This window comes from Ixodes scapularis, unplaced genomic scaffold (assembly GCF_016920785.2).
Source record: "Ixodes scapularis isolate PalLabHiFi unplaced genomic scaffold, ASM1692078v2 PGA_scaffold11__112_contigs__length_91849675, whole genome shotgun sequence".
Classification (NCBI taxonomy): domain Eukaryota; kingdom Metazoa; phylum Arthropoda; class Arachnida; order Ixodida; family Ixodidae; genus Ixodes; species Ixodes scapularis.
In genome coordinates, this window is record NW_024609837.1 from 85,186,880 (window position 1) to 85,329,330 (window position 142,451).

The 142,451-nt window shown below is 47.2% G+C and overlaps 8 protein-coding genes across 8 annotated transcripts in view; 4 read left to right on the forward strand and 4 right to left on the reverse strand.

Moving 5' to 3' along the window:
- Nucleotides 1-654: 654 nt before the first annotated feature.
- LOC8041723 (sorting nexin-14) lies at nucleotides 655-5,073 on the reverse strand. Its single transcript, XM_029985007.3, has one exon. It carries the CDS (start codon nucleotides 4,761-4,763, stop codon nucleotides 2,151-2,153), a length of 2,613 nt encoding a protein of 870 aa, XP_029840867.2. The 5' UTR covers nucleotides 4,764-5,073; the 3' UTR covers nucleotides 655-2,150.
- A 223-nt stretch (nucleotides 5,074-5,296) lies between these two features.
- LOC115324405 (nucleotide triphosphate diphosphatase NUDT15) lies at nucleotides 5,297-31,723 on the forward strand. Its single transcript, XM_029985006.3, has 6 exons — nucleotides 5,297-5,493; nucleotides 10,950-11,001; nucleotides 15,433-15,641; nucleotides 25,921-26,104; nucleotides 27,618-27,814; nucleotides 31,597-31,723. The coding sequence occupies exons 1-6, from the start codon at nucleotides 5,478-5,480 to the stop codon at nucleotides 31,689-31,691; spliced, it is 753 nt and encodes a 250-aa protein (XP_029840866.1). The 5' UTR covers nucleotides 5,297-5,477; the 3' UTR covers nucleotides 31,692-31,723.
- Nucleotides 31,724-32,752: 1,029 nt separating this feature from the next.
- LOC8041724 lies at nucleotides 32,753-62,511 on the forward strand. Its single transcript, XM_029985002.4, has 6 exons — nucleotides 32,753-33,073; nucleotides 41,987-42,192; nucleotides 44,207-44,467; nucleotides 54,641-54,833; nucleotides 56,726-56,919; nucleotides 62,403-62,511. The coding sequence occupies exons 1-6, from the start codon at nucleotides 32,772-32,774 to the stop codon at nucleotides 62,507-62,509; spliced, it is 1,263 nt and encodes a 420-aa protein (XP_029840862.3). The 5' UTR covers nucleotides 32,753-32,771; the 3' UTR covers nucleotides 62,510-62,511.
- Nucleotides 62,501-63,024, reverse strand: LOC8041725 (splicing factor 3B subunit 5). Its single transcript, XM_029985005.3, has one exon. The coding sequence runs from the start codon at nucleotides 62,894-62,896 to the stop codon at nucleotides 62,639-62,641; it is 258 nt and encodes an 85-aa protein (XP_029840865.1). The 5' UTR covers nucleotides 62,897-63,024; the 3' UTR covers nucleotides 62,501-62,638.
- A 187-nt stretch (nucleotides 63,025-63,211) lies between these two features.
- Nucleotides 63,212-63,996, forward strand: LOC8041726 (EKC/KEOPS complex subunit TPRKB). The gene has a single exon (XM_029985004.4). It carries the CDS (start codon nucleotides 63,343-63,345, stop codon nucleotides 63,862-63,864), a length of 522 nt encoding a protein of 173 aa, XP_029840864.2. The 5' UTR covers nucleotides 63,212-63,342; the 3' UTR covers nucleotides 63,865-63,996.
- On the reverse strand, nucleotides 63,873-89,250 carry LOC8041727 (BTB/POZ domain-containing protein 1). Its single transcript, XM_029985001.4, has 8 exons — nucleotides 88,895-89,250; nucleotides 86,927-87,060; nucleotides 83,327-83,506; nucleotides 79,796-80,090; nucleotides 78,089-78,383; nucleotides 73,930-74,247; nucleotides 72,104-72,338; nucleotides 63,873-65,723 (listed from the first exon to the last, which is right to left on the reverse strand). Exons 2-8 carry the CDS (start codon nucleotides 87,038-87,040, stop codon nucleotides 65,565-65,567), a joined length of 1,596 nt encoding a protein of 531 aa, XP_029840861.2. The 5' UTR covers nucleotides 87,041-87,060; nucleotides 88,895-89,250; the 3' UTR covers nucleotides 63,873-65,564.
- A 1,302-nt stretch (nucleotides 89,251-90,552) lies between these two features.
- On the reverse strand, nucleotides 90,553-112,273 carry LOC8041731 (Golgi phosphoprotein 3 homolog sauron). The gene is made up of 3 exons (XM_029984999.3): nucleotides 111,881-112,273; nucleotides 100,194-100,440; nucleotides 90,553-91,706 (listed from the first exon to the last, which is right to left on the reverse strand). The coding sequence occupies exons 1-3, from the start codon at nucleotides 112,055-112,057 to the stop codon at nucleotides 91,282-91,284; spliced, it is 849 nt and encodes a 282-aa protein (XP_029840859.1). The 5' UTR covers nucleotides 112,058-112,273; the 3' UTR covers nucleotides 90,553-91,281.
- A 167-nt stretch (nucleotides 112,274-112,440) lies between these two features.
- Nucleotides 112,441-142,451, forward strand: part of LOC8041733 — a 40,343-nt gene continuing 10,332 nt past the window's right edge. The window contains exons 1-3 of the mRNA XM_029984998.3: nucleotides 112,441-112,877; nucleotides 112,955-113,081; nucleotides 127,302-127,410. Of these exons, the coding sequence (XP_029840858.2) occupies nucleotides 112,766-112,877; nucleotides 112,955-113,081; nucleotides 127,302-127,410 (348 nt within the window). The 5' untranslated portion in view covers nucleotides 112,441-112,765. The remainder of the gene's footprint in view (nucleotides 112,878-112,954; nucleotides 113,082-127,301; nucleotides 127,411-142,451) is intronic.

Consider the following 142,451-nt stretch of genomic DNA (forward strand, 5'->3'; position numbering starts at 1 on the left):
AAAATGAATGCTATGGACGCGAGGCCGAAGCCATGGGAGGCGCCAATGCAGCGCCCATGCACTGGAATGGACTGCTAAGAGCTTGTGCACTGTACCCTTCCCCGTGCTCTGTGCGGGCAGTGTGGATGCTGTCTACACCTGCATTGTGGACAGAGAAAATCGCCTCGGAGAGGACCGTGTGTAAGCAAGAGCATGCTTCCCCTAAATTCAATTAGGATCTCCAGGCGAATATGGTCGGAGCAACACTGGCACTCCCGATGCATACAAGTGTTGTGGCAACATTTGAAACCATCTGGTTTTTCCTTTAGTCGGTCAAGTTGCTGCGCATCGATACGAATGCAATGTTCTGTAGTTTGTTTCACCTCAAGTCCAGACGCTGTGGGCTGGTGGGACCAGTCGGACGGTGTCAAAAGTACACCATCATGGTGTTCCGCATGTTTCTGTATGTGTTATATCATCGCTGGCCCAATCGAACAAAGGCCTAGTGGCTTGCACTCTCGATGCTGCTTGAGTGGTCCCATTAAATCATAGCGCCGGCTGTGTCTGGACTTGAGCCGAAATGAAGTATAGCAGAGAGAGTTGCACCTGGCTCTTTGGGGCAAGCTCCTTGTCGAAAGGCAACAAAACTGAGGAAAACAACCGTGAACGACAAACTTCAATTCTAGATGGTTTTATTTTGGTGCCCATCATAGTTTGGGAGAAGCGACACCGAGAGAAAACATTTCCGTTCCTCCACGCAATCGTGACAAGCCCCTGTCGTTGGTCGTTGCCCAGTCCCAAAGCAGCTCTTGGCCCTCGGTGACGAGACTGGTTAGGATGAGGCCCAACATGCTTTTGACCAGATGCACTATGCACGTATGTATGCACCGAAGAGCTGCAATTGCCTAGTATCACTAACAAGTATCACTTTGTGGGCTAGTTACAGAACTCCAAGTTGCTCATCCCAAGCCAACTAGCATAATAATAAAGAGAATGTTGTCGGGTATCTGGGATAAAAAGTTCTTGATCTTTTTATCCTTGAGAGAGTTCAGGCTAATCAGAAAGAAAACATTTTTTCTACTACAATGTACACTATGCGGCTGCAATTTGGTAAATATAAGCCCATTCTCTTGTTTTGTGTGCAATTATGTCGTACATAGGTGAGAGTGAAATATAGGCAAAGCTTCAAGTGGGGTGTGTGTTGCCTCTAGTTACAAAGGAACCTCAAAATTTGGTCTTCTAGTACACAATCATTTCATTTGACAGAAATTCCACTAATCTGAGAGGGCTCTCATGACAGTTCTACAGGCAATTGAGTGAACCTTTCCAAAGTTATAGATATCCAGAGTTCCACTCAACGGAATTTTATGCCACCTCGCACATTTACGTGGTAGCATGCTCTTGTCGAGATATGTTGAGCTCTGCCAGATCGGCGCAGAAAGTCTATGCGGAGCGCAAGTTTGTCTGCTTCTCGCGAAGGGGTTTCGATGACGTCAGAATGCCGAGCTCTTATTGACCGATTAAAAAAAAACAGTGGGTGACCTTAAGGCATCTAGCATTGAAGTCTGCTCTCTGCTCACTATCCTTTCAATTGGAGCTCGGCGCCATTCAGACGTCACCGCAACTCTTGCGCAAGAAGCTGACAACTTGCTCTTCAAATTTTTTTTTTTTTTTTTTGTTTTGCACCACAACAGTGAATTAAACATTTTCTTTTCAAAGTAACACACTAGGTATAGGGTATGGATAACTCAGAGCACAACATTGAGGAACGTCCAGCCTACTTTTCCGGTAGGGGTGGAATGAGATAATCTGAGTCATTTGCAGGTTATGGTACCTCTCAACCATCTATCACAGAAATGTTGTCACGACATGCGAAGTACAAAACAGGAACCCTCAAGTTCAGTGCACTGCCTAGCAAATTGGGCATGTTTTTGTCAGCAGCCTAGAAACAAAAATTCTGCCTGGAATGTTGAGTCTACGTAAGCACTGAGTGCCATCAAGCGCTAATGTTCTTCGAGTGCTTTGCTAAGGGACAAGCCTTGTATCGAGGCAACTGTGAGTGACATGATAGAGAGCTACTGATATCCTGCGTGGCAAAAGAAATTTAAAAAAAAGCAATGAGCCTGACTAGAGAGATGCCGAAGACTGCCTCCCGGCAACAAAATGGCGCCTCAAGCCACCCCGTTCCCCATCTCGGGAAACACCTCTTCGACCGCAAGGTCCAGGAGCACGTACGATAGCTGCTTGTTGAGTAGCCGCTGTTGCAGGCCCCGAAACAGAGCGTCCACCGCGACAGCGTGCCGCCTGGTGCCGATGAGCCGCACCAGGGGATCTGGAAGGAAGCGGCCCATCTCCTCGTGAAGTCTGACCGCTCTGGCACTCTTCTGCTCCGGCGTCCGCTCCAGCGTGTCCTCCCCAAGCACCGCCTCCCCCAAGAGCTCGATGAGTAACACCACACGCCCCGGCGCAAGGGCCTGCTCCAGCTTCCCGCCAAGGTACCGTTCCGTCGCCCCCTGCACCGAGCGGCGTAAGAGCGGTGCCAATGCACGTAAGAGTCTCAGGAGCCACGGCGCCACACAGAACAGGGCCTCAGCGAGGTACACGACGAGGTCGTACAGGGACCCCACGGTCTTCCGCGATCGCGGAACCGGAGACGCGTGCGGCCCCTGACGGACTCGGTGCTGCGGCGGCGGCGTCTTGGACGGCCGCGTTTGGCGCTTGGGGACCTCCGAAAAGTCCGGCCGAGGCCGGGCCGGCGCCGGCTGCGTCGACGCGAGGAACGTCTGCAAAAAGGGGTCGAGGTGCTGCCCCTTCTCTTTCAGTAGTCGCATCGGGACCGTGCGGATCATCTTCCCCAACTTGATGTCTGGCAGGAAGCTGGACGTGAACTCTTCGGCGTCATGACGGAGGAAACTGTAGAGCAGCTCCGAGCTGCGCAGCCGAGGAACCGTCAGCAGATCTCTCAGGTACTTCTCCAAAGCATTGCGATAGGGCGGCTGTTGCTGCCGCGACGGCGAACGCCGCGGTGGGAGCGGGGACACTGGAAGTTCACCGTGAAACTCCAAAAGCTTGGATTCTAGTGCGTAAAACTCGTGGTATCGTCGAGCCACCGTCCAGTGCAAGTCGTCGGGGCTGTCTCCGTCGCCGACGTCGATGCGCTGCACTTCCACGATGAAGGCCAGGTAGTGACGATGCTGCATGTCCACTCGCATCTCCACGTCAGGGATTGAGACCCTCCAGGCGCTCAGGTCCCGAAGTCGAGCATCGGGCAGCACCGGACGCTGAACGGGCTCTTCGGCGGGCTCTCCGACTTCTGTGGGTCCCAGCTCGTCCTGCCCGTCATCCGTGGGGGCCCACAGCACATCTCGGAATTTCTTCAGCTTCGCCCTGGTCGAAGACTTGGTCCCCGCAGATCGGTCTTGGGCCTTCCGCGCTCTGGCCAGCGTCCGTGCCTTGCACACCACCTCGAAGTACTTGTCACTCTCGAAAAAGAGCGGGAAGAAGACCTCATCCAGGATGGAATAGACGTTGTCATGTGCTCTGTAGAGCTGCCTCGAAGTCTGCAGTTCCACGATCTCCTCAGGGCCCTTCGCCAGGACCGCACCCACCTCAGCCGACGTACCAGGGATGAGGGGCACCCTGTGAGGCGCATCCTCGCACATGAACTCGTCGAAGATGGCCCTCGCCTGATCGTGGAGCACTTGCCGGTCATTGCGACCAAGATCCGGATTGAGGATTAGCATATGGAAGTCCTCCAACGCATAATAGAAATCGAGCAGATGACCTGCCCCTTCCTCCCTGAGGAACTGGACAAAAGGACCACGAAGGCGGTCGTCATCGTCGTCTAGCAGCGCCTGGAGGTCACGAGGTCGGAGGTCTCGAGGCGGCGGCCTCGGCGGCGCCGTGGCTGCCTCGAAGTGCTCCAAGAACTCGACCGGAGGACTCGAGTCCAGCGGGAGGTACGCCATGGGTGTCTTGTCAAGGAAGAGCAGCAGTAGATGGTTCACGATGTCCGGCTCGGCGATTAGGTCCATGGCCTTGAGCAAGAGCGTGCCTCCGATCAGCTCACGCAGCAGCGTGCAAGCGCTCTTGCATTTGAGGTATCGGTCTGGCAGAAGACGCTCCAGGAGTGCTTCGGTGAGGAGGCGCAGGTATTGGAGTTCCGCTTCGCGGCTCCCTACGGCCACATGCATCTGGCTACCTAGGCAGCCCAGGAGGAATCGGCCCTGGTCGCCCACGTCCGAAACCACGGACCGGGACCGGAGATACCAGTCGAGGTGAGACATCGAAGCCCGCGTCACAGGTCCGGTGATAAATCCGACCAGGTCTACGGCTGCGACGCGGCGGTAAAGCGCCGCCAGGAGATGACGCAGCACAACCCGAAGTTCGTGCACGAACAGCTCGTCTTTGCTGAGCTGCCCGTACCAGACGTGGACGTACTCTCGAAGCACGCCGTCCAGCAGCGTCTCGAGCGCCCGGTCCACCTCTTCCGGGATCTTGAGGTTACGCCACGGGAAGAGAGCGTACTCGTCGTCGTGCGTCGTCGGCCGGCGGCGCGCCGACCCCTTCCGTCGCGACGACCGGCGTCCCCACAGGTCCGGGACTTCGACGCGACCGTGCTTGAGAAGTCGCATCCATATACCACCGCACGCGAAGGACGCCAGTACTGTGATCCCCGACAGGCAACCCAGCCACAAGACGCATGCCGCTGCGATGCCCACGACGGCCGCGACCGTCGACGAGAGTAGTTTGTCGTGGCAGACGATCACACTGTACGAATGCATCGTTCGAAAGGCGGCCTAGTCGGCCGATCGAAGCGGTGACGGCGACTGCGGTGATTCACTATCGGGCTCGGGCATGATTGGGAAGACGCCCGCGACTACTGTTGTTCCTGCCGACGGAAGATCGGTCGGTCTTGGCTCGATGATGTCCTGAAGGGAGCGTCAACGGCGTCCCGGCCATGGCAGGTAAGTAAACAAGAAGTGCAAAGCAAGATCATTACGTGTTTGATCCTAGTTTAAGGTTTGCGAGTCCGCGAACGGTGAAGACGAAGTCGATGGCGTGATGGAAAGCCTGCAGCGGTGACGCATTTGTTTTTTTGGTTTCGTTTCTGCACTTTTTTCTGATTCAGCTAGATTCAGAGAAAAACTGGTCGCGCTCTATGCGGTCATAAAAATAACCCGTTTATTGACTTATTTTAACATTTATTTTAGATTAAAAGCTTCTAATTTACTATTTACTGATTTGTTTATTTTAAAAATTGACAAAAATAAAATACTTTTGTTTTTACATTGTGTGACGTCATGTTTGTTTTGAATCGCCACACCGGTCGATCAATCGAACAGATCAGTATTATGGCGGCATCTTTTCTTTGAAGATGATTTGTTCGCGTCTTATTTGAAAGTTACTTGAATGTCGGTTTCTGTCTGTTGGCACGAACTTTGATCAGCATCTTCAGCACTAGACGGATCGGCGAGCGTGATCGTAAGGCGGCCAGAATGCAGACTGACAACGGTAACGGCAATCCCATATTTCCGAAAAACGAAAAGGTTCAGACTGCTCATACCAACTATTCGCCGAAAGCTTTGTTTTTGCAAAAGCCCTCAGAAAATGAGCCTTCGCTTCGTCAGTCACAGGGCACGAGCACTCATTAATTTAAAACACTTGCTGAAAAAAAAATTATATATAGGGTGCCTGAAGTACCCATGCTCGATCTGAAATGGGCCGTAAAAATCGGCGCCGGTACGTAGCAAACTTTTCATTAAAGGTGCACTTCACTGGTCTGTTTTATCATGCATAGTAAACCATAGATTACGAAAGAATTACTAGCGAAAATACGTACAAAAAACTAGCTTTATCAAAAATTCATAAAAACGAAAGATATCGATAAACTTAGTGCCTTTAAACGTTATCGAAACCAATTGAACAAGGAACTCCGTAACGCTAGATCAAAATATTTTTGTGACTTCTTTCTAGCATGTGGAAGTAGAATCGATATGATATGGAAAAAGCTTAATTCCGTGTTGAAATGTATGGACGGTCCAAAGCACTTGGAAAATATAACCTACAATGGTCAGCAGCTAGCCGGAAAGGAACTGGCGAACAAGTTCAATGAATATTTTGTCAGCTTAAGTAATGAAATCCCCGAGGATGATGCCTGCAAGTATGTACAGTTTAGAAATTGTTCATCGTTCTTTCTTACCCCGGTTACTGACACAGAGGTAATAACTACATTTCAATCATTAAATAACAGTAAAAGCTGTGACCCTGACGGTATGCAAACACGTCATTGATCTTATCTCCGCTTGTCTGACGCATATCTTCAATCTTTGCTTTCAAAACGGCATATTCCCAGAACGAATGCAGTTCACAAGAGTATCGGTTATATATAAAAAGGGAGATAAAAACAATCTTGGTAATTATAGACGGATTTCAATTTTGCCAGTGTTCTTTAAAGGTCTAGAAAAAATGCCGCTCCTTCGAATATCAAAATTTGCAGATAGTCATAACATAATCACCCCATCTCAGTTCGGTTTGTGCAAGCAATGATCTACTGAACTCGCTCTTCTCACTCAAAAAGAATACATTCTTAAAGGTTTTGAAAATAAGAAACTAATTCTTGGCTTATTCATTGACTTCACGATCCCTTTTGATTTTCTCGATCACGACCTTCTAATTAAAAAACTCGAAATACATGGTTATCGGGGTCAGGTTTCGCTTCTTATTCAATCATACTTGTCTTTTCGTCAGCAGTATGTCGACATCACTGGTCAAGTGTCCGATGTAAAGCCAATTAAATCAGGCGTTCCTCAAGGAAGCATTTTGGGTCCTTTTTTATTTAATCTTTATATAAATGATATTGTAAATATAAGCAATTCAACGAAATTTATTATCTACGCAGACAACACAAGCATGCTCTTTAATGGAGATAGCCCCGCAGAACTCATTGTGCACGCAAATGTCACGCTAGAAAAGTTAAATACATGAAGTAGGTATAATGGGTTAAAAGTAAATGTGAATTAGACAAAGGCTGTTTTGTTTCGTCCGAAGGGTAAAATAGTTAGTATAGACGAGGATATAGTGTTCAATTCTTCTAAAATAGAAGTGGTACCAGCATTTAAAACTTTAGGTGTCTTTTTTCCAGAGAACATGTCACGGGATGCTCCTGTAAATTATGTCATCAAAACCGTCTAGCATTGTTGGCCTGGCGTATCATCACAAACATATTTTGCCTTTTAGAATAGAGTTTCTAATATATAACTCGCTATTTTACTCACAAATTAATTATGGCCGTTTAATTTGGGGAACAACCACTCATACAAATCTGCAAAAGATATTTTTATTACAAAAAAAATACTACCAAGCATTTGCAATGTTTCACCGGAATGTCTAATGGATAAATGATTTAGCCAGCTAGATGTAGTAAAAAAGTTTTAACTTGTATCGATATCGCCTATGTGTTAAATATAAAGCTGAAATTAGTATCAATGTACCACATCTTGTGAGCTTAGCTGACTTAAAAGGAAACCAACGAGAGTCACGAAACCTTGAGAAGTCCCATTTTTTAGAACTAATCACGGCCTTCAAACCGCGGCATTTACTCTCCCAACCACCCTCAACTATTTTTGTGCGCAACAAATCGAGCTTGAAAATAGATCAGCAGGTAACCTTAGGAACCTAATAATTATTAGCCAAACTGATCAAATGTGAGTGGCATGTTTATATGTTCATTTTTTGTTGTGTCTATACTATTGCTATTGTGACTTTTCTGTTTTGAACACCTTGGTTGATGTATCATTTTTCTGTTAACTTTTTTTTACGCTGCTGACTTCGGGGGCTCGTGACCAGTCAGGCTGTTTTAACAGCTTTTTTCCCGAGCCCCAACCAGCGCTGTACTATCGCGGACAATTCGAGCTGGAACAGCTCTCCGGCATGCCCATGGTACTAACTGCGCCGCCCGTCGCATCGCTTTGCGAACACGGCACACCCTGAGGCCGAGATAAATTCTCACTTGAGCTCCCTGCGCCGCTGCGCTCTTCCAGTCGTCTGCTAGCGAAAATATTGGCCGACAGAACCACCATCACGATGCATGTGCCGTGCAGCCCAATGTTCACGTTTTCAGCTAACGTGCATTTCAGTGCATTTCAACAAAGTGCCGAAGTGGAAAATGCGTTGTCACGCTCGTATGTCCTCAAGAAGCGCTGTTTGACAAAGCTGCCTTGGCCCCAAGACGAGCCGATCGGAATATCGTCAAACAGATCGGAATATCATCGAACATGTTTGGAGGCGCATTAACGTAGCCATGTCACGGCGTACCCTCCACCGCGCCACTCCCGACAAATTGTGGGAGGCAATGAGAGGTGAATGGGAGAGGCTTTGGGGCCAAACCAGACTTCGTGGCCGCGCTCTATGATTCCTTACCAGACGGGATGAGGGCCGTGGTTGCGGGTCAGGGGAGAATGACGCGGTATTATATACTTTTGTAAGTTTTACTGCCCCTCAGGAACCCCTGAACCGGACTTCTGCCGATTGGAACAAAACTTCCTGCTATTGTTGCGACACACTGTTTGACACCGTTAACCAGCGCATACATTTGTGTGCTGCATCCTTGATTCCGATCTTGTATCCTGCCGTTGACTTCCACGCCGACTATTAATCTGTTGTGTTTGACATTGTCCTCTGTGGATATTCTTTCGATGAAGTTTCAAGCTTTTTTTCCTGGCAAATACGACTGTTTGTCCAACTTTATTAAGACAAGGAATTTGTAAATAAAACACTGGTGTCTTGTCAGCAACTTGCTTTGTTTGAAACAAACACGTGGGCCCAGTAATAAAAAAATAATATTTTTCATACCAATCAAGGTCACAAAACCTTCGCAGTAACATGTATGGTTACCGTTTTTATTTTTAAACATTTCTGCTCAATGGAAAAAAAAAGTAAATTCCTTGGAGCCGGACTACATCCGGTATACAGATTTTGGCCTAAATTTTACTATGTTCCACTTTGTGCATGCACTTAATCAAAAAGAAAAAAAACTACAACATATTTCAATGTGACTTTGAGAAACGATAATCGCAGCTGCAATCTAAGATACTCCAACATGATTTCTTCATCAGTTAGCGTTTTTCTACATCATTCTACGCAATAGATTGAAGCAAAGAAATTGCAAAAAAGGGACAAGTGTTATCTTATTCCCCCCGACCCTACCACACCCACGCCTGCTGTCGCACCCGCCATCTCGCTAGCAGACAGCCGGAAGAGCGCAGAGAGCGCAAGTGACAATTTATCTTGGCCTCAGTGTGCGCCGTGTGTGCGGAGCAAGGCAACAGGCGGCGCAGGTAGTACCGTGCGCCAGCCAGAGTGCTGTTTCAGCTCATATTGTCCTCGATAGTACCTCATTGTTGGTAATAAAGCTATTATTATAATTACAAAGAGGAGCTCTCTTTTTGTGAAAAATAGGGCCAAAAATCTTGCGAGGGTCAACGGCGGAAGGTGACCCTGGAAGACCGAGTCGATTGGAGGGGCGCGTTTGGCGCACGTATTGATAGATGGCGTTGGGAGTAGCGTCGGAAGGCGTAGTTATGGTGCCTTGAACGCGTCTCTGACTGGTGTGTTTACCGCATTCAAAAAAGTGGTCTCTCAATTTCTACCTGATGATATCGTAGAAGTGTCGTGCTGTACGACAGCGACACTAGGGTTCGGTTGTGCTACTCGCAGCTTTCTCGTCAGCATCTCTACGACCAACCGCCAGGATCGTAACATGCAACAGCATGACACTTCGGCTTCTGTGACGTCATTTGTTACCACTTCTGAACCACTTTTGATGTATGGTCAGCGTAGGACGCTAAACACACCAGTGGAAGACGCGCTCTAGGCATAGTGTAGCTGACCAGCAAAAGAAAGCAGACGACACGCCTAGGTGACTGGTGCACAATCGCAAAAATGTGCCTTGGGCTGGTATCGAACCAGGGACCTCCTTTTCCAGTGGAGCGCTCTACCACCTGAGCTAACCAGGAATTATACGTCACTAGAGCAAACGGGTTTTATCAGCTGCCTCCAATCTAATGCCAACAAGGGTGAACGGCTTGCATTTTAAAGTTTATCCCCCTTGTTGTTCTTCTCCAGGGATTGTTTTCGTCATTCTTGTCCAGCTCGCTTGTACATTTGCATTTAATTGCATTTAAACAAAAAGATTATGTTCATTTTAATTGATCACGGTTGTCGCGAGCAGTCTCGATAAGGAGGTAGCGCCATCTATCAATACGTGCTAAAATGCACCCCGCCACTCGACTCAGTTGTCGGTGTTGCCAACTGCCGTTGATCCTGGGAAGTGTTTAGAGTGGTGTCGCCGTCGGCGTAATTGCGCGGTGCATTATAAGTAAATTTCACCGCTTAAATTTACCAGAAAATTTTACTCGCTAAATTTAGCGGGAAAATTTCCCCGCTAAATCTAGCTGAAAAAAAATTTCACGCTAAATTTAGTGTAAACATTTCCCTGCTAAATTTAGCGCAAAAATTTCCCCGCAAAATATAGCGAGAAAAGCGCCAAATTTAGCGGAAAATATCCCCCTAAATGGGAGGCGAGCAGGAGAGGAAGAAGGGCGTAGCCTCCTCTCCGTACCCTCCCCTCCTCCTCCTCAAGAGCTGCGCTCTAATTCGGCGTTACAGGTGATTGTAAACGTCTTTCATTTTTTTGGCCCTCTTTTTTACAGAAAGCGTGCTGTGCTTTCTAATTTTACAAGATAAAACCGACTTGTGAAATACACCTTTGATGAAAAGATTAGATTACTACATGCAGGCGCCGATTTTTACGACCCATCTTAGATTGAGCCTCGGCATTTAAGACACCTTATATGTAATATACACTCACTCGAACCCACAGCATCCTACGATGTGCTGATCCATTGAGGTCGAGCACAAACTTTGTAACTGTTTTTTTTCTTTTTCTGTTTGTTTATTGAACTGTGCAGGTCACGATGCTACTGAAGAAGTTGCCGGAGCCGCTGGGGATGCTTTACAAAAGTAAGCCGGTCGTCTTTTAACAAAAATCAATCACGCCTGCCCGTTTCAGTGTGGATGAGCATTGTACCGGCGTGCAGTCGAGTATCACTACTGCGTGGTGCATGTTAAAGACCCCAGGCTAGCAGTTGTACTGCACTGGCTCTCATCTGCAGGGGGACACCAATGCCCAGTGCCACACTCCCCACTTTACTTTTACTTTACTAAGTAGAAAATAGGAAATATATCAAATACAGCACACAAACGCTTCAAATCCACTTTAAACAGTCTGCGAAATTCCGTTTCTCCACACCGCGTACTGCAATTTACTACAGAGTAGAGTAACTGTACAGATGTGCAGCTAGGTATTGGAGGCTTGAAGTGAAGATATCAACAGATCAACTTGCCATATTCAAAAATGAAGTACTCGAGCAAACTACGACGGCATTCGAAGACTGTGCCATAATGGTGCTCGCCGACTTGTAAATGCTGTCAACGGATGGCGCACCGTGAAGTATGAGAGGATGTGGCACCTCTTTCCATCACTTTCGTACAAGAAATGCGGGACTCTGGGAAGTTATATGCCTCTTTTCGTATTTAGTTTCTCAAAAAAACTTATCACATATTGAAAGCCATACATTACAGAGACGTGCGTCGCACTTAGGAAGTGTAAAACACTTTTGGAAGATTGTCTGCTAAGCACGGTGCCTGGGCGTCCTCGACGCTTCTGACATCTGTCAACTACATTGCGCAGACGGCATGCACCGTCTACAGATGCCACAATAGATTGCCTGAAATGGGTTCTCCTCTTTTCGCTTTTGAATGAGGTAAGCTCATTTGTTGGTACTTTCCTTTCAAGCTTCCACTACTTAGCTGCATTTCTGTAGTAAATCACAGCAGAATATGCTGAGGAACCGATTTTTGCAGACCGTCCAAGGTGGGTTCAAAGCTTTAGTGTGCATGGTGCAGTACTCCCGTCAGTAAGGAAGCTGCCTACTCCCAGACTTGGAGGTAATTTGTTACAACTAACTACTTGTAATTAATTACTTTTCTTGTAATTTAGTAATTAATCTGTTACTTTTCTGAAAATGTAATTTGTATGTAATCTCACTACTTTTTTCAGTAACAAATTATTGAAATTACCCATTACAAGTCTTCTGTCTTGTCGAAGGGAGAAATAGAGTGGAAGAAGGGCAATGCAACGTCCTTCGTACTTTTAGCATGGTTATACAAGACGGGGCTTCGCTCGCAAAGAGATTGCTAGTGAGGGAAAGGAAAGGAATTCACGGAAGGCACGAGAGCCCAGCCAGAGCCCGTTTCTGGATTCGTTTGTACGGTCAGCCAGGCTGGGAGGATTCCACTGTCTACATGAAGGCAACAGGCTTCGACTTCTTGGAAAACGAACAGACTGCTTCGAGCGTACAAAAGACCAGAAATCTAGTGGACCATAAAACCGTCACATGGGGTTTGTGTCGAGTAGGGCCGAGGACACGGTGACCATGGTGCATGTGTTGGCTCCCTTCCTCCCGTCCCCTCCTCTACCCTCCTTTCTCCCTCCCCAACCCTCCGCACCTTGTCCCTCCCCCCCCCGAAAAACTTTTTTTTACACAAAACCCTTTTTTGCTTGTTGGTATTTCTACCTACACACGCTCACCCCGCAAACAGAGGAAGCTCTAATGAGACCTTGACCCTGCTGATCCTTGACAGCGCTGTGGAAGCTAAATACTGGCTGGACCAACCAGCTATGTGGCTTCTGTCACTTGACTTCGCACTAGCAGATGCTTAAGGGAGCCAGTGAGAAATGCACCCTATTTTCTTCTTACAGTACCTATACAGACACACACATGAAGGCAAAAACATGGGTGCAGTGGCAGTTCATTGGAACAGAAAAAAATCTAGCATCAACCCTGCTGTCAGTTTAAACTGTAACTTTCGACAGCAGGCAATAAGCTGGCCGGGGACCACGCAGAACAAAATGGCTTTGGACATCCAAGCTGAACTCGTATTCTTATAAACAAGAATGCTAGGGTTCTCGTCAGTGGATTGCACCTGTGGGAACTTAGACTGAAAGTTTAAGTAAAGGAAACACAGCCAGAGTTTTCTGAGAATAAACAGCGACTCACTTAAACACTGTAGTTGAGAAGCCGCTTGTAAACACGCAAAAGACATGGAAGCTGCTGTTCACTGAAAATTGTGCTTTCTTTAAAAATTTCCAAATGTAAAAATCAGTTCAGCTGAGAAATTGTGCATTAATATTTCGTGTGATGTCATGGTTCTGATAAGTTTGGTGATCAAGAAAGAAGAGCAAGTGTTTCATTCGGTCGGATAACAACCTTCATCAAGCAGAAGTATTTCAAATGTACCCAGACGCAAGCCCGCATCTTGGTCTCTTAGCTAGTCCGTTTTAGTAGGCAAACCAGCCCCTATTTAGGCAACATGCAAACATAGAACAACGACATCTTCAGGGGAATCGTGTTTTGAAGCTCACCGATGCCAAACTTAGATTAATTTGAATGGTGTGCGTGCCTCCCCCACCCAAGTGCATTCGTCGCATGTTCATGGGATTTAATTCTGTGCCGATTAGAAAGCGCAAGACTACCGTAAAATCCCGAGAGATAGCCCACCTAACATCAAGAGCAAATTGGGTGAATATATGGAGTGGGCTAACTTTCGGTGTATTGTCAAGAAAAGTTGATAAAGAATTGCTATTTTTAGGTCGCGTGCCTTCCGGCAATGAAGCAAAGATGACTGTACTTCCCAGTCAGCAGTGTTTGCTTATATCCCGCCGTAGCTAACTAGCCGCATTTACGCCAAGGCCTTCATTGATCTTCACACTACTATTGCTAGGAGTGGACTATCTTTTGGTGTTTAAAAAAAAATATAGCAAACCAAGCCAAAAATAGAGGTGGGCTATCTTTTGGGGGGGGGGGGGGGGGGGGCATCTCTCGGGATTTTACGGTAGTTTATCTCTAACACGTGTTTAAGTCCTTTAAAACTTAATAGATTTATTCTCCTAAAATTATTAATCTGAAATGATGCATAGATAGTACTGAATGTGTTGCATTTTTGTTTTAATTTTGACGGGACCCAAAATTTTCCCCTCAAACGCAGTATGTAGTGTGTCTTTTTCGTGTTTCTTTGGAGTAATGTGAAAGTAATCAAGTAAATTCACAAATTAATTAATCAGTTACTCTTTACAGGGAGTAATTTGTATTGGTAATCCATTACTTTTTAGGCGAAGTAATTGTAATTAATTACTTTTTTGAAGTAACGGGCGCAAGTCTGCATACTCCTTAGTTCCCAAGATAACTCTTGACAACAATCACTTGGCCAAGGCAAGAGGTCCTCTTACGAAATAAAGACGCATTTTCATGCACTCACTGCTGCGATTTTTATGCCACGCATCAATCGAGTGATCTGTCAAAATTTGAGAAGTGATGTCCTTCCACCATTAGCGTCACAAGAGCAACGCTCGCCCGCAATACAACACAACCTGTATATTACTTCTGCTTTATTCATGTTTTATAATACAGTGCAATCCACTTGTAACGATAATGAAAAAACCCAAAAGTTAAGTCGTTAAAAGCGATTATCGTTGTATTTGGAGTAGAAACCGATCGTTATAAGCAGTACATCATTATATGTGGTATCATTGTAAATGGATTGCACTGTATTGTTTAAGGAATGTGATTATTTTATGCGCGAGAGTTGGGAGAACTCTGCACTAGACAGTTCATACACCAGCCACTCTTGTTGAAATGACCAGGCATGTTGTCCCTTTGGTTTTTCATAGAGCCCAGTGTCTGCCCAACACGACCTGTGGGCTGAATTCTCCACGTCACCTTTTTCAGTAGAGCGCACGGAGCGGGCTGGACGCAAGAGCTGTGCCGGCGTTCGGTCACGTCAGCCAAGTGCTGCATTGGCAACGGAAACAAATTATTTACGTTGTCGTTGTCCCCACGAGAGTAGTTCTCAACTCGGCCACTAGGGATGCAACAGTTGGATCTCCACCCCATTGGGCCGGTGCCGTTTTCGAAATTCATACGTACGGCACTCGCTTTGCTTGCTTTCCGAAGCGACGCGACACCACTTGTGCGCCAGGCTGTAACAATGCCATTTAGAAGATGAGGCTTGTGCCATTCCCCTCTCAGAAATCATCACTAGTGGGTCCATGCAAGCGCCGCTTAGCTTGCATCAGCATCGCCGCCAGCCAGTCTTGCAGCTTCTCACAACAAGTACGACACTAGCCTGCACCGTCGCCAAGACAGACGCATCTGCCGCCTTGCCTTCTTGTCAAGCTTTACCTCGTTTGCCGCTTGGGGCAGGACAGAGATCGTGCAGGCCTTGTCCTTTAGGTTCTCTTGACCGTGGAGATTGGTCGAGGAACTGCAGATTGGTAAACTCGTGAACGATGTATACGTTATTGGGAACTGACACGCGCCGTCTGTTTCCAAGGTACCTCCAGATGTGCTCGGAGCTCAAGAACCAGCTCAAGACCAGCCGCTGCCAGCTGGACATGCTGGAAGAACTGCGGCGGGCGACCGTGGAGAGCCTGACCCGCCAGGCTCAGGCGCTGCCCCTGGACTCGCTGCTGCAGTACACGCAGACGCTGCTCAACCTGCTCCACACCAAGTACAACCTCTCCTTCGAAGGGAACAGCGAAGGTGACCACCCTCTCGCAGAAAGCCGCTTGGGGATGGGGACAATCAGGGAAACTTGGAATCTAGGGGAACCCCTCCTGAGGGTACTCTGAGGAACCCCTGAGGGCTCTCTAGGGAACCCCTGAGAGTGCTCTAGGGAACCCATAAGGGCACTCTGGGGAACGCCTGAGGCTGCTCTGGCGAACCCCTTAGAGTGCTCTAGGGAACCCCTGAGGGTGCTCTGGGGAGCATCCTGAAAGTGCTCTAGGGAACCCCAGAGGGTGCTCTGGAGAGCATCCTGAAAGTGCTCTAGGGAACCCCAGAGGGTGCTCTGGAGAACCCCTGAGAGTGCTCTAGGGAACCCCTGAGGGTGCTCTGGGGAACGCCTTGAGGGTGCTCTAGGGAGCCCCTGAGAGTTCTCTAGGGAACCCCAGAGGGTGCTCTGGGGAACGTCCTGAGAGTGCTCTAGGGAACCCCAGAGGGCGCTCTGGAGAACCCCTGAGGGTGCTCTAGGGAATGCCCTGAGGGTGCTCTAGGGAACCTCGGAGGGTACTCTGGAGAACCCCTGAGAGTGCTCTAGGGAACCCCTGAGGGTGCTCTGGAGAACGTCCTGAGAGTGCTTTAGGGAACCCCAAAGGGCACTCTGGGGAACCCCTGAGAGTGCTCTAGGGAACCCTTGAGGGTGCTCTGGGGAACCCCTGAGAGTGCTCTGGGGAACGCCCTGAGAGTGCTCTAGGGAACCTCGGAGGGCGCTCTAGGGAACCTCAGAGGGCGCTCTGGGGAACCCCCGAGAGTGCTCTAGGGAACCCCTGAAAGTGCTCTGGGGAACCCTTGGGGCGGTTGTGGCCAAGAGGAATTTTTGTGTCACGTGACAAGCTCCATGGGGACAAGGAAGTACCTAGCGTCCCTGCCTAATGGCTGAGAAATCCGTGTCGCTTTGAGTACAAAAGTTTAATTTCGTTCGCAGAAACTGATCACAGAGGCTTTCAACTGGAGTCCAATTAACCGTTCCTTTATACTTTAGGAGCGGCAGGTGAAGTTACGGCCAGGGAATGAAAATAGGAGCCTAAATAAAGGAAAAATCATGCAATAAAAGTGGCTGCAGTTTATTTATATACCTGCGCCATATCGGAGACTAACCTTCTGCTGTAGTCGAGAGGTAAGACCGCCGAGACCTGTCGTCGCGGCGTGAAACTTGCGGGTTCAAATCGTGCTAGGAAATCCTTTTTACTTTTTGCATGTGTCTTACTTTTTAACTGTTGTCCTTTTTACAAATCATCCACTTGCATGAATGCACCTTGCACTGTTTTTACTGTTAGTCCTACCTGTTCAATCGAAACACAAGTTAAAGCGCGATTACAATCGTTTCATAATGATCATTAAAAGGAAACCAAGATTACAACATCGGTATGACTTTCACACAAACAGGGCCAAAGCAATCATCCTTTCCCCAGCAACTACAATTTTATGTGTTTTTAAATGCACAACGCTCTCGCTACGATTTTTTTCAATAACAGGAGCCGCCTATTTAGTACTAATACACACTGCAGTTCTGGCAATTAAAAAAAAAAAAGCTTCCACAAAACAAGCAAAAAAGAAAAACAACAAAAGTTAGCAGTTGTGAGTGGATTAATTGAGCAAAATCCTACGGGCAAGGTAGCAAGTCGAACGTCTGAGGAAGTCATAAAACCGATATATGAGAGGTCATGCTTTTACTTGCGTGGAATGTGATAAAAGTTATATTTTTACTCTTTACATTTTGCTGTGGCACTCGTTTTGTAATATTAACACATTACTTGTTCAATGTTAGCTGGAATAGCAGACGACCACAACCGAGTGCAAAAAAATTAATCAGGTGTCGACATCGCAAACCATCTTTCAAATGCAAACACCTAAAATGACTTTGGATCAACAAATGTAATTAATTAGAGCATTTGGAGAATGGAGGCAAAATATTCTAGAGAAATTCAGCAGCAAAGTTACCTGGCCAACGAGGTGGCAGGCATGGGAAGATATTGTCGACGACATACCGTAAAACCCCGAGATAACCCACCTATTATCAAGAGCAAATCAGGTGAAAATATGGAATGGCCTAACTTTCGGTGTATAATGAAGAAAATTTTAAAGCATTACTATTTTTAGGTCAAGCTCGTTATGGCGGCGAGGGGCAACGAAGCAAAGATGACTGTACTTCCCAGATAGCAACGTTCGCTTATATTTCGCCATAGCTAACTAGCCGCATTTACACCGAGGTCATCATTGATCCCAATACTACTATTATTATTAGGAGTCTGGGGTTGTCTTTCGGTGTTTAAAAAAAAATAGCAAATCAAGCCAAAAATAGGGGTGGGCTATCTTTTGGGGGTGGGGCATTTCTCGGAATTTTACGGTAAGCTTTTCACGGTGTGCACATCAGCTGCAGGAGGCGTGGCGGAAGTTGGTAAAGAAAGCCAGAGACGTGTATGTGTTCTTCCGAGGTCAGGAACAACGAACTGGTAAGTCAGGACTACCCACCCAATAATTTTATGGAGCTCATAGGGCCTTGTCTACACTCTTAGTGGGAGTGCAGTCAGGCAAAGATGAACCTGCAATAAAACAAATTTCACTACAAAAAAAAACAAAAAAAAAAAAAAACATTTTTGGCACGATTTGAACTTGCCTCGGCGCTCTAACCTCTCGACTACAGCAGAAGGGTTGAAACTCTTGCGCTGGCGCAGGTATGTAAATATACTGCCACCGCTTTTATCTCGCATGATTTTTTCTTTATTTCAGCTCATATTTACCGTCCCTGGCTGTAACTTCACCTGCCGCTCCTAAAGTATAAAGAGGCGGTTAATTGGACTCCACTTGAAAGCCCCTGCAGTCAGTTTCTGGGAGTGAAATGAGACTTTTGTACTCGAAGCGACATGGATTTCTCCTCCATTAGGCAGAGACGCTAGGTACTTCATTGTCGCCACAAAGCTGGTCAAGTGACATAAAAATCCCTCTTTGCCGCAACCGCGGCCGCGAGATGAGCAAACCGCCCCTGGGGGTGCTCCGGGAAACCCGTCATTGTGCTCTGGGGAACCCCTGAGGTTGCTCTTGGAGGCCCCCGGGTTCCTAGGAACCCGGGGTTTCTCGAGAGTACACGCACGGGTTCTTCGGGCTTCGAAATTCCCTCGGCCGTCCCTGCCATCAATTGAGCATACTCCTGGTTTAAGCACTATTTCAGCAGATCTGAGCCACTGATTGACGGGTAACAATGAACCAAACACTCCTACGCATGGCTTGAATGTGACGTTAGTTCGCCCTTCTTTCTGGTGGCAACAAGTGCCTCGTTAACGCGGCGGAAGTTACGCTCTCGTGCATCCTTCTCCCAGGTTCGCTTCTGTTTTTGGTGGCAACAAGCGTCTCGTTAACGCAGCGGAAGCTAACCTCGCGTACGTCTTTTCCCCCATTATTTTTGACCAAGTAACGCCAGTGCAAGCCATGCATAGAATGAGTACCATTGTTTACAAGGTCAGTCAGCTTCTCAACTGCTTTACTGCACTGTTGCTGAGACTCTGAGTGGTTCCTGTGCTATCAATAAAAAAAAGGTGTTCTTTGAGATAAAAGAATTTTAAAACCCTTTGCTTAGAGTATACACCAACTCAACTTAGTGATGCCACAGCACGGTGGTGGCGCTTCGAGCGCACTTCCGGTCTGGGGCTGTGGGCGGACGTCACCTTGCAAGACGTGCATTCCTGCGTTGTTTTGAATGAAATCAGGCAAAAACCTGCCTTCTCATCAAACTGCCACGACTGGGGCTGTACCAAAAGAGTCGAGAAAGATTTAAAGGTCAGTTTTCATGCGCTCAGTTCGTCTGAGAACATGGATATGTGCCGTGAAGAGGGAAAACCAGGTGCCTTTAGACCATGATTGCTTGGGCAGGAAGCACTTTGGGTTGAATTCACGGATACTTGTAGTGATCAGATTTATTTGTTTCGTTCCAACATGAACGCGGGAAAACGATCAAGTTGTACGTACCACCTGCGGACTACGTTCAGTGCGTCTTAAAGTTCAAACGGCCACCTGCATGATCCTTCGAAGTATTGTCTGCCCTTTCAAACGTTTCTGCTTGTTGCCTGCTCTTTCAGACGACACCGGCCTATAGGCCAAACGTTGGCCCAGTAATTGCGATAAAAAGTAAGTGCAGGCCTCGAAAGACTTTTAAGTTTGAAGGTTGACTGGGGTAAACCGGCTCGGTCTAAACAGTAGATCCAAGGAGATGTTGATCATTGTTACCTGTGGCCATCATTGACTTGTTATTCCTGATTCACCTGGTCCGACTATGCGTGCTATTTTCAGTATCGACGTCGACCATCTCAGCTATGGTTCACGCTTTTGCACTCCGAGCGACGTCGCGACTGAAAATTGCAAGCGGATTCTCATCATGCGAATCAGGCTTTAGCATCCATCCTGCGGCGTCCACGTAGAATGAATGCCCGCATGTCACATTATTCACCTGGAGTTTGGCGGTGTAACGAGCCTCGGTAATTTCGCTGAGGCCGCTCAAGTAGTCAGACATTGCCAGGAACACGTAGAATCAACAATTCCTACGCGAAAAAGAGCACGGGGACTCATACCGACACCGACAACATCACATTTCAATGGTTTGTTTACGGGCGACAGCGAGCTTCTTGCCCACACTCATCGCACGTGCGCGGCACCGGTGGCGTCCGCTAGGGGCGCTCCGGTTTGTTTGTAAACATGAGTTGGTCTATTGACACTTCGTTCTCCGGCTGTCTTATGTGTGGCACCATTTTGTTGCCTATTGCATAATGAGCACAATACACCCTTTTTGAAATTCAGTCTGGCCAATTTGATGTTTTTTTTAAGTTTAACTGCTAAGATTGCTGAAGTGGCGTCACACTGAAGCGTAGCCACGGTCCTCAGGGTAACTATTCATTGGTGTGCAAACTTTGGCGCCCTAGTAAATATTGTCGCCGCCAGCAGCACTGATCTGTTTCGACAGCGGAGCTGTTAAGGGCTAGGCTCCCCAGGATCGTGTCCGTGTATGTCGACACAAACCTACCTGGACAGCTACCGCCATCTATAAGCGACGGCGGCTAGCACACAACCAGTATGGTTCCCGCCGTCGTTCGTAGATGGCGGTAACCTTTCCAGCTATCATGGAAGAATGGATAGTTGGGCGCATTGGTGGGAATTCATCGTAGGAAGCAGCGCGAAAAACAGACAACGACGAAGAAGAAGCTGGTCTTCCTTCTTCACGAGAGTGGAAAGGCTGAACGATTTTATTTATTTATTTATATACAATACTGCAAACATTCTGGTTGATGCAGGAGAGGTAAAAATTAATTGAACAAAACAAAAACAATACCACATTCACACACTCATACGAGTCCTCAGACTTTTACAGCAGGGTAGTCTCTCTGCATAAAATGCGCATGCATGGCGCATTTTATGCAGAGGATTTTATGCGTCTTTTTGTCCCGTCTCTTTTGCGCTATTTTTAATATGAATGTCCACTACCGACTTGTCCAGCAGACCAAGCTTTTATAAGATGTAACATATTCTACAAGCATGCAAATATTAAGGTGGCAAAAAATCACATAGTCTTGACTCAAATGACTTCTTATTGGTGCATCCGACGACTTTATTAGGCAGAGCGTTCCATACGACTATTGTTCTACAAAAAAAAAAAAGAGTGTTTAAAGGAATTATTGAATCATTTTTGTAACAATAAGGCGGCAATTGCCCTAACGTTGCATGTCCTCTGGGAATGTGAAGTTGAAGGGCACAAGCATGATTGCTGTTCTTTGTCAAACTGTTGGTAATAGACAACATTTCTTTGAATCAGGTTATTGGTCTTCGTTGTTGGCGAGTCCAGCTCTGCCTCACACCTCATCGCAGAAACAGATTCTGTGCGCTTGTATTTAGAAAAGATAAATCGAAGGGCCAAATTTTCTAATCTTTCATTTGAGAAACTTTTCAGAAACCTAACACTGGACACATATAACATATGTAAGCAGTTAAACGCATGTCACTATTAGCACGCTGTAGACGTCTTCTTAGAAACAATAACTTTTTTTAAACTTTTGCACTAATGTAGTCCACATGATTATTCCAACGTAACATATTACTGAACAAAACACCCAAGTACAGTTGCATGCTACCTATTCTATTCTGAAAATCTAAGAGAGCACTATCTTATCTTAATTGATGATCATGTAAGAGTAAAAAAAAGTTTAAAACTAAATAATAATTTTTTTTTTTTTTTTTTAATTTTGATAAGTGCTTTTTTTTTTTCTTTTAAAGCAGACATAGCAGCTTTTACGCGGCATTTCAAGTGTTTAGAAATAATACAACCTCTGTGTTTTAGGTATTAAACAATATTTCCAGTCGTCCATCTTTTTGGTGGGTCCACGGTAGTTTATGAAAAAGTAAACACACCCGGCAACCTTCTCCGAATCCATGGCCAGTCGTTGGGTCCTCCAAACAATCCGTCTAATTCACTTTTAATGTTGCTTTCTAGGGACAAACCGTCTCTAGGAGGCAGCATTGGTAGTCAGCCTAAGGATAATTTGTCCCTAGGTGACACTTCCACAATGAGAGCCACTAAACTCCGTGTCACTAGTTGTGTGCAGTACAGGCGAAGGCAACGCCAGGTGAGGGGAGAAAGGGCTAGCACTAGGAAGACTGGGGAGGAGGACAGAAACCTCTCCTCTCTAACGTTTCTAGTGCTCTCTCTATCCCCCCTCACCCTCTATTGTCCTCCTCTCCCATCCCACCTTCCTAGTGCTCACCCTTTCTCTCTTCACCTGGCGTTGCCTTCGCCTGCACTGCACGCAACTAGTGACGCGGAGTATATACTCCGTCTCACCGTACAATGGACTAGGGCCCGAAGGCTGGCAGGCGGAGCTCTACCTCAGAAAAGCTTGCATCCGGATTGCGAAAGAGTGCACGATCGAAATTCCGATATGCAGAGTACGAAGAGCATTACGCATATGGTTCTCTGTTTTGATAGCGCACGTTTTTATATTGGTGTAGTAAAGGGACGTGGTATGTATTTAGTTTCATAGATATTCATAAACGTGTCAACTGTTTGGAGAAGTTGGAGGGCACTCAGGCAACACTGCAGTGATGGGATTGCTGCGCCAACTGCGCCAAAGGGCTAATCCTGCTACATTTTGCCAAAATATGGGTAATCTGTGCTAAGCCTGCCCCAAAAGACTATATTCGGTCGCCTTTCAAAATCGAAACTAAACTGAGTACCTTAATTGATCATGCGTGAGCTAGGTGGAGCAAGCGGCTGCCCGACACAAAGTACCTTGCATCAATCGTCCATCCGGTCTTGCAGGGTTTTTCCCCCGTCTCTCGTTTCGCGCTCTCGTCGTCTCGCGTCTTTAAAGAAAAAAAAAATTCAACGATAGACCCAAGCGTGTGTGTATGCTCTGGCGCTAGCATGTCAAGCTAGCCATGTCGTCACGGCGCTAGCATGTCAGGCCAGCCATGTCGTCATGCTGTGAAATGAAACCACGTTTTTGCGCGGCGGAAGTTAGTCTGTGAGATGAAGCACTCGTTCCTGAAAGCAACGGCTGTGGGAAAACTAATTGGTCCCGTGTGTTTCCTCTTCGTCCACGTCTGTTGTTCGCACTGTGTCCCAAGATGGTCCCTGCCTGCCAATCACCGTGGTCGCGCGACGTCGGTTGTTGCCGTCCCCCCGTCGCTGCAGATATGCCGCTGTCTAAGCTGAAACATAAGGACTGCCGCAAGTTCATCGACATTCCTGCTCTTGTTTAAACCATACGCCACTACAAAAATCCCTCTTTAACTCAAAAACTGCTGTGTCAAAGTATTGATTACCTAGGTTTTTCTCGGTGGGCTTTCTTTCGAGAGAGACCCCAAAATGGGAAGAATCTGCCGCAAAAGAACGTTGGTGAAGAGAAGTGAGCTAAAGCAAAGAAGGCAATGTCTGCACGCTGAACCCACACGGCACGCTTGTTTGTCTCGAGTTCAGTCATTGCGCAAAGTGCTCCAGAACTTTTTGACCCTGGCTCACGATCTCTTTCATCGATGCGCTCAGGTTCTTATTGTTGCTCGCTCGACGCTCAACCAGCGCACGCAAGCTACTACTAGCGGCGAGCTTACTCGCGCCGCACACGTCGAGCGAGCAACGATAGTGGTTATATCTTTTAGCACACCAAGGAGCGCAATGCCGAAGCTTGGGAAGCGCCAAGCGAGGGGCGTATGCACATCAGAGTGGGCCACACACCCTCGCCCCTAGGCTCACTTCCAGGCGGCACAGCCTGTACCGAGATCCACGCGCTGCTGGACTGTTTTTTGTCTTATGCTGGGCAGTTCCATTGTGCCTACAGTTTTGGGAACCAATTGGCGATGGAGCGTAGTGACATGGTTTCGGTTTTGATCGAACAGCCGTCTCTGCTCGCGTGACGAAGCACGTGCATCTCCAAGTCTGCCGAAGTTGCCCTCACATGTATGCTTGTACTTTGTTTGTCGGCCTGGCAAACACGCGCCGCTGGACTGCTCTTTGTCATATGCTCAACAGTTACATTTTCCACACAATTTTGGGAATCAGTTGGCGATGTACTGGAGTGGAATGGTTTTGATCGAACAGCCGTTTTCTCCACTCGCGCGACAAAGCCTGCGTAACTGCTAGCCTGACGAAGTTACCCTCACGTGCATGCGAACATGATTGCACGACAGAGGCCCCCGCTGGGATGCTTGCAATCCATTGTTTTACGTTTGCTTACTTTTGACGAAAATTTGGCACGTCAGGAACCAGTCAAACGGTGACAAGCGGTTTTTCGGAATTGCTTGGCAACGCCTACAGGACAGCACACTTGTGGGATGTCTCAGCAGTAAAAACACAAGCAGCGAGTTCCGTCACAACACGTCACATCAGAACACAACATAAGACAAAGTGTCCTTCGTTTGTACAGCACTTAAAACAAATTGTTTTGTTTTCTAAGAATATCTGCTCCAAAAGCCACTTTTGCTACTCCGAAACACTTCTTGGCTGCTCCAAAAAACACTTTTTCTGCTCCAAAACATTGTTTTGGTTGCTCCAAAGGCCACATTTGCTGCTCCAAAACCCTGTTTTGGCTGCTCTGAAAGGTGCTCCAAAATGGCTTAGGCCAATCACATCACTGAGGTGAACCAAACCAAAGAGGAGAGATGCAGGGTCGCTTCCTCTCATTCTCGACTGCTCCAAAAAGATTGTGACGTTGCTGTCCTCACTTGATTGCACCCTTTTAAAAAAATATGGCCATCCGCTTGAGATATTGACGTACGAGTGATGTTTTGGAGTTTGTAATATCCCGTTCAACGCTTCTGCTTCCTTATTTTGCGAAATCCAAATTTTGGTTTTTATGTCGGCCTGTTGACGCAAGGAGAAAAAATAGAATGTATGGACAGTGGGTACGCACAGTAGCTCTGAACAGCCAGCGAATTACTACTTCTCAAAAGGCATGGTACTGAATCCCAGGGCTTTGTACATCAAGTAGCCCATAACCCGGTACTCAAAGAGATAATGCCAGCGCTGCCAGGTTTGCCAGCACAAATTCGATTTGGTCGCACGTGGCTGGTGTTCCGAAGCCGTCGATCGATCCGCCGCGGTGCAGTTCTCGGGCAAATCTTGGGAGTTCTGTTACTCCGGGAACATTCGCCGACTCTACTAGGTACCGCAAACCCGAAAGAATTGTTGTGTGGGAGGAAACACGCTCTTTGGCACAGAGCAGAGAGGACAAGGGCGGGAGCAGAGTGCGGAAATATTGCGAGCACCGACGTCGGTGACTTTGGCAGAAAGAACGAGAAAGGGAGTGGCGGATGAGCAGGGTTCGGCGTGTCAGTTTTTCCACGACGTGCTGAAGTTTTATCATTGCTTGCCAAGTTTAGTTTTTCTTTGTACAATGCTCAATGTCGATGCTTTCTCGCAAAATAATGCTACACAAAACCAGGCAGCAAACTTGCACGTGATATTGTGCTGCTTCCGTGTTTGCCCAAGCCTCGCCAGCAATGCGTTTGTATCTGTCTCGCAAGTAGCATCAAATGCTCCAAAGGCCGAAAAGCCCCCGGAAGGAAATGGTGGCGCAGCACTCACTTGAGGCACGTGTTTCGCGCGTCCGCGCAACAATGGTCGTTGGTATACTTGTAAGAAATGTAAAACATGAATTTTAACTGGTGCTCTACCTGAGATCACCGGCGTTTGCCCCCGTGCCTTGCCATACTGAACTGGCCGAAACGTGCGCCAACGTGGGGGAGCCTTCCCCCCCGGATTTATTGCGCAAATCCTCTGACGCAGAGGTGGTCCAGGAGCTGTGGAAGCGGATAGAGGCGGCGAGGGTGGAGCCCACCAAGAGGCCCGGCGTGGGGGTGGCCATGTTTGTGCTCAGCGAGAAGCATCCGGAGAGCGTGCTGCTGGGACGCAGGAAGGACGTCTTGGGCCACGGACTGTACCAGGTGCCTGGAGGACACCTCGAATTTGGGTGAGTGGCACGAACTCTGCACACCAGTCGGTCGGAAGTTTCGCCGGCAGCTTAACTTGGCTCCAACCACGGTCCTTAGGTTACTAGGGCTGGTTTGCCAATCAACGTGTTTATCTCTTCCGGAGGCTAACTTGTCCGCACGAGGGATTTCAAGGTCACAGGACCAACTCCGCAGGAGAAAGTGAAGGGTGCGGCGGTAAGGACCGGCACATTTGGCGTGCTTCGCAAAATTCAAATTCCAAGTTTTGTCTAATTTTCTAGAGCTCAACTCAAAGGTGGTGAAATATTAAAAAGACTGCAAAACGGTTGGGGATTTTTTATGTCCTATTGGCCTCAAGATCAATCTAGAGGTGGCACTTCTGTCGCACTATTATCATCATCAAAGTGGGGATGGAAGCGTGGTCGCCCCATGGGCTCTCCACGTTTGTGTGTGAGATGGTGTAGATTCTTGCGTTTATTTTGTCGCATAGCATCGCATAGCATCAGTGAGAAAAATATTTTAGCGGAAAATGATGCGGTACTGTTCGGTGCTTCAGTGAAGACTGAATCGTGTTATCAGCGTACGGCCTAAATTTAAAGGGAAACTGAAGCAGATTTGTATTTGAGTAAAAGCGCTTAAATCGTCTTCATTTGGCCTCCGGAATCACGAATATTGCGATTCTTTTTCAATTTGGTGCACAGAGGCTGCACAAAATCAATTTCAAAGTACCGCCAAAGCCCCTCCTTCCCAGAGCGTTATGTCATAGAGGGAATGCTGGGACTCTCTGCTCTCACGCATCTGCAGCGCCTATCACGCACACTCACTATTTTCAAAATATAAAAAAAAAAAAAAGGCGTCGCGACCGGTGTCAGTGCAGGGAAATGTGCCTGGCAAGCTCACTTTTGCACGCGGTACCCACACGAGCAACACGGTCTTGGCTGCCAAAAGATCCTTTTATGAAGTAGCCCTTGGTTGGAGGTTTTTCGTGTTTTGTCACGTTTGGTTACATCTTTGGGGGAAACGAACGTGATATTCAAATTCACGGGATAAAAATAGTTTAGAATTCACCTTTAATTGTTTTGTTTTTTTCAAGAACCTCTTCGGCTTTTCTTTAAATAATTGCTCGTATGGATGCGTCGTCTGCTGTAGGCAGATGCTGGGAAGCACGGATAACCACGACGGATGCCTGTTTCCGGTGAACCGCGCTATTTATGTTAAATATTCGTTTCTTTTAAAAGAAATGCATCGATTCACCAGCGTAGAAATTCAACAAAACAAGCAATTCCGACCCGGATACTGCTTACATAATACTGGCACTGTGGGTTGTAAAATCACAGGTTCTATGCATTTTTTTTTTTTTTGCGCAACTTTAGGTTTTGCAATAACATAAATATTTTTGCAATGAGTCTCAATGTAAAATAGTTATATTATTGCAAAACCTAAAGTTGTGCAAAAAAAGAATGCATAGAACCTGCGATATGACGCTCCAGATTGAGCGAGCCGCGTTTGAGCAGCACCCGTTCCCCCCCGCAGGGAGAGCTGGGAGCAGGCGGCCTACAGGGAGGTGCTGGAGGAGACGGGCCTGCACGTGCACAACGTGTCCCTCTGCTCCATTGTAGACACCATAGAGGCCGAGCAGGACTACCACTACATCACCGTCTTCATGCGCGGATACGTCGACGAGACCAGGGGCTCCGAGCCACGCAACATGGAGCCCCAGAAGTGCGAAGGTACGGAGCTACACTCCCCGCAAGAGACGGATCTCTTCTTGCCATGTTGTGGTAGAACCCGTTTGTTGTATGCACACGACACCGTGACATCATGTGTGGTGCTGCAATGTCATGCAATGTCACGTGGCACCTTGGTCTCACAGCAGTGTCGTACTATAAAAACAAGCCGTTATTTTTTTTTTTTTTTTTTTTGTGCGTAAAATTAACACATTTATTTTCTTTCCTCTTTTCTTTTTGCATTTTACTTTGAGATTTTAGTCATTTTACTTGAAAATTTATATTTAAGAAATTTTACTATGGTAAATGTACCATCTAAAAACACTAATGATTAATGGTTTGTTTTTGTAATTAAATAGTATTGTCAGATCGTAATTCCCGTAATTAAGGACAACGAGGCCATTTACGCGTTAAAGAATCTAGTTCTGTTCGTACGAGGAAAAACCCGAATGTTTGACAGATTGCGCCCGCAATATTGGCGCACTGTTTCAGTTTTGCTCATCAGAAGAAATAACCTAAAAGTTTGCCGCGACAACTCGTCGCTTTCTCGTCTCGTTGCGCCGGATCTTGAGAGGTGCCGGGCGAAGGAGCGGTGACGAAGCAAATGCCAACGGCCGAGGGTCGAGCGACGAGTCGCCGACGGGCCGTGGGGCCAGAGGCGGCGTCGGCGCTCGAGGTGGCGTGTTGGAGCGAACGGGGCCGCCGCGGTCTTAATAGGCGCCCCGCAGCACACGCACCAGCTTCCGGCTTGGGTGACCGCTCGGCCGGAGCCGGAGGTCTGGCCATGCGGAAGCCTTGGAAAGCTTGGGCCCGTAGGCCGACGGCCTTTCGCTTCTGTGCCCCGCTGCCTCCGTCGTTTCTTGTCTCTCGGTGTCTCCGCATGCGCACAATTAAATGCGCACATCACAGACGCCTTTGTCAAAAGTTTAATTTCACTCTGTTTGTCGGCTTATTTATACGGCTCGTTTTACTGGTCCCAACCTTTCTGCCTTGGTGTGCACACTGCCGAGTGGATACTAGAAAATCTGTAAATAAAAATTGTTATTTTTAATATTATTAGTATTATTACAATTATTATTATTATTTACAAATGAGCAGCACTCAAAAACACCTAGTGTACGTGGTTTCCTAACGATACAAACTGCACCGACTTAATGTAGCACAAATAACAATTTAAGTCAGATGTTTCGTCTCCCATGCGGGAAACATCATCAGTGAAGCGAAGAGGCAGCAGTGAAAGAGATGCCAACCAGAAATCCTATTTAAGGAGGTCCGCTTACATTTCGGGGATGGACCACAGTTGGAGTGACAAGCCAACGATTCGCTCCGTGTGCACAGTGATTTCAAGTACCTTCGTCGACCCGATCTTCATTCGCCCGCCAAGTTCCTCGCATTCTCGAAGTCAAAACTGTGACCCGTTGTCTAACGATGGTCAACCAGCTTTGTCTTTGCCCTAGTGGCATGTGTGGCTTTCACCGCATCGCGCTTGTGTTCTTTCATACGGTGCAACGTTTGTGGCCAATCTCCCCAGCATATGATGCGTCAGAATCTAAACAGTTTAATTTACATGCAGCACCACACTGGGACCCTGGGGGTGTTTTGTCATTTGGTTTGGAAACGAGGTCAGGTGCAGTAACCCCTCGTTACAACGAAGTCGCTTTTTTCGACTTATCAGTTATCGCTTTTATTGAAGTTCAATGTGGTCCTGACCGAAATGCATGCATTTTGAACCGAATCATTCTAAGCGTATCAACGGCTGATCACGCTTATTGCGAAGGCCAAGGTGCCGAATGCACGCAAGCGTACACAGAGGCGCACGGAGACCCTTGCGTTCCCTCCCCCTTCTCCACCGAGGCAAACTGGGAAAACGTTAAACAAGTGAACGGAACAAACGGGTGACAGAGGGCAGAGCGCCGCTTCCGATGCAGATGCGCCGACGCTGCCCCACTCCTGTTGGAATCGGGTCAAGGGAGTGGTGGAGCCCAGAAAAGATCATACCTTCGGGAGCCCCCAACAGGCGCGTTTGTTTGTGCATGCTTGCGGTGCACGTACCACATGCTACACGCACACATGCATGGTATGGGAGTGGGAGTGTTCACCAAAACTCGCTTAGACCTGCGAGGTTGAGAAAAGCGGCCGGCCCAAGTCAGAAATCGCCAAAGAATTCGACATTCCAGCATCGGCTGTTCGACACTGTCCACCATTTTACGGAACCGACAACTGGTCAAGTTTGAGAAGTTTCATGCCAGAGCAAGCGCGCCTGCAACCCGAAGATGAAAGATCACAAATGAAAGAAGCATGCTTGCCGAGCTGGCGCATGATTCCCAGAGCTGCGACGGTCGCTGCGGGAGTGTATGAAGACATGTGAGCGAAGCCACCGAAGATAAATGATTTGTTTATGCTTTTCGGTGCGGACATTCTCGTTGTTGCTCCTGCCACGGATGCTGCGATCGTAGACCTTGCGTGCGGCCGAGGTAAACACGAAGCAATGCTTCGTGCTTACCCTGGCCGTTTGCAGTTTGGGAATAGATGACGACTGCGGAGACGCTGAACATCCTACGGCTGCTTCAAAACAAAGTGGAGCACAGTGGTGGTGACAGTGTTCTTGCGATGCCTGGAGCAGTTTGAGGAGAACTGCTCCAGGATGAAATTATTGGCAAACTCTGCTTGATTATCTTTTTACTTGGTAATGCTGTTGCTTGTTGTTCATAACCAAGGTTTGTTGGATTAAATATGTGGTCAAAGTGCTCCTCAGTGTTCCCGTCGCCCTCGAAGGCTGCTGGCACTATTTTTTTGGCTGTATCGCTTTTATCGAATTACCACTTATATCGATATTTTTTGCCGTCCCAATTGACTTCGGTATAACAAGGGGTTACGGTTCTTTAAGATGAGGTTTGAAAGCTGTTTGGATGTTTAAAGGCACCCCTCGCCCCTTTAAACATCCGAACAGCTTTCAAACCTCGTCTTAAACTATTTGACCTCGTTTCCAGACCAAAAGACAAATCCTTATAGAGTCCCAGTGTGGTGTTGTATATAAACTGACCTGTCTAGATTGTGACGCTTCGCATATTGGAGAGACCGGCAGCAAGCATTGCACCCTTAGGAAAGAACACAAGCGTGACGTGGCAAAAGCCACATATGCCGCTAGGGCGAAGACGCAGCTTTTTGACCATTGTTGGACAAGAGGTCACAGTTTTGACTTTGAGTATGCGTCGGCATGCAAACAGAGGCAAACAGAAGTGATGATTAATGACGATTAACCAAAGTATAGACATGCACCTGCCTAAACGTCATTCTCCAAGCGAGCAACGCCGGACGTAATTTTAGCATGCACTTGAAGCTACCACAAGTGCTACTTGTACTATCTATGTCCGACACACACCTGTGTGCATATGGAGAGCCATGTATTATTATAATGTGAAAGGATTAATTGGGGGGGGGGGTCCCATGGGGCGAACCGGCGTTCTCAGTTCTTAAAGCCGCATGCCAAACGGCACCTAAATTCTCCTGTGCCAATAGAGCAAAGCCTGTAGTCTGTGACTGCGATGTCCGCATAGTTTCAAGGAATGCCACGCCATGGCGCTGCGAGGGGGGGGGGGGGTGCAAGGATGGGGAGGAGGAGCGGGTGCTCCTCTCAGCGCCAGCGAACATGGCGGCACCTCAATACTCGCACCACAAATCTCGAAGGAGCACTCTGCTGCAATCGATTCTACATTCGTGCTTTCGCATTCACAACTCGTAAGAAGTGCTTAGATGTCCTCAAAATATTTTTGTTTTTATTGCAGGTTGGCACTGGTGGCGGTGGTCTGCTGTACCCACACCCGACCTCCTGTTCTGGAGCCTGAGGGACTTCAAACTGAAGAATCTTAACCCTTTCTAACTGACGTACCAAATAAACAGTTTGCCATTTGATTACTCTAGTTTTTGCCTCATATTCTGAATCACTACGAGTCTGAAAAAAAATTGAGGTGTGTGTATGTTTATACAGCCGAAAACTTAGCCCCTAACGGGCGACTTGTTTCCCAGCTGTAGATGAGAAATTTAGTCAGTGCAGTACAACCGCTAGCATGGTGTCTTTAACGTGCATCATGCAGTAGTGATACACGACTGCACGCCGGTACAGTGCTTATCCAGATCGAAACGGGCAAGGGTGGGGATTGATTATGAGTCATGTGTGCGTGAAGCAGTCATCATAACCTCTGTGAGGTCTCATTTACTCGTACAACGCTACCAAGCTGTTAGACCTATTTTAATGGCTCTGCCTGCACAGTCTCCCTCAATACAAAAGGCTCATGTGCTTGGGCAGTTTATGTGGCGGTGCTAAGTGCGCTTCGGCCAGAAGCACTTTATTTTGAGAAAGAAAAAGAGCAAAAGGGTTCACTTATTTCCTCCCTTCACATTTGGGCCTGGTTTTCACACATTATGGGCCTTGACTTCACACATTGTGGGCCTGGGTAAGGTGAATCCTGCGCAACTTTCAGGTTCGAGACTCTACTTAATTCAAGCACGGCATAAGCTAGCAAATTTTAACTGTTACCTTTATAAAGAACGAAATATCCCACTATAAAAGTCCAATGCTCTTCGCTTTTTTTTTTTTTTATGCCTAGTGCGAGTTGATTAAAATGTGAAAAAGGAGCCACGAAAAGCCCCAGTGATTCACGTCATTCACTAAAAAGTCGTCTGCTCAAATGACCTCTGTTCGCTAAAACGTCATTCGCTCATGTGATTTTTTGTTATTTTTTGTTTTATCCGTGTCATCTCAACGTTGGTTATCTGACGCCAGTGCACCACGTACCAACGTTGCAACGTACCGCCCGTACACGTAGGCACGTATGTGTACGGGCGGAAACGCCTTCTGTGCGACCTGTACTTAAATGTACAAATAAATATCTATCAATCTATCTATCTCGGAAAACCTCGTTGTCATCACCATCACCAAACAACAGCTGGTTGAACGTGCATGGCCAACACAATCCAATCCAATCCTTGCGAAGTAGATTTTGTTGCGATTTATTATGAACGTAAAGGGGCGCTGGTAAGTCGGCGAACCTTTGGGACTTTCGGTAAAGAAAGACAAAACATGTCTGAAACGCCCATGGACACCGAAAAGCCCAGCGGTGGCCTTACTTTCTTGGCCACGTACCAGGCCAAACCCGCCAAACCCCAGGGCCATCGGTGCATCGCCTTGGGCTGCAACAGCATCCGCTATGGCTACGACGACGCCAAACTGCGTTACTTTCGTTTGCCACCAGACGAGAACAGGCGAGTTGTCTCCACCGCCGCCTCCCGTAAAAGCGCCGGGAACTCCGAAAGTTCGGGGGCTGAGAGCAGTCGGACTTAAAACGGGCCGAAGAAAATCGGCACCTGCACATCGGACGCTTAAACTTTCACCGAATGTGCATTGAGGTGGTGGATTTTATCTTGTGACATTTCAAGGCGTCGTTCCGTTCTTGGAAAATATAGACCAACCGACTTGCCAAATTCAAGGGCGGGTGGGTTCGCCGACGACACAGGTAGTGATGCAATTTCGAAATCAAACGAACTAAAGGGGATGGTAGGTGAATCGTTCGCAAAATAAGTACTCATTCGGGAGGGCGCAATGGAAATCCCTCGCAGTCCCAGCAGTGACGTACGCAAATGACGTACTGCATCCAGCGACGCAGCAAGAAAATGTTAGGATCGGCACCAATATGAAATGGGGAGGTGGCTGCTGGGGGGATGAAATTGGGAGGTAATTGCGGGGGGAAGCAGCTTCACCGCAAGCCCCCTTTCTCCGGTGGTCACCGGAGAAAGGGGATAGTCCACGCACGTGATCAGAGAAGTGCAAGCTTTTGCACAGTCGGGGACAAAAGTCTCCAGGACACGCGAGCTGCGACTGAAACGCGTTGCTCTGCCATCTGCCGGTGGGTCGCCTGGTTTCGAGATCGCAGAAAAGCGCATGCGCATCCTACTGTGCCTGCCAACGTGTGCGCTTTCCCGCTCTTCTGCTGCGCGGCGCCTAACTCAGAATCGGAGGTAGCGCTTACCGACATGGCGCCTATAAAGCAAGAAGTCACGGCAGCTTAACTGAGCGATAAGCTGAACTGGTTATAAAGCAAGGTGCGCTGACACGGCGAAATGCGGCGCAATGCTCCAGGCGGTATCTTGAGTTTCGGAATGTGTAGCAGACGCTCGTCAGCCGCCAGCGCTATCTCAGAGGCGGTACCACGCGCCCGATTCCGAGTTAGGCGCTGTGCCGCAGAAGAGCGGGAAAACAGACATGTTTGCAGGCAGAGTAGGACGCGCATGCGCTTTTGTGTGATCTCGAAACCAGGCGACCCCCCGGCAGATGGCAGAGCAATGCGTTTCAGTCGCAGCTCGCACGTCCGGGGGACTTTTGTCCCCGACTGTACATGGGCAGGCTGAAGTTCCTCCCTCAGGGAGACTGGGGGGGTGTATTGCCCCATCTGGTATCGGGGGACCAAGACGGGTTGGATGAGGGCCACAGACTAAACACAGTGAGGGCACGGCGAGACAGCAGGCGACGTGAAAGCGAGAGTGAGCCAAAACAGTGTGGGCAGAGGTTACACAGACCGGAATAGGGGAATGGAGAAGAGCAGTACCCAAGAAACAGCCTCCAACTAAACAGGGAACACAAGAGTGAGCCAGCAGCCTGTCACCAGTACCGGAAAGACAGGGTCGGCGCATTGCTCCTCCAGGCTAGAACGGGCTTCCTCTTAACCCAGAGACGAAATCCGAAATCTTCAAAAACGACCCGACTTATAAACTTTGCGGCAAGCATGAAGCGGCAATCGAACACATGTTGTGACAGTGCTGCTGCATCAAGCACTGTGAACAAAGCACCTTGCAGTGCAGTGTCAGCGCCTTGCAGTGCAGTATCAGCACCTTGCAGCGCAGCTACAGCGACCAGGGCAATTGGGGACAGACAAACACTGTGCGAGAAGACATGCACGGGAAGTGGGAACGGACAGAGGCAACAAAGCGCCACCCGGTGATGTGAAACAGTCTTTGTCACACCACAAAACCTCTCCAACGAAATATTCTCGGTGCAAAGCAAAATTAACTGTTTTACTTACGGTATCGGAAGCATTTTCACGAGTGCCCACCCAGTCGGAGGGGTTTGGGTCCCTCCGACTGACTTAATTACTGATGGATGCACTCTGTTGTCTGCTGGCTGCACCTATTCGGGAGATGGTGCCACAAGTTACGTTCATCTCTAACTCTGCCGTCTGCTGTTGACTTTGGCAAGTTTGTTTATCAATTTTTTTTGACAGGAAGAGAACTATGTTTTGAATTTTAACAAGGTGAAATCCACCTTTTCAGTGCTCATTCAGTCAAAGTTCCAGCTTTCTGAGTGCCGGCATTGATTTTTCCGGCTCGTTTTACACCATAAGATATAGCTACCCTATTGGCGGCATGCGTGAACTACAGGGGGCACTTCTCTAACTATCATCAGCATCATTTGTGAGGTCACGGGTAGGACGGACTGGGACGGACCGCACAGATCTTGAATCCCTCGGCTCGTCAGCTTGCTTCATGCGCTGTTCGGGTAATATGCGGCAAAGCATGCTTCACGCATTGTGTTTATTTGATGAAGTGATATTTGTACTAGGAGCTTGAAACCGTGACACACATGGTCATGCTGACACTTTTGGCGCTGAGGTGTCGAACCGCTCGGATGGTGATGTGCTGTCCTCTACCCCAGTACAAAAAGCTGGATGATGAAAATAAAATATCCAGCGCTCTGCCCCACTATAACATCTACTACAGCGAATAGGGTGTATTTTCATTATTATTTGGACAAAATAAAACCGAGAAAGGAATGTCTCATTGCATTGAAATTAGGAAAGCGAAATTTGAGAGCCTCTTGCATGTGTAGTAAACACTTCAGTGGAAGCGACTCCATGTATCCTGTTGGTTCCAATGTGTTCTGTAAGGGCTGGTTTCTTACTAGTCCCAAGTTGATTTCTTTTTGATTTTTGTAAACCAGTAAACAAACATTTCCTCAAAATACTTAGCAGGAAGAAGCGAACATGATTGTAAACCTGAGACTGGGGCAGAAAAGAGAACACAACAGAAGGTAGAAAAAGAGGAGGCAACGTCTCAGAAGCGGTAGCTTGCTTTCGGAGTCGTTTCAATTAAATCTCCGCTTATTCACCTGGTCGACGCGAAACGCGCGAGACCCCCTTGCGATCGAAGTCAGCATCCCGAAAAATGAGGTATACACCTGTATGAATTACTAGTGTTTGTATGTTTAATTTTTCGGACCCAAATGTACATAATGCATTATGTACATTTGCTTCTCGGCGAGCGTTTTTAAATTTGTAAACAAGTCTTTGTTAAAATGGGATAGAACATATTAATGAATCGCCTAAATTTGCCGGGCCATGTCCGACAATTTAAGAAAATTTCTGCTTTTCTTTTGAACAGAAGTTGCAATGTGACAAACTTCTTTGCCACATATTCGATGCAGGAGGAGCTAAGCGCCGCTCGTCGGCAACTGTCAAGTCACACTTGGATAGAAGCGTCGGTATCAGCAAGCTTAACGCAGTTAAAACAAGTGTGCACTGCTTTGCAACACAATTGTGCGCACATGCACAGCTAAGAAGACAGCCTGTCATTTACTCTGGTGAATGCAAAGCCTTCTCCTACAGCAGCCTCCACAAATCCGAAAGAGCAAGAATCAGATAGGCTGTGAATAGCCCTGACGCACACTGCACAAGCTGTAATGTGAAGCTCCAGGCTTGTTCCTGAATTTTCTAAAGCTTTTTAAAATAAAAAGCAACTTCCAACACTGTTCTTCATTAGAAAGACCACTCACAAAAACGTCAAGCATGTTTCTTTAATAAATAAGCCGTTTTAATTGGCATAGATGCAAACTAACATAGCCGCTCCGTGCTTTGACAGCGCGTCGTTTGCTCGCATCCTACCAGCCCCGTCACAGGAAGACGCCAGCGAGGTGGCGCCACCAAAACAGTTTGTAGCCAGTAGGGAGTGTTCACTGGCGGCCATAGCTGTGTGCATGACTCCTGAGCACGTGCTGACAGGAAGGTGTTGCCACCTTTCCTCGAAAAAAAAAAGCCGTACATTGTGGGGTGGAGGGGGATCATGTGCGATTGAACTGTTTAAAAGAAAGATGCAGTGATCACAGTTTCAATTTATTTTGATACGAGCTTCCCGAAGTGATATCAAGTAACATTTATTTTTTATACATCGTACCACTTGTAAGTACATGAATACACAACACTGAACTCAACACATACATATCGATGCATATTCACGACTCCAGCAAAACGGACGCCGCCAAGCGGGAAAACCGGGAACCAGTCGGTCCAGGTCGCTCCGCGCCCCGCCGCGTCTCTGGTGGCTTTCGCGGACACGTGCTGTCGGCGCAGGGGCGAGCAATGTAATTTGACGAAGGTCCGAAAATTTCTTAAGTTTGCCTGAGTGTTCATTAGTGCGGTGAAGCCTCATTAGATTGTTTCTTTCCACCACGTGTTTGAAAGCCCGTTTACTCCACAACACACGGTCGCGTGCTTTCAATTTTTTGGATGGGGAGGAATCGCGGAGAAATTTTTGGATTTCTTGTCTGTATCGAATCACATTCAAAGTGACTTCTACTTGGTAACTGATAAGTGGTTTCTTTATAAGGATGTAGAACAGTGGACTGAGGTCGACAGATGAGGTGTTTCGCTGGAGGGAACACCAATGTTGCAGTCAAGAGAATGGGAATGTTCAATAGCTGCTTTTCTTGAGTTTGGTTGTGCTCGATTAGCTTCAAGTTTGAGCCACTAACGCCGGCCGGTGCGTTGGCTATTCATCTTGGCTGTTTTTTCGCCGAACAAGACCACACTGAAGGAGTGGGGTGATTTCGCAATTACTTGATTCAGAAAACCTGCTTGCTGCATATGATTAATGAGGGAAATTATCTGCTTTCAAAAGATGGGGGACGCGTCTCGCAAAGTTAGAAGCTGTCACGGCATTAAGATCTATCGTGCCTCCAATATTTATATTATATTTATACCCCACTTAAAAGAGTTGAAACATAAATGCCTACGTTCTTCAAACATTCTCAAAGTGTTGTCGCATACAACCTGGGGGTCTGACAGACGCTGCCTCTTGCGACTTTACAACTCCTTGGTACGGTCCCGCTTGGACTATGGCGCGATTGTTTATGGGTCAGCGCGTCCGTCTGCCCTAAGGATGTTGGACCCCGTCCATCATCTGGGGCTCCGACTTGCCACGGGGGCATTTCGAACATCACCTGTGCCTAGCTTGTATGCTGATACACATCAAATGTCTCTGGAAAGACGAAGGCAATATTTGACTCTTTGTTATGCTTACAAGATATACAGTTTTCCTCAACATCCCTCTTTTGATGCCGGCCCTCCAATCTGCTAGATCCCTCCGACTGTTTGAAAACAAGCCAAGTATTGTTCGGCCTCTGAGTTTCAGAGTTCGAAGCATGGCAACATCACTCCAGCTTCCCATTAGTGAAGCTGCTTTGCTGAAGAGCAATGAAAGAATTGCACCTTGGGAGCTTCTGCCAATCTATTGTGACTGGTCACTGTCCAAGTACAGAAAGAGAGCTATTTCTTCACTCGTTCTTCAGCAGGAGTTTGCCGAACTGGAACAGAAATACAAGGACTACTCACACTTTTACACTGATGGATCAAAAACATCAACTTTCGTGGGGTGTGCGGTTTACTCCATTGCCTTCAAAAAAGTTAGACAACTCCATACTCTTGCAAATATTTTTACTGCTGAATTGTATGCCATTTCAATGGCTCTTGAGTACTTACTGGAGAACAATATCATGAAAGCAATTCTGTTTGTCGACTCCCAGAGCGTTCTCCTAGCCATTTTGTCCTTAGCAGACAGTAAGAACCTTCTCGTGCAATACCTTCGGGTACGGTTAAACCGAGCACTTCAGCTAGGACACTTGATCAAATTCTGTTGGGTTCCTAGCCACGTAGGTATTTCCGGCAATGAGAAAGCAGACTTGCTTGCTGGTTCTGCATAAGAGTCCCCAAAACTGCCTCTTGGCTTGCCACACCAAGACCTGAAACCAATCATCCAGAAATCAATTATGAAGTCATGGCAGTTGGATTGGGATATGGAAAAAGAGAACAAGCTTCATGTTATCAAGCCCCAACTGGGAGTGTGGGAGAGTTCCTCCCATAAAGACCGTCAGGTTGAAGTTCTCCTTTGCCGCTTACGAATCGGCCATACCCGTTTGACTCATTTGCACCTGCTCTGTGGTGAGGACGTTAAACTCTGCGACAACTGTGGGAAAGCTATGACTGTTTTGCACATCCTGTGGCATTGCAAATCTTTAAACCAAGAGCGGCGATCATGTTTTCCAGAACTTTTTCGAGGTCACCTTCCCTTTCACCCATATTTTCTGCTCGGCGATCAACCATTGGTACCATTCAATCGAGTTTTAAATTTCCTTCATAAAACTGGCTTTTTACACCAGCTGTAGCTTCCAGTTCTTATAGATTATACTTTTAAGCCTCTTGGAAAAACCTTTGTTTGGCGCAATATGGCCTATGTTGCTCTTGCGCCAAAAAACCCCAATCATCATCATCAATATTTATATTATAACCCCTGTCGAAGCCAGCAGCAATATACGTCTACATTGCTCAGGTTGACCGGCCACAAAAAATACTAATTTTCTCCGTTCAGGATTTGAAGTCAAGTTCATTGCAGAGAGGTCTGAGTGAATCTCTGATGAAGACTCTCCTCAGTTTGTCCGCATTCGTCTCCGTTCTACCGGCTAGAACCATTTGGCTAAGTTTAAATAGTATCTCTCTTTCTGTCAAATATACTTTTATTCAGCAGTTCACCTAATAGTTAGTCAACTAAGTTCATATTTCAACCCGAAGAATATACTAATATCGTTTTAGTGGGACCCCATAGTACGTAATATAATACATAATCCTCATATTCGTCAAAATAACTTCTCGTTTCTAATAAAACCTGAATTTAAAAACGAGTATCAGCTGCTTAGTGAAGTGCCAGCGGGTTAACATGCTCCTTGGCTCAAGAAGTGCTTGCTTAATTTTCGTAATTTTCCTGCAGCGTGTGTTCTTAACCGAGCACGCGACTGGAGCTGTTTCTTGAAACGCGGACACGCACAAAAGCTCAATTTCGCGGACAAATAAGTTGCATGGTCGAGGCATGCGAGTTAGCTAAAAATTACTCTCGGTGGAACAATTTTGTAGCCATCGCCGCTTTCCTTAGGTGATCAAAACTAATTAGAGTCTATTACTGCTTCTCTGGAGCCCATAGTTTCGGTTTTGAACGAAGTCTCCGAAACGAAAGTTTGACATGAAAAGAACAAAAAACACCGGCAAAACAAAACTATGCCCGGCAAGTTTATGCACACCGGCTACACTTAACCGTCTCAGTTCAAATACCCATAAAATTGGGCATTAAACAAAAGAAAATCTGTTAAATTGAATGCAACACCCATTCAGGCGGCCCGGCCGAGCCGACGCGACCTGGACCCAGCCGCCATGTTTGTTTGGTGGTGGCGCCCCCTATAGGTCGCTGAAGTCGCGAATACCATTTAGTCAAAATTCAAGTGCCAAAAACATCTCGCACCTCTACTCATCCTGTGCATCCTGTGGTGGAGAACTGATTATTGCAATTCACATAAAAATGGCTGCAAGTTCAATAACACTTGATTAAGAATGGTTCGAAGACACTGAGCATGATGTTCAACATGCTCATTTTGAGCGTAAATTTATTATTTTCAAAAATCGCTGGTTCCGGAGGTTTTGGTGGTGAATGCAGGTATAGAACACTAGCACCGGCACGAGCTTGAAAGCTCATGGCCACTCATGAATATCTGTAATGCGAGCATGTTTTCATACCTCTCGAATCATGAGTTACAAAAGGACTGTGTCCTCAGATTCAAAGTGATGTCTTGCTCGCCATTCTTTGATTTCCTTCGGTAAATCACAAACACTCCGTGCTACACTGAAAAGTAAACGTGCCAGACTTTTCTGAAAATGACGTCTTCTTTGCGGCTAAATAAACATTTCCACGTACCGGGACATTATTTACAAAATTGGCTTAAAAATGGGCAATGGATATGCTTATATACCCAATAACATTTATAGTCTAAAATAAATTAATACCCCTCCCCCTCTAAAAAAAATTGTGCTTAGATATTTAAAAATAAAACTGGCAAGTAGTGCCTGGTTTTGAATACAAACCAGCAACCAGACTTTTTTTTTAAAAAAAAAAAAAGGCCATGCAGGTGGCAACTCCATCTTGACACCAAGATTCCACAGGTTTTTGTAACGTGCAGCACCGGCAAGATAGCCAGTCTCAGCAGCCAATTAATGTGAGCTCGGTCTGAGCACGAGCTCTAAACAGCGCCCTCAAAAACGGCATCTAGCAAATACCCCCTATAAACGGCGGAAAGTTTGTCGGCCCCAACGAGCACCTGGTGTCCTTGCCATAGAGGAGAAATTTTGCCAGTGCAGAATCGCCGCTAGCCCTGGGTCTTTGACGTGCATTGCACTGTAGTGATAAACAACCACTCACCAGTGCAATGCTCGTCTAGATTGATGTGGGCAGGAGGGGGGGGGGGGGGGGGGGGACTGATTCCAAGATCCCTGGGTCCTGCGACATTCACTTTTCCTCTGCATGCTCCAAGCCGCGGCACATTTGCACACTCCACCACCGATGCCTCCGGTGCGTACGGAAGTCATTATTGGAATGATCTATAGGGTGTTTATTCTTTTAAAGTTACGTCCACCGTTTTGTTGTTACGAGATGTCTGGCACGTGCCCGTGGCAAGCATTCCAAAGATTCATCTAATGCCATCAAATATGTCATGCACACAGGCTTACACACTCCGTTCGCCTCCAAGTGGATAGTGCAGTGAAAGCTACGCGGTTTCGCCAGGCCAATGAACTGCTTCCCTTTCATCGTCTGACCCCGCTTTCTGTGCATGACCACGAGAGGGAGCGTCATCACACGGCAAAAGACGTATGATTGGCCAAACAAGCATGTGGCATCCACCACACTGTCGGCTTACGGCTGGCCAGAATATAAGTCTCACAACAAAATGGCGGATCAACGTCGCGTGAAGACTGCCCATTGTACGATCTCTTCTAGAAATTAGGCGCAAACCCGACAGAGCCGTTGTATCCGCAGGCGCAACCAGTGGCTGACCAACTGCGGGCGGGAGGACCTCAAGAGCCATCCGGTGAAGAGCCTGGTGACCAAGGTGCTGTGCCAGCTGCACTTCCACGACTCCCAGTTCATGAACGCCCACAACTACCAGCGCCTGGTGTGGAACGCCCTGCCCACCCTCTTCGGCAGCGACACGCGCAAGCCAGAAGAGTTCAAGCCCCTCGTCGGTAAGGGGTCTCGCGTCACGAATCTCTCGCGGAGTAAACTCGTCGGGCAAATCCGAGGTTTCCGGATTGGATTGGCTTCGCCTCGGCGACTCTGAGGCAGAGCGCCGGCTTACGGGTCCTCGGGTGGCGGCTCGAATCCCGGCCACCTGAGGGCTTATTGCGGAGAAAGCTGAGCAGGGTGAAGGGAGGAGCCCTACATTTTGTTTTCAGTTTGTGGGGTAAGTGGCGTAAGCTACCGCCCGACGTAACATGTACTGCCGTTAGCATCCAGCCATCCACCGAAGGCGCCCCCGTGTGACTGAGACGTCGGTTGCGCGTCGTAAGATTTTCAGGAGGTCTAAATTAATACTCTGTCCTCCGCCGGGGCGTAGCAGGTGCCCTTCGTCGGTTTTAGAGCGCAGCTCTTAGGGGCCCGTTTCCGGCTTGAGCGGCGTCGCCGTCGCCGTCGGCGTAACCGCGCGGTGCATCATGGGAAATGTCCCATAATGCACCGCGCGAGCCCCCCACCGGGGTCACGTGACCTCGTGGGGGGTCACGTGACCCCCCGAAGTCACGTGACTCCCCTGAGGTCACGTGGCCCCCTCCTCGAGGTCACGTGACCCCCGCCGATGTCGCGTGACCCCCCGATGACGTCATCGTCACTGATGACGTCACCGGCATCCACATCGTCATCGTCATCATCACTGATGACGTCACCGGCATCCACATCGTCATCGTCATCATCACTGATGACGTCACCAGCATCCACATCGTCATCGTCATCACTGATGACGTCACCGGCATCCGCATCGTCATCATCACTGATGACGTCACCGGCATCCACATCGTCATCGTCATCATCACTGATGACGTCACCGGCATCCACATTGTCATCGTCATCATCACTGATGACGTCACCGGCATCCGCATCGTCATCGTCATCATCACTGATGACGTCACCGGCATCCACATCGTCATCATCACTGATGACGTCACCGGCATCCACATCGTCATCGTCATCATCACTGATGACGTCACCGGCATCCACATCGTCATCGTCATCATCACTGATGACGTCACCGGCATCCACATCGTCATCGTCATCATCACTGATGACGTCACCGACATCCGCATTGTCATCGTCATCATCACTGATGACGTCATCAGTGACGTCACTGATGTCGTCACCGGCATCCGCATCGTCATCGTCATCATCACTGATGACATCATCAGCGACGTCACTGATGTCGTCACCGACATTCGCATCGTCATCGTCATCATCACTGGTGAAGTCATCAGTGACGTCACTAATGACGTCATCGGTACCCGCATCGTCATCGTCACTGATGTCGTCATCAGTGACGTCAGTGATGACATCATCGGCATTGGGGGTCACGTGACCCCCAAGGTCACGTGACCCCCCCCCCCTGGTTAGTTTAACCCCCCCCCAGTTCCCTTCCCTCCTCCTCCTCAAGAGCTGCGCTCTAATTCGGCGTTACAGGGAGTTGTAAGCGGCTTTCATTTTTATTTCTCAAGTAAAACGCCCAAATTTGATATGCTCCCAATTCGCCTTTTTCACAAGCGCGTCAAAAATGGGGCTTCCCCCGGTAACCTGACGCACGTGGCGACGGCTTCTTTTCTTACTGCGCACGTTCCCCTGGTTTATGTGGTAGAGAGGAGAGAGGGTGAAAGGGAGGGGGAGACCTGAGGCTTAGGCCATCATCCTAGAGTGTTTCGTGTGTACACGGATGGCGGCTTGAATATTTGCCTATGGCTCTGTCGGAGCCGACTAACTTTGTGCACACTTCCGCGCACAGTTGCTGTCACGTACCGCCACTTTTAGCACATACGCTGCATTGTTTTTGGCAACATGACATTCGTTAACGGTCATACCCTCTCAGGACGAATTATATTATGTACGCAATATTTTATGACACTTTTCATTGAACCCTAGTTATAAACACATTCTGCGTAAAAAAGGTGCAGTGAGCATGCACTTTCTCGTACCGCAGTCGTCGCCACCGTGTTCTTGCAGACGCCAAGGCGGCGACGCAGGCGCAGGACCACGCGTACACGGCGGCCGGCGGGGGCGGGGCAGACCAGCGGCGCTACATGCTGCTGTGCGCCGACCTGAAGCGCCAGCTGGCAGACAAGGAGCGCCAGCTGGAACTGCTCCAGAAGTACCGGGACACCATGTTCGACACCGTGCTGCGCCAGGCCAGGGCACTGCCCCCCGACAAGCAACGCTCCCTCGTCGGCTCCCTCCTGGCGTCGCTCAAGCCCCGTCCGGATGCCGGTGCGTAACCGATGTGCCCCCAACAAATGCACCGCCGGCCGGTGCGCTTGTCGGAGTTCTCATTTCGTTCGTTGGCAACATCGTGGTTGTGAGTTGCGCCAGGTTAGCCCTACCGAGGTGTCTGGAACACTTCTCTAACCCTGACAGTGTATGACAATGTACAGCATGTTCCTTCCAAAAAAACTTTTTTTTCTTTTTTTAACAAATAGACTATGCACTGTTAAACTCTCGGTTTACATCCAAATGAACCACTAGAGGTCCGGACCAGATACCAGAGGTTCAAAGCTGACTTGTGCGTTGTTTAATGAAGTCATTTTCTAAAGCTTTTATTGAGAAAATGGACCTTTTTCTGGTAGATGACACCATGCGTCCGAAAATTTCCGGGCTACGTTGGCCGCCATTTTTTCATTAAAAATTTCCGAGAATCGTTGATACCTTTTTAATTAGATGACTGCAAGCTCTGAAACCTTGGCGGGTGGTCTGTACCGCTAACGCCACACTTGTGCATTCGGCGACGCATTGTTTATTTTTGTGGTAAAAACGGATGCTGTAAGTTCTTCGCGGGGGCACCCTGTACTAGCATGGGCGGCACCCAGTGGTTTGTTTCACTTTACGTGGAAGCAAAGCCAAAGCTACAAGCACGGGCACGTTGCCCTAAAAGGTGCTTGCACTGCATAGGTGCGCCCGCTTGGCAGGGGCACTAGAATCTTGGAGCTCGCTCTCGTAGTGTCTGCTATGCTCGCACCTAAAATAAAACAGAGCAAACTGTTTTGTTTGACATTGACAAGGAAAATGCGAAACGGCTGCGACGTCGTGTTAGCACTGACCGAATTGCGCAGCCTACTGCTAGAGTAACGAAATGGTGGAACCGTAGCATAACTGGGGCGTCTAGCGACCGGGAAAACCGGGAATTGTCAAGGAAATTTTAATTTTTGGGAAAAATCGGGGAATTAATAATAATAATAATAATAATGTTTATTTTCCACCATAAGATGGTGGCGATCAGGGAAAAAAGCTGTCAGGTACAGCTTGACGGGTCCCTGACCGCCTACAAGAAGCAGCAACAGAGCCGGAAAAAACGATATTCAAGAGGAGAAAAGAAAAAAAATTGTACAATGATTGTCGCTATCACACATTTTAGAACAAATTTTAGATTTCTTTTCCCCTTTTTTACATTGAGGCGGGACAGACAGCAGAGATAAAATTATGCAAAAACTAGTTACAAAGATCACAAAGAAAGAAAGGCAACTACCTTCAGCTGCTAGAGAAAAAAGATGATTTTACTTCTCTTATGGATAACTTATCCCAATTTATACTTTTAGTCTTATACGAACTGAGTAAATTGGGGAGAGTGTATTTAAGCATTTGTTTGCCATAGTTTATTCTTGGTGTAGCCACCTCCCAACATTCAGCACCTCGGGTAGGGTAATTATGAACATTTTTTGATAAATTTCCAAGATCTGTTAAAAAAGTTGAGTCTTTAAGTTGCTCTACTTTAAGGCTAGTGCTAAGCCTGTAATCATATAATGCATGCGCGTTTAATACGCGAAATTTTTGAAATAAGCCAGCTGTGTGAAAATCATACGAGACGGCAGCTATAGCCCTCAGTGCTTTTTTTTGCAATACATGTAACTTTTCTAGGTTTGTTAAAGTTGTTGTTCCCCAAACTAAATGGCAATAATTTAAGTGAGAATAAAATAGAGAATTATATATTAATAATTTAACGCTTGTTGGTAAAATATAACGATGTCGATTTAACATGCCCACAGTTTGGGATAGCTTTGGAATAAGAGAGTTTATATGACTTTCCCACGACATATTTTCAGAAAACATGACACCTAAGAGTTTAAAACAATTCACAATCTCGATTTTGGTTGAATTCAAAACTATCTCCTTGGTAATGGTAACGAGTTTATTTTTAGGAGGAAAAAGCACGGCTTTGGTTTTATTTACATTTATTTGTAATGCGTTGTAATGACTCCACGTTTGTAACCTAGAGAGGGCCAAATTCGCCATATCGATTAATAGGTCAGGATCATCTGCAGAAAACAGTATGCTCGTGTCATCAGCATAGTTTACAAATTTTGCGCTTACATTAATATTGACTATATCATTCACGTACATGTTAAAGAGGAAGGGGCCCAATATACTACCCTGTGGTACACCAGAAGGAATAGGTTTTATAGTGGAAGAATTCCCATTGATATAAACATATTGTGCTCGATGCTTCAGATAAGATCTTATCAGCTGTAAAGCGTGCCCTCGAATTCCATAATTATCTAATTTAGATAGTAAAATTTTATGATTGAGGCAATCAAACGCCTTGGAGAAATCTATAAAGACTCCAAGAACCATATTTTTGTTTTCAAAGCTTTGTAAAATAAATTCTTTTAAAACAAGTAAGGCAGATTCTGTCGACTTGTGTTTTATAAATCCATACTGTGATGGAGTTATCAAGTTATACTTATTTAAAATTTAGTCAAACGTGTATGAATAACCTTTTCGAGCGCCTTGGAAAACACTGGTAATATTGAAATTGGCCTGTAGTTTCCCATTTCATTTACATTTCCTTTTTTATGCAATACTGAAACTTTGGCAATCTGCATTCGCTTAGGAAAAATTCCAGTAGATAAAGAGATGTTAAATCTATGAGTTATTACAGGTGCTAACAGATGAATAACATGTTTTTCCGGTCTTATCTGGAAGCCATCGACGTCACAACTAGAACTATTTTTAAGCTGAAGAAACACGCTTATAATTTCTGGTTCGACGACGGGATCTAAAAATATTGAATCACTGTTTCGTTTATCATTTAAAACCAAAGGAGTTTCGGTTTCAGTAGTACTCTGAATATTTATGAAATGGTCGTTAAAAAGCATTTGCCAGTGAACATCCAGTAAGTTCAGTACCATTGCACAGAATTTTTTCAATTGAACTGAAGGGGCGATTACGATAAAGAAGATAATTTAGTTGCTTCCACATGATGTCAGTGCGTCCTTCTGTGGCCTTAAACAAATCAAAATGATAACGCGTTCTGGCGCGCTTTAGTTCTTTTGTTAGGTTGTTGCGATAGTTTTTAAATACTTTAAGGTCCTTCTGGTCCTTGGATTTTATGAATTTACCATATAAAGCGTTTTTTATCTTAATTTTACAGAGTAAATCTCTCGTTATCCAAGGCTTCTTTATGCGCTTGTTTGTTTTAATAGAAGTGAAAGGAAAATATGTCTTATACAGTCCAAGAAATAACTCTATAAAAGTGTTATAAGCCCCGTCAGCACTATCCTCACACAGTACCCGGCTTCAATTTGTATTTGAAACAGCGGTCTGAAAAGCGTTGAGTCGATCTAAAGTTATTTTTTGTACTAATGTCCGCTCTGTCCTACAATTTTTTTTTCGGGAAACTTTTGAGAGAGATGAATATTGGGAGGTGGTCACTCAGATCGCAAACAATGACGCCAGCTTTTATATAATCGACTGAGCTGTTTGAAATAAACAAATCAATTAATGTTTCAGATTGGAGAGTAACACGTGTAGGTCTATTAATAACATTTGCACAACCATATGTCCTGATTAGCGAATCTAAACTTTTTTTAGCTACGGTTTCCGCGCTCATATCAATATTAAAGTCCCCACCACAAATTACATTACATTTTTCTTCATTAACAAAAACCAAAAAAGACTCGAAAAATTTTAAAAACGATTCAATGTTGCCGTTTGGTGGTCGGTACACCACAGCAAAAATATTCTGGTTATTGCGTATACACATCATTTCGTAATCTTGAGTGATGCAACTATAATCACCTATTACTTCACCAGAAACACTTTTTGTCAAAATGGCTAAGCCACCACCACGTTTTTCTTTACGATTTATGTAAAAAGAGTGGTATGTAGGGAGTTGTAGTACGTCAGTCTCTTCAGTGTACCAGGTTTCTGTAAGCATGATGACATCGAAAGAAAAACCAAATTGATCGAAAAGTAGCTCAAGATCTACAGCTTTGCTTTTCGCAGACTGAACATTTAAATGGAAACAGGTCATGTGTGAAATATAATCCGCACCAAGATAGGTTATCAAGTCTTGCGGAAGAACGAACGCGTCAATTGCCATAAAAAAACAAAAGGAACAGAGGATATTAAGATAGAAATTCGCGTATAAGATCCTGCAAAAATGCCCGTCTTTATCATCGTTAAAGTGACTTTTGAAGGTAACGCCGTCGCAATAGCCGTACCCAGATTGTTTTTCTGCCACGCGGTAAGTAAACTTTCGGGTTTCATTTTGCAAGAACTAATAAAACAAAGATGTTTAGCGCTGGTAGTTCCTATTTAATTTTGTCAAGATCGCCTTCATGCTCAATCCGAATTGTCGGTGCGCCTTCTTGTTTTCTCACGTATGAACAACCTTCCTTGTGCCAAATAAACTTGTAGCTGAGGTGCTTCGCCTTTGTTCTAACATCGTAGAACAACTTCCGGTTCGACGCCGTCATGTTCTCTTGCAGGTACACGTTGGCATCATCGGCTTCCGACCTTAACTTTTGCTTGTTTTGAAGCCATGCATTTCGCTCATTTCTGTTCACAAAGCGCACAATCACCATAGGCGTCTTCTTTGTCCTAGTTGGAACGCGGTCATCTTGGTGCTTGAAATCATTGTTGCCAACTGCCCGAAGCTTAAACTGAAATTACTAGAGATGGGTTTTCATCCTCCAAAAATGTTGAGGGGAAATACTACCCAAAAAGTTTGAAGTCACTTTTTTAGGTTGCCAGAATGTTTTGCTCCACTAGAGGATTTTTTTCCCCAGATAAATTATTTCTGACGGGCCGGCACAATGCAAAGTGCGGCTATCTGAACCCCCAAATGCATACTTGTCTTAGTTTCAATTTTGGTCACCAAAACTCAGTTCAAGAGAACTATCACTTGATAATGAATTGATGTGCGGATACTGACGGATCTTTTTTGGTGTGAGTCGATGCTTCAATCTAATAAAAACGAACGAATTTAATTGTCCGACATCGGGTACAGAATTCTCAACGTGGTTCGGGAGCCATTTATCTTCCTTCTTCTCTTCGTAGTCTACATCTCGTGATCAAGCAGCCAAGGTTGTGGCAGCTCCAATGCTTCGGTCGCTTGCGTGCTCCCTTTTTCCGGTGTCTTTGTGCGCTCTGAATAGTTCCTACATCCACGCCCCGGAAAACGCACTTAGTTCGTTTTTTTCACACTCCGAGGATTCCAGGCAGTACAGCAGCTGTACAGGCCGCTTCACTGTAGTTCCGTCAGGCACTCTCTCAACCAACGTTGCCAAAAGCTCTCTTCATGACTTCTTGTCTGTGTTTCCAGAGCTTCCGTAGCATCTCAGCTTCGACGTCCTTTAGGTTCGGAACTGTCGGGTTTGGTAACGACGTCAGTCACTTGCCAACAAGAAAGCATGATGGGAACAGAGGCTGAGGCTCTTGACTTTCGTTGTAGGTGAAAGTCGGTGGTCTCGAATTAATGACATCCTCTATCTCGCTAAGCAGGGTTCCAAGTTCTTCCTCGATCAAGAGTCTTTGGCCGATGACCTTTTTCAGTGGTGTCTTGATTGACCGCACGAAACGCTCGTGGAACCCGCCCCACCATTGCACACGCTCCGCAATAAAATTCCAGTGGATTCTGTTGTTGCTGATGTGATCCTTAAACTCTTCGTTGCGAAGCATGTCTTTCATTTGAATCAGTTTGAGTGATAGCTCTCGTTTCTCCTGGTTCGTTTTCTCTAGCTCTTTGCGAGCGCTTACTTTTTCGGCTTGTAGTCTGCTGAGCTCGTCAATCATTTCTTTCTCTTTTTGCTGGCCTGTGTGTTGTGCTTCGCACAACTTGCACTCAAGTTTCTTGACGGTCTCTGACAGCGTGTCGCTCCTTGCTTCCGGCACCTCCTTCTCTTGCTTGACATCCTCTGTGCACTGAAACGAGTTGGTCAGCCGCTCCGACAGTTTGGCCTTTTCGGCTTCTGCCACACCAAATTGCACTTTCATGAAAGTGCATGCATCTTGCAGTTTGCCCATTGCAGCTTGAGAGCTCTTGAGGTCTGCGGTGACGGTACTCAGCGAGAGTTCTAGCTGTTTGTGCTCCATCTTGGGCCTTTTGCAGTCCATCCTCAACTTCCTTGAGTGTCTTGTTGACAGAGTCTTTCTCGGCCTTCATTGTTTCCAAGCAGCTTCTAAGGTCCATCAACTCTGTCTGCAACCTCGAAGATGTCTGTGTACTTGCCCCCAAGCTCTCTTGAAGAGAAGTAATCTCTAAATCCGTTTTTTGAACAGCCGTGCTCAACTGCTCCCGCGACGTCTAGAGATCCTGCTCTTCGTCCTGTAGCTGCTGTATCAGCCCAGCAATATGAGCCTCAGCGGCTGCTTTCCTTTTTGCACATTTTCGCGTGGTTTCTTTCCTTTGAGTGCACTTTGAATCGAGAGCATGTTGAACACTCTCCAGCAGCTGGCACTTCTCTTCCAGCTGCGACTGCAATACAGACACCTCTTTTTCGAGATCACTGTTTTGCTCGAGCAACATCTTGAACTTCACTTCCGTCTTCTTCTTTGAAGTCGAGAGAGCTTTCTTAAGCCGACCCACGGCGTCGTGAGCTTCTGTGAGGGCCGCCTTTTCTTGTGCCGTTGCTGACTTGGCTTCTCAGCTCCAAACCGTAGCTGTTTGCAGCAGCACCGTCGTCTTTGCCTCATCAGTGACAGCGGCTTGAAGTGTCACGGGACTGGTGGAGACTTTACCCTTCCGTGGTGTCTCCGGTTTGTCACTTGATCTCGAGAGGAATCCAAGATCACACATAACGGTGGCGTGTCGACCTTGGCACTCAGAACATGCGATCTTGCTTCTGCACTTCTTGGCGAGATGGTTTTGTTTTCTACATTTAAAGCATCGTCGAGCCTTCTGAAAAATCTGTCGTTTTTCAGTGAGAGACATGTTTTCACTGCACACCTCGGTGTCATAGTTTGGCGACTTGCAAAATGCACACTCCTGGTAGGAGTGCTGCTGCCGTCCCTCTGTTTGTCCACGGCCTCGCAGGTTCTTTTGATGTAGCAAACATAAACTGTTTTTTTTTTCTGAACTGTCTTTAAGGCGATAATCTGTTTTCTTTGCGCAGGAAGTCCTCTATCTGCTTTCTACTTCTGCGCGCAGAAACCTCAGAAGAATCAGCTGTTGTCTCTGTTGACCTCGGTCTTGGTCACTGTTTTTACTCAACAGGGCAGCAGATTGGGTGCTCAGTCGTCGGTGCTCCTTGTCGCGTACAGCAGTTCTATGGTAGGCAAGAACAAGGTCTTTCGGAAGCAGCCAAAGTATTGATGGGTGCAGAAGTGTAGAAAAGGTTTCTTCGCTCACCCCAAGAGACCTGAGCCCATGGTTGTTTCCTTGTAGGTTGTCGTGCAGTTGCCTGAGCCCTTGGACATCGAGCGATGATCGGATCCACTGTCTATCCTACAGCCTGATCATGTGATTGTCGATCAACCGTTTTTCATCACCAAACCGGGTTCTGAGGATGTCCCGGGCGTCCTCGTAGCAGCTCGGTGTCGCTGATAGCCCTGCAATCGCCGCAGAGGTTTCTGCATAAAGGGCAGCTCTCAAGTAGTTGAACTTGTCGGTTGGCGATAACTCTCGGTTAGTGTGGACCACCTGTTCAAACTGCTCCCAGAAGAGCTGCCACTGTAGGCTATCTCCGTTGAACCTCAAAAGCTTCAGCTTGGGGAGCTTCACTTTCGCAGATGACCCAGAGGACTTGTTACTGCTCCGGCTCATTTGATCAAAGGTCGTGGCACTGTCTGCACTTGCGATGGTAATCTTGAAGCTCAGGCGAGCAGAGTAAGCGACGACACGGTCGTCGTACTTAATAGTCCGCGCATACTCCTGTTTCGCTTCTTCATCTGTCAGCAGTGGCTCAATGCCAGCGTTCGTTTCGTTCAGTTGGCCATGTAGGGTATTGAGACGAGCGAGAAGAATCCGGAGCTCCTCTTCAACAAGAACTTTGCGTTCCACAGCCACATCGATCTCCGAAAGTACTTTGGTGACTTGCGAGCGTTGGATCTTCCGCTTCTGTTTGATTCTCTCCATCACGGCATTGTTAGGCCCCGCTGTCTTGCTTCCCCGATGTCGAGACTTGAAGCTCTGTTAAATCAATCATCAGAATCACCGTCCAGTCTGGTGAAGGAAATTCCCGGGTTTCGGCACCAAAGGTTGACTAATCTTTTTTGGTCTGAGGTCGATGCTTCGATCTAATAAATCAAACTAATTTAATTGTTTGACATTGGGTACAGAATTCTCAACGTGATTCGGGAACCTCTCATCTTCCTTCTTCTTTTCGCAGTCCACATCTCGTGATCAAGCGGCCGAGGTCGTGCAGCTCTGGTCGCGTGCTTGCTCCCTTTTTCCAGTGTCTTCGCGCGCTCTGACCAGTTCCAACAGAGACTGTTTTGGAAGTTTCTATACTATAGTTTTGTTAGAAACGCAAGTGTGAACTTGCTTTCTGCATTTTCATGCTCTTTTGTTATGAACAGCTACAGAATCTTCAACCTATCATAAAATATGTATTGTCTGAGCTATTAGCCTTTCCCAAGCTTGGCAATTCTGTAAATTGGACATTGAATGCCCGATTTAACCGGAAAAGTGCCCATGCCTAGATTAACCCAGTTTTCAATGAAGGTGAGGTGGGCACTTTCCCGGTATTTATTGCATGCAAAAGTTTTCGTTTTATAAAAACATTTGTTGTTACTGTAATTTTTCTCTACAGCAGCATGACATAGGTGTTATACGGTACATCTCACCATGAGAACCGGCCAGTATCATTACCTTTTCGAAACTTGTTTTCCTCGGGGGATGCTGTGTTTATATAGCATCATTTAATGTAACTTTTTGGAGGATTAATCTATAAGCTTTCAACTTTCCATGGTAGCCTTTGTTGCGGTGTTGAATATGCTCTGCAAATTTCATGCAAATCAGTCTTACGGTAAAAAAGTTTGCCTTTTGGAGTAGTGTCCTGTCCTTGACGGAGCAGAACACCATACGGAGCGCAATTAAGCTCTTCTGCTTCTTGCGCTAGGGTTGCGGTGACGTCACAATGCCGAGCTTTGGTTGGCTCTGATTGGAAGGAGAGTGGGTAGACCCCATTGCTAGCTGCATGACTGGCTGCCTTGAGGTCTACCCACTATCCTTCCCATTAGAGCCAATCAGAGCTGGGCTTTCTGACATCACCGCGACCCCTGTGCAAGAAGCAGACGAACTTGCTCTCTGTATTGTTTGAGCTTAAAGCTCAGGAGGCCACGCTTCTAATTGTAATGACCACCAGTTGCACCCACCCTGCACTTGACAACAAGATGGTGGCACCCACAAAACAATTGGAGAATGGAGTGTTTCTTAAGCATATATCTAGTGGGTCTAGAGGAGATCATTGCAACCGACTGCCTCGTGCTCGCTTCTGACGAGAAAGTACATCGGTGCCATCCAATGTTGCCAGTATAGAGGTTTTCCCCTCTAAATTTAGTGGTTTCTTCCGAGTTGTCTAGCGGGGCAAATTGCAACTTGCTGTTGGCGGGGTTTTTCGCAGTTTTCGAGTCGTGCTAGTGCGTTTCCTGGCGGTCCAAAGATGTCCTCTAATTTTCATTTATCGGTCGTACATTGCTTAATTTCTGTGGCAAGTTAGAGTCCTGGTGTCATTATTTTTACTTACTCTCAACAAAACTCTCGGAGAGAAGAACGCTCTCGACGCCATCAAGATATCAACGGGACAAACGTCGAAATGGGGTGTCAGAAGGGTCATTCTTGGCCAGCGCCTTAAAATTTAGCATCATTTTGAGATTCCTTTAGCGAATCTTTGATTTTCGAGTTGGCAACGCCGGTACCACCTGTCGGGTAGGCGTAGAACACCTGGGTCTGGCTCGAGAAAACTTCCGACGACATTACAAACGACCGTTTCTCATAAATGGTGCTTACATTCGACCTCGCAGACACCGCAAAACCTTCGCTCTACTAGTGAAAGGTAACCTCATGGACGGCACCGGCGTGCCAGTGTTCTTTCTCGTTGTAAAAGGTTGCGAGGACTCGGTCGTAATAAATCGCGAGAACTCAGCCGTAAGCAAGTGCAGGTGTGCAAACCGACCTGTATCGGCTCTTGACTAAATTCCGGAGTACCTCTCCCTGAACTCTTGCAGAAGTGCTACAGCTGCTGCGTCAGAATGCCCTGGTGGGGCCTGAGCTCCCTCCGGAGGCCACCGAGCCCAGGGTCCGTGTGGAGGTGCTGCTCCTGAGCAGGGAACACCCGGGCTGTGCGCTGCTGGGAATGGGGACCCACTGCGCCCTCGGCAGGGGCCTCTACCAGCCACCCGCTGACTTCATTCACTTTGGGTGGGTGGAGCGAGAGTCTGCGACGTACGCGGGACACTGGAATATCTCGCGAGATGCTGGAAGATCTCACGAGACGCTGGAAGATCTCACGAGACGCTGGAAGATCTCGCGAGACTCTAGGTCTCGCGAGATGCTGCAAGATCCCGCGAGATGCTGCAAGATCTCGCGAGATGCTGCAAGATCTTGCGAGATGCTGGAAGATCTCGCGAAATGCTGGAAGTTCTCGCGGGATGCTTGAAGATCTCACGAGACGCTGGAAGATCTCACGAGACGCTGGAAGATCTCGCGAGACTCTAGGTCTCGCGAGATGCTGCAAGATCCCGCGAGATGCTGCAAGATCTCGCGAGATGCTGCAAGATCTTGCGAGATGCTGGAAGATCTCGCGAAATGCTGGAAGTTCTCGCGGGATGCTGGAAGATCTCACGAGACGCTGGAAGATCTCACGAGACGCTGGAAGATCTCGCGAGACTCTAGGTCTCGCGAGATGCTGCAAGATCCCGCGAGATGCTGCAAGATCTCGCGAGATGCTGCAAGATCTTGCGAGATGCTGGAAGATCTCGCGAAATGCTGGAAGTTCTCGCGGGATGCTTGAAGATCTCACGAGACGCTAGAAGGTCTCACGAGATGCTGCAAGATCTCGCGAGATGCTGCAAGATCTTGCGAGATGCTGAAAGACCTCACGAGATGCTGCAAGGCCTCACAAAATGCTGTAAATTATCACGAGATGCTGGAAAATTTAGCAACATAACTGGAAAATCAATAGAGACGCTGGGCAATATATCAGTACCGGAAATTCTCACGAGGTACTGTAAATTTTAATAATATATTAGAAAGACTGACGAGAAATGGGGAAATCAGACAAAGTACTTCAAAATACTGGGATGGAGGAGAAAAACTTTTATGAAAGACCAGAAATGTGACAAGATAGGTGGATCTTGCGAGGTACCTCATAATCTTGCAAAATGCTGAAGATCTCGCGAGATAAGAAAATGTCGCAAGATTGTGTCATGAAAATCTTGCGGGATAGAGAAGATTTTACGGGTTGCCAAACGATCCTGCAAGATACTCGATATCTGGCGAGGTAAAGCGTCAAGAGGTAATGAAAAGCTGACGAGATACAGACAATCTTGAGAGATGCAAAAAATCTCACGAGATGTTGCGAACATCACACAAGGCTTAAAATCTCATGAGATGTAAAAAATCTTATGAGGTAGTGGAAATCGTATAAGATACAGAAAACCTTACGAGATACTGAAAATTTGATAAGACAGAAAATGTCATCGGTTGGAGGGGGAAAACCTCACACTGATCCCAGAATCTCTCAAGATAGAGCAGGCCTTACGAGATGTGGAATCTCTTGTGAGGTACTGAAATATGAGGAAAAATAAATTGTGAAAATTCCTTGAGATACTTTAAATTTTATGAGATAAGAAAGTATCAAGGAGTAAATTAATAAAAAGTTGACAAGAAAAAAATCCTGAAATCGCTGCTCTGATTCTCGACAAAATACACTAGCATTTAGCACAGGGTTTTTGACTGTGAAGGATGGGAATTCCAACCTCGCAACGGTCTGCATACTGTCGTCTTCAAAGAGTCAATCTTTCCTCGTGGGCGTCATTGCTGCGCCTCGCTCTTACGTTGTCACCTGACCATCCATCTTCTTCCGTGGTATATCATAGGAAGCGTGCCATAAGACTCTTTCCCTCTTGTAAGAAGGAAAGCGAACATAACGAATGAGTGGAGCGAAAGGGCTGTCCAGTGCAGTCCAAACCACGACCGTATAAGCGAAAGACAGCCGCATGCAATGTGGCAATGGATGCCAACATGTTTAATATGAAGGAGAGCACTATCTCAGTTACAGAGGCGTCATTGGGTCGTCGGCCGCCACGCAGGGAATCGTGGGAGGCAGCGGCGGCGCGTGCCACGCAGCAGGAGACTGGGCTGCCGATCCAGGAGCCCCAGGTGTGCTCGGTGGTGGAAACGCTGCGGCCACAGGACCAGTTTCACTGTATCAGCATCTTCATGGCCGCCCACGTGGCCTGCCCCGACCCCCAGCCCAGCCCTCCCGAACAGGCCACGTGCGCAAGTATGCAATCGGTTTGCTCTTTAACGGCGACTGCTGTTCTTAAGGGCTATCCGAACAGGACGTGTTTTTTCAGCAGTTGCCATACTGGAAGTTTTCCTTCAGTTCCAGTTGGCTTTGGGCCAGGGTGGAGAATAAAAATCAGTATGATTTGAATTGCACTGCTATAATAATTTAAATCAAACTCATTTCCCCAAAATAATACGGATTTTCTTTTTTTTATATTTACCGTTTTTCTATTAGTGTTTGGTTCCCATAAACATTTATTTTGTATTTAAAGCAAAAAAAAAAAATAATAATTATTAGGCAGGAAAAACTTAGTTTGGGCAGCCATTAAAAAAAAATTTTATCTAGTGGTAAAAAAAATATTCTTTTCTAGCTGAAGTGATTTGATATCGTGCAAGTTTGATTTAAATCAAATAAATGCGATTTATAATTCTAGTTAGTTCATTTCTTTTTAAATCATTCTTTTTTCTTCACCCTGGCTTTTGGGTTTTTTTGTTTTTTTTGTTGTTTTTTTTTTGCCGGGGGGAAAGCTTCCTTTCGCTTGCGTCCTTGAACGGCGACTTGGAGTGTGCTCGTCACGTGTGTCCGGACAGCCAATCGCACGCTCTGCTGGCAGTTGTCGTCGGTCCCCGACCTCCCAAAGGCAAGAAAGGGGCGGAGACAACAGCGAGGAGGCAAGCCACGCTGTTTGCGTAGCCAACATTGTCACCGAAAACTTACGCTCGTGCTGCAGATTTCACGTTTTTCGAGAAAGTCGCTCGATTTGATCGCTGCACACGGCGTCTGCTGTGTTTTATTTTGACAGCCCCCTGTGGGAACTTCTTATCCACATTCGCGGTGTCGACGTTGTGCCAAGCAAAAAGCTCCATTTCACGTGCGCCGCCCCGTGACGTTGGGCAAAGTGCGTGCTCTTGGCTCTTGCTAGGCAGCAGAGTCTAGTTCTGTGGTTGGCAGGGGATGCCGCTACACATTCATCACCCTAGAGCTTGATTTGCCCGTACTAGCGGTGTAGAGCAACCCGCCACTTGTAACTGTATCTGTCTCGACTTAGTTTTGGGCAGAACCGCTCGCTCATCTGTGCGGTGTTCCTTTTCCTACATAATTCAGTGACCACGAGGCTGTGTTGTGTGTAAACGAGTAAACGAGGAGCAGATCTGTGTAAAAATGCGTTTTTACTATGCACTGGCAGGAAAAAGGGAAATGTTTGTGTCATCTTGTTCGTTCTTTTATTTATCCCCATCTCTGGGATTAGATAATGATGTCTCCTTGTCTCGGCGGTTTGGAGTCTGGTTGACGCTTCTGCTCAGAAATCGCACCACGTGGAGCGAAAACTTGAAAGCTTCTTCGAGATGAACGTCCTGAAGCAGATCCGACAAATCTGAGCAGGGGTGGTGCCACCTGGGAGTAGCAGTATCAACCAGATGGTTTGTTTGTCTTTCTCCCTGTGCATAGAAATAAAATGCTTTTTTTTTTCTTTGTTGAATTTTTTCAGAGAAATTTACACTCAGGAAATTTGAGTGCACATATAAAGGCACTACCTAGTGACACCCTTGTGAAAACTTTTATAGAACGCTGTTCATTGGCTTATGTGTATAATATTTTTTTTTTAACTGTATAAGGCAGGTTCAATCTAAGGCACATTCCTGCTGGAGAAATCAGGGTTTGCCTTCAATCAAGCACGTCAGACCAACGTCCTGCAAGTTCAGTTTCACGACGCTTTGTATGTCCTATAGTCGATGACGGGTTAAAGGGATACTGCGACGAAATTGTAGCGCCTATTGTCTAAATGTCAACCACGTCCTGACCACACCACGGAGATACCAATTTTTTGCTAGAAAAGACACCAAAACATTTTTTAAGAGGAATAAACTGTATGTCGTTACGTCACTATGCACTTAAAAGCAGCGCCGCTTCGCAGAAGTAGGGGGGCAAGCTGCGTGCGTGCGAGACCCGTCGAACCGGATTTCCCTTCTCTCCCTGCCTATTCAACTCTTGTGAGGATTGGGAAGGGGCAACTAGGTTGTAATGCGTTGACGACGCCGAGTGGCGGGGCTCGTAACCACGCCAGCCCCTAAGCAGTTTTGCCCGTGCCGGACCAATGGATGTCACATCTGCGACGTCGATTGATCCAGCTCCCGTGATGTATTGCACTCTTCGACGGCGGATGTTGGAGCACTCGCTGGAATCGGTCTTTGGAACAAAAAAATATAGCCATCCATTCAAAATACAGGCGTGCGATTGTCCTTAGCAGATTGAGTTGATCACATTTAACTAATTTCTGAATGCAAAAGGTACATTTTAAGTTTAGATTCAGTATCCCTTTAAGGGTTTGGGGGAAAGCTCCTCTCACCTCTTTCCACTTTAGCTGAGCTAACGCTGGAGAGCAGGTTACCTCCTCTCTAGCATTCGCTCTGCTAAAGTGGAAAGGGGCAGGAGGAGTTCGCCCTGTCACCGACCATAGACACTTTAGATGTGTGTTCCTTTCATGGCAGTGATCGGCTTCGGGAAAAAGCAGGAACTCAGCATCTGGAAAGTAAGGAAGAAGTTCAAGCCGAACAACCCTCTTCTTGGTCAAAAATGACCACAATTAATGCTAAATGGGAAGGGGCGTTGTCATAAAGTAGATGCCAGAAACCGTACAAAATGATGTCGTGCACTTCGCTACATAAACCAGAAAACATGTCCGAACAGAATCGGCCTTTGCTAGAAGACAACAGCCCAATCGGCGAACGAACCGCATTCCGTCACATTGCCATCTGTGCTGAGGCCTATGTTACGAGTCTGAAAGTTTTAGCATTGATCAGAGGTCTTCGGGTAGCCGTACCGTATTTGAGGTAAGCAGAAGCCAATGCTTATGCTATATTCACATCTCCAGCTCGTTGCTCGCCCTCCCGCGGCGGAAACGGGAGGCGCTCTTGTGAGGGTGCCCCGGTTTTTCTGCTCAGCAAGCACCGGCAGAACTGCTCATGATCATGGCTCGCAAAAGGTCATTTCCCAACGCAAACAACATTCTTCACTATCCTGATGTAATGCTGCAGTTGGTATGGGATTGTACCTTATTAGACAGTTTTAGTATTGCGTATAGAAGCAAACGCAAGCGCTGTGCATTTGTGTTAAGGCCCGTTTTCACTCTTGCGACCGAGTACGACTGAGAGAGACGAGATCTCTTAAAACTTCTTAAATGTTTTTAGAATGACGGAACACTCTGGCATTGTGGCGCCATCTATGCGGTGACCCTGGAACTGCATTTCACAAGAGCGAAGGTTTTGCGGGATTTCCGAGGTCAAATGTGCGTAATACGCATAGAAAGGCTCGTTTATAACATTGACAAAAGTTTTTCGAGCCAAGAAAGAAAGGATAATGCGCAAGAAATAAAAAAATATGCCGGACCGCCGAGTTTACACTGCTTCCCAATAGATGGCGCCAGTGTGTTCTCCGGTTTAAGAAGTTTTAAGCAACCCAGGTTTAAGAGGTCGCAAGAGTGTGAACGGGCCTTTAGAGTTGCGTGTTCCACGCTGCACATTCGCATCGTCGCCATGCTCCAATCCAAGACTGCAATTTTGGGCACGCGCAGTGTGGAACTGTCTTTAAAGGGACACTGAACTCTCCAAAATATTTTAAAAGTGCCTGGATCGTACACGTATGTCACAAAATAGTTTCTGCGAACAACTTCTTTAGTACTAAAGTTATGGAGAGCGCATTGGGTAATGATTAATACATCAGAAGGAATAAACAAAAGGAGAGACAAGACGGATAAAGACTTTTTTTAGCTCAATAATTACATTGTCAGGCACATCTTGAGTTATGAAAGGATCTGAAATAGAGGTTATTTTCGTTCCAGAATTAAGATATGCATCCTGGCATAAATATTACCCTAAACACCATTTTTGTTCTCAGGATAAAGAGATGAACTGTGCGCATAACAGCCGATCTTCCTTGTACAAGCAGGAAATGATTTGTGTCGCTCGGTGAAGCCATCATGCTAGACAGGCTAAACAACTGGTATACTGGCACACATCTCCGACCCTCACTCTAACCGCCATTTCGGAAAGCGAGTGGCACCACCTATAGTGAATTGGAGACGTGAATAGCACTCGGTTTTCTGACATTACGAACTTCATTTTCCTGTACTTTCTATCGTCTATAACGAGGAGAAGGAAGTTACAAAACACAGTTCTGTATTCCTGTCTGCTTGTCATCGACAGCCACATTCTGGCTTAGCACAAGCTTCCGGCAACTTGTGGTCAATATTGTAGTCCGAAAAGTGTGTTTTTTTACTTGACACACTACACACACCTACAGCATGTAAACTAACACTTTTAAGGCACTTTTGATGGCCTGCAAAAGTCGGTTTCTTAACGTATAGTGCTGCGACTTACTACAGGCATGCAAGCAGGTCTTGGAAGTTACAGTGCAAAAAAATCAAAGAACGAGCTCACCTCGTTCAAAAGAAAGAAAAAAAAAAAAAACATGTCCTGGGCAATCTACGCCTCCATTTCGCAGACGATGCACACCTAGCAAGAAGTGCTATCGACAGATGGCATGCGCAGCGTCCAGGGAGCGTCAGCTGATTCGGGTTCTTTTGCTGGATTGTTTGCTATCGTAACTTGAACAGGACAGCGCTCCCTTAGAGAGCCTGTATTACAGAGAGTGTCCAACTGCTCGATCAGGGTCATGTGGTTTATGGGCCGCATTTGCAAAACGAGCTACGGGGAGGTTGCCGAGCGCATTGATCGTCTGCAAACGTCTCTACCTTTTCACCTGCCTTTTTCGTTGCCACGCGAAAATGCAGTGCACGCACACTTGTGACCAACCCTCCACCATTAAATTGCAGACGTTCCCCATGGTTCGAGATCATGCAGGTAGGAAGCTTCTGGAGGCGACAAGACACCACCAGAGGTGAAGCCACGGGAGACTTTCGGTTTGGTGGGACACGTTCCCAACGATGACCGAAAACTGACAAAACCAAAAGACGCCATTGGACGGAAAGGATGACTAATTTGGCACCAACAGCTGTTTTGGTCACCCTTGGGGATGCTCCCACCGACTCCAATCTCTACTTCTGGCTTCACTTGGGATTATCTCGTTTGACTGGCTTGAGCTGGTTTGTCACCTTCTCTACTACCAACCTCCATGTTCGAGATGGACCCCCTATACAATATAGACTACGCTCCCTGGACGCAGCATCCGCCATCTGTCGGCAGCACTTCTCGCTACGCGTGCATCGTCTGCAAAGTGGCAGCATAAATTGACCAAAACAAGTTTCCGTTTTGTTTGTTTTTTTCTTTTGAATGAGGCTAGTATATTTCTTTATTTTTTCCCCGTTAATTTTCACCACCTGCTTGCACCTCAGTGACCGATTTTTGCGGGCTGTCTGAAGTGCCCCGTTCATGTGCTGTACTGTACCCAGCCAGAGCCACGTATTAACCAGCTAAGGATCGAGCATTACGTAATAGGCATTTCGTGTTTTGTTTTTACAGACTGGCAATGGTTTCTGTGGGAGGCGCTTCCAAGCGAAGACCTTTTGTTCTGGACGCTACGCGACCTCCGACGAAACAACATAATAAACTTGGATACCTTTCTGTGAAAGAACTCGTTTATTCTGCGCAAGGGTCTACTGCAGACTATCGTGTTGCCGCTAACACTGTGGATGGTGTGGCATGGCTTATGATGAAGTGGTGATTTCTCCGATGTCTCACAGTTCGTGTAGCACGCCTCAGTCCTCGGCTTTTTCGGGCGGTGGTCCGCAAGGCTGGAGCATCTTCTCCATGAGGTTGAAGCGGACGCGGGCTTTGGCTTCGTTTTCGCACACGGCGAAGAAGTTGAGGATGTCAAAGTGTCCCATGTACGATGCGTAGCTGTCGCGGTGCTGGTTCACCAGCCACTCGTAGCGCCCGGTGTCCGCGTGGCCCGTGCCGATGTACTTGGACTGCAGATGCTCCAACTGACTGTGGATGTTGTAGCGGTCACCCATTGCGATGACCAAGTCACCAAGTGTTGAAATCACAAGCGTCGGTGAACGGCCAAAACGCTCTATCAACGACGAGCGATGGCGGCGCTGTGATATCTGATAGACTTTCACAACACCGAACCCGTTGAATATGGATGGTGAGGCTCGCAACCTAGTGACGTAGTTGTCATTACGTGCTATTTTAAATTATACCTTGACTCTTTTTAAATCTAAATAATCACTGTAAATTTATTAGAGTAACATTAAAATGCTTAAAAACTGTTGCTGCATGAATTGAAATTTGGAAGTCAAACAAGATTATGTGCCAACACTAGCCACAGCAGCAGCATCCGTATCCATAGCCGTTCCTCCGCGACATGGACTGAGAGCACGGCATGTTCTCAACATTTATAAGTTTACAGGTATCCTAGCTCCGGAACCTGCTTCCCTTCATACTTTTCGCGTGAACGATGGAGCACGACGTCCTCGACCGTTCCGGCAGCAAGCTGGCGTCCATCCTGCTCTTCGCCGACGTCCAAAACAGCGCCCAACTCACGCAAATGGCCGTCGACGGAGCCATCTCGGCCTGCGTCGTTCGCGCTTCCCTGATCGTCGACCTTTTCCAGCTGCAATGCGCCGTGCAGAAGGCTCTAGCGAACCGACGCAACGGCACCATGAAGACCAGGTCCATCCTCTCCGAAATCCTTTACCAGTTGGCGCCCACCAAGAACATCAGCGACTCCCTGAAGCAACTCGGCGCCCACGAGAACGACACCTCAGTCGTCGTTGTGTTGGTCGACGACCCCGATGACAAACATTGCGCCAAACTTCTAGAGTCCGCGCGTGGCGAACGGGCGCCCCTGGAAAAACTCTCCGCGCTGAGTGACCCGCAGGCTTTGAGGAAACTCTTCAAGATCACCGATAAAGAACTGGCCGTCGGGTCGCTATTGGACGCCGTGGTCACGCGAATGGCTGTCAAAGACACTATATGACCACTACGTGTTCGTCGATCGTGTTTATTTTTCGACATCGCGTGCGAACAAAAACGAGAAAAAGTGGCACGCTTGACGATTTTGTTCCACTTTGAAACTCGCGCTCTTGCATAATAGATCAGATCTACGTCATTCTTGAGAACGTGCTGAGCCAAGGTGTTGGCCGAGCACTACTTTTTACTGCATTCCCAACCTACACAAACACACACACACATTGAGATTGTCAACAAACAAAAAGAGTTTGCGCTCGTTCAAGCAATTGCAACTACACACTTGAGATCAGTTAAACGACGTCCTTGCTTCGCTACAGAACGTGGTGAAATCCCTGAAATGCTGAGCCACGGCTATCCAACATTAAAATGTCGATAGGCAGAACTACCCGGAAATGCAGCGATGGCTCTAGGAAACAAGAAAACACCCACCAGCAGTTTTCCGAACCCGGAAGCCTATCGGTACAATAGCCGTCTCCTACGTGGATCGAGCTGAACTTGTAGCCAACTTAAAGGTAGAGGGGAGTGCAGATAGGTTCACAATAAATAGCACACATCCTGTGGTCATCTGCTGGGCAACACTTGCAACCACCATTCTACAGAAGCCCTAGTTTGTGTTTTCAGCGTCGTAATCAAACAGCCGTACCCTGAAAGGTATGGGTGTATGGTAAGTTGACCTTTAGGAACCTATTGTGTGATATTGGCCACTTCGCAACATCAATCATCAACTCTTGCAAACGGAGGTTGAGTTTCTCTTCATAAAAACGCTAGAACTGTAGCCATCTGCTCGGCAATAAAAGAATTGCCAAAAGATGACTCACGAACACAGTAAGGTCGCAGCAACAACACTGAACCAGTTGAAATGTGCACAGACCAAATTAGACCTAAAACCGCAAGTTTGCCGTCCGGTCTTTTGCTGTGTGAAGGCTCATCTGCTAAGCAGAACTTGTCGAGCAGTGATTCCGACAGTCCGGTTCCAGACGCAACCGTCTTCTATACTCTGTTCACTCTTAAGCTGAGATTGCAGCCAAAGCTACAAGCGCGAGCTAGCCTGCACTCCTGGCTTTGAGACATGCATTTCTAGCGTGAGTGCTTTTTCTGCAGAAGAACACTTCAAAGCAGACGTCGAGCTCTCGTGCTTGTGACATTTGTTGCAGTCTCGGCTTAATGGTGAACAGAGTATAGCACCGCCCTTCTACCTTTAAATAACACTGGAGTTGTCTGACTTGCAGATGGCAGAGCCCACTATACGGTTTGTCTGCAACGGGAAGGTTCTTCTGCTACACAAAACTTGCTGAGGAGTGATCAACAGACAGTCCAGTTCCAGAAGCAAGAGTGGATTACCCTCCAACTGGCACTGCCCTTAAGTAATGCAGGAGTCGTCTGCAGTTGCCATGGGCAGGCTCGCCATGCCTTGAACGGCAGACGACGAAGCCTGCAGCATTAGTTTGTCTGCTACGTGAAGGCTCCTCTGCTACACAACACTTGCTGAGCAGCGATCAACAGACAGTTTGGTTTGAGAACCAAGAGTGAATTCCCCTCCCGTTGGAACTGTCCTTAAATAACACCGCAGTTGTCGTCTGCTGCTGCCGTGGGCAAGCTCGCAGGGTCGTGACCAGCAGACGACCGGGGTCCGCCGCCAAGGCAGGGTGTCTGGGCGAGTGACTTCGGGTTCAAGGTTGCTCGCGAATCGGGGCTTGTTAAGAAGGGTCAGGTGAAGAAGATGATCTCTGGTATTTGTCCGTCTTCGACGGAAGTTCCATTGTTGTTCCCCGCGGCATACGTGAACTGGAAGGTCACGCGGCTCCCCCGAGGACAATCCAGGGTGATCTTCCGCAGGCCTTTTGTACCGTAGTGAGAGTCGGGGCCCTGAAAGAACGGCAGAGTGTGATGCAATGTCCGGCGTACCGGTACCACAAAAGTGTCAGTTTGGCCAAACAACGCTCAGAACTAACACTTTCGAGTTCGTAAAGCACAAAAAAAGGCATCAGTTTTTTCATACAGGAGCTGGTATTAGATTTATAAAAAAAAAAACATTTACGAAGCTTACATATCTTCTTTAAACACTTCCGACGCATGTATAACTAGACCGAAGGTTTTGCACTATTCGTGAGATCAAATCCCTGCGCCATCTACGAGAAATGGTCTCTAAGACCATGATCAGAATTATATAAAGCTGACGGTGGAAGGATGCTGCACAAAAAATAACAAACAAAACATTACTCAGTTTTTAAGTGTTCCAAGACTATCCGACAGATAGCGTCAGCGTGTTCTATCGTCGTAAGAAGTTACGAGGGAACGCAACGTGCTTGGGTACATCTAAATGCAAATGTTTGGACCAGCCTATAAACCGTTCCACTAGGAAGAGCGGAGAGCGGAAAAATGCCCTTCCCCTCTCACCCAGTGCATCATCTCCTCTGCCCAGTAGGCTGTACCTAACATCCGGCTGACGTTCAAACTCGGTTTAAAATAACGTCATCTTGGAAATTTCAAGCGCAGATGCGCAGATTTTTTTATGCAAGTTATCATGTAATGATGTGCTCGATAAAAAGACTAATCGGGTCCAATTGCACTGTTACCTGCGTGCAAATTTAAAAAAAAAAAAAAATGCGAAAGGCGTGTCAGGGTGGTCGGTCTCTCCAACGAAAAGTAAATTCGGTTGCTGTAGCTTTTCTATCATAAGAAGTTAGTATTGATGTAGGCCTTAGGCGACAATGAGTGGAGGCCTGAAATAATAAATAAAATTGTGCTCTCCTGACGCAATAGACGCAGTGGTTGAGGGTTGTACTGCCGGTTGACACTACTGCTATTGAAGTAACGAACAAAGGTAAGCTAGTTGATCATTTACTGAAATAAAACAACAGAGTGCTATAGGCTGATTTTGGAGTAGCCATAAATATTCTAAGAACGCAAACCACTTCATAACGGCAGCCACGAGCGAGAGTTTGATGTTCGGTACAGCCCCTCGGTACAGCCCAAAGATGGAGAACGGCAACCTCCCGGTTTGTCGTCTGCTAGCGGAATCGGGCGTGTGCCCTTTCTCTCATTTTACCCAGCCGAATCTGATGAAGTTCCCGGATGTGTGGAGAGGGCGCTGCGGTCTAATGAAATGGCGCCACCCTGAGAGCACTAAATGGAATCGTCTATGAGAGACCAAAACCAACAACCAAGGGCGACTCTCACTGGGGGAGGCTCTGCTCGACGGAGCCCTGCTTTCTTGTCATGACCTTTCCCCTTCCATAATTTTGTCCATTGAGGCAGCACGGACTCCGAGTGGTGATACTGTCAATAGAAGCAGTGCCGTTATCTCGGACTTTGTTGTCCTTCAAGCAAACGTGTTGGCGTATGCGTCAATCAACACATCATTATACGGACCCAAGGAACCTACTGCATTTCTACGTGGTAACTCCAAAGTGGAAACCCACATCATTTAATCAAATTTCCTGGGGCCCAGGTTCGTCCCGGATGCCACTGTACTCGCAACGAGACGTTTAATGAACGAAGTGGGATCAGCTTCGGCGAGAGCAGTTCGACGGCACTTATGACCGGGTTTCCGAGTGGGCAGCGGAAAGCTCCCTGGACTACAGGATTATCCCTTCCCGACTGCCGCCAAGTATGCTCGTTACTAATTCCCTTTTTTTTCACGCTGATATTACCGGGCGTTCGTGAAAATCTGCTGACTTCAAGGAAGCTGTATTTTCGACCATCGAGTGCAAGGACCTTCCTGGCTTGGGCCCACACCAGGTGAACCACGACGGGATGGCCACCTTCGCCAACGGAGCAGCCAAGTGCAAGATCATGGCATGCGGGGAGCTTTAGGTGAAACAAAAATGATGCGTCATCATGTATTCATGCAAAAAAGAAATCAGGCTGAAGCTTTTATGGCTGCCACTACTTTTGCCAGGCAAAGACATCAAGAGGGTTCTTGAGCCGTTTGGCGCTGTCAAGGACATCTAGAGAGAAAGATGGTGATTCTCGTATCTTGGTGGAACGAAGGCAATGACAGGAGTGGTAACGCTAGGTCTAAAGGGACATCCTACTATAGACGAGGTACCACATATGCTGACCATCTATGGAGTGAACACGCTGGTGGTTATACCTGGACGACAGTGCATTAACAAGCATTTTTTACAGAAAAATGCCTTAAAGCATGGGTTCTCAAACTGTGTCCCTAGGTTCCCAGCTGTTCCCCAGAGTGCCCTCATTGGTTTGCCAAGTGTTCCCCAGATTGCCCTCATGCATTCCCCAGGTGTTTCCCAGCAATTATTTTAGCTACCCTAACTGGCTATATTTTCCAAATTTCCAGCCTTTACCCTTTCCAGTATGCTATTCAGTATCGTGAAATTCAGAATATAGTTATTCTGAAATCAGCAAATGAAAGTGGTGATGATAACACCATCATTCAAATTTACCCATGCCTTCCAGTGCCCCAACGCTGCTGGCAGGCAGGCTTGCGGGTCAAGCGGGAAGTTTACAAAACGAAGTACACCGAGCATTCGTTTCGTGCTGCTGTACTGGTGGCTGGAGCAGGCTTTCAAAGCATTCTTCCGACACCATGAAACTGCTTGTAATCATTTGGGAGCCAATTCCACAGTCCAAAAAGTGAACCCCTGCCTGCCGACGGCATCACTTTCTCATTGTTGCCGGTAGAGACTTTCAGTTTCAAAACAAAAACGGTATGGACCAAAACTAAATTCAATAACATTGAAGAAAAAAAATATTGTCTTAATATTTGAGTTATTAGTTCAGCGATGTTTGTTGGTGCGTTTAGTCAATTTTGAGGCAAATCGGAAACTATGAGGAAAACGACGGAGTGCCTTTTTAAAGGGGAACTCCGTCGATTTTTCGAGCTACCTAATTTAAAGGCATAATCTGAATGCGGATGGCTTCCTGATTCCGAAATGCTATCTCATTTTCCCAGATCCACTCTAGTTAATTAAAAAAATTGATATTTTGTTGGCTGCAGAAACCGAAACATCGTTCTCCCTAGGTGTTCCCCAGTTTTCCCTGCCACCCAAGCGTGACGTCACGGGTGGGCAGCAAGGCGAGCGGCCAGCAATCGGGTACGCTGGCACCCGCCCTTCTCGCGTCTAACAGCGACAAAAACATTGGCATTCGTGCTATTCGAAGTTGATAATTATCTATATTTGCACCAAGTATGACCTTGGCCTACGTGCCTAACTATAAGTAAAAAAAAACAAAAAAAACGGGAGCAACTAGACTTTTGATAAAACCGTTTTTGTAACTCCGTACGCCCAAGCCACGGCTCGCTAGTTTCGTGATATCGCTAGTAAATCCGTTCTCTTTTTATTAGAAGATGGCTGGCAAAGAAAGGTCGAAGAGTCACGCAATACATTTTTTGACAAATTGCCAAAGCACCACTGAAAATGCTCGGAATGTGGGTATAGTATGACCTGAAGGAATGTGCCATTTGTTTTAGATTTTCTTTAGAAAAGTTACTGTTACAGGCACCAGCACGTGTAACTACTCTTGTGGCATGAATATGCTCCTTGGTGCTTAAGTAATTTAGCAACAGATTTATAGACCATTTCTGAAAAGCGCTTCTGGTCGATGCCATTTTCAGCGTATGTGCATGTGGCGCGTACATTGCTCCCCTTCCAAAGCGACGAACATGAGCGTGCTGGACTGGGACCTAACACATGTAGACTGTGATTCTCGTGAACAATGAAATGTATAGAATGGAATGAACTGCATTCGTGTAGACCAGATGGCAGGTTACTGGTCATGAAGATTGTGTTAAAATGACAATTAAAAGAGCTCTGCAACCACCAAGCGAAACATTAAGGTGAAATGGAATGCATATAAAACACACAAATACATTGTTCATCTTCAACTAAAGGATATTTGCTCGAAGATACAATAGTGCGTAAGGTACAGAAAGACATCATAAAACTTTTAATTCAAAGTAAGTTAACAAAAGTTAATAACAAAAATGTGTACTTGTTTTTTTGTTTTTTTCGGAATAGGATGCAACACGTTTAAACACCCATCCACGAGAGCACATGGGAAGGGTGTAATTCTATACAAGGTTTGTTTTTTTTAATTAAGTTTTGGTTTAGCACAGTTTCCATCAGCTGTATATTTGCATGCCTCCCCTCAAAGACATTAAAGGAGCTATGCAACAATTTCAGGGCTTTGCTTAAATAATTGTGGAAGCTGATGCCTGGCACTTCTGAAGCGAACTACAGAAAACAGATTTTGCCTGGACACCCTAGTTTTTATTTAAAAAAGATGAAAAAAATCCATGTTTTTGCCACCTCTCAACTCGTACATCGTCTTCCGGGTCACGTGCGCAGTGACGTTGATGGGGTAGGCGCGGGGTTCCGGTAAAGTTCTCTCTCTAGAGCCATCAGTGAGCAGCGAGAACTCATCCGCTCGCGACAAACTAGTAACGTTACTCGCGACCGCGTGACCACGTGCTGGCGGGCGCAGCGCGAACAATATGGTGAAAGGAGGAAAGTCTCATCACTCTACCCGTCCAGCCCTGTCCCCCTCCCCCTCCAGCTTCTGGCGGCTGTTCGCGGTAGCAGATGGAGCTGACAGTTTTGTGGACCTATAATAGATGGCGCCACTAAAACTCCGCATAATAAAAGTTTGGTCAGGTTTTTGACGCATTTACATATATTTATGTTTATGACAAGATTTATAGAAAAGTTACCTTTTATCGAGCAGGTATTCGCACAACTTGCTATCCTTCTACAAGATTCCCCAGTGACGTCACGCCGCGTGTTTCTCATGGCCGCCGCTCGCGGCTGCGGGTCGGGGAATATTCTAAGTTTTGCCTCGCTATTACGCGGCGGAATCGCAACATTTCGATGAAAGGGGGTGTGTTTTCTGTCATTTGTGACAAAGTGAACAATGTCAAAAGTAGAAGAGGCCAATTCTTTCAACGTTAAAATCGTTGCACAGCTCCTTTAATATCTTCATGGTTTGAAAAAAAGTTTCAGCCCTATATAAAATTTTTTGGCAATAGAATAAATTAAAGACATTTCCATCGCTTCTTCTGCAGAGAATATTGCACGCCAACCATTTGATAAACCAGGCAAAGGCTGTATCGTATATTAATGAAGCTCAGCACCTGCTCCGTTAACCTCTGTAATAGCAGAAGACAGGAATAGCAATATGTCGAAAGTCGTGACTAAATTCAAACTAGAACTTTGTTTAGACGTTTCACTTCTCGTCTTCAACATATCGGCCGCGTGAGTGGAACTCTGAGAGTTCCACTCACACGAGCTATATTCGACGTCCGAAACAAAAATAGTGTTTAAAAAAAATCACTGAACCAATTGTGAATAACAAATGTGACTATGCAAAATGTAGACTATAGTGCTATAGCGTGTACTATTTTGTCGATTTTATTGGCGCTCCTCTTTGGACGGACGTCATAGTGGTCACAGCCGGCTTGAGTGTGCGCTTGCCGCTCTTGAAGCTGTCCCAGCTGCTGAAGGATACTCAACTCGCAGCTCGCGGCTATAAAGTATTCCGAGCAAAAGTGAAAATGTTTCACGAGACACTAGTTCTCTCGGCACACAACTCGTGCAAAAGTATCTTGACGTGGTTGGCCTCCATTGCATCCGGGGAACGCTTTTTTTTTTCTGCCACAAAAACAAGGGGAAAAAAAGAAGCTTTGTCCCGTCACTGTTCCTACAATCTATCGATCGCTGACGCCCAGAAAGTCACTTCGCGGCTGCCCGAGTCGCGCGTCCACCTGCCCACCTGTGACGTGCACGGGTAAGGAAAAGTAGGGATTTTTCATTGTTGCCAACAGAGAGTCGCCTCCTGGAACTTTCGCCGCCGGTGTTACTTAAAAATTCAATAACTTCACGGAAAAATTTTATTTTTATAAAATATTTTGGTTATCAGTCGAGAAAGGGTTATTGATGCGGTCTGCAAATTTCCAGCCAAATCGAAGTCTACCGAAAAATTGGCGGAGTTCCCCTTTAAGCGTTATTTTAAGAGGCCTGACCTACCTACTCACTGGTGGATAACTATGAGCCAAAAGTTCCTTCCTAAGCGCATTATTATTTACGAGGTAATGAAGCTTCTGTCATTCTTCACTGCATCAGTGCCAAGACCAGGAGAGCTTCGTCAACTGCCACTCGAGTCAAGGCGATCCTCAAGATTTGAAAGTTTAAGAGCCTCTGCCTGTAAGAAAGGCCGATTCTCTAACCTTTTCTGGCTAATGACCACTTCCCATGGTCTGGTTCCTCGCACGAGTGCCCGCTCACCTTTAGCGTGGCGCAGGCAGTGTAGTTGATGTTGGGGGCCACTTCGACGGGGCTCTTGAAGAGCACGCGGAACATGGCAGACGAGCCGTCGCTGTTGAAGCTCGTGTCGTGCAAGCCCAGCACCTTGCCCGTGCCCGTCTGGATGATCTGGATGTTCACGTCGTAGTCCGACGGGCCGTGGATCGACCCGTACAGGCCAAAGCCCAGCACAAATATCTTGCGGTCCACCGTGAACCTGCACACAGGGTTGTATTGATTCATTTGCTTATTTCGACCGTAGCAGAATTCATAGTCAGTCCCGCAAGCTTCTCCAACTTGTTTGCTTGCACTTCGCACCGTTTCCTTTTTTGTCATAATGTACAGAGCACGACCCTGTTAGCACAAACACGGCAACGGCAGTTTTTTTTGCTCTCTGAAATATGCTCATTCCAAGTACTTATATATAGGCAGAAGAATTCAGTTTTCATCATAATAATTTATGAGCAGAACTCAAACAAAGTGCCAATGTTGAGCAGAACAAAGCAGCCAGTCCGGGAAAGCTGCCGTGCAAAGCGTGTGTGTCTCGTTTCTGGCGAAACAGGGAATACAGTTATAAATATTTGCTGAATCCTTTCGTGAAACGCATCCCGGCAAGTTAAAATCGGAAGATTTACATCGGGGCGATTGTCATCTTGCAGAAATACAGAAACGGTCGCAAAGGAAGGGAGCGCACACAAGGATCACTGTCGTCGCGGCATACCATCTCGTGTGTTTTAGTTTCTATCAACACACCAGTGGGAGATGGATTCCCTCATTCACCATTCTTCTACGAAGGCAAGTTTTGCTACGACTAAACTGGGTGGCTCGTGCAAGCTGCTGCCCACTTTGAAATTGCATCACTCAGCTCAAGGGCTGGGCGAAGATACTCCAAAAAATATTCGGGGATACAAATGCTGAGATACATGTACCCGAAATATAGATACTAAGATACATTTGTCTTTTATGTAACGGGATACCCGTGAGATACTTCTGAAAGAATGTTGAAAAAGTATTCCGGAATACAGACACAGATACTTATAGAATTACATTTGTTCCCGAACGGTGCTAGGTGGAAAAGGTGCAGTTTTTGGTGAATGCAAATAGTAATGTATGATTGTGCTCCTCTTTTTGTGTCATTTTATGCACTTCCCCTTACCTCAAACTAATGCCGCTATGAAAAACATTTCACACCCGGTGAACCACATAGTTGCTGAATGGTAAAGAGTGCGTGCCATGCTGGACGAAAGGCGTTTGCACAAAATGAACGCTGTTTTGCCGTGAGGGCACCACCTCAAACTGTCCTCTTATATGCTCCTGAGTCACCCATAGTGCAAGGAGATTCGACAACAGAGCACTATACGTCTCCTCCACTCAACTCCTTTACGGTGTGTGCTATGACAAATTGGAAAGAGTGGAGGGCTTTTTTAGAGGAGCTTATTTCGTTATTCTTGCAAGTAACCTTGTTTCTTTATGTTGGTGATTGTGATAGATTATAATATAGGGTGGGTTTATGTTATAAATTCTGAAGAAGCTTGCACCAAACACATGGCTTTATTTTTGTAATTTATCGTAAATCGTAGACACGCCAGCAAATGTGACGAGATACTAAGTCTGGCAAAGTACTGCGACACAAACGATACATTGTAAATGTATTTCACTGCTGAGACACAAATACATTTTACAAATGTATCTCGATACAGAGATACAGATACTCGAAAGTATCTCCAAGATACTATTGCGATACATTTGTATCACAACACTGCCCAGCCCTGCCTGCAAGCCATGACCAAGAGAGCGTGTTCACCCACCGGATGCGGTCCGAGGTGCCCGAGTACCCCCAGCGGCTCTCCGTCTGCTGGAAGCGTGCCACGGCCTGCTCCTTGCCCACGATGCAGCAGCGGGGCACGTCGGGGAAGCCCACCGCCGGCTTGGGGTTCACCGTGAAGTGGAGGAAGAGGGAGACCAGCTCCCGGTCCGTCAGCACGCCGCTCTGGGCAGGGCCCAGGGCAAACTCCTCTATGCTCATCAGCGGGAAGCGGACCAGGAACAGGGCCCGCCCCAGGGCCGCCCTCTGGCCCTCGGGCCCCACGGGGCGCCCCGTACGGACGCACTCCGCCTCTGCCCACCTGCAGGTCGGAGGGTTTGGTGAGCCGCACAAACTCGCACACCTTCATGACTCACACCCTTCTGTGACTCGCACGCTTGCGATACTCGCAAGCTTCCGAGACTCGCACGCTTGCGAGACTCGCACGCTTGCGAGACTCGCACGCTTGCGAGACTCGCACGCTTGCGAGACTCGCACGCTTGCGAGACTCGCACGCTTCCGAGACTCGCACGCTTCCGAGACTCGCACGCTTCCGAGACTCGCACGCTTCCGAGACCCGCACGTTTCCGAAACTCGCACGCTTCCGAAACTCGCACGCTTCCGAAACTCGCACACTTCCGAAACTCGCACACTTCCGAAACTCGCACACTTCCGAAACTCGCACACTTCCGAAACTCGCACACTTCCGAAACTCGCACACTTCCGAAACTTGCACACTTCCGAAACTTTCACACTTCCGAAACTCGCACACTTCCGAAACTCGCACACTTCCGAAACTCGCACACTTCCGAAACTCGCACACTTCCGAAACTCGCACACTTCCGAAACTCGCACACTTCCGAAACTCGCACACTTCCAAAACTCGCACACTTCCGAAACTCCCACACTTCCGAAACTCCCACACTTCCGAAACTGCCACACTTCCGAAACTGCCACACTTCCAAAACTCACACACTTCCAAAACTCACACACTTCCCAAACTCACACACTTCCGAAACTCACACACTTCCAAAACTCACACACTTCCAAAACTCGGTGTGATGATCTTGATATTGCTAGAGAAGAGGGAAGGAAAGAAGATGATGTGAGGAAGGGCACGGGAGAGTCACTGCGGAAAATCCAGCGACCAGCAGTCAGGACTGTGCACTTGGGACACGCCCCAAGAACCAACACCGGCTAAAAGACATTCGAGCAAGACCGATTCTTTATAGAAAAGTTACCGGCATGCCAAAGCATAGATTGGTTCAAGACCAAAAGGCAAGCAAGAACTCCCACACCCCGACGCTCCACTACGATCCCGCTCCCATCCTCACAACGAAACCTCAAGGTTCAAGTGACGCCAACACTGCGACAGGCCTGAATCTTCTAACTGATCCTGAATCTTCTAACTGATGAGACTCGGGGAGGTGCTAGGGCTGGACAGGGGGTCATTTCGGGATTGGCTTGAAAAGCAACTCGAGTACATCAGGGTTGATTGTGAAAGCACGAAGGAGAGCGAGCGGGAGGACCACAAATGGGGATTGGAATCAAAAGAATGGGAGGGGAGAGCATTGGAGGTGGATGGAGGTGTCTTGTTGGGTGTGCGGGCAACGTGCAAAAGCAATGGGAGATGGGGCTTGAGGTTGAAGCAAGGTTATTGATAAAGCAGAAAGAAAATGGTGAAAAGGTTGCAGTAATGGCACATTTCGAGGCTGAATGCCATCGTCTGGAATCGTGGATAAGCCTCTTGTAAACCACAAACAAAGCACCACTGACTGGTGAAAGTTTAGCCAAAGAATATGGGACAGAAAATCTCTCGTTCAATGACGCAACAGAAGCGAGCACATTTAAACAAACCGCTGACAACACCGATGAGCCAATTTTCTGAGAGGCATTGAAACCTGACGAAGGTGCCATGCTTCAGAATGCACTCAAAACAGGGTAATTTTGTGCGCAGAGGAAGTCACAGGACGCTGTGTAGGAGCATTGGCAGAGCTTGCTAAAGCATGGAAGGTAGTAAAGAGGAAAAAAAGGAAGGCTAAGGCCTCGGACGATCCTATGGTGGATTAAGGAAAGCGACATGGACTCAAATACGTCGCCAGGACGCGGGTGAGACGCTGCGCGAGGCGGAGCAGATGGTGACAGAAAAGAGTGCACCTCAGAGTCGTATATGTAGAGAGTTTGGTCATTAATTGGTAAGAATAGGGTGAAAATAAGAGCACCTCATTGGCTCAAATTGTTTCAATGACCTTGGGCACAATGATTGACAGCTCTTATGGCCCACCACTAGCCTCAAATATTCCCCTAGCAGAGGCAATGAGCTTAACAAATACCCTCCAATCAGAATTTCCAGGTAAGGATGTATTCAGGCATTTAATTGCAGCATGCTAGAGTTAAAATTTTTTACTCTTCGTAACTGAAAGGGCAACGCACGTGACGTTGGTGTCAAAACGACATTCAGGACGCATTCAATCTTTCGTTTGATCGCACTCGCGGCGGCGACCGCTGCCGCAGCCACGACGGGATAGACGAAGAAAAAAAAGCGGATTCGGCTCCGCGGAAGTTCTGTCCAAAACCCCGAAGGCCCACCCCATATTCGCAGTGTCGCCTCATGTTTAAGGAAATTTTTCTCGTTGGTGTCACCTTTCCTGGCTCATTAGACACACTCAGCACCCTTCAAACTCCCCTTTTCCACCAACCTCTTACAATTATATGTTCATGTACTTTCAGCATCGTCCAGAAACAAAAAAATATCTGTGCCGTGCTACCAAATCCTTCAAGGTCATCCCAGCACATTCTTACTTCGCAAGTTCATTACAGGGGGGAATGCGCGGTGGTGGCAGCATCGACGCGCTCTCGCCGTTCCACCTTCGCTCCTCCCATTGACCAGACTCTCTCTATATATGACTCTGTCGCGCCTGAGAGAACGTGCAGAATGTCGACAAGTGGTAGCTTGCAACGTGTGCTCCAATGGGGGGGGGGACCCTGGGAGTCGGAAGGAGTGAAGGCCGAGTATGACTCTGTCATGGTGCTGGGACCCACGCCTAGTTGGTCTGCTGGATGGTAACAGCCAGATAGAACATACTGATATGAGTACTTTGCCAGCGTCGACCGCATTTTAGTACAAAAGTGAAAGTTTTTTTCTTTTTTTTGTGTGTGTGTGTGTGTGCGTGTGTGTGTGTGTGTGTGTGTGTGTGTCTCTGTGTGTGTGTGTGTGTGCACGTGCGTGCATGTGTTCTATGATGAAACTTCTTGGATGATTAGTATTGTGCTTATTCTTGAGTATCTTTCTTTTTGGTGAGTGACTGACCAACGATTTGCTGAAATATTTGAACAATGGAAACTGTGGATCTCTCTTTTCCAATCACCTTTGAGCAATGTCTCCAATTTTGATTTACCGACGAGAGTGACCTAGATTAACTGTTTAACATAGTCTTATTTATAGGGAGCTTCTGCACTGGTAGCTGTGCACGTTTGAATGTGCAGAGTAGCTCGATGCTTTTTTTATTTTACACAACCGTAAATCTTGTTCAGGAATAGTCCTGAGCTTTGAATGCTCCCTCATTTTGACCTTGCCGTGGCGCGAACATGTTTGGTGCAGAAGACATTCACACGGTGTCGATTCTTGATCGGTATCCAAGCGTGCGAAGGCACAGAAACACAACACTTATGCGTGCCAAGGAAGCTTCGATCACACCGCGAGACCGGCGAAACTTGCTTTCGATGACTTGCACCTTTTTCCCGTGGCACTGCACTTTTGTAAAAATTTCCACATGTTCTCAACGGCAAGTTTCAACGCTTACATGGGGTCTTAAAAAACTTCTTTGGCGAATGACGATGAACGAGTAGAAAGCGTGTCTTCAGCATGCTGCCGCCAGCCTCTGCAACGCTAGGAAAACCGCAATTTGCCTACAAGCAAGATGGCCGTCCGGTGGTTTCACTCCAGAAGCGGGAAGCGTGATGTAGCAATTGTCATAGAGATCAGTGGTTGCGTCCGACTGCGTTTGGCTGTACTACCATGGCCACCTCAAGAACTAAAACTACGGACACCTTAGAACTCGAACACCCCCGGAACTCAGATACCGCTGGAACTTAGAAAAAATTTGCAGCTACAAAGCACACAGCAAAGCATGCAGCTTCAGAGGACATCCATTGCCACCCACCGGAGCACGGCCGCAAAGAGCTTGACCTCACGGATGCGGAGGGTGTCTCGCTCGAGCACCGCGCACAGGGTGTCGTGGTCGACGTCCACAAAGCCCTCCGCAGCCAGCGCCTCCGCCGTGCTCTTGTCGATAGTGTCGAGGCAGAGCGCCGCCAGCTGGGGTTCGTCAAAGAGCCGGGCTTGCGTGAGCAGCAGGAAGGCGTTGTCGCTGCTCAGGTGGCGCTTGAGGAACTCCACGCACGCCTTCTCCAAGGCGGGCACCGCATACTTCTTGGCAGTGTACAGCGTCGTCATCACTGCGGGGAAACGCGGGCAACAAACGAGAGTGTCTTGTTGGGTGTGCGGGCAACGTGTAAGGGCAATGGGAGCACTGGTGTGTTGTTTCCCCTCGTCCTCTAATGCTCCTCTTCTTGACACATAATGTGGTATAGGGCTGGGTATCATGGGAAAGGGGACACGTCAACCGTTGTGCTGGACTGACATACGGCTCGAGGTCATATAATTTAGCACCAGGTAGCTTCCATGGTCTCGATGTCACATGACACCCTGTCACGTGACACAGTGACGTCATGATACAGTTGGCCCGATTACATCGAGCTCGGGCATTTCAAAATATTGCCTATTTCAAACAGTCAAACCATCTGCTTGAAAATCGCATGTAAAAGTATAGGCACGTTGTGCATCTGCATCGAACTTCACCACCAGGAACATCAGACACATCAAACCGCATGCCGCTTCCCTGGTAGGAAGGCTTTCTACGAAAATATGCCGTTGCTGTGCGGTTTTAACGTGCCGAGAATAAACGACCCCGACAGCGGCCGGCAGAAGCCGCAAAGAGGCAGAGGGTGAAAACAACGCTCCACCTCCACTCCTTAGTCCCCAAATTAAAAAAAAACAAAAAAAATGTGTTTGGCTAGTTGAGTGTATCAACGTTTGTGAAATTGCGCTTTGAGCGCTTATTTATTTTTGTTCACCTCTTCTCATTCGCTGGTTTTGCTTTGTCATTTTTGTTTTGCCATGCTTTTTTGCTGCCTGATTTCTTCTTTTTTTGTTTGTGGCTTGCTTGACTTTTTTTGATGAATGAAGAGTTGCTTTTTTACACATTTCCTCTTTTTTTTCTTATTATTTTTGTATTCCGTCGCCCATGCTGTTAAGGTTGTGGCCAAATGCGCACGAGCAGTAACGTCAGTGGTTTCCACAAACTACGCTTTAACTAAGTTCTACCATATTTAGCGGTTTTTGAATACGCTCTATTTGGTAAGCCCCCATTTGTCACGATTTTTGCTGTTTGCAAAGGTGCTCAGAAATTTCGGCCCGAGCTGAAGTTAACATACTGTCGTATGTTGAATTATCGACATATCACACTATCTTACGATTCTGTTTCAATTCGACAAATTCGGGTTTGACTCTATCGCTTAGCATTGTGGCAGTGGCGCGACACGACACCATAGTGTCACGCATCATGGTACAACACCACGAGGGCACGTGACACCTCCTTGAATGTGCCTCCGAGTTTGTCGTATACGATCGAGACACGCTTCATTCAAAGATTTAATAGCGAAGAAAAGGCATCTCAGAGACAATGTTAAACTTCCACCAACTAGACGAGCTGTCTAGTTTGTGACAATAATCATACAACATTTGCATTCGCTTGGATAATCGATCAACGTAACCAATAGACCGGCCAATCGCGGCTGACGGCACGCACCAGTCTCGGGCCCAATGTGCACCTCGTCTGAGTAGAGGAAGCGGAGCAGCGCCAGGAAGGCCGCCGGCTCCACGTCGGGGAGGTCCACCTCGTCCGCCGTGGTGGCCATGGCTCCGTTGAACATGGCGTCGAACACGGCGCTGCCCACCGACAACACAAACTTGTGGGCCGGCAGACGCTGCTGCTGGGGGCCCCGGCCGACGAGGAAGCGCACGTCGCTCAGGATCTCCTTGTTGAAGAGGAAGCCAAGCCGCTCCTTTACCGTCATCTTGGACGCCTGCCAGTTGAACAGCACCTGCGGGACGCCAGACGTGACGGGGAAAGGGACCTCTCCGTCGGGTTATCGCTGCCACCGCAGGTGATGTCGCCAGCTTCCAAGTTTGGCATGCCTTTAAAGGGTACTGCAACGAAGTTCTAGCACCTATTTGATTGTCTAAATGTCAACCACGTTCTGGCCACACCACAAATCGAATATTGTTACGTCATACAGCCTAAGCCCGTCATAACAGACATTGATTTTGACCAAAATTTTGGCCTGTTGTAAAAGGAGTATGTTGTATGCAGATATGAATCTGAGTCAATGGCGCATAGAGGAAAACCAACCGAACTTCACAAATCGGTAGGTTATATCCAAATGTCTGTTGTAACCAGGTCTATTATAATGAACTTAGACTGTACTACCCTTAGAAGCAGCGCCACTTCGCGGAAGTGCGGCAGCAAGTTGTGTGCGCGTCAGCCCTGTCCTAACTTGGCCCAACCAGATTTCCCTCCTTTCCGACGCCTATTCAACTCCTACGGGGAACGGGGAGCAGGCATCCCGAACAGCCAGGTTCTAACAACGCCACCGAGTGGCAAAGCTTGCAACCACACCAGCTTCCTTGTAGCCTTGCCTGTGAAGGTAAATGTGACGTCACAAACGCGCTAGAAGCGCCGGATCTCACGAGATGCGTTGCACAGTCCATTGGATGCTCTTCGAGCGCTCGCTTAAATCGGCCGTTTGAAATGAAGAATATAGCCATGCATTGCGACTGTGATTAACAAATTTCATTGATCGCGTTTAACTCATTTCTGAACGTAAGAGGTATACCGTATAATCGCGTGTAAGGGCCGCACTCATGTATGGGCTGCCCCTTCCAGTTTAAAACAAAATATCCCGAAACCATTTTTTAAAAAAAAGCATTTGTGTATGAGTTGCACCCCTTCCTTTTGACGCGCAGCACCAGTGTAGCCTGCCGTGCCAGCGGAGCTGCCATGTTTACACAACTCTCCGTGGCATGGTGCCCCTGGCGCATGCGGCGCAGGTGCAACAGCACGGCTGTTTCCACCTTTTGCTTTTTCCACATTCCAATCCTGTCCTCCTCACGGCTGGTTGGCTGCTTCCCAACAACCAAAACTGTGAGATAGCACCGCCAGCACCGCTGTTCGCGGAAGTTTTTCATGGCAAGGTTTTGTCTCCGCATGTCCATAATTCGAGCGCGATGGGCAAGCACTTGAACAGCTACACGGCTGGGTTCAAACTGAAAGCTGTGGCTTCCGCCCTGGAACACGGCAAGCGCGCAGCAGGACGGCGGTACGACGTTGACGAGAAGTGTGTGTGGCACTGGTGCGACCAGAAAGATGGTTTGGCCAGCACAAACAAAACAAGGCACGCATTCCACGCCAAGCCCCGCAAGTTCCCCGACCTGGAGAACAAGCTCTTCAGCTATGTGGAAGAAGTGCGCAATGATGGGTATGCCTCCTCGACTGACATGTTGAAAATGAAAGCACTGAAACTGGCACATGCAAAGGACATGCCTCCTTGAGATTTCAAAGCGAGCACCGGATGGATCCAAAGATTTATGAAGCGAAAAGATCTTTCCATTCAAAGAAGGACGACAAGGTGCCAGCGACTTCCCGAAGAATACGAGAACAAGCTTCTCAGCTTCTAAAAATATGTTATTGAGCTACAAAAGGAACAGCAATACATCCTGTCCCAAATTGGGAGTGCCGATCAGACCCCAGTTTGGTTTGACTCGCCGGAGAACTGTACGGTAAATGCCAAAGGCGAAAAGAGTGTGCTTGTCCGTACCACGGGAGCGGAACCCCAGCGTTGCACCATCATGCTCAGTATTGCCGCGGATAAGCGGAAACTGCCCCAGACGTGATTTTTAAAAGGAAAAGGGTTCCTGTCGAAGAGTTCCCCCGTGGAATCAGTCCGGGCGCAGGAAAAGCGCCGGATGGATGACGAACTGGTAGTCGGCTGGCTGAAAACCGTTTGAGGAAACCGCCCCGAGGCTATGCTAATGAACAAGTCCCTGCTGGTGCTGGATAGCTTTCGCGGTCATCTGACTGAAAAAGTGAAGGCAGAGCTGCACGAAAAGCACACGGACCTGGCCGTCATACCGGGTGGGCTTACAGGCATTCTGCAGCCCCTCTGTGTGAGTGTCAATCGGCCCTTCAAGGTGGAGTTCCGTTGATGCTACACCAAATGGATCATCAGCGAGAACCATCAGACGCCCAATGGACAGCTCAAGATAGCATCTTTGTTGACTGGGGCCGGATGGATTGTGACCACGTGGAACTCAGTCCCACTCAACATCGCTGCAAAGAGCTCGATCAGAGTGACCAGAATCTCGAAAAACCTCGACGGCACCGAGGATGACCTTGTGTGGGAGTGCGTCTCCGAAGAGCCAGACTCAGGCGCTGCGGACAGCTCAAGTGACGAGGAGTGAGGCCCAATAAAAGATGCTGGGGACTAGTGCGTTCGACCGGAAGTATGTCCATTTTTGCGAGCGCATATATATCAATATTTTTTTATTCGTGTACAGGCCGCACCTTAAAAGTTGGCCTTCAAATTTAAAAAAAAAACTGTGCGGCCCTTACATGAGTTCTTACACTTGAAGTTTCATTTCAGTATCCCTTTAAGCTCAAACTCACGGTCCTTTAAGCCGGCTGCGAATGTGGGTGAGTTCAGTATCAAGTTCGAATATGAGGGTTTGAGCTGGTTGCGAGTTCGAATGAGTTCAACCTATCTTTGACATTAAGATAGCTACGAGTCTGACTGAAATCGGCCTAGGCATTGATATTAACTTGGTTGAGAGTTTGAAGATGTAGAACTTAGTCATGACCTTTAAGGTTTACACTAGTTCTGTGTTCGAGTGAGTTCTGCCTAATCTTGACATTAGGCTGGTGGCAAGTTCGGGCGACTTGAACCTAGTGACGAGATGGAGGGTTTGAGTTGGCCACGAGTTCGAGAGGGTTCAACCTATTCTTGGCATTAGGCTGGTACAACCTTGTTGCGACTTTTAAAGTTTAGGCTGGTTGGGAGTTTCGGTGAGCTAAGCCTAAGTCCCAATTTGGAAGGTTTAGCCTAGTTTCGAGTCCGATCGCGAGTTTGACCGAGTTTAATATAGTCAAGAGGTTAAAGGTTTGAGCTGGCTGAGTTTGAGCGAGTTTAACCTATATCTTTGACATTAGCCCGGCTGAGAGTTTGGGCAAGTTCAACATAAAATGCCGACCTCTGCTCAAGCGTTATGCGAGAGACTCCCTCACCTGTCCCGTCCCGTAACTGAGGCTCGTCGAGGCCAGGGAGTCGTCCGAGCGCTGGCGAAGCCCGTTGCCGGTGTAATTCTGCACCTCGCCACTGCGGTGGGGCTGGTTCATGGGCGGAGGGATGTTGGCGGGATTCTCCTGGCGAGGCTGCTCGCAGCAGACGGTGGCACTCTGCTTGCCCTGCATGCCGCCAGGGGCACGACATGCTTGGACAATGGGTAGATCCCGCTCGCGTGTTGGCCACGATTAGCCAAGCTGACCTTTTCCCGTTAAAAGAAGGATGAGGATGCACTAGGGGTACCTAAATTTGAGTGCACTATGCTTAGAGAGTGTTCTAGTGCTAAAAGACAAGCTGAAGAAACACTAATGCCGGCTGCCACTCTAATGTCTCCACGAGGTTCCTTTTTCGTGTGGTTGGGAAGGCAACGGAGCTCACAAGAAGTAACTCAGTTACGTTCTGCGAAAAAAACTATAACCAAGTGCATTTGTAGCCCCATTTGTACCTTCATTAAATTTCAGCTCAATTCACTGTAGTTCTAACTTAAAGGTGCACTAAAGACATTTCTAAGATTCAAAAATACTTCAAAAACCGGGAGACGTCATAATTAAAATAAGAGCACCGACTTGACACAACAGAAAAACAATTTCATTAGACGTTTTGCCTCCCATGCGGGAGGCATCTTCAGTAGTTACAAAGCAAATGCAAGGTTCAAATGCTATTTATCAGGAATGTCCGTATAACCTTTGTGGAGAGGGCCGCGGTTTTTGTTACACACGGATGTGTCCCTGCGAACAAACCACGATTCTAGGAGCTTGCGGGGCCCCCATCTGTCCTCCCTCGCCAAGGTCAAAAGAATGACGATATGTGGATGACACTTTCGTCATTTTAGATAAAAGCCATGCTAACGATTTTCACCGGGAGTTAAACAGTGTTCACCCCGCGATACAGATTTCTTGCGAGGCAGAACAGCAGGGCAAGTTGCCCTTCCTAGATGTATCTGTAATGACGACAGGCGAATTAAACCACAGGATTGAAACGGGTGTGTACCGCAAACCATGTGAAACAAATACTTTTTTGGGATATTTTGTCCCATCACCCAGTGCAACACAAGAAATCAGTAGTGCGTTTGTTTGTACACAGATGAAATACCGTGTCATCTAACGAGCTCCATGGCGCAAATGAGATGATTCATTTACAGGAAGTTTTAATGAAACGTCACTACCCAAAGCATTTTGTTGACGAGGTCAAAAACCAAATGGAACAAAATGTGTAACCGTCCGAAAGGGAAAGAGATAAGAATGTAGTGTGCATCCCCTATGTCAAAGGAGTCTCCAAACCTCTCATTTGTGCTTTGAGGCCCCTTGGCATCCAATCTGTTTTCAAGCCGTACAGAACTATTGGAAATTCCATTTCCAAACCTAAGGACCCAACCGCGGCGAACGTCCAGAGAGGCGTTATCTACAAGATCCCCTGCAGTGACTGGTGAAATCATTGGTGAAACCGGACGAAGTAGAGAGACCAGACTCAAAGAACACAAGCGTGACGTCACGTACGCATCCCACGCGACGCGACTGAAGACTGAACTAGTGGACCATGCGTGGACAATGGGGCATTCTTTTGACTTTGCGGCCGCGACGACTTTGGCGGGAGAAGACAGATGGGGGCCTCGGAAACTCCTAGAATCATGGTTTGTCCGCAGGGACACATCCGTGTGTAACAAAAACTGTGGCCCTCTCCACGGAGCTTATACGGACATTCGTGATAAATAGCGTTGACTTGAGGTTGAACCTTGCATTTGCTTTGTAACTACTGATGATGCCTCCCGCATGGGAGGCGAAACGTCTAACGAAATTGTTTTTCCTGTTGTGTCAAGTCGGTGCTTTTATTTTAATTATGTTTTTAAGATGGTCTGTTCTTGGTGGTAACTTATCTTACGGGCTCTAAGCATGCTGGAAATCGAAAAATTATGCACATGCAACGTCGATTTCCCTACTAAAAATGTGATTGAAGTTTGTGCCACGCCCCTTTCTGAGCGGAAAAATCTAGAGTACAGAATTCGAAGGAAATGCCACCAGTGTGACAACGGGCGCGCGTCAGCCAGTGGCAAGTCGGCTTTTAGAGGGAGGCGGCTTGCGGTTGACCGACGCGCACCCGTCGTCGCGCCGCCGGAGTTTCCATTGAATTCTGTGCTCCAGATTTTTCCGCTAAGAAAGGGGCGTGGCACGAACTTTGGTCACATTTTTAGTAATAAAATAGACGTCGCACGAGCTTAATTTTTCGATTTCCGGGATGCTAAGATCCCGTAGAATGAGTTAGCACCAAGAACAGACAATCTCAGAAACGTCTTCAGCGCACCTTTAACTTTAACTGTAACTCTTAAACTGCACCTACTTAGCTTAGATTTTAAATTGCAACTGTAAAGGCCCGTTCACACGATGCATTTTTCTCGGGCATCTAGTGTCGCGAAACGTAGTTTCGCGAAATGGTTGCGCCGTCTGAACGAGTCTGAAAAGGACGCGCGCATCTAAAAAAAGTTGCGCGCACACCTCGCTTCTGGAGCGAGCTTTTGCTGAAACTTTGCCGAGTCCTGTCAATCACTCTGAGGGCGCGGCCAATGGCCGCTCAGAAACGCTCTCACGTGACCTTTGAGGGGGGAGCGAGCTGTTTGAGAAGACCACTTCACTGCCGGTGTTGTAGCCGAGCCAAATTTGAAAAAAAAAAAACCGAAACTACGAACGATGGATACTGCCGGCGCTTCCGCATGCACGTCAAGCACTACTGAAGGAAAAGTGAGTAGCATATTGGAAAAAATCCAGCGATGGACGAAGACGTAATTGGTGATGATGATAATTCGCGTCTATTTTTAGTCATAATTAAGAAATAAAACCTCTAGACAAGGAAACAAAATGGGACGTACACAGTACCGTCTCAAAACCAGCACAGCGCACAGCTTTCATTTACTTCCACAACAGTCTTCTTCTTTGTCAACCTCCATCCAAATTATACATATTCAACAGTAAATAAAGTAAATGGCAGTAAATGACAATTCAACAACTAGTAAATGACAATTTAAGAGTAAATTAAGTAAATGGAAGTAAATGACAGCTGTATGCTGTGCTGGTTCTAAAACGGTAATGTGTATGTCCCTTTTTGTTTTCTTGTCTTAAGGTTTTATTTCTTAACTATGATTGTTCACCAGCTCGCCTGCGTTTTGGCTTTTAGAATGTGGCGGGAGATTGAGAACACGACGCTGAATGGCTAATGGTGATGATCATGATGCTGGCTTTCAACTGAAGCGCCACTTTATGGTCAACACCCAAACTATTTTCGCGAGTCTAAACGTCATCGTTGTTGCACGTGAAGCGGTACGTGTGAACGAGCACATTTCGCGAAACTTGAGTGTCGCGAAACTGTTGCGCGCCTAAAAGATGCATCGTGTGAACAGACCTTAACTCAATCACTTTTCAGATGCAACTCAATTACTTTATAACCGTGACACTAGCCCAAATACTTCCAAGGTGTAACTTGATTTTATTTTTTAAGAATAACCTTTACAGTTTTGCCCTCTAACAGCCTGAGCAGCAAGCACCATATCTCACCTGGGAAACAGGAATGGCCAACAGGGGGGCAGCCTTTGTCTTGTCGGGGTCGGCCGCGGGGGCATTGCTCGGCGTGTCGTCGCCAGGAGGACTTCCTGTTCCGTTGCTGGACATGCCGACTCGAGAGGACAACGCTGCACAAAGGGAAGGCAGCGAAGTCAAAATGCTGCCTTCATTAAGCGTCTCCTCAGCGTCGTGCGCCCTGGAACGACACAACTTTTTGACATCATGTGATATTACATGCACATACACAGCATATGTCAAACCCATTCACAACAAAAAACAACAGACTGAAAGGCGGAGACTAGAGTTAGCATCTGCTGTGTTCCTCGTAAAACGCAATTCTGCATAGGTTTGATTGATAGATTGAAATATAAGGGATATTATGAAAGGGTGACACCAATGTGACCCTCCGTACAGGCACTGGCGATGGCGTCTCTGCGTAAGGCGCCAACCGCGGCAGAAGAAGCAGAGCACGAAGGTAGACTTGTCGCAGCAGCGAGGAAACGTTGAGCTTAAACGTGAGCATAAGAATACACCAGAGTCCGATAAGGTGTCGCAGCTCTCGCTGCGACTGCACTGAGGATTCTAAGCGGATTCTTGCACACTATGCTAGTGGTTATTCCTCAACTCCATTCACTCCTGAGCTGACAGTGTGGTGGAAGCCGTGTGCTCGTTAGACCAGTGTTACGTCTACCTTTCGTCATGTGATCACGCTCCCTGCTGTAATTCCACGCAGAGTGCAGTCAGGTGACGAAAAGGAAGCGGTCGATTGTTCAGGCCAACACGTAGCTCCCACCACATTCTTGGGGGTGAGCGGAGTATACGGCGAGCCCACGAATCCGGATGAAGCCTTTAAAGTGACCGCATAAATCAACTTGGTGACGTATCTCACTACGATTCACCACGGAGGTGCCCGAAGGTGGTGAAAACACCGCAAGAAAATTTCAAAGAACCAACTTACCCGAGTAAAAAGCACAAAAAACAATACTGCTACCCACACACCCCCTGACAGGCGCAACAAACGACAGATGGTGGCAGCGGCCTCGGCTCAAGCTTACCGCCGCCATGCCAAAAGCAAACAATGTTTCTCAATCAAAAACAGCATGCGCTCAATAAAACACATTAACTAGAAAAAAAAAAAAAATTATGGTTTGTCGAGTAATTTCAGTTACATGTTTTCAGTGCATTACCCTGGCGTCGTCTACAGGGTGGTGTAGGAAATTCCTACACCACCCTGCTGTAGAGTGCAAGATGGGGAAGTGTGCAGAGCGCAAGTTTGTGTGCTTCTTGCACAGGGGGGCTGTGATGATGCCAGAACGCCGAGCTCTTATTGGATGACTGAAAAAAATGGTGGGTAGGCCGCAAGGCATCCAGCATAGAGGTCTCCCAACTATCCTTTCAATCGAAGCCAATCACAACTCGGCGTCGTTCTGACGACACCGCAACTCCTGTGCATAAAACAGACGACTTGCTCTCCGGATTGAATTGAGTGAAATTGGTTGCAGAATGAAGAGCAAACTAGGAACAGAACAGAATGAGGCAGGACGGAGTGATGAAGGACACATATGACAAACCTTAACTTAATTTCGTTGCTTTTTTTTTATTACTTTTTTCTTTACGGTGGAATAGGTCACCTAATATTCACAAAAAACTGCAATTAAAAAAAAAAGAAAAAAAAACTTTCCTTTTTTCTTTTTTGTGTGTGTGTGTTTTTGTTTATTTAACAAAATGTGCACGAGTTCACCTAAACGTTCGGGGCATTTCAGAATCGTCCTTTTGCGAACCAAGATTTCCGCAACAAAATTTAATTTGGATTACAAGTCTTCGAAGCGCACCAATGAGTCGTCCACATAACAATGACCAGTCGCAAAGAACAAATGAAACGTCAAACTGCAGTCAACAAAACGATCAGGCACACATCAACGAACACAGCACTTACGATGCAAGCCGACTCGGATGTCTTACCTTCCTTGGTTTCTCTGTTTCCCGATCCAGGCGCCGGAAAGATTACCGAATTCGGAGATTACGCGTTTGTCGCATGATGAGCCTGTTTATGTTGTCTCGTCAGCTGACGAAGAAATGCTTGGACTTCAGCCGCTGCGGCCTGCCAAATCTACCTACGCCAGCCTAGAGATAAGAAAGCTCGTCTTAAGGAGGCGCACTAAAGTTAAATATTATCCTAGAAAACTCGTAATAATATCTTAATCAAGGTGCTAGCGATCCGAGCGATGTTTCGGCGAAAGACACTAGCAGAAAGCTCATCTTCTGGCTGCTCGACTCGGAAGTCTTTACAGACCTCATCATGCGCAAGACGAGTGCAAAAAACAACTGGCATTCAGAGGGCGCAACCAACACAACCTAAATAATTTGATTATATTAAATTAAGCCTATTATACTACTAAAATAATATTAAACATATTTTTAGTTAAAATAGATGCTTTGATGTTAATTTTTATTACACTTTTTATCCTTTTTATAGCTTTGCGTTGTATTGTCACCCGTCAGGGTGTCTTTCGTTGGTTTTCGTCCAAGAAGAGTTGACCTGGTTGACCCTTGAAGCCAGGAGAAGAATGAACGAACGCAGCGGTGCTGGCGGTGCGCGGTGCAGCCAGTGCAGCGTACCGGCGTACCTTCCAGTACCGTCGACCTGTCTACCTACCGGCCACAGCGCATTACCAGCGTACCGGACGTATCGACGTAACTTTTTCGTTAGTACAGTGTAACTGGGGTACTAAAATGAACACTGGGAGAACATTTACGAATCTAGCGCACATCGGCTCGTCTTTCAGAGCGCACGCGCGAGCACTACCAACGACAAGTCTACTTCGTCTCTGTCTGCCAGTTCATCCTACTTCGTGCAGACGATCACATCAGCACGAAGCAGACAACAGTCGATCGTCTGCTGAAGAACCGAAACCGCATCGGGCCAAGGTGACCGGAGTCAGCATCGAACAGCACGCGGAGGCGGACCAGCAGGACAGTGCGCCTGAAGACCCTTTCGCCAGGTTCCCGGACAACACTAATCCAAACACCGGCGAAGTTGGCGGCCCCACGGGCCCCGAACCGACGCGATTTGGCGACTGGGAGCGCAAGGGAAGGGTCACGGACTTCTGACTGCCTTCCCCCTATCCCCTTCTCTACTTCTGGTAACGCCACAATAAATGAACTCTTGAACACTTTGTTGTGCGTTCCCCCTCCTTAAAATTGCGGAGGCAAGTGTCTGCTTTCACACAGACCTACTGCCATGAAAGATAGCAGCAGAGAAAAAGTGGACACTATTAAGCCCTTAACATGAGCACACAAATGAAATGCAACTCCTTCGGCTACAAGTATTTTTCCTTTTCTGCAACGCACTTTTAGGTGTTAAAACAAGAGTAAAGCTGCAATACTTCAAGCTGGGACATTACCATTCTTGTTTTAGACTGACCATTACTACTCAAATGATATAACTGGGATACCTATTATGCATCAGTGAATTCACGTTCATATGGGACTAAAGTTGAGGCCCATTGCACAGGTATTGAGCTGTGCACTCGATGACATTCACTTCATTATGCTTGCCGCAGGTGCCACGACTGAAACGAGTGGCAATGTGTTCTTGACAAACTGCAACAGAACACGACTTCACCAAGAGGACTATTTATTTACAACTGAGGAACAATACCGCTGCCACCGCCGCCAAATTACGCAAAGTAAAGAAATATGGATCAGCCTGGGCTAACACGAAGCTAGGAAACTCGAAACTGCTCGAAGTTATGCAATTCATTCAAAGTGATAAAGAGAAGTGCTTTGTTTCCCGACAAAACAATAGAGAACTGCAAATATGCCCCCTAGCTATATGTACAGCAGAGCCTTGCGTCGAGGAATGCATGACTGTTAACATACAAAAACAGGACTAACTTGTTGAAGCATAGTTCATGGACATAAAGTAAAGGAAGCAACAGCTCACCCAATGAGAGCAGACTCAGCTTCACACTCTGAATAGAGCACAAGAAAAAGAAGCAGGTGCTGCTCCTTTGCCTTTCGACAAGCGTCGCTAGCCATCCCCAAACCAACTAGGGACAGCACAGTAGCAGATGACGCTCCATCAAAGCTCTCCCCATCTCCCCCAAACTTTATTTGTATCCTTCTGCAGTTCCAAAAACAGCAAATCGACTTGACCCATTCAAGCATGCAGACGGCTCACTTCGCCCCAACGGGTGGAGCAGACGACTTGAATCCGCTCCAATGGGCAAAGCAAACAACTTGGCTCGTTCCAGCAGACAAAGTGGCAGACGACTTTGACCCACCCCGGCAGACGGGAAGCAGTTGATGCTCCCTCGGTGTGTCAGCCGGCGGAGTTAGCGCTGCTCTCACTTGACAAAGGCGGCAAAGACTCCCCAGAGGACTTCGCATGCATTAGGCTTAGCCGCTTCGGCTTCCATGTCGAGGTCTAGAAGGTCGCGCACTCGACGCATGGACAGCTCATAGTCTTCGTCCGAAAGGGGAGCGAACGCATTCTCTAGCACGTCCGAGGCGTGTGCGAGGACCAGGAGGGCTAGCAGACGACGGTCCATGCGCTGCGGGTCGTTGACCCAGCGGCCCAAGACGGCCTCCTGTACCCGGCGCACCAGCTTTCCCTTTGAGGCTTGGTCCACCAGTGGGTGTGTGGTCATGTCGAAGAGCAAGAAGTTCTGCTTCTCCGTCGTCAGCACCCCCTTCTCGACGAGGTTCTTCGCCAAACGCTCACGCACGTTGCGCAGCTGGTAGCGAAGCTTCAGCGGGTTCCAGGTCTCCCCTGCAAATGCAGCATGACTCAGCAAAATGGCGCTCTCCCTTACAGCAGTGGTACTCATTTCCACAGTCAGTATTGGCAAGAAATAAAACTGAATGGCAGGTCTACTGCCTTACCTTAAAGGGCCCATGAAACGGATTTTGGGTTGGGATAAATCATTTTCGATTGGGATTTTACTAATAGTACATTGTTCAGTGGGCCAAAAGAAAAAAGGTAGAAAGACAAAAGCCTTACTTTCGGTGCGAAAATTTGAAAACACAGCGGACTATTTCGTACCTCCTCCCCTTCGTAGCTCTCTGCCTTTTCAACGTGATACATCCGCGGTCCCAAAAGCGCGTCACCGGGTCCAAACGCACGTCACACAAAACCGGACCTCACTTAATTCTTCACCCCTAAGCTGACATTGTGGTGGAAGCTATGCGCTTGCCGAAGCAATCAGCCGCCTCCCTTTTATCACCTGACCTCATGCTCTGCACGTGGGTATGCGCGGAGGAGCGTGATCCTGTGGCAAGTGTGGCTGGCCCAACGAGCACGTAGCTTCCACAGCATTGTCAGCTTTGGGGTGAACGGGTTGGGGAAAGCAACTTTTGTCTGAATTTTGAGCGACGGGCTAATCTTCTAGGGGGACAATGGCTCTGTCCGGGTAGATAAACCAGATTCCGAGCAATAGGAGCCTCCCCTCTTTTCGTCTTCTTGAACTGTTTTGTGGAATGCGCGATTTATGAGTTGAGAAGGAAAGCTAAACAGGAAAAAGTTGGAAAAGCGTTTCATGACCCCTTTAAGTCTCTACAATTGACAGCTTGCCTTTGGTATTTTTTTTAGGAAGAACCATAAACATACCATAAAGTCACGAAGAATGCCCACCCAAAATGATGAGATAAATGGTGAAAAAATTGGGGTGGGCTATCTTTGGAAATGCCTCAGCAAAACTTTATAAAAGATAAATAATAAACACCTTGGCATTGGCTACAAACCATGTGACATGGGAAACAATACCGTAAATTCGCGTTTCATGATGCGATAAACATGCGGGAATTCGCTACGACTTCCTGTGTCACGAGAAAGGATACTCCAGGTTGCAAACGCAGCAGATTCATGTTTCATGGTGTGAAGGCCAGAAAAACGGGTTGGGCAAATCTCTTGGGGGCGGGGATTATCTCGGAACATTACGGTAGTCAGTTCCATGTCAAGCCTGCACATGGCGTGTGCACAATGCAGAGAGATGCTCTGCGATGGTCCTAGCATAAAATGAAAAGGAAAATGTGACACAATAAGATGTAACTTGAGGCAACATAACATGACGCAAATAGCCCACTCCCAAAAAGACAAGGGCCAACGGGGAATAATTTTTTTTTGCTATTTTGGTAAAAAAAAAAAAAAAAAAAGACGTATTTAAATTTTTGTAACGTGAAATTAGAGTACAGCTCTTAAGGGGGGACACTGGCTAGAGGTCAAACTTTTGACCTACTCAAGTAATTGGAATGAAATTTGCAGGGCAGGTTTAGCTTCAGATGTAGGTGTACTGTGCAAACTTTCAGCTCTCCAGGACAAATTTACATACCTGCATAAGATGATGTGTCACTTTTCATTAAGAAATCTATGATATGCAAATCAAGCTATTAAGCATCATTTTGACTGCTTGAATATAAAGTAGAGGATATGGGACCTCGGGCTATCTAGTTTTAATAACTTAAATGTAAATACTTCAGGAAGAGTTATTACCTCAAACTATGAGATGCATATCTGTCCTCCGTCAATTTTTGAAAACTTAGTTTTTTATCACTGAGGACTTCAACCTATAACAAAATAAAGTAGATAGCCCGATTCCTAAGTAAATTTAAGTTCAGAAACATCTTGATTGTTGTATCAGAATACTTTCACCTTCGAACAAAAGATTCCTTTGTATGAAATTTGCAGCAAAAAGTAGAACTGAGAAAAATGCATTCAAACATTGAATTCCTTTACTTTGTTACTGCCTCACAATGTGTTGAAAATATTTGATATCAATGTAACTATTTGGCATATGGTTATCAAATTTGGTGTAAGGGTGTATAATTAGTTTCTGAAACTGAAAACTTCAAAACTAAAAAATAAATTAAAAAAAAAAAAAAATTAAAATTTAGGCCCATGTTCCCCCTTAAGAAGGAGGAGGGGAGGGTAGGCTCTTCCTCCTCCTGCCCTTCTCAATTTCGTCCTCTGCCCTCCTCCTCCAATTCAGTTTCCCCGCTAAATTTAGCGGGGAAAATGACGTCGCATGACTTGGTGTCACGTCACCTTTGAACGAATTCCTCAACACCAATTCAATTCCTTGCTAAATTTAGCGGGGAATCGAATTAGTGTTGAGGTCACGCAACGCCAATTTTCCTGCTAAAATTAGCGTGGTTACGCCGACGCCGCGAAAATAAGGAAAGTGGCGCCTAAGAGCTGCACTCTCTAAAAATTAACAAACAGCAGTGGTGTTTCACACTGCACTGCACCCGACTGTCACAGTGACACCCGAGAGATTTTCTAGACAGGGTGTGCTTTCTGCAATATACAGCACATACTCTGGTCATGCTCACATACATGCCATACATGGGTAAATTACTTCCAAAATGTAATTTAATTACAATTACTTTGCTTCAAAAGTAGTTTAACTACAATTACAAATACTACTATGTGAAAAGTAATTATTACAATTACAAATCACTCATAAAAGCAATGAAATTACTTAGCAATTACTTATTTCTGAAAGCGACCCGACTTGGGCCATATAACTTTAAACGAGTCGTATAGAATGCAGCGTATTGTTGTTCATTCCTTACTCCAATGTTCACGTATTGTACTTTCCTTTTATACATTTTGTTAAAATCATGATAGAACTTGACAGCATGGGGCAATGAAGTACTACGTTCTTACATTTTTAATAAATAATAATAAATTAGTTTATATTCTGCAAGACACCAGATTGCTAAAGAGAAACTTTCAGCCCTTCCACTCTGGTAAAGAAGGAAGACCAGCCGCAAGCCGGAGTGGAAAGGCTTTAGCCATCTATGAGCGACATTGGCAACCAGATAGGTGGCTTGCCGCCGTCGCTCATAGATGGCGGTAGGTGTCCACAGTTCAGTGTCTTCATTTCTTTGTGGGGGACACGATCCAGAAGAAACTAGCCCTTAACAGCTCCGCTATAAAAATTGGGTTGCCAGACTTTAGTTAGCCAGGCAAATAAAAATGTGACAATTAGTTATATAGGGGGTATTCACTGGACGCCATATTTGAGGGTGATGCTTAGAGCGCATGCTCAGAACGAGCTCACATTAATAGACTGCTAGGACTGGCGATCTTGATGGTGCGGAATGCACGTTGCAAAAGAACTGCGGAAGCTCGCAGTCAGCACGCGCTCAGCAGCCGCGCAACACAGATATGGCCGCCAGTGAATACTCCTTATAGGAATATTTAACGAGTGTTCATATAAAAGTAAAATCCACACGCGCTAATACGACCACATTCACATACAAACATCCTGGTATTTTAAATAAATTACGCTTGTTGAAATTACAATGGCTGAAAAACATTTAAGGCCCGAATCGGGGCTCCCAAATCACTGGTGACAATGCTGACAGGTGTGAGGTCAGTCTCCAAAGTGCTTATGCAAATAATATCCGAAGTAAAACCAACAGGAAATAAGTTTTAAAAAAGTACAAAGATACACATACGCAACAATACTGAAAGAAGAACGTAAAAAAAAGAAGAAAACTGTGAAAAAAGAAAAAAAAATAACTTCATAGACAATTAAAATTCCCAACTTAGGCCGAAAGCTGAAGCTCAATTTTTTGTTTCAATATTTTGGCTTGTTTACGCTATTGCCTTCTTCTCGCATCGCAGACTGCGCTACACAGCTCCGTTGAGGTAGGCTCTAAAGAGGACTGTCTCTCAGCCCGCAGTGTAATCAACAATACAACAATGTGACACTATTTATGTTGTGCGAGTGTGAGTTTGTGTCTGCGTGCGAGTGTTTCACAGAGAGCTAGGCCGCTTGTGCGAGCGCTGAGGCTTTCAGAGAGGTTCCGTCGGCGCCACAAATTTTGCAAAAGTAATTGTAATTGTGTCTGAAATTTTGCAATTACTGAAGCTAGAAAGTAATTAAATTACAATTCCTTTTAGCCAAAAGTAATTATTACAGTTACAAATTACCAAGAAAAGTAAATAAATCACAGTAATTCAATTACAGTAATTGAATTATTACCCAATTATGATATTACATGAACACTCCCCACATCCCCCACATCATGGAGCGACTGGCTGGGTAGCCCCAGAGCCAAAGACCAACCCACCCTGGCCGACCACGCCAAGGCTGCCCTAGCAGCCTTTTCAAGCAACCTAGACTAAGGTTGCTGCTTTATCGAAAATAAAGTTTCCCTCCTCCCTTCCTTCACCGTTTTGCCATTCTTAGCTTTCATTGACATAGACGACTACTTTGGGCCCTTACCTGAAGTTGTAAGAAGATTTAAAACACCACCACACCAACATACTGGTAGTTTTCAATAGAACCAGAACAAGCCAACTGTCCTTGCCCTGTCACACAATTCACTAGATTCAATAGGCATAAAAAGAACTGACTTCATACGGCAGTTTTGGCTTTCCGGACGATTTTTACAGCAGCATTAAAAGAAAGTATTTTCATTTTAAAAGTATTGTCTGACAACTAGAAGTTTGAGGTCATAGCTTAATCTTCTGCAGTTGCTCCTGCTCAGCGAGTTTGTGCAGCCAAGGTGCCTGTTTGAGCAAAGACCTCGTACTTGTATACCCTAGTGGTGGTACTGCCATTCCGGTTGATTTACACGAGAAAGGGCTGAGAAGCAAATAGTTTGACGAAACACTACCTCGGCCGAAAGAAAACAGAATAGCGCAAAATAAGTGAACAGATTATATGAGCAGAGCTCGCTTTCAAGCGGGAATGTATTGACAGTATGAAACTACTGTTTACTGCACATGTGGCGTTCATTGGACGGGAACAGTGGCTCGCAGATGCGGGGTGCTTGCAAGCCGCGTCCCAGAGAGTCGCGGGTCGCGTGTTTGAGACCTCTGGTCTAGCCGTACCAAGGAATGTCAAGAGCTACACCCCAGTCGTTAAATACTCCTGGTCAGTAAGCCCTTGCCTTTATGCTGCGAAAGAGCGTCCCTTAAAAAACCCCTGAAAAAAATTTGTTTTTTTTTTATAGTCTGGTTGGGACAGATGTGTCAAACAATTAACTTTACGTGGAGAAAACATTTTTTTAGAACAATATTGACGGTGCGAGATTTATTTTAAATTCTGCGAGCAAAGTTCATGACGTCACGGAACATTCATACACTCTCTCCACCTCAACGTGGTGGCCAAGCCGATCCACCTCTCCTCCACACGCCCGAAACGCCCAGAGAGAAAACAAGTGAAAAGGAGGTGACTACCAACTAAACCGCATCTCGCACCATCAATATTGCTCAGAAAAAATTTTTTTTTCCTGTACAATTATTTTTTTGACACGCGTGTCTTTAAAACCTAGACTTTAGAAAAATAACATTTTTTTTTTTGCTTTTCAGGGGCCTTTCAAAGGGGGTAATCCGGCGTTTCCTTCGTAGTCCCAAATTTGCCTGAAAATTTTCTAAACAAAGCAACATTGTTGCAATAATAACTCAAATATTGGACCAAAATGAAATGTCTTCGCAAAGTTATTGAACTTACAATTTCGGTCCTCACCGCCTCTACTGGTAACAATAAAAAGGTGACGTCGGCGGAAGGCAGGGGTTCACTCTTTAGACTGAAGACTTTTTGCAACTTATAACAAACAGCTTCATGGTGTCAAATTAATGCTGAGGAAGCTCCCTCCAGCACCCGCAGAGCAGCACGAAAGAAATGCTCGGCGTAGTCCATACTTAGACTGCCCACTCGACGTGAAAGTCTCCGACCAATGATTTCAGCGTCTACGCTTGTCACCCACGCATCACTGTGTCCCCCCCAAGTTGCAACACAACATTTTCACAAGTGCCCCCATGTAAAGGCTCATTCCCACAGTAGGCCGGACAACGTTGCGAGGATGTCCCGATTGTGAATCGCCAGAATAATCAGGATTCGTACGCCACGTGGCAACCAATTCATTGAGTAGCTTTGCACGTGTAGTGTGAACAGTGAATGTTCCAATGATTCGAGGGTCAAAGTCAAGTGCAACCGTGCAAATCAGCCTTAAAGATATGGGATGTTGTAATCCTGCCAGCTGGTCAGAGAAGCCCCGACGACAACGACGAGTAGGCAAAGACGCCGCTATCAGTCGCAACGTCCAGTCTCGTGACTGCAGTGGCTTTTGACGGCTAGCCGAATGCACAAAGAGTTATAGAAAACCGACGTGTGCCGAACGCACTTCTGCTGTCGGGATCACAGCAGCGGCGCCTCCAATAGAAAAGTTTAAGGGTTGAAATGAAAACGCCGCAAAGATGCCGGTCAAAGACGCAACACCTTCCAGGAACAGTGTTTGGGGTGTTGACACCCCATTCCCTAAATGCGTTGCTGGCCTTCTTGGCCCAGTGCAAGAGCGGGCGCAACTGGTCATAGTTACTGTATTTACTTGAGTAATAGTTGCACTGTTTATGAAGAAAACCTGAGGGTTCGCTTTTCCGCGGAGCACGCAGATTGCCAATCGCCGAGATCGACAGCATGATTCCAGCAATTTACAGGACAGAGATAACGTCTTTGTGCAAAGATACCATCTGTGGAGATTGCATTTGTATGGACAATCGTGTCCTCGATCTGGTTATTTGCTACGTTATTTATGCGCAACGCAATGACTGGCGCAACGCAATGGCTGGCTGTTTATGTGTTCTGTGGGAAAGTAGACGCAAGGGACACATTCATAAATAGTGCGGCTATTACTCGAGTAAATACAGTATGATTCGAGAATGCAACATACTGAGCTTTAGATACGGTAGGCATGGGCAATATTGTTCTGCTTTGCTGCATCTGTTTTAACATTTCTGGAGGGCAGAAAATCGTTTCCTGGGATTTCAGGTAGAGCTTCGAATAACTGGCAACAAAAATTTTACTTAAAATCGAAAGAATAAAAACACTGAGGACAAGCACAGGACAACCATGTTCAAGTTGATTTTCTAGCTGGCTCCAGCTTTCTTACGCCAACTCAACCATGTTATGTCACGCCGCGGTGGTGGCGCTTCGCGCGCACTTCCCGTCTAGGGGTGCGGGTCGAAGTCGTCGTGCGGGACAGGCATTCTCGTGTTGTTTTGGAAGAAACCAGGCTAAAACCTGCCTCCTCGTTAAAACGCTGCAACTGGGGCCGTACCAAGGGACCCGGGAGAAGTGTGAAGATCGGTTTTCATGCGTTTTCTGCCTTTCGCACCTATCCACGTGTTTCCGGCCCATTGGATAGGTGCCGTGAAAAGGGAAAGCGAGCCACCTTTGGAACACAACTGCTTGAAGCGGGAGGCACTTTGACTTGAACTCGCAGGTACTTGTGGTGGTCAGATTTATTTGTTTTGTTACAACATGCGTCTGCACATTGCGTCTGCACATTTAATTGTTACAACAGTGCGTCTGCACATTTAATTGGCCGTCTGATAGTTCAAACTGTCGTCTGCTCATTCAAACGACAATGGCCAGCAGACCAGACATTGCGATGAAAAGTAAGTGCAGGCCTCAAAAGACGCATGTTTGAAGGTTGCTTGGAGTAAGTTGGCTTGGTGTAAACAGTAGGTACAAGATGTAGATCATTGTTACAAGTGGCCATCACCGACTTGCAATGCCCTATTCACTTGGTCCTATTCTGCTCATGATTTTCAGCATCCGACGTCGAGCATCGCAGTTACCGTCGACTCTTTTGCAACGCGAGCGACGTTACGACTGAAAATGGTGATTAGAATTTCATCACGTAAGCCAGGCTTTAGCATCCATTCTGCAGTGTTCACGCGGAACGAATCGCCACATGTCACATTATTTATGCAAAGTTTTGCGGTGTAACAAGCCTCGTTCATTCCGCTCAGGCCTCTAAAGTAGCGACACATTGCTAGGAAGACGTAGAATCAACAATTCTAACACTAAAAAAAGTATGGGGACTCATACTGACGCCATCACATTCCAATGGTTTGTTGATGCTGGACACGGCTCTCCTTGACCACACCCCATCACGCATGTGCGGCGCCAGTGACGTACTGCCAGAGAGGCTCCGCTTTCTTTGTAAACACGAGTTAATGTATGAAGGGCTCGGCCGCCATAATTCAATACAATCAATTCCAATTCGGTGACTGAAGTGTCATTCTGAAACGCAGCTAATTCAGTGGCTCCAGACTCTTGCCGGACAAGTCGCGCCCAAGCAGCTCTCGCCATGATTGGTGCCTTCCTCCTCTCCACTCACTCCCTCTACAGTGCTTACTCTGCTAAAGTAGAAAAAGTGTAGGTCTTTGTAGGAGGAGCTTATGCTGCTTCTCTTAACCGGCGGCAGACTATGGAGCGTGGCCAGGGACACCCACCGCTGAGGTAGTCTATCCAGGCCTGCAGCGTCTCGGGCGGCCGGGTCTCCTTGAGGTGCCGCAGGGCCTCGTCCAGCAGCACATCCCCCGTGGGCGTGTCCGAGCGCAGCAGAACCTTGCGCAGCAGCAGCGACCGCCGGCGCACCCCACACCGCTCCAGCTCAATGCGGCCCCGCAGTGCCAGCTCCACTAGGATGCAGCCCCGCAGGCCCGACGAGATGCAGTCATTCCAGAAGGATGTGTAGCCCTGCACGGGGAAGCACCAGTGAGATAAGCTGGCATTTTAGCTTGAATGCACTCAATCACAATCAACTCGAAAGAAAAGAGATAGCCCTTCCCTCGCCCGCAAACTCATGACTGAAAATAAACTGAAAATTCATTTCTCAAAGCTGCAGTAAGCTTCAGTCCCTCAATAAAAAAAACTCACAAACTTGCCAAACTCATAAACTTGCAAAACTCCTGAACTTGCCAAACTCATAAACTTGTGAAACTCATGAACTTACCATTGATGGGCTCACCAAACTCATGAACTGGCCCAATGCATGAACTCACCAAACTCATGAACTCACCACTCATGGGCTTACCAACCTCCCCAAATTCTCACCCCTCACAAAACTCATGAGCTAACCAATCTCATGGACTCACCAAACTCGAACTAGCCAAACTCACAAACTCGTCAAACTCACAAACTCGCCAAGCACATTACAGGCCAACTCCGGTCGAAAACGAAACCAAAATAAATGACTGGTAGCGCTTTAGTGGCACAAAATATAATCACAGCCGAAATTTTGCGTGAAAGTGAAACAGTGTTCTCCTCTGCAACTGATTTTAAAGATGCGACCAGCTACTCTTTAGAAGGCAGCAAGCGGGGTAGCTCTTAGGCAAGGAACACTGGCACAGCACCCTTGTGACGTCCCGTCGCAGAAGAGCTGTGGTCGATTGGTTGTACCACGTGCTGCAGCACCACGATTACGTCATGTGATTGGTGTTGCCATCCCTCGGCTGGTGATTAGTGTTGCCATCCCTCTAGCAGATAGCTTTGGTTTTGCCGTAGATGCCAGAAACAAAACTTTGAGCCGTGATATTTTTATACCTTGTAATTCAGAAACACTGCTTTAGCCGAAAACAGTTGTAATTCCAAATTTAGAAATATTGGCCGGAGTTGCTCTTTATCTTGCCAAACATTAAGTCGCCCTTCATGGGCTCCCCAAACTCATGAACCCAACAAACTCATGAACTCGTCAAACTCTTGAACTCACCCAACTCAGCTTCAAACCTCAAGGCTAAAGGCCTGTTCACACACTTGCAACCAAGTATGACCGAGAGAGACGAGACCTGCTGAAACCTTAAAATTTCTTAGGACGAGAGAACACACTGGCACACTGACGCCATCTATGCGGTGACCCTGAAACTGCATTTCACAAGAGTGAAGGTTTTTCAGGATTTCCGAGGTCATATGTGCATAATACCTATGAGAAAGGCTCGTTTATAACGTAGACAAAAGTTTTTCAAGCCAAGAAAGAAAGGTTGATGCGCGAGAGAAATAGAAAATATGCCGGATCGTCAAGTTTACACTGCTACCCAATAGATGGCGCCAGTGTGTCCTTTCGTTGCAAGAGATATTAAGAGGTTCCTAGGCACTCGGTTCCGAGACGTCGCAAGTGTATGAACAGCCTTTTATGGACTCACTCACCCTCACCATATGAGGGTGAGTCAGTTTTGCCAAGGCATTATTAGCACAAGGACGAAAATTAACAGCCAGCTAAACTATGATGCCTGAAACATATTTGCCTGGCGTAGCTTCCAATATCGCCCATTAGGGTCTGTACTAGGGATGTCGCGAACCACCCTAGGTTCGATTTCGAAAGGTTTCGATATTTGCGAAGCAAACTGAAGTTCGATTTCGAAAAATTTCGATATTGTCGTACCGACCAAGGTTCGAATTCGAAAAATTCGCAACTTTCGATCACAGTGGAGTTTCTAATTCGGAAAGTTCGAAGCTTTCACAGTTTCTAAAATTTTGGATTTGAATATTTTTTTATTTCAGGCTCGATAAATTTGAATATTTCGAAATTCTTTGGAAATAAAATTCGAAAACTGTGAATTTTTGTAGACATGAAGTTCAAACAATTTGAAGATTTCGAATTTCTTTCTCCATAAAGTTAGAAATGTTTGAAGGTTTCGATTCTCCTTTAACGCTAAATTCGAAAAAAAAAAAAAAAAAACTTCGAAGATTTTGAATGTTTTTCTAGTCCAAGTTTTCAAAGTTCGAAGTCCGGTTTTCAAGTTCCTCCACAGTTGCAGTTTCAAATAATGTTTTCACGACTCACTGGTTTCCACAAAATCAAGTTTAGAAAAGTTAGGGTGTGATGTCTAGACTCTGCGAAGTTGGTCAGGCAATTAAATAAGACAACAAGTGTCCCGGATGTGCTGAAATATTTGCCAGTGCAGAGTGGCGTGTGACCATAAATCAGTAATTGTGACCACCAGCCCCGAGGGGGGGGGGGGGGGGGGGGGGGGGGGGGGGTCTTTAACCGGCATCACGCAGTAGTGATCCCACGAACACACTGTTTTACGAGACTCATCCAGTTCGAAACGGCCAGGGGCGAGCAGGAGGTTGAGGCTCAGAAAAACCTTGAAGCGACCCGGCAAACTACCTCGCCACCCCTTGCACGCTGGTAGTAATCTGATCGAACGCCACCAGAGTGACGCTGGCATATAGTAAGTTAAGTTTGTAATTGTCCTGGAGGTTTATTTTCTGGGACAGAGGAATCGCCTCGCAAAAAGCCGACACAACTCAAGGTCGAGGAGTGTTCTACCATACAAGTGGCGTCCGAAGAGGAAAAACGGGGGGGAAGGGGGGGGGCTTCAGTCCCCCTTCCAGATATTTCGGACTGCTAAAGAAAACAATACGGCGAAAGAGGCCGTGGTCGAGCTTATTTTAATCTGAAATTATTTATGTATATGTATAGCTTCTGTCGCTCTTCACTGCATAAAAGAGCGTAGATGGTCATTGTTAGAAACTCGTTGTCAGAAGGCATTACTTGTCACATGCTTAGTGGTTTGGAAGTTCAAAGCTACATCTTTTCAACCTAAATACCTGTGCCAATAGCAAAAAAAAGAATAAATGCGGGGATAAAAAGCTGGAGAAAAAAAAAACTATAAAGAATTCGCAGGAAGTGTTGTATTCTTGCATATTCAGGGGTTAAAAAAAAAACAAGTTTCTTTTACCAAAATGTGTACAGGCTAAAAGAAACACATCCCAGGAACGTGAAGCGAAGAAAAAAATGTTTTCTTTTAAAGACGTGCTGAACTTGAACACTATTAGAAATCTTCTCCCATGAGTTAATTTATTTTTTAACGTGAAAAAAACAATAAATACATTATTTTGTATTCTGCAGATGGCAATGATATGTACCGTCTGTGGTGTTAAATTTAAATGCGATACCTCAAACAACTTAGACAAAAATAAACACCAAGTTTAGGGCATAATTGCATGTAGATACTTCTTCGAAACTCACGTTGAATAACAATAATCACATCTTAAGACGGCACTTACCTAGGCTATACATAGATCATTCTTAAAAAGCATAACATCTCTACCATAAGTAGCTTCGGCTACAGCGCGCTTCAAATCTGGCACAAACGATAATCGTCAAAAACCTGTTGTCCTTCCTCGCCCCTTCAGGAATTTATTTCTTTAAAACTAAGCATGCCAGAACATTGAAATCAACTGCATTGTCGTTTGTAGGGAACGCAGCACCGCGTGTAAAATTTCGAGAAAAAAAAGAAAAACGAATGTACCTCACTACTTGAATTCAAATGAAACCGTCCGCCGGTCTTTCGAAGTTCGACGAACGTCAAACTTTTACTCTAAAAGTTCGAAGTTCGTCGAACTTCTGACTTTTTAGGATTCTAAAGTTCGAAACTTTTCGAATTATCTTGATAAATAAGTTCGAAAGTTTGAAATTCATCGAACTTTTTTTTTTTCAGTAAAGTTCGGAAGTTTGACATGCATCGAAGTTTGCAGCACAATAAGTTCGAAAGTTCGAAAAAGATAGAACTTTTTAGTGTAATAAGTTTGACGGTTCGAAAAGCGTCGAACTTCTTAGCCTAACAAGTTCGAAAATTCTACTTCCGTCGGATTTTACAATATAGACAATTAGAAAAATCGAAATGTTTCGAACCTTTCGAACCGCTTGATTCGATCATCGAAACTTCGATTAGAAAAAAAGTTTGCGGCATCCCTAGTCTGTACAGGTTTACAAGACAAAAGTTCAATGTTTTTCAAGGACCTTCAAAGCCCCGTAAAGATGAAAAAACAAAAAAACAAAAAAGCATGTTGTACCTGGTTTTAAAATCAACTTCTTTAACGTGCTGCAAGTGTTTTTTTTACTACCCGCTCCTGCACCTTGCACACATTGTTCAGCTTTTATGCCTGCTGGTCAAAGGACCGTTCATTTACACATGGCATCGGTGACTCGTGAGGCTATCCACTGTTGCTTGCATGTTGCCCCAATATTTCATTCCCCAGATATGGCTCTTGGTATCACCTTTTATCACGCAACTGATATCCCTCCCTCATACAGCATCTATGTGGAGCTCCACAAGAAGTGATTTAGCAATGCTGATTGCGCCTAAATTGTATGTAAACACCCAATCGACCACACATTGTATTTCAAATAAACAAAAATCTACATTTTTTTTTTTTTTAACAACACATAAGTAACATTTTGTTCCCAACTTTCCGTTGGTGCATCACATATAATGGTGCATTTTTCTCATAAGAATGCACCTTAGCTATGCAAGATGTAGGCTGTATCAACACTTAAGACAAAGGAGAAACAGCGGAGCAGTCTTAATCGCATTGTGGCATCATAATGGGTCTAGACCTGTCAGATGTAGCTTTTGGGTACTGTGGATTGGCCTTCTCTCATAATGAGCACTCACCAATATTGCGCCCTCCTGAAGAAGCCACGAACGGCATGTCAAAGCAAATCTGCCATAGGGGTTATATTTCTTTCAATTCGTCAAAAACAACACCAATATTTCCAAATTCGACATGCATATATTTTAGGATATGTAGAATGCAACTATCTAGTTTAATTAGAAATTTTTTTCATGAAAAATTTAAACAATTGTCAGACCCGAGAAATTACACTTTTCCTACTTTTAATTAATTTAAGATGAAAGAAGCATTGCGCACATTATTTTTGTGGCTCATTGCGCTCAGTGGTTCGAAAGGAGCAAATTAGTTTATTTCACTAGGCTCTTTGTTATTATGCCTCACGTGTGCACAATGTTTTTTTTTTTCTGCATATGTATTGCATCGAGATGCTAAAAAACAAGCTATATCAAATCTGAATTCAAATTTATGAAGAGAAGATTAGGCACCATTAACTGTGAAAATTTCATTTCAATATTGTAAATAATAAAAAAAAATCTTTTCCCCCGGCGCATGTTTCCTTAAAGGCAACTTCAGTCAATATATTTTACTTTGGGATTACGACTGTTTTCAGCTAAAACAGTGTCCCTAAATTACAAATATTTTTTTTTTAAATATATTGTGTGTTGTTTTATAAATATTACGGCTCGAAAGTTGGTTTCGGGCATCTACAGCAAACCAAAACTATCTGCTAGAGCAGTGGTTCTCAAATGGGGGTTTGCAGACCCTTTAAAGTCTGCGAAGGCATTTTAGGGGTCCGCAAAGCCCTGTCTCATCAGTGAAACGCGACAATAAAACTTGTCTTTTTTTCAGATAGAGAAGAAACAGTATAACTTTCAGGTGAATTTTCTCATGAGTATGTCAATGAGAAAAGTATACTTCGTTCTAGCCCTTAGTTTTTTTTATTTATTAAATCATAATGAATCTATACCTTTCCCTTCCCCTCACCACAAACGGGGTCCCCTCCATCACCTCCGCCGATCGACAAGGGCTCCCTCCGGGAAACATCAATGGTTGAGAACCACTTTGCTAGAGGGATGGCAACACTGATCATAAGCCACAAGGTCGCGACGTGACATCACCGTGGCGCTGCGGCACGCGGCACAACGTGAGAAATCAACCGCAGCTCCACCGCGACGCCAGGGTGCTGCACCAGTGCTTCAAGACTAAAAGCTAACTCGCTTGCCACCCACAAACGAGAAGCTGGCCGCACCTTTAAAATTGGTTTGTACTTTGACGTAATATTTCGGCTGTGATCAAACTTTGTGCCACTAAAGCGATACCCCTTATTTTTTTTTGCTTTCCTTTTCGACCGGGGTTGCCCTTTAAAGGCCAAAGTCTGCAGCCAAAACGAGGAAATAAAGAAGAAATAAACCAACTTTTACAGAAAGAAAACGCACTAGGGCAACACACTTGCGTCGCCCAGCTGTGAGAAATCTATCCAGCTGCCTAATCCCTCGCACATCGTAGTCAAGGCCAGCTAACTTGAAAGGTTTTAACAAAACGTCCGATACAGCAAGCAGCTGTTGACTGCGTTAAAGAAAGAGAGATATCAGAGCCCTGCGTAGCAAAGCGACATATGCTACAAGTAGGGTTCCACGCTTTCCGAGTTTATCAAAGCATGAAATGCCTTATAATGCTACCCCCAATCCCAAAATTTTGCATGTCTGTGCATTTCCCACTAAATTTACCGGGGAAACTGAACTGGAGTTTAGGCCACGTGACGCCAGGCCATATGCGTCACGCCACATGACGTCAATTAACATCACGTGACCCATACACCAAATCAGTTTCCCCGCTAAATATGGGGGGGAATTAAGTGTTACGTGACTTCCTCACGAGACCCATACTCCAATTCAGTCCTCACTAAATTTGATGGGGAAAGTGATGTCACGTGACCCACACACTAATGTAGTTTCCCCACTAAATTTAGCAGCAAAATTATACTAGACTATATTTTTCTCTAAACAAATTAAAACTATCACTTTTTGAATACTGCAGTTTATGCATTACAGGGCTTTGGAAATAAAGGTCGCTGTCAATTTTTTGGTGTTAAATTTTATTTGTAAATTTGGAGGTTGCCAGAGTTTACTTCTATTCCAAAATCTCTGAAATCTTGCATTCGTCATAGTTCAACTATTTCCCAATATTTCTACCTCACCAAATGCACTAAAAACACGCCGAGCCATTTTAAATATATCAGACAAGTTGGCCCGCAATCTGCACGATCGTGGCCTGCACTGTTAGAAAAACATTGGCTCGTCCTCCCTGCTAATTGCCAAAACGACACTGCCCAAACTCAAAATCGGAATGACGGCTAGCACAATTGCACGAAATGATCGAATTTTCCCCGCACGCAAGAAACACTGCAGCACTGACCCGACGTCCCAAGCAAACGTTGCCTACCAGGTATTCTACTAGAACTAAGCAAAATTCCTTCGACCCTTTTCTTCTTCTCAAGATATTTTGAACGCGAGCTTCATGGAAACTTAAGGATCGACACAAACTTTTACCGAACTGCTTCATCACTATCTCCACAGCGTGCCCTTGGTGGGCGCGCCAACGACGCAAGTGACCCAACTTTTTTAGTTCCGTCAAAAAAACGCAAAACCCTAGCTATAAGAGACAAAGTGTTCGCCGAAGAAATGGTTATTTTGAGTTGGTTTAGCAATGTGTCAAAGATCAAAGCGTCAGTTCCAAACCTCCCCCTTCTATCTGTGGACTGTGCCATACCGAGTCAACTTCGCAAACGGCGAAAGCTACGGTTCAGTGAGCCAATCGGCGCGCCGGAGAGAGACGCACGACTACACGCAGTGCTGTCAAAGCCACCGGCGGGAAAAAGAGGAAAGCCGTTTTTGTACATATTTTGAGCGACGGGCTAATCTCCGACGGGGTCAAAAGCGACGTCTGGGATGCAGAGAAGATTGACCAGGTGAAAGGGGAGTTCTTCCTTCCCCTCTTTTCCTACTGCTTGGGTGACGCTCCCGCTCCCGCACCTTTGGTAAGTGTCGTCACGTGCTTCGCCATTGTCGCTTTCATTAGCTCGAGGGGTGAAAGTTACGGAAGTTACGGTGAAACAAAGTTTAGACCTGTACGCAGGATGTAAAAAATTATCATCTTTTCGAATAAACAAAAACCGCTTATTTTTTTGGTTAGTGAAAAAGGTGTCTCCTTTTTCTTTTGCGTTCCGATTTGCTATCAATAGGACATTACTTTTCTTGTTTTGGTTTCTTCCTCGTTTTGATTTGCTTGCAGTAGGACATCACGTAAGTGACAAACAAAGTGCAACGTAGAAAAAAAAGCTAAACACTCTGATTTGCCCAGATGAGCTGTTCAACCTGTTACGATTCTCTCTTGCAAGTGCAGATAGAAAGTAGCAAATGATAGACAAACAGTAAATAAAAAGTATTTTGGGGATTATTTCCGCAGAAAAGGCTCGATTTAAATCATTATAGTAAAACTGGTGTAATTTAAATTGCAATTTAAATCACCTCGATTATTATTTTCTACCCTGGCCTCTAGACAAGGCCAAATTGCACATCACAAAAGTATACATTCCTAAAATAATGAGTAACACATAGACCAAGCAATGATTCGACTTGACAAAAAACTTCCAGGCCAGACTTTTTTTCTTTTTACAACTTCCCTTTCAAACTATTTTATACATCGCATCTCCTCATACCCCATATATCCACACACCAAAAATAATCTGGTACCACAAAGAAGTCGAGTCTCTTAGTGAAATGCTGGCTGCAGTAAAGAGGTTCCCAGGCAGTTTCCTTTTTCTTAATTCTTCCCGCCAGCACCTGTTCACAGACGCACTACTGAGCACAGTAACGTAATGTACAGGCGTTCATCACCGACCCAGATGTCATCAACTTGGCGGTAAGAGAGATGAGCAACAGCACCAGAGACTGCTCAATTGACATGTATAACAAATCTAATCAGAACTAGGAGGCCAGAAAAAGCTGCCATCTCCAAGATGCAAACGCACGTTTTCGTGCGTTTGCGGTACAATGCGCGCCGGATTACGGTCGTAAATAGTACAAGAGGCAACAAGAAAGTCTCGAGACATGATCGACAAGAAAGGCCAGGTGTTGCGCAGCGAGCGCGGTCACGACGGCGACAAAAACGGTCTCCCTTCAATTTGACATCTGCTAGAAAGGTTAGAGACGGTTGTGGCATTTTACATTTCGAGAGCCGAGCTGACTGCTGTTCCCTTCTGAAATGCTATATGCAAATGACCACTAAAACATCTAAAAAAAAAAGAAAAAGAAAAAAAAAAGAGAAAAAGAAATGCATGCATCTTGAGTGCCTTTTGGCTCAGGCTCAAATTTTCAGATACGATCCACTCGGCACATATTCAGTAATTTCTCTCTCATGCATATGTCTCGTTATGGAGCCAGACTCAATATATAATTTCCTACTTTTCCACAGTCTGGGATTTTCTAGATGTCTTGTATCAAACAAAGTAATAAATGTTTTATGAAGTTAAGAAAATAAACAATTTTCTCTTCAATTTGCTTCAGAAAGTGGAGTTGATCAGTGATGCTTAATTCTGACCTACTTTGTCTCTGGCCAGCTTCTTTCAGACGAAAACATGGATACAACATTAACTTTGACGGAAATCGTAGTAACCTTCGTTAGTGGCGTCATACAGCGACAACATCATTATACCGCAATTCAGAACAGCTTAGTAGAACACCATTCAAACGCAGCTTGTTCCAGAGCTTTTTGCCAAAAGCAGGTTTACGCCAGGGCACAAAAGTAGGCATATCTGACCGACAAAATGCAAACAATCATTTTGTTTTAACAAAAATCTCCTTCCACGCAAATTTACAAACCTGATGACTTCGTAAAGAGCTGTTTAGGCTGGCTCGCACATTCGCATCCTAGTGTTAAGGAGTGTGATGTGAGTGGCTCCATCTACCGTGTAGTGCTGGAACTGTCCTGATTTACACATTAAAAGACTAAAGGTATTCCAGTATTTGAGAGATAGAATCTACGCACTAACCATGACAAATGGTTACTCATAACACTTCGAGAAGCATTCCAAGCTTACAGTGAAAAAAAGTGGAAGCCGTTTACAACTTCCTGTAACGCCGAATTGGAGCGCAGCTCTTGAGGAGGAGGAGTGGAGGGTATATTCCTACTCCTCCCTCGTGATCATGCCTGCTAGTCCTCCTCCCCTCCTGCTCCCCCTCCTCTCCTTTACCACCTTTACCGGGCGGGGGAGGAGGGGGGAGGAGGAGGAGGAGGAGGGGGAGGGGCGACGCCGACGCCGACGCCGCACAGGCGGGAAACGGGTCATGTGACCCCCTCCCCCCGAGGTCACGTGACCCGCCCGGACCATACTACACAATGAGGCGAGGAGGAGGAGAAGGAGGGGGAGGAGGAGGACGGAAGGATGAGGGGGAGGGGGAGGAGGAGAGGGAGGGGCGCGGTTACGCCGACGCCGACGGCGACGCCGCTCAGGCTGGAAACGGGCCCCTAAGAGCTGCGCTCTAAAATGATGCATAAAAATATTTGGAATCGTACGCGGGTCTGCGGTGTTCCAAAGCTTCCCGACAGGCGGCGCCAGTGTTCACTCGTCACAAGCAGTCACAAGAGCTCGCAACGCACTCCATCACAATCAAACACAAATGTGTGAACTAGCCTTTACCAAACGTTTAACCTGTTACCCCCCTAGGCTCTTTCTTTTGTTCAGACTGACCTTCAGAAGAGCAAGCACATGCGTCAGATAAAGCCAACAAGCTTTTGCTTGGTCTCCAAGAAGCCAAATATGTTTAATGTGTGCTCTTTCAAGCATAGGACAACTTCGTGAGCGGTGAAAACTTTGATGCATTCTGCATGGAAGACCGTTCTTTCGAGGTTGTATAAAGAGCTAAAGAAACGAGGCCGTAGTAACAAAGCGGGAGAATCACTACGGGCTGAGGCGAAAGCACAAACGCGTACAAGCATACCGTGAAGTAGGGCTCGGCAACGTAAAAATAAGCGAAACAAGCCCGAACACGCAGCTGTAATACAAACGTTCGTCTCGCAACAACAACCGCTCCACGTCAAGAGATTTCTTTCTTTTTTTCCCTTCACAGTTGTTCGTCGGATACCGAAGTCCACGCAGCTAAAACTGGACTGTCAACACTAAACAAAGAAAACAACAACGCGGCAATCCACCTAAAACAACCGCAGATTACAGGAAACGAGAAATACCTAATCCCACACCGCCGGATAACAACACGTAGCAACGAGCAAGCAGTTACTGAACGATTGCCACATATCGCTACCGCTACGCGATTACAGATAGCGGTTTTGAACGGGAAATAAAAACAGATAGCTGAGGGATATATTGCTGTCGAATCCAGTAACGAGGGCTTCTCAGAAGCCTGCACTACGATATACAAAGCGAAGTATTTAGAGGTATCGGTTGTTTCTTTTCGGGTGGATCGCCAAAGCGAGCCCTACCACACAGCGCGGTTTATTTTGTTTGTTTTTATGTTCGTGCGAGGACAGCTAGCGCTCCGGCAAAAAGACGATAAATAGATTGAAATAAAAAAAAAAGGAGACATGAAAAGCGGCAGTGTTCAGTAGCATCCGGTGGAAGCTTAACCAGCGCGCGAGCACGCAAGAAAGAAAAAAACCCGACAATGCCCGTCCTTCCACTCAACTCCGCCCTGTTTGCCGTACTCGCAGCAGCGGCTTCCCCCAAGCCGAAATCTGAACCGACGAAGGGTATGGTACTTGCCTCTTTCTCTTTGAGGCCCAGTAAAAGCACCTCTTCCATCAGGGTGAGCCGTGTTTCTTTCGAATCGACGTCATCCTCGCTTTCCTGCCGAGGTGCCGAGTCGTCCACGTCCTTCGACTTGGCATCGGGGTTCGAACTGGCGTTCTTGCGCTGGACGAGCCCTTCTTTTCGAAGCATCCTCGCCGCAGGACCCCCCGGTTGCGCGTCGCGGGACTCGAATGGGAGGTTCAGAAGCGACGCCGGGGTTGTTCTACGAGCACGGTCGAGTCTGCCGACGGAATCCCCACGGATACATAGCCCTTAGCACCGCGGTCGAGAGAAAAGTCTACCATAAAAATTCGGGACGCAAAAAAAATATGGAGGCCGCTCGTGATGACGTCAAAATCGGGCCACGTCCGCCTGGTGGTTAAAAAAGTCAGAAACACGTTTGCGCGAATAAACATTGTAACTTAAAATATACGTAGAAATATTCCATATTGCCAGAAAACGCCTTCAAGTTTACTTATTTGTGTTCTGATTTTAGTCGGTTTCAAAAATAAATTCGGCGTATTGCGAGTGGTGTGGTTGGTGTGGTCACGTGATTATGCGCGAGCACCGGAGTGATGTTTACGTTTGTGTTTACACGTTTACAGCGTTTACCCATTTACAGTACCATAACAGTGCACGTTGCTATCACATAAACGTTTATGCCATGCTTACACCGTTTACACCGTTTACACCATCTACCGCCGGACACCTGAGTTCAGCGTTTAACCGTTAGCCAGTTTGGCGAACGGTGGTTTAGCGCTGGCCGTTCTCTGTTCAGGCCGTTCAGTCGTATCAACGCGGCTAGGTTGCTTCCCGTTTTTTGTTTTCGCTGTACGCGTTATTCGCATTAAGTGCAACATGGAGAAAGGGCAACAATTCTCGAGTTTTGCGGAGCTGGCCACGGCGATAGCAGAGTTCCAAGACGCCAACTTCGTCCAATTTTGGATCAACTCCAGCAGAACGATTGCCGGTACGGGTACACGTCAATAGGAAACACCACGCTAAGCTTTTGCACGGCAAATCAAATGGTGCACTGTTTGACTTCAGGGGCGAGGAAGAAAGGAGTAAAGCGTCACATCAACGAGGAACTGGTCTACACCGAAATCACCTATTCCTGTACGCACGGAGGGCGGAAGTACAAGTCGCAATCCACGGGAGCTCGACCCAACCAGAGGTAATTGGCACCGCGGTCAAAAAAAGGTGTGGCAAATGACAGTGTCGTCTACTGAAGGCGTCAAGCATAAATTCCACCCCAACATGCATGTGAATGCTGTGTGTAGCCCCCTAAACATCCCGCTCCCACGAGTAAAAAAAAACACAACAGACATTTTATGTCAGTCTGTCTGTTCCCAAACCAGATTTAAAAAACAAACACACACACACATTGTTTCAAAACACAGCTGCTGATTTTATTTCACGTCCTCGCATTTATACATTGTCCACCCTCCCCAAAAGGTTATTAACCTCTTCCCAACAAATTAACAAGAAACACGAGAAACAGCCTTTACTGTCACAGGATGACCCCAAACCACAAGCATGCCCAACAAAGGAATGGACCCTCACTACACTTAAGGTCTATTTACATGATGCATCTTGTTGGCGAATCTTGTGTCGCAAAACTAGGTTTCGGGAAACAGATTCCCCGTGGGAATGCAACCGAAAAAGTGGCGCACCTCCGAAAAAAGGGGCGTGTGTTCCTCGCTTCTGGAGCAATTGTTTGCTGAAACCTCATTGAGGCCTGTCAATCACCTGAAGGGGAAACGCAGACGCTGCCAATGGCTGCTCAACTTCGCTATGACGTCTAACCTTCGAGGCGGAGCGGGCTTTTGGAGGTGTCTGATGTTTGGCCGATTCCGTATGTGAGCCAAAGCCGAAAAACGAAAAGCAAACATAGTGACAAAAAACGGTGCATACGGACAATGTGTCTTGGTCCTACTCAGTTGCAAGTGTGTAAATGGCGCTTTAGCAGTACGGGTTGGTTGTGCAGGGTGTAGGCCCGTTTGTCATGTGCGCATTTGTCATAGGCCAACTGGCAATAGGCCCGTTCGTCACAGCGGATCATTCGTCGTAGGGGAATTTGTCACTAGAAAAGTTTGTCACTGTGCGAACCGGATATCCGAATTTGCCCAACTTATGTTCATTTGGCTTTGCAATGCAATAAAGATTAGTACGTTATATTTCATTTTTACTGAAGAGAGGGAACATCCAAACAAGTCATCGTTGGACTTAGAAAACAACAGGTTTATTGAGCGAAATAAAAACAAATTAAAAAGCAATATTCCGAGCTGCCGCCCTCAAGGTTTCAAGACGATTGTGACCATCGTAGCGGCTCACAATGATCTGAAGACGCCGGTTGCAGTCGGCGTGCTTCTTGGACACCCTCGAAGATGTCGTGCCACCCTCTACTTGAGCCAGCTTTATCTCTGTCCAGGACTGCTCTCTCTCTTGATGCAGCCCAGGAACGCCCAGATATTGGGAGAACTGCAGCCCATGTTGCTCAGTTATAAAAGAAAAACAAACACACACTCTTGGAGAAAGCTTTTTGAGTGGGCACCATACTGAAATTTTGAGCCACAAATGCAAACATGTGCTACAGAAAACTTCCAAGTTCTCAGAGGATTAGGTCAGTTCTTACCTGCAGTCCCCGGTGCCACGCTTCGATGCTGCTTGGCATTTCTGCTAGTGTTGATTCCCTGATTGACCAAATTAGAGGAGGGAAGGCGGCCGACGACAAGCCGTTTCGACGGGGGTCTCCCGATATACACGTCCTCGAAGTAGTCCGCCACGAGTGAGGCATCGGTGTGGAAAACCTAGAGAAGGTCCTGGAAGGCCTCGGGAATGTCGGCGATTGGCAAGAAGGCCAATGCTGAAAGCACTCTCATCTCAGAAACCCACAAGAAATAAAGTAACCAATTGGCTTAACTGAAGACAACGATAAGATATATAAATAGAATGCCGCGTACCAGAACAGCAAACTCTTCATCTGAAGTGTAGCGACTCTGGTGACAACTGGAGCACACCTTCCTGTACAGCGACTGGGATATGTGAAAAAAGCATCCCTGTATCCTAGCCTCGGGAATCGTGGCTTGTATCACGCTGATGGCTGCTATCCCCCATGTGACTCAGCACGACGTCGAAAAATCTTATAAAGAGCGAACATATCTTGAAGTGTTTGAACACATATCGAATAATAGGGCCACCGAGTGTTTTGTTTTATGTTTATCAGAGCTCTTGAATGCTTACCTTCTGTAGGTAGCTTCAGATTCGTTGGGCAGCAAGCCGTAAACCATGCGGGGGCCATTGGTTTCCCTCCCCCTAGAAGGCGTAAGCCGCGGGCGTATCGTGTCGGGGAGAGAGCGCCACCATGCTGGCTTACCCTCTCGCACTTTTCTGCGTGTCTCCCCGATTTCGGGGGAACAGCGAGATCGCGCGGGAGAGAGTCGGGCCTGCCCTCCGAGTGGACGGCTGTGTGGTCGAGGAGTCCTCCATTAGACTCCGAGCGACGGGTCGAGTCGCGGCGCGAGCTCATCCGACCGGCGATGACTCAACGCTAGCGTTTCCCCTGGCTCTGACAGTGGGCGTCCCCTCCTCCTAATGGACGTCCTTCTGCCGAGAGCCCTGGCCCTGAACTCCTGCGACGACGGGTAGCGGCGTGAGCTCGGCCCACCGGCGATGACTCTGCTCGCAATTACCCCTTTGGCTCTCAGGTCGGTGGGCGATGCGGGCACACTGTATCCGCGGCTCGCTCGACCGCAGTGCCTTGTTGGGGACCCCTGGTACTCAATAAACGCTGTTAGATACCGGGATCATTGTTGGCATGGCGTTGGCCGAACCCGGCGTGGCGACCGCCCTCGCTGGTAGTAGCCGTTGGCTGCGTGGTGGGACAGGCATCGGATTCCCCTTTGAGCACCGGTCCCCAGACGTAAATATATGTGGTCCTTTATTCCCACAACCATTGGCGCTACCACACCATTGACTGTGGTATGCACCGTGTGCAGTTGGTCAAACTATGCCAGGGTGAGTTTAAAGGGGTCATGAAACGCTTTTCCAACTTTTTCCTGTTTAGCTTTCCTCCTCAACTCATAAATCGCGCATTCCACCATACAGTTAAAGAAGACGAAAGGGGGGAGTCCCTTCTTGCTCGCACTCTCTCGTTTGTGTAATCCGGACACAGCCATTGTCCCCCTTGAAGATTAGCCCGTCGCTCAAAATTCAGACAAAAGTTGCTTTCCCCAACCCGTTCACCCCGGAGCGGACATTGCTGTGGAAGCTACGTGCTCGTTGGGCCAGTCACACTTGCCACGTGAGCGTGGCAAATGTGGCTGCAGGGAATGGAGTCAGGTGATGAAAGGGAGGCGGCTGATTGGTCTGGCAAGCGCGTAGCTTCCACCACAATGTCAGCTTAGGGGTGAAGGGAATAAGTGAGGTCCGGTTGCGTGTGACGTCAGTTTGGACCCGATGACGCGCTTTTGGGACCGCGGATGTATCACGGTGAAAAGGCAGAGAGGTTGCGAAGGGGAGGAGGTACGAAATAGTCCGCTCTGTTTTCAAATTTTCGCACTGAAAGTCAGGCTTTTGACTTTCTACCTTTCTTTTTTTGGTCCACTGAACGAAGTGCTATTAGTAAAATCTCAATCTAAAATGATTTATCCCAACCCAAAAATCGTTTCATGGGCCCTTTAAAGGTCCCGTCCGCAGACCATGTAGTCGCCTGAGCCAGATAGCTCAAGTTGCGCTCGGTAGCAAAGATCATGATTTTTTCGCTGTCGCCCTCTCCGCTGTCGTTTAGGAGAAAGGAATCTCCTTTGGCTGTTGTCTACATGCAGGTAAAACAGTCATTATCATCATACGTTGCGCACTGTGATTTTGCGCTGCAATACACTTTACCTTGAACACTGTAAGCATTGTAATGTCGGATCTACAAGGTGGTACGCTGTACTCGAAATTCGCCCGCTGCTTTGCTTGCAGATTGTGCGCTGAAGTGTTGACGATGCGGGAACCTGCGATGCAATGTCGTCACTGACACAGGCAGCTGCATCCAGAAGTATTTGGTGCAGTGCTAGATGGCCTTCCACTGGAATAAAGAAGGATGTCAGTGAACTTGTTTTGGATAATATAAGAGCAGGAACAGATTTTGGTACATACCAGCCTTTTCCTTCATCTGATGACGAACCCAAAGCACGTTTATCTCGGTGGGGTCACCGGCATGCGTATGGTCACTGGAATAAGAGGTTACACGAGTCCTGGCTTGATCAGTGACTTTTAGTTTTACAAACTCCTCTTCGCCGGCAGGCCCAATACGACATAGTTTCGTTAACCTTGTGGAGGTCTCAAATGGGTGCGAGGCGTCCGGATAGGAGGCCGACCGTGAAACCACCACCCCGCAGCGGATCAGAGTCACCGCTACGACGGGTTCGACTGTTGGCTGCACCCGCTAGCCGGGACTCACGAAGGGAGTACACGGACACACAGAATAAAGGGACACCCGGGGTTTATTTGTCCGGATAAATACAAAGATATAAAGACTAGTAACGGCAAGGGGGAGGTTGTCCTTACCTTGCCGCACTTTCCCGAGAGCCTGGACGGAGGTGGGGCAGCAGAGTACGTGGCCGCACGTCCGAACAGTTTCAAGTCCAGCAGAACAGTCCCTTCCCCGAGCGGCCAGAGGACACGCTCTCTCCTCTTTCTCTCCCTGGCGGCTCCAGCCTCGTCCCCGGAGGGGCGGGCGAGCTCGCCAAAGGGAAGTTCCCTACGTCCCCCCTAGCGGGAGGGACGCGGACGGAGGAGTGGCGAGAGTAGACAACCAAGATGGCTGCCTCTCCTTGCCACGGTAAGGTACGCTCCGGTCGGAAGCCAAGTGGCTTCCGACGTCGTGCCCGCGGCCAGAAGGCCGGATCAGGGAAAGGGAGCCAGAGGCTCCCACATTCCCCCCTCCTTAAAACTGTTAAAACCCCTTTAGGAAAGGAAAGGGTTGCCGGCTCTCATACCCCCAAAATGTACGAAACAAAAGCAAAAACACACACAAAAAAAATACATTCAAAAAGATAAACAATTGCCAACCCCGCCGTCCCTCAGAGTTCCCGTACGCCGCCTCCCGCCTAAAACAACATCAGTTCGTCACCCGACGGGAGGTCGGCGTACTCACCGCCGTCGTCGCAGCCGAAGTCCTCCCCGGTCGGTGTGGACCCCGCCGTTGACGTGGACGCCCCCGCCGACGAGGCGTCCCCGGTCTCTGCCGGCACCGCCGACGTCACCGGGAGCTGCAGCAGGCTCCCCTCCAGCACGGCCGCCGCGAACCCTGGCCTCTGGGTCATGTAGGCCAGCACCGCCTCCACGGCGCCGGGCTGGTCGAGGGCGGCGTGTAGGTCGGTCGGGGTGGGGTCGGCGCTCGGCGTGGTTCCCCGGACCCAGTCACGGTGGTAGCGGCACGCATCATGCACCTCGTGGAGGCGCAGCGTGCCGCAAACGCCGCAGTACACGGCACCGGGATCCGGGGCAAAACAGGCGCCCTGAGCCTCCCGGTCCTCCTCGTCCATTGTGCGGCCCAAAAATACCGGCAGCACCGTCCTTGAAGGTGCCCCTGGCCACGGGCGCCGCTGCTGCGACCACTTTTGCCAAGAGACATAACAGCGAGGCGGCTCCGTGCCTTTCTGAGAAGTCCACGTCGCGACGTGGCGCACCGACCTTCGCCCGCCGCCACCGGTGGTAGGCGCCCCGGCCGCCGATCCCGGAGCTGCGTCGTCCACGGCCGCCGCAGCTGCCGCCGATGGAGCCCCGAGGTGACCCGCCGGTCCGGTCTGCCCGCGAGCCCGGTGCTGGTGGCCCCCATGACGGCCGCAGTCGACCGAAGGGTGGCGGCGGCCCGGGCAGGCCCCGAGAACGGCGTCGCTCCTGGCCGTCGCGGCCGCAGCCGCCGATGGAGCCCCGAGGGAACCCGCCGGTCCGGTCAGGCCGTGAGCCCGGTGCTGGTGGCCCCCATGACCGCCGCAGTCAACCGGAGGGTGGCGGCGGCCCGGGCAGGCCCCTTCTCGTCGCGCCCTTGGCAATGCATCCCCCTCAAGAGCCGCTCGTCCTGGCGGCCCGCGGACCCGGTCCCGGTGGCCCCCATAGCCACCGCAGTCAACCGACAGGTGGTGTTGGCCCGGGCAGGTCCCGAATCGCCGTTGCAGCCCGCGGCCGGAAAAACGCCTTCGCCTCGCGGCCCTCCTTGATCCCCGTTCGGGAAAACACGTTTCCTGGGAAGGGCCGCTGTCAGAGGCTCGGGGCTGGGTGCCGGGCTGCTGCTCGCTCATCTTGCAAGAGAAAGACTGAGAACTCAGCGGGTCTTCTGTCAATTCCTGTACTCGATAGCCCCGGGCACCCCACCTCCTCTCCCCCCCAAGGGTCGGGGACGCAACAGTTCTGGCCCACTTCCTCTCTTTTCCCCAATCTCTTTTCCCCAGTCTCCTCCGCAAGACGTTGGGGGGGGGGGGGGGGAGGGGTGAAGAAACCGACTTCAGAGGCGGACATCGGGGCATCTTCCTACGTCTTGCGCAGAAAGAACTTACCCTCTGTTCCCCCTTCTTCCTCCCGCGTGGTGGAAGTGGGGCACGAAACCGCGCGGCGGCGAAAAACAGGCATAGAGAAGCCGGTGGGGCATCCACTGGCTGATTTTCGCAACTTGGCCGCGGGCGCTTCTCCCCGGCCCGTGGATAGGGGAAACCGTTTTGCGAATCCCCGGCTGCCTCCACGGCCCCCGTCCCGACGAGCGCAGCGAACAACCTGAGTCGCGAGGGAGACGCTCTTTCCCCGAAACCGGTTGCGGGCTGCGCAGCTGTGCACCCCCCTGCTCCCAAAGCGGCGCCCGCCGCCGGAGCGGGGGATCGTGCCCCCCACCCACTGTTGACACCCACGTGCGGTATTACGGGACTTGATAGGGCGCGCCTCTCGTCGTTGTTATACTCTTATGACACGATGTTCACGGACCGACCCGGCTGCGCTGACTCAGTGCGGCATCGGATCGACACAGGAGATGCTCGCCCTTGGCGATGTAATCCTCGTCCGGTCAGTTTGGCTAAGAGGAAGGCCATTGACGCTGCCCTGGATGAGATGATCGACACCGGCGTTGTCCGGCGTTCAGAGAGCCCATGGGGCTATCCGGTCGTTCTCGTCCCAAAGAAAGACGGCACATCCCGCCTCTGCGTGGACTACCGCAAACTGAACGAAGTCACCCGTAAAGACGCCTACCCGTTCCAAAGCATCGACTCTATCATATCGAACCTCGGCGGAGCGAAGTACTTTACAACTCTCGACGCCAGCAGAGGCTACCTACAGGTACGAGTCGAACCCGACGACGCGGCCAAAACAGCCTTTGTCTGTCACCGTGGACTTTTTGAGTTCACGCGCATGCCGTTCGGGCTTACGGGAGCGCCCATGACATTCCAGCGACTGATGGACCGTGTCCTCGGGGAAGCGAGATAGTCATATGCCATGGCGTACCTCGACAAGATTGTCGTGTACTCGGACACCTTCGAGGACCACCTGCGTCATTTGGAGGATGTTCTTGAGAGACTAAGAGCTGCCGGAATAACTCTGAATCCGAAAAGGGCCCAAGTCGCGGAGACCCGCATTTCTTTGTTGGGGTTCACGATCGACAGGGGCCACGTCTCGCCTTGCCCGGAAAAACTCCAGGCACTCCTGGAGTACCCGGCGCCGACGGACGTCAGCTCTCTGCGCCGCTATCTTGGGATGATAAACTTCTATTGTCAGTTTATCCCGGGATGTGCGGCTCTCCAGGCTCCCTTAACCCGCTTATTGAGGAAGTCTGCGAAGTGGGACTGGGGCCCTGAGCAGCAGGCCGCTTTTGGTAGCCTCGCTGATGCTCTAGTGGCCACTGCCAACCTGAAACTGCCCGACCTGAACCGATCGTTCGTGATCCAAACTGACGCGAGCGACCGGGGACTCGGGGCGGTTTTGCTCCAGGAGCACGAAGGCGCGCTCCGACCGGTTGCGTTTGCCAGCCGATCGTTGACGCCCGCCGAGACCCGATACAGCGTGACCGAACGAGAGTGCCTAGCCATGGTGTTTGCTCTCCGTAAGTTCGACATGTTTGTTGACGGGACTACCTTCGTCATTGAGACCGACTATGCCGCTCTAAGGTGGCTAACCCGCCTTCGAGAGCCTGCAGGTCGCCTGGCGAGGTGGGCACTAACGTTACAGCGCTACGACTATGTGGTGCGCTACCGGAAAGGGAGCACGAACGTGGTGGCCGACGCTTTGTCTCGGGCCCCCGTTGCGTGTGCGAGCCCGTCCGAGTCAGAAAGCCAAACCAAAAATGTGATTGCGTCCGAGCCACGCACAGCCCCGTCCAACGGAACACCGGCCCCCCCCGTGTTCCGCAGACGCGACCGTGAACCTCGTCGACCCTATAGGCGGCGTGGGGATCCCCTTTGGCAAACAAGAGCTACGAGAAGCACAGCGGAACGATTCGTATTGTCGAGAAGTTATCGACGGACTCATGAAGGAGTCGGACTCGTCGGAGTCGGGCGGCGCGGCCGCCAGGCGATCAGCTGGTACTGCTGAAAACGCCGAGCGCCGGAAAGCCACTGGTGGTGTGGTTGGCGCGTTGGATTCGTTCCTGCTTGATGCTGACGAGCTTCTTTTGCGTTATATACCATGTGAGAACGAGACATCTGATCCGTTCAAGGTGGCCCGCGGGCTGAGAGGCGCCCTGTTGCGCTTCTATCACGACACCCCCTTGGCCGGGCACTCGAGTGGCCCTAAGACTTACCGAAAGTTGTGTCACTCTGCTACCTGGCCGAACATGAAGAGGGACGTTCTCAGATACGCCCGCTCCTCCCACCTGTGCCAAAGCCTCAAGCCACGAGGCCGCAAACCCCCCGGCTTGTTGCAGCCCATCAAAAGCCAGCAACCCTGGTCTCTTGCGGCTTGCGACATCGTCGGCCCTTTTCCAAGGAGCCCGAGGGGTCATCAGTACCTGCTGGTTGTCACGGACCACTTCAGCAAATGGGTGGAACTATTTCCTCTCCGAACGCTGACGGCTCGAGTGATCCTAGATAAGCTACTGGAGGTGTTCTCGCGCTCCGGGTATCCCCAGGCTTTGATAACTGACAACGCCAGCGTCTTCACGGCAAAGGTATTCGTGGACACCTGTGCAGCCCTTGGCATCAAGCACAATAGGACCACGACGTACCACCCCCAGTCGAATGTGACCGAGTGTGTCAACCGCAACCTCAAGCCAATGCTTGCGGCTTATGCGGAGCGACACAAAGATTGGGACACCTATCTCCCTGAGATTGGGTTTGCTCTGCGATCCACGGTCAACCGATCGACGGGTTTTACCCCTGTCATGCTTACCTTCGGGCGAGAGCTCCCGAACCCCATGGACCGCGTGTTAGCGGCGAGTGACGGGGTGATTGACGTGCGGCCAGCCTATGCTGATTACACACGGCAGCTCCAGTCGCGGATAACGGAGGTCTTCTCTAAAGCCCACCGAAATCTGCAAGCGGCAAGAGCTAGCCAGAAGGCTTAGTACGACCGCTCGCATCGAGACGTCTGCTATCAGGTGGGCGACCTCGTGCTGAGGCGCGTGCACGTGCTTAGCGATGCAAGCAAGGCCTTCTCAGCAGCGCTGGCGCCAAAATGGTCGGGCCCGTACCGAGTTAAAGAGACATGCTCCCGCCTTGTCTATAAACTAACGCACCTGCAATGCAGGGACGTTGGGGGACCGGTACATGTCTGCGACCTGAAACCCTACACCAGGAGGGAGGGGGAGCCGACCGAGGACACCTGTTCCTCGCGGCAGCAGACACGCTCGCGGCAACCGGCACGCTCGCGGCGACGCGGGGCCAGCGGCCTTTGTCCGCCTCCCCGCTATCCACTGCGAAGCCGTCGTAATTAGGGACGACGAAATGCCGGTCTCCGCGCGACCCCTGGTCGCAAGGGGAGATCGCAAAATCAGTTCCCGGCGACTTCAGTTTGTGTACGCAGGGTGCCATTTAATACTGCTAGTGGCACTGCGTGGCCTGCCTCCCGAGGACCCTTCCGCTCTGCGGTTGGGCCGGTTAATGTACGCACACTGTCTGAGGCCAGCTATTGGCACATGGGGATCCGACGCCGAACCACGTTCTCGGCAAGCGATTGCTTTTCCTTCGTTGACAGCGTTTTCGACCGAGAACAGAGGCGCCGGTCCACCCGGTTGCTCCCACAACCTTAATGCAAGTGTAGGAATGTCCTTCAAGAAGCATATCGCCACTTCTCTTAGTAGTAACTACCTCTATTTAGAAATTGATAGTGAGTTGGGAAGCAAAAGAGATCCGTCTTCTATAATCCGGGAACAACCAGCATGGTAAACCCTAAAGCTAAGCACAAAAAAAAAGAATCAGGTTCAGTGGGTTTTTTTCCTAATGTGAAATTTATGTTCTCGAAGTTTTTTTGTTAGTAAGGTGACCCAGATAAGACAACATGCAGGCTAAAGGCTGCATATTTCCTTATCTTAGAGTCATTGGGACATGCCTTTGTTCCCGTTCGTACAGTAGTCAACCTCACTGACCTTGTACGGATTTGGTTGGGTGACCACCTTTCGGAACTTTCCTAAAAAAACAAAATAGGAAAAAAAAGTTTAACGATTTTTGGGTTATTGTGTGACGAACTGCCAGTGTGACGAATTATCCTATGGCGCATGTTCCGCTGTGACGAACGGGCCTGTTACCAGTCGCTTTATGACCAATCGACATGTGACGAATGGGCCGTATCCCGGTGGTGCAGTGTAGATTCATCAACGGTCGCAACGAGTGTAAGCACCGCACATAAACATGATGACTGGGGATAACTTTCTTTTAGCGGTGAAAAAATGTCCGAAAGGCTTTGAGATCATTTGCCTCTTCTTTGACGTTTGCAGTCTTTCCCGGGTTTGGCAGGGCTAGTAAACCCAGTGAGCAGAATCTGGCGAAGTGTATTAAGTGGTATTAATAAACCACACTGTCTCTTCACACTGTGCATACTTCATATCATAGGCGTAGACTACGGGGGGGCATCGGGGACTTGTGCCCGCCCTGGTGAGATTCAAGGGGGAGGCGGGCCCCCCCCCCAGCCCGGGCCATGATCCTTACCGAGACGCTGTTTACGCGCCTTGTAACGAGCTTCTATAGTTTGTTTGATACTTGGTATGCAACGCTGCCCAAGCTACTGGCGCAAGCACATGGCTTTCTCTATGGTTTCGTTCGCGCGAGCTTGCGTGCAAATGATCAACGGGATCAAGCCTCGTGTTCACGCAAGTAGCTTTGACAGCGTTGTACGCTAAGTGTGAAACAGAGTATAGTAGTGGCATGTAAACAAGATAACACCCACGTTGCCTTTATTGACAAAATACATGGGAAATGGAATCCCAGCGTGCTTTCGTTAGCTTCAATCTCCAGCTCTGGCGAGAAGGTAATGAGGCACCAAATCCATACTTTTAATCCTGTTTTCTTTTTTTTTCTTTCTTTTTTAGAGGGAATTAAGCTAAAACTTTTTCTAATTTTAACCCAATTCTAGAAAAGACTGCTTGACTATGTCCCACCACCAAGAGATGGAACACTTGCAATTCAATAGCTCTTTTTGCCCAGTGGACACACAATGTTTTACATGCGCTTCTCAACACTGACGACATACCTCTTTTTTATTACTTCCGAATGTCGACTATCCGATCCCAACAAAGGTTCGGCTGGCTCCTTCACATATTTTCAACAAAGGCCATTCTCCGTGTACAGCATTTAATCAAAATGCTGAATTTGAACCTTAAAGGGGTGCCTCCTCTGTAAAAGACAAATTGGGACATTTTTCCCAAAACAAACTACTCAATTGCCTCAACTGAATTATTCTCAAAAGCACAAATCAAAATGATGTCAACATATTGGCGTAGAACAAAAATCGCATTCAGCGCAGAACCCACAAACATGTCAACACTCCTGTCTAACTTGTCCGAGCACATTTCCTACAAAATTGGCACAATCAAAGAGCCATTATGTACTCCCTCCTCCTGATTAAACTGAACTTCTGCATACTCTATTACACTGAACTTTAGGTAAAACTCAAAAATGCTTCAGACACTGTCTATACTAATACCAGCAGTAGATTGAAATCTTACCAAGTTTTTTACACACCAGTCTCACTCTCACTAACAATTCACCCTGTTCCATCGAATAATCTAAATCTTGGATGTTCAACATCAACATGTTACAAAGATTTCTGGTGATGTTGCTCGAATGACTCTCTTTCGCTCCAAGTTCTTTAGTGACAAAGGTCTCTCCTATGAAACATTTCTGAAAAAATGCCAAGCTCCATTTTCATTTCCACAACTTGTAAGGGAAACTCTTCCTTATGATCCTTTAACGTGAAGTTAACTCTCAACGTCACCACCATTAACTTTTCCTAACTTTCTGATATCAGGAAGTTTGCATTGCCTCAACGGTGATACAATGTTCCTCTAGGCTTTCTTTAAGTCGTCACTGAAAGGTTTAAACAACTTAGTGATTGCGTTGTCCACTTCCCCTTTGAACATCCCATCTGGTAGGATGGCAAACTTTCCCGGTCTATCGACCTGAAGAAAGCAGTGTCGACTTCTTCCATTAAAGCTTACTTTTCAAATCATTGAACTCCCTATGACTTACTTTCTCCATCCTAAGCGAAGGATCAACCAGCCTTGGCACTTTTTCCAACAAAGCATCAATAAACATTTTCCTCTTTTCTTGGTCATACATTTTTTTCGAAATCTCGAGTGTGTGTGTTTAGGCGTTGTACGTGGAAATTAGAGGGGAAAGAGAGAGCCAATCGTCTATGCGCAATGGGCACATTTGTCAAGCACATCTGACACAATGTCGACTCTAGAAGGCTTCGGATTAGCCGAGAACTTTGGACCTTTTGCCAAAAATGTCCGCACCAGCTTGCCCACATTTTGTTTTTCACTTTCATTCTTAATACGAACGAACTACCCAGCCTTCTATTTCTCAAAGTCTAGCAGGCATAATTACCTAAAAAAACAGAGTATAATGTCAAGCCTTGTTGCCCAGGGTTCCTGGGTGCTTGGATTTCTGCTCAGCATCTTTCTCGAGCACAACATGGGCACCTTGAGCTTGGCACACTGATCAGTGGCTTGGCACCTTTAGCGCTTTCGTAAAACTGTTCTTGCTGCCGTTGATGCACCAAACTAGGACCAGTGACGGAGCTAGTATTTCTAAGCACCACGCCAGCCACAATTAAAGTGCCTCAATTAAAATATCATCTTCATTCGTTGCAACTTTGCATGTGACTATTTGATCGATATGTCTATTAACCCCTTGCCTACTAATAATGTGTGTCACTTGTGCCACCCCCTACAGACCATAAAGCCCAACCACGGGTGTTGCCCGCGTTTCAGTTTCGGTGCCTGTTTAGCACGCTTTCTGGCGATGGCAAAACCAGCCCTGTTGCTCTATTTGCCTTTGCGTAGTTTGCTATTTTGTTTCTTTGTTTGACAGAGAGAGAAGGCTCCATTTAGCCAAGGAAAAGAAGTAGTTCTTGTAAGTGCTCGCGCTAAAGTGACATGGCTTTGGCGGGGAGGTCCACTTTAGCTAACAAAGAGATACAAAACTTTCTTTTTGAAAGGGATTATTGCTCAGGCATATGTGAATATGAATCCTTCAGCCCTTTCTGATTTTTAGGAATCAGACGATAGTTTGAAGGACAGTGACAGGAGAGATGCAAACAATCAGAATCCCGCAAGCCTTCCATCAACCTCGGCGTATGCACGTCAGCGGGACTCTGACCAGAAGTCCCGATTTAGAGCAGGATACGACGCCTGGAAGTCGAGAAAATGTTTTTGTCTTATTTTATTGCAAATTGCAAGTTCAAAATAATATCTTGCTGCACGTTCCTCGAAGAAAAAAAATTAGTAGGCAAGGGTTTAATGAATCAATCATTTATTTTTTTCCAATGTGAGAGGGAGCTCTTGGAAAGTCTAAACTTCTAAAGGAACAAAAGGTGAAACAAAGTTGACTGACGGGTATCAACGCCCTGCATCAGGGGCAAGGCACATCAGCACACTATGCAATGCGAGACAAACGAAAATAATAAAAAAATGCATGCATACATTAACAACAGCAATGCATCATTACTGCAGCTACAATATAAAAACAAAAAAAAAAGTTTATAACACTAGTACACTATTGGGAGAAAATATGCAAAAAGCAACACCATCCGCCTAAAACATTGCAAAAGTATTTGTAAAAAAAAAAACTGTTTCAGATAAATAAAAAACACAAATCAAAATGCAGCTGCCAGTTGTTTTTTTTTCGTGTATTTCAAAAGTAGCGAGTGGACGCTCATTGTGACAGAGGCGCAAGCCCAGCATCTTACGATGCTTCGCCGCCTTTCCCAGGACGTACAGGATTGGCTGCACTGCCATGATCCGGGCAGTTGCCTCGAAAGACGGAAAGCACCTCGTGATCACGGTCATGGACAATGAACATCAGCATCCAGTGAGCGAGGCAAGTACCGGCCAACACGTGTCAGCCACTACTACTTGCGTGAATATATGTGTGCTGGCACCACACGTGTTGTCAGTTCGTGCGAAGGCAGTAGGAAAAGGCAGATACTGTATACTACTTCACTCAGTGTTGGAAAGTACCTAAAGTACATTGTATTTTGTGGAGGTCTCAAAGGGGTGACGCCGTCCGGCAAGGGGGCCTACCGCTCAACCTACCACTCCGCAGCGTATCATGCTAAGCGCTGCGGCGGGTTCGACTGTCGGCTGCAACCCTTAGCCGGGACTCTCAAAAGGGAGCACACGGACACGCCGAAGGCAAGGGATGATCGAGTGTTTATTTTACGTGTTAATCATATACAGATAAGAAACACGCTAAGGGCGACAAGGAAGGAACAGGCATTACCTTGTCGTGCCTTCCCGCGAGCGGGCTCGGAGGTAGGCCGTCAGGGAGGGCCGGGCCACACGTCCGAACAGTTGGATGTCCCCGCGAGCAGTCCCCTCGAGCGGGGTGCAAGGCCCCCCTCTCTCTTCCTCTCTCTCTCCTGGCGGCCTCAGCCTCGGACCCAAAAAGGTCAAACCGCCAGGGGGACGTTTTGCGTGTCCCCGCAAGGTGGGGGGGCAAGCGGGGGAGGCATGCCACGTGAGGGTAAGCAGGCAAGATGGCTGCCCCTCCGAGGCACGAAACGGAGCACTCCGGCTGACAGTTGGACAGCTCGGAGTGCTTTTCCCGCGGCCATAGGGCCTAATCAGGGAAGTGGAGCGGGCGGCTCCCACAATTCTCCCCTCCTCAAGATCTTGAGCACCTCTTTAGAACAAGAGATGCCGGCTGTCGTCCCCCCCCCCCCCAAAAATGACACACGGCCAGCCTATGCTGTCTACGCCCGGCAGCTACAGTTTCGGTTAACGGATATCTTTTCCGAAGCCCGCCGAAATCCGGAAGCGGCGCAGGCCAGCCAAAAGGCCCAGTATGACCGCACGCGTAGAGATGTCCGCAATCAGGTGGGCAACCTCGTGCTTAGGTTTCCCACCTGATTGCGGACATGACCGTGTCTATGCCCCGCCTTTCCAAACCGGCCCGAATGCATGGGACCTTTCCCTCTAGATAAAAAGTCTCAAGCACGCAGCCCGCAGGCAACCGGCTTTTCCGGTGTGGGACATACCGGGGTGCGGGGCATACCGCACTCAAATAAGTTTGAGACCACTGCTCTAGATTATTATGTTAACTCTGTGGTCTAAAAGGAGATGCTGGACTCATCTTATGCATCAAAAAGACTACTAATGTGGACTGGATCATTTTGATGTTGCCAGTTCCACTGGATCCACCAAGTATGAGCTATCTGGTTTAGTGATGGATGAAGAAAGAATAAACAATTAAAACAGGGACAACACAACCACATCTTTCAACTAGCAACAGACGAGTAAACTTTCAACAGCGAGCAGCTGACTATACCCAGTAGGAGTAGGGGAGAGAAGGGGAGAGAAGGAAAGATAAAACACGCGAAGTGCAAGTCAGGGTAATAGGGTTATCTCGGATTTTAAAAATTCAACCTCAGTTGTTTAGTGAGTAACGGCCCGTTCACACTCTTGCTACGTCTTAAAACTGGGTTACTTAAAACCTCTTACAACGAGAGGACACACTGGCGCCATCTATTGGGTAGCAGTGTGAACTTGGCGGTCCGGCATATTTACTATTTGGCCGCAGTTCCTCCGACGCCCGTCGAAGGAGTGACATCTGTGTGCAAATCACTCCTCCGACGCCGGAAGTGACGTAACGGAAGTGACGTCACCTTGTTAATTATTAATAACTAATATAAATCATTACTACATACAGAATATAATTTGCCTTTGAAAATAAGTACAAATAAAAATAAACCCGTTCGATTTTAATGTAGCTTTACAGTAAAAGGTCACGTGACTAAACATTTTTGTCACAACATTTGTTTATTTACAACTTTTTAAACGCAGCCTGACAAAAGTTGTGAGTTATAAAAATAGTATTAATGCATATAAATACATTTTTATTGTCTTTGTGTCACGTGACGTTATTATCGTGGGTGTGGCTGCCGTGGCCCTAGCGCGTGCGTCGCGTGCGGTAGTGTGCTCCGAATCGGCTGTCCCTTGCATTGTACATTGCACGCTCCTCCAGCCCGGGCGCTCGTCCTGTGAAAAAAACGTCTCGCAGCTGATCTCGTGCCCGTAGCCTTCGTTAAGGGCCACCCACACTAGCGAGAAAACGCGCCCGGCGCGCCGATAAATCGGTTAAGCGGGAAGATAAAGGGCGTGTCTCTGCACGCGCTCGTGGCGCTGACTGTGCTTCGGCGACATTTTGTTACTTGCCGCGATCGGCGTGCCAAGCGCGTTTTCTCGCTAGTGTGGGCGGCCCTTTACACTGCCAGCGAGCGGAACATAGCACGACGCTCAATGCTTTCTTGTACCAGCGTGACCGGCGGTAGTGACGGCCGGCCGAGTGCGCCCGCGCGCTTAGGTGGGTGTTCGCTGTTGCAAAGACCTTATCATTGATTATCGCACCTAATGAGTAGTTTTCAACGAGCCAACAGCTGAGTTACGTTAAGGTTCTCAGTTACAGGTGGTAAGTGTGCGTAACCCAGCTGCAAAAAGGTTGAACGGATAGGAGCGACCCCCGGGACCTCCCGCGGAACCCCGGGAGGGAACGGGGGTGGGAGGGGGGAGGGGGGTCGTTGCGGGTACGCCAGTTAGATTTAAAACTGGGTCCACTTGGATTCACTACTACTGAGATATGCCGGTTCCAGTTGGGAACCAATGGAGACCTAACTGGGAATCAACTTGAAGCAAAGAATTGTAACTGCAGATTTAACTCAATTTGTAATCATGCATATTAATTTTACATATTATGCATTTGTTCTTTGTGTTTGTTTTTATATAGTACCAGATTTAGTTTTTTCTTCTGAGGCTGATTTTTGTGTAGGTGTTGACACTTGCGCCTTCGATCAAACCGAGCAGTACTGAAAAGGTGTGCCCACCATATGACACACTCACGGTTAAAGCTGACCAGACCACTCGGTCACATATGTTGCCTGGCCCTGTCACTGCAGTAGAATGCGTAGAGTGTTATCAGAGTAGAATGTGATACATGGTAATGAAACCCGAGACCCAGGAACACAGAAGGGGACGAATGTACGAATGTGATACTCGACTCATTCAGTGAGCGCGTCGCCCTCACCGTCCTGCAAATCTATCAAATAGCAGCGTATACTCTCTGTTGTGTCTACAAGCTGATCCTGGCTGCTGGTAGACGAGGACGAAGAGGAAGGGGGATACGAACGGAGCACGAGATGGAGCAGCTGGTTTTTCTGTACTGTCTGACATAGGCGTTCGTATTAAAAACACAATTGGTGCAGTCGACAGGACTCTAGGACTCCTCCTAGAGTCTGAACTTTCCCTAAAATCTGCTCTTGCCATCGCCTCTCCAGTTGAGCAAGCGATGAAGGAGGCCAAGCTCTTGACGGAAGAGGGATCCAGTTCACAAGTGGCAAAAATAAAAGCCAAAAATTCGAGGGCAAGTCCCAGCAAGTCGTCCGGCACTTGTTACAGATGTGGATCACCGCACCACATGGCGGACCATCCTAAGTGCTGGCAAAGAATGAAGCTTGCAGAAAATGCAACAAGAAGGGACACTTCGCCTCCGTTTGCAAGCAGGGAGTTTCACAAGCAAAATCCCATGTACGAAGAGTGGAACAAGCGCACGACCAAGTCCAGGTGCTAACTACCAGCTTTACCAAACAATCGGTTACGTGCGAGATACATCTGGCACATGTTCCCACCAAACGTTTAGTCGACACAAGTTCATCCGTTTCAATCCTGCCAAAAGACGTCTACCGAAGACACTTCCACTCTTACAAGTTGGAATGTTTGAGTACAACACTTCTGGACTACTCCGGAAAAGACATTCCCGTTCTGGGGAAATTCGACGCACCGGTGCAGTTTGCTCAAAGACGCAGCACCTGCACATTTCACGTCGTACGAACAGGCGTGGCTGTCATGGGCCTAAACGCCTTTTGTGCATTGGACATCCAACTAAACTTTGCTCCTCCCACCGGAGGACGGGTGGCAACGGTCTCCGCGAGAAACCTTCCAGAGATCACACAAGACTTCCCCCATCTGTTCTCCGAGGGATTAGGTCATGCAAAAGGATTTGTACATAAGGTAAAGACAAAAGATTCCGTCGCTCCTTTCCAACAAAAGCTACCAAGACTAACTTTCGCAGTGCGGGAGAAAGTTTCTGAGGAACTGGTGAAGCTGGAACACTCCGGGGTTATCGAGCGCATCGATGCTTCGGAGTGGGTGTCTCCCATCGTAGTGGCCCGCAAAAAGAATGGGCAGATCCGGCTTTGTGTAGGCCTATGCAAGCCGAACACTGCAATAGTTTTGGATTCCCGCCCTCTACCGTGCCCCGACAAACTTTTTCATCAGCTTTCCGGTGCCCACATCTTCAGCAAGCTAGACCTCTCATTGGCATATCACCAGTTGGACCTGGCAGAGGAAAGCAGAGACCTAACGGCATTTGTGGCACATGATTGTCTCTTCAGGTTCACCAGAGTATGTTTCGGGCTGGCATCCGCCGCCCCTGCCTTTCAAAAATGATGGACTACATACTCTGAGGTACTCCAGGTACCATCGTCTACCTGGATGATGTACTTATTTTCGGGCGCACAAGAGAAGAGCATGATGCCCGCCTGAGGCAAGTTCTTTCACGCCTTCAAGATGCAGGCTTGAAACTAAACTAGCACAAATGTTTTTCTTTGCAGTCCAGCAGCTTCAATTCCTAGGACACGAGCTGACACCGCAGGGAATCAAGCAATGCGAAGATAATATTGAGGCTATCATGCAGGCTTCACCCCCCACAAACATAACATCACTACGATCATTACCCGGCCTGCTCGCATATTACATCAAGTTTGTACCAAACTTTGCGACCATCGTGGAGCCTCTGCACGTGCTCCTGCGGAAGGATGTTCCCTTTTAATGGAAAAAGGTACAAAAAGAGGCATTCACTGCTGTGAAGGATCTGATACGAAACAGCAATCCACTGACTTTGACGTGGTGCTGCCCACCGTCGTCACAACGGATGCATCTAATTACGGATTAAGCGTGGTTCTGCAGCAAGTACATCCGGAAGGAATTCGAACGGTGTCGTTCGCATCGTGAAAACTTTCAAGCGTCGAACGCAACTACTCTGCAGGGGAGAAAGAGGCATTGGCGTGCCTTTGGGCCTGCGAGAAATGGCGCTTTTTTCTCTTCGGGCGCCATTTCACGCTCAAGACAGATCATCAGGCTCTCGTTACTTTGCTTTCTACACGAGGATCCGGTCGACAACCAATGAGGATAACCAGGTGGGCTATGAGACTCCTCAGGTACGACTACGAGGTACATTACCAGAAAGGAAACAAGAGTGTCGGAGCAGACGCACTGTCACGCCTGCCTACTCCAAATCCTTCGGATTGCAGCAAGTTTAGTGACAAGGAAGAATTCACTTGCCGGTACGCAATCTATGCACAATCGATCAAGAAGAAATCAAGAAAGAAACCAGGCAAGACCCTAATTTGCCTCGAGTAATCCAGTGTATCTGCACTGAATGGGGTCACGAGGAACAATGTGATAAAGTACTATCTACATACTACAAGTTGCGAGAAGAGCTTTCCTCCGTGGATGACTTACTACTACGTGGTGAAGTGTTGGTCCACCTATTTGGCTACGGCATAGACTCATTGATCTAGCTCATGAGTCACGCCCTGGAATTGTGCGGACGAAGCAGCGTCTACACCAGCACTTCTGTTGGCCCAGAGTCGACATCGAGGTCGACACCTACATTAGAGACTGCAACACCTGTCAGACGAACGACAAGACAGCTGTGACGGCAGCGGCACCCCTACAACCAGTTCCATTCCTATCGGGTGCATGGAAACAAATAGGAATAGACATTGTCGGACCTTTTTACAAACTTCCATCGCAATTCAGATTTGCAGTCGCCCTAGTCGACTACTTCAGTAAGTGGCCAGAGGTAGCTCTTTGTAACCAAGTTACTGCTGAAGCTGTATGTGAATTCCTCATTAGAATCTTCAACCGAGAATGGTATCCGAAGGTGATTGTTTCTGATCATGGCCCATAGTTTGAATCCCGCATATTCCAGGAGTTCCTGAAGTCCAGAGGGATTTACCACCATCGGTCTCCGACATACCATCCACAAGCCAATGGTCAGGTTGAGCGCTTCAACCGAGTGCTTAAGCAGTACGTCCAAACTATCCTGCAGGAACAAACCAACGTTCGTACAGGCCTTGAGTTTCCGGGTGTCTACCGAAGTACACCACATGCAGCGACGAAGCTCTCCCCCGCTGAGCTCATCCACGGACGTAAAATGCGTACCCGTATGGACATCGTGGGCTTCCCAAGTTTTGACGAGCCCGTTCACATCGAGATGCAGCAACTCCGCCAATGCATTGCTGATTACCAGAAGCACAGCAAGCAATACACAGATGATAGGCAAAGAGCCAAACCATTTACAGCGGGTGTAGGAGATTATGTCTGAGATTATGACTGAAGGGAACACCATCATTTGACCCCTCTGAAAGAATTCACGAAGCTGTGGGGCCAAGCACCTTCTCTGCTTATTCTTCCATCTCTTTTACCTCTATCCCCCCATAGATTGGTTGATCCTTTCTTTTTACCTTCCCTCCACAATCTTTCATTTATTAATCATATTTCACACAAAGACCACCATCTCCTTCTCATTAAAATTTGCTGATGAAACCTTAAATTTTGTATGATTATTCAGAAAAAATTATGTATGAAAGGGCAAAGCCTGAGTCAGTCGAGCTGGAGTCCTATGCGAGGCTAGGGTAGCTTATGTGTCTGTGCAAGGGAATGATCGATTGAACTGGTGAGTATGGGATAGCTGGAGATGACTTCCTGAATGTAATTATTGTTTCAGAGGTTAGATGGTACTGAATTGTGGCGATTATTAATTATTAAATTAACTCTCCAAGTGTAGGAACTATTAAACAGGCAAGAAATAAAAAGAAAGCATTATTCTAGTACATCGTTACTTATGCAGCTTTACATTTTAACATTTGAAGTGTTCCTCCACCACAAAGTTTTATTATTATTACTGTTTTATATTGATTTAATCATTCAACTCTATACCACCATGTGTTTTCTTTTACATACACATTGTATGCTGAGTACAGAGTTTTGGCTGAAGCTAAGACGTGTTTTGTACACCATTTATTTGTACTAACCTTATAATTGGGAGGAAACATGTGCTTCATCACAATAGCAACATTGCTGAAGTAGAGGTTTCAAGGAACAAATACAATTAACTTGGAAGTCTGCTTGCCAGTGGAAGGACATTTTTCTATGACATCTGTGCAGTAAAAAGCCCACAAGCGTGCTTCTAATTAAAAACGCACGCTATCCAGAATAGCGCGACCCGCAAAAGCGGTTCTTCCTACGAGAATGTGCCTTGTGGAACAGTTTGAAACTCCGAAAAGAGCTTGTACCCTGGAAGGAGGGTTTCCCCCTTCGATTTGCTGTACGGCGGGAAAGCGGCGGACCAAGTAACTCGCAAGTGCGCTTCCCCTTGCACGTATTTTCCTTGTGGGAAAGCGCAGAACCAGCAAATGTACTTGTCAGTTGCAGTAAGATGGGAAAGCAGTAGACCTAATGTTCCATAAGCGTGCTTCTCCCTGAAACACCGAGTTTTGCAGGAAAGCAAAAAACCCGCAAGTGCGCTTCACCTTACAAAGTTGTGTACTGCGGAAAAGCGACCTAGAAATACTTCTTCATTATCTACATTTATTGCAAGAAATCCATGCGCGAATCTCATCCTCCGAAGAGCACTTATGGCAATAGGTGATTGACTGAACATGACTTTACAACTAACCAAATTACAGATTTCTCACTGGCGAAATTAAAAAAAGAAAAAATCATTGATTAGATTTAAACTGTTTTCTCAAAATAATTTTTTGAGAGAAATATAATTTCTCTGAAAAAAATAAATACACTAGAATATGCAAGATCAACCAGAGACATATACTTTAGTCTGTCTGCCTGATTCTATACCTCTCTCTGCTGGTATTTGAGTTTGTATGCTTGTTCACGCACGCAGTTCTTTTGTTGACTCTACCCTTTCCCTTGTTTTGCTATACCTGAAGAACGAGCTGAAAAGTAGAGAGAGTGTTCAATCCTACAATTTACTTGTGCCTCGAAGAAGTCTTATATTTGCTCGTTATCCCCATATCAATATTACTTGATAATTATCTTACATGGAATGAAAATATAAATACACCTGAAAACAATAAAATAGTTGAGGTTCCAGTGGTAAAATTAATGTTTTTTTTAATATATCAAAATGTTTGATTTGAAACATCGGTATTCAAATCATACTTGGGTAGTCATTTAATTACAGTAATTAAATTACTGTAATTTAATTACTTTTCTGGTAATTTGTAGTTCATTACTTCCTGCTAAAGGGAGCTGCAATTGTACTTTATTTGCTTTTTAGCATCAGTAATTACAAACTTTGAGGCACAATTACAACTACTTTTGCAAGGATTTCCGGTGCCAACCGGAAATCCTTGCATCATCAACACTGATGATGACATCAGTGACGTCACTGATGACGTCACCGACATTAGCATTGTCATCATCACTGATGATGTCATCAGCAAAGTAATTTGTAATTGCAATGAATTATTTCTCAGGTAGTACTAATTGTAACTGTAGTTAAACTACTTTTGGAGCAAAGTAATTGTAATTAAATTACATTTTAAAAGTAATTTACCTGTATGATTAAAGTTGTGGTCTAAATCATGATTTCGATTTAAATCAACTTGATTTTTATCCTCCACCCTGTCGATATGTGTGTCAGTGCATGACCACTGCCAATCATTTCATTTGCAGCATGCGACATTGAGCCCTCAATTCTTTATACGAGGGCAATGGGGGATGGCCAAGGGATGAAGATGGGCTGAACAATTTTTTTCCAACATTTTGTTGATATACTATTAGATAACTTTGCATCCTGCAGGTGAAATTCGGTACGGTCTGCTTTTCTGGAATCGATCGGATGGACACTGAATCTATAAGTCGATTGGATCAGGATGTCCCATGCAGGAACCAAACTGTTTAATTTTTTTTATAGCTAACTTACTAATATTGTAATATTGCTGCTTTTATCCTTCAAGTGTGTAGATAAGTGGGTAGCACAAATGCTCAGAAAGAGTGGCAATGTCATGTTCTTTATATAGTTGATTATAGTGGAGACAAGAGCTTCTGGAAAAGTATTTGCGACTCTGTGTAGGTGTCAATCAGGCAAAGGCAAACGCTGCCTTGTACCGCAGAGACACAAGGAATTATCTTACACCACTTTTCTTTGCAAATAATGATTTGGCAGCGCTACAGCGATAGTAGATATTGCTGGCAAAAAAGGGCTGTCATTTGTGGCCCTCGAATTAGGAGGGTCAGCAACAGGTTTATAATAATAATCATCTTTATTTTGGGTGTCATCAGTCTTTATCTTGGATGCCCCGTGGTGCACCAAAACAAACAATAAATCCAGCAAACAAAAAAAATCCTAAACACACTTATAAAGTTAACAAACAAATAAATGTAAGATTATCCAAATGGCGATGGTACATTGCAACAGATGCAGATATATAAAGGCGAGGTGGAGCGATGGTATCATATGACTGAATCCGAGAGACGTGAGGTATTGCACAGCGAGCACACATAAAAGCATACGAAATGTCTGGTTACACATGAAGGAACATGAAACAGTTCTGCTCTAGTTTGCCTGTAGTTGTTTAGAAAGGCATCGGTGGACATCTTCACAGACTCCTTCTTTAAATAGGGTGGACATGCCTGCAAGAAGCAGTAACATCATTCCACATCGCATAGGCTGTAACTATTTGCTATTACCCATGTGCAATAGGTGTTCGTTGCCCGTAGTAATTACTCTGCATGTGATCTGCAGGAATTTGTGGCTCCCGTGTCGACCAAGGCAATGAATTTGTGAGCCAAATATTAATGTCTTATTATTGTCACTCCCAATAAAAGGAATTTCTTTGCATCTTGTGGAAGTGGTACCTGGGCTCCGGATCATTTGTTTCCTGCAGTATGGCACCCAGGCCCAATCCCATGCCATTCAAGAAAGAAAATCGAGACGGCACGTGCACTTGCCTGGTAGAAAAACAGCTTTTCTACCAGGCAACTAGAACCCAGTTATCTGGTAGCTGTGATGCTTGGCCGAACAATGCAAACAAAGAAATTGTTAGCTATCTGGGCCAGCAGCCTCTGAAAAGCATTCATTCAAGGATTAGCAGGAAAATAAGAATAAAGTGTTGGTTTCAAACTTTTGGACATAAAAGGAATAGAATACTAACTCCAGACGACTACCACTTATTTCAACCAGCAACAAAATTCATCACTGTCGTTGCTGGTTGAAGGAAGCAGTCCACTGTAGTTTCTTTCCATTCTTTGTGTTGGAAAGTTTTTGTATAATCTACTGATATGGCCATACATCCTTCGACAGTAAAACAAATTTTTTTGAAAATGCTGTAAACAAATGCCTCCACAGCGCACTTCCAGCTTGTCGGAGTAATGAACCACGTCTCTGCAAACTGTGGTGTTCTCAATACAATGCTAGTATCAAGCTTAATACTTTGCGACAATGCTCTCATGTTAAGCTTTTCCTTGTTGCACCAGTACACGCGGAGAAGCACTCGTGCTCTCGCTGTAAGTTTTCCCACATCGCACCGGTGCATGTGAAAAGCACCAGCTCTTTTTTGGTAACCTTCTCCACACTGCGGAGAAAAGCCAGTGCTCTCGCAGTTAGCTTTCTTACGTTGCTCTGGTGCACGCAGATAAGCACCGGGCATTATTTGTGGAGTGATCAGAAAGGAAAAAAGGGGCCCATGTGCGCTAGCTATTGTTGGGGCAGGATTGATATCAAATGCAGTGTGTTGATGTAACTACTAAGGTATAAGACAAATTGGCACCCCCCCAAATGTAAGTAAACAACATCAAACTCGATTTGTAATGCAGAACAGTTTATTCACATTATAACACATAATTCCGATTCCCTCGAAGCACTTCAGACTCGGAAAGAGTCATCGGACTGTGCAGCGCCTAGTTGTTGGTTTCTTCAGAGCCAATTTACACAAGTAGCAACTTGCTCAGTTTTCAAGGGGCCTTGTTTTTGGAGCCTTCTTGTTACCAGATGTGAGGCCCACAAACTTCTTGCTATAATTTCCCCAGCCTCTTAGAAAAACTATGTCGTCAGATTAACAAAACTTTGCTGGAAAAGTCAGAGAATTCTGAAGAGACAACATGGCGCGGTCAATAGGGCACCCTTGATGGTCCAGCCGTCCCACGAGCGGGTCCCTGGCATTGCCTCCTTGTGGTCCTGCTGGATCTTGGCCCTGGCCATCGTCTCCAGGATGCTCCGTACTTGCTGGCCCATGAACCCAGCAAGGACCTACACATGGTACTTGACATTAGCACCAAAGCTGATTGTCAGCTGCAGTCACCTCACTCGTTCAAATTGTTAAAGATGTTGCCTTGAAGATATCACAGAAAAGGTGCTGCGCCTTTAGCTTTACATACAAAGTACCTATGCCAAAACGTCTAACTTAAATCAACATTTATGTACATGTATAAAAATGTATTAAACATTGAAGCAAAGACCTACTCCCTTTTTTTTTAAATCGGACCCAGCAGGCCGTTGTGACACGCATGCGGATTAGTTTTGCGCGTTGTCGACAGATGGCACATGTGACGCAGTGAAAAATCACCAATCATGATTTTTAACGATGATGAAGTTGAGAGGCTGAAGGTACAGAATATTACAGTTGAGAAAGCTACTAAATACAAGTACCTAGGAGTATGGATATGTGATGGTGCAGAATATGTCAGTGAGCATGAAAAGTATATAATAGGTAAGGGCAACAGAAATGCAGCTGTAATGAAAAATAGAGCACTTTGAAATTACAACAGGTATGAGGTCGTGAGAGAGATTTGGAAAGGGGTCATGGTGCCTGGCGTGACTTTTGGAAATGCAGTGCTATGCGTGAAATCCGAAGTGCATGCGAGACTAGAAATAAAACAGTGCAGAGTAGGTAGGCTGGCTTTGGGGACACATTGCAAAACACCAAACCAGGGAGCTAGTACAAGGAGACATGGGATGGGCGTCATTTGAGAGCAGGGAAGCGGTGAGCAAGATAGAATTTGAGGATTGGTTGAGGCAAATGGATGGGTGGCAATGGGCACAAAAGGGTTTCAGCTATTTATACATGAGGAGTATAGATACAAACTGGAGACACTGCACTAGGGAGTTAGGAGGACAGTTTTTAAGGCTATAGTGGACTTAGGAAGAGCAGGTGTCAGTTAAGGCCACAGAAAGAGATTGGTGGCTAGAGAGAATGCAGACAAAGACGGCTCTGGAAAACTATAAATTAAACAAAACAGTTATTGCCAAAGAAAGCATTTATGACCATTCTAGGGGAAGCTCATTGTTGTTTGAGGCGAGGACGGGTGTACTGCAAACCAGAACACACAGAGCGAAGTACCAGGAAATGGATACAGTGTGCACTGCTTGTGGAGAGGAGGACGAGACGGCTGAGCACTTGATACGAAGAGAACATAGAGTTAATAAAGTCATTGGGTTTTAGAAACAGCGAAGGAACACTGGATTTCAAGACAGTAGAGATTACCAAGCAAATATTAAGTGAATGGTGGCAGAAGGCGAGAGAAAACTAGGTATTTTCTTATTAACTGATGGCAAGGGTGTTTTATAGCCTCACTTTCTTTGCAGTGCGGAGTGAATATAGCTTTCACCTTTAAATATTCTAAGCTTAAATGGTAAAACAGATTGGCTAGGTGGCGTAAGCTACCGCCCGATCCAAAGGGCTCAGCCGGATTCATCCATCCGTCCATCCAGTGGTCGGTAGAGAAGGGAAACCATCGCCAAAGTTGGTGTATTGATAAACATGTCGTTATGAAAATGTCAAAACCATATCTGCGCTTCTTGCGACCCAACGGTGAACTTCGAGGGCAGAAAGATGCAGTTCAACGACCGGAGGGCAGCCAGGGAGAAACCAGACGGAAGAGAAAACAGCCGCGGAGAGCACAATGGTAAAAATGGCGGAAAGTCTGCCCGAACTGGCAGCTGTTGTGACACAAGTAATTGGAATTGTTTGATTGTAAGGTGGGAACGCAACCGCATCCTATCAGGACTTCACCTGCGCAACGCGGAAACACGGGTGAGCACCTTTCTTCACGCGATGGAGAGAAGCTAGGGACGTCGTCACGGATGCTGACAGACGCCAGCGGCTAATCTTTCACCTCGCACAAATACTCGCTCTGAAATGGCGATTCAATCGTCGCAATTAGCTAACGAGGCAACTGAAGCGGTGCTTAGAGCTACGCTGTGCTTCCTTCAATCCGGAAACGTGAACGTCACCGAACCTATTTATTTTCATTTTCGGTTTTTGACAATAAAGACTGGTCAACCTTCCAAGTTGTGCCGTGTTTCGTTGCTGGAGTTGGCACCGTTCTGTCAACCAGTTGAATCCAACCAGTAATTTAGCTCGCCACGTGCGCAGGTCAATTTTCAGTTCCCCTTTTTACGGTGAGCCTTGCAATCGTAGCCGCCCTATATTCGCGCTCTTTAGTGCAGCGACATAACGCACGTGTGCATACCTTGTTGCCGATCCGGTTTGGGTGGACGCCGTCGCGGTGGATCCACTGGTGCCACTCGTCAGCTAGCCCGTCAAGGAACGTGAACCCTTCCCTGCGACACAACTCTCGCAGCAGCGAGTTCACCTCTCGGTAACGGTCATTCGAAGCCTCGATCTCTGCAGCGTGACTACGCTGCCATTCCAATGAGCAGAACCAATTCTCCCGCGAAGAACGGCAGAAAAGGCGATCTGCATCATTGGATTGCGTTCACAGATCTGGGCAGCTAGACGACGATATTTGTCGATGTACACGATGGCACTAATATGGGAATTATTAGTGCCAACGTGTAGGATGACAACATCAAAATCGGGTAGCTTCTCAGACACCTGGGAAAACAAGTGCTCGATTCTACTACCACTAAACGGCGCAACCTCAACAGCCAACCGACTATTCAATGGCAAGTACTGCACCATCGAATCGCCGGCTACCAAAACTCGAGGCACGTTGGGGGTGCGATCAAAGCTAAAATACAAAGAGTAGCACTAGATACGGAAAAATGTATTGCTAAAAAGAACAAGACAATGCTAAACAAAACGCTTCAAAGAGTGCGAAAAATCAGTCAAAATAGCTTGCGTGACCGGAGCCGACAGCAGCGCGGCCACGATCCGACCACAAAAGACTACAGACTACAGCCGCTACAGCTGCTACAGCGGCAGACGCACATGTCATAACAAAGGCAACATCCGGGGCCGGGAATGATACGTTACTTCCGGCGTCGAAGGAACGATTTCCACACGGCCGTCTCTCCTCCGACGCCACTACGTCACTTCCGGCGTCGGAGGAACGATTTGCACACAGGTCCCACTCCTCCGACGCCCGTCGGAGGAAGCACTTCCAATATTTCTCTCGCGCATTATCCTTTCTTTCTTGGCTCGAAAAACTTTTGTCAACGTTATAAACGAGCCTTTTTCATAGGTATTATGCACGTTTGGCATCGGAAATCCCGTGAAACCTTCGCTCTTGTGAAATGCAGTTCCAGGGTCACCACATAGGTGGCGCCGGAATGCCAGTGTGTTCCCTCGTTCTAAGAAATTTTAAAAAGTTTTAACAGATCTCGTTTCTCTCGGTCGTACTCGGTTGCAAGAGTGTGAACGGGCCTTAAAAGTATTGAAATTTGGGCAAGAAATAAGAAGGAATACAACAGACTAAGCACTGAATGAAGACCCGCTTACAATCAAGACCCTCTCGAGGGACAAAGTCCCCTTCATTCATCACCAGTGGAATGTAGGAAACCAATCTATTCTTCTTCTTTTTTCTAAGCCTAATTGA

Excerpts from the sequence above, each read along its gene's own strand:
- LOC8041726 (XM_029985004.4), top strand. The coding sequence starts at position 63,343 with ATGGAGCACGACGTCCTCGACCGTTCCGGCAGCAAGCTGGCGTCCATC.
- LOC8041723 (XM_029985007.3), bottom strand. The coding sequence starts at position 4,763 with ATGCATTCGTACAGTGTGATCGTCTGCCACGACAAACTACTCTCGTCG.
- LOC8041731 (XM_029984999.3), bottom strand. The coding sequence starts at position 112,057 with ATGCTTCGAAAAGAAGGGCTCGTCCAGCGCAAGAACGCCAGTTCGAAC. Across the intron at positions 100,441-111,880 it reads TGGGCCTCAAAGAGAAAGAG|GGCTACACATCCTTCTGGAA; the intron begins GCAAGTACCATA and ends TTCCCCGTGCAG. Across the intron at positions 91,707-100,193 it reads CTGGATAGACTACCTCAGCG|GGGAGACCTGGAACCCGCTG; the intron begins GTGGGTGTCCCT and ends CTGCATTTGCAG.
- LOC115324405 (XM_029985006.3), top strand. Across the intron at positions 11,002-15,432 it reads GCTGGGGATGCTTTACAAAA|GTACCTCCAGATGTGCTCGG; the intron begins GTAAGCCGGTCG and ends TCTGTTTCCAAG. Across the intron at positions 15,642-25,920 it reads CTTCGAAGGGAACAGCGAAG|AGGTGGTCCAGGAGCTGTGG; the intron begins GTGACCACCCTC and ends CCTCTGACGCAG.
- LOC8041725 (XM_029985005.3), bottom strand. The coding sequence starts at position 62,896 with ATGGGTGACCGCTACAACATCCACAGTCAGTTGGAGCATCTGCAGTCC.
- LOC8041724 (XM_029985002.4), top strand. The coding sequence starts at position 32,772 with ATGGCCAACACAATCCAATCCAATCCTTGCGAAGTAGATTTTGTTGCG. Across the intron at positions 42,193-44,206 it reads AGAGTTCAAGCCCCTCGTCG|ACGCCAAGGCGGCGACGCAG; the intron begins GTAAGGGGTCTC and ends GTGTTCTTGCAG. Across the intron at positions 54,834-56,725 it reads GCTGACTTCATTCACTTTGG|GGAATCGTGGGAGGCAGCGG; the intron begins GTGGGTGGAGCG and ends GCCGCCACGCAG.
- LOC8041727 (XM_029985001.4), bottom strand. The coding sequence starts at position 87,040 with ATGTCCAGCAACGGAACAGGAAGTCCTCCTGGCGACGACACGCCGAGC. Across the intron at positions 80,091-83,326 it reads TCAGTTACGGGACGGGACAG|GTGCTGTTCAACTGGCAGGC; the intron begins GTGAGGGAGTCT and ends GGCGTCCCGCAG. Across the intron at positions 72,339-73,929 it reads GGCACCTCGGACCGCATCCG|GTTCACGGTGGACCGCAAGA; the intron begins GTGGGTGAACAC and ends CCCTGTGTGCAG.